General features: G+C 40.4%; 2 protein-coding genes across 3 annotated transcripts in view; one reads left to right on the forward strand and one right to left on the reverse strand.

Moving 5' to 3' along the window:
- Positions 1-1,187: 1,187 nt before the first annotated feature.
- ANKRD29 (ankyrin repeat domain 29) lies at positions 1,188-68,163 on the reverse strand. Of its 2 annotated transcripts, none has more exons than XM_036768656.1 (10): positions 67,894-68,163; positions 41,740-41,850; positions 33,186-33,284; positions 29,086-29,184; positions 24,895-24,993; positions 19,998-20,096; positions 13,006-13,104; positions 8,130-8,225; positions 6,262-6,360; positions 1,188-2,111 (listed from the first exon to the last, which is right to left on the reverse strand). In XM_036768656.1, the coding sequence occupies exons 1-10, from the start codon at positions 67,912-67,914 to the stop codon at positions 2,028-2,030; spliced, it is 906 nt and encodes a 301-aa protein (XP_036624551.1). In that variant the 5' UTR covers positions 67,915-68,163; the 3' UTR covers positions 1,188-2,027. The 2 variants fall into 2 exon arrangements, with proteins under 2 accessions (XP_036624551.1, XP_036624561.1); XM_036768666.1 differs by having other exon boundaries at positions 41,729-41,850.
- Positions 68,164-119,989: 51,826 nt separating this feature from the next.
- Positions 119,990-144,179, forward strand: part of LAMA3 (laminin subunit alpha 3) — a 318,911-nt gene continuing 294,721 nt past the window's right edge. The window contains exon 1 of the mRNA XM_036743735.1: positions 119,990-120,274. Within this exon, the coding sequence (XP_036599630.1) occupies positions 119,993-120,274 (282 nt within the window). The 5' untranslated portion in view covers positions 119,990-119,992. The remainder of the gene's footprint in view (positions 120,275-144,179) is intronic.

The following is a 144,179-nucleotide window of genomic DNA, read 5'->3' on the forward strand; positions in this document are numbered from 1 at the left end:
ACAGAGAAAGGACTAGAAACATGGATCCCATTACTTCCAGAGCAATAATCTGAGACCTCATGTTGCTTCTCACTCATAGGGGTCTGCTGCAAAATTGGTTCTGCTCTTGGAGCTAATGAGGACAATTTGCTAACCAATACAAATTTTAAGTATCAATTTCTAGCTTCAAAAATTGAAATGCATCAATTAGTTACTGGGCAGGTAGGTGGCACAGTGGATAGAGTATGAGAACCTAGAGTCAGGAAGACATCTTCCTGAGTTCAACTCTGGCTTCAGACACTTACTAGCTGTGTGACCCTGGGCAAGTCACTTAACCTTGCTTATTTTAGTTTCATGGTCTGTAAAATGAGCTGGAGAAGGAAATGGCAAGCCCTTCAATTATCTTTGCCAAGAAAATCCCATATGGGGTCACAAAGAGTCAGACACGACCAAAAAACATCTGGATGCTCACTTAATTACTTTGAGGTTGTGCAGCAAATAGATTAATCACCATTTCCTTCATACAGGTCCATGAGCTGGGAACCAAAGCATGACATTAACAAGAAAGCTAAAGACATCTTTAAACTACAGAAAGATCCTCAATATATTCTGTGTTCAAATGATGGAAAGCCTGGGTGTGTGTGTGTGTGTGTGTGTGTGTGTGTGTGTGTGTGAAATTAGGCACTGATTCTGAGGCAATTAGACACCATTGATAATTAAGTGCATTTAATATAATTAAGTGCATTTAATCTAAGTCATGACTCCCCCAAAGGAATAACTTTAAAATAAAACAACACGAAACCTAATTCCTTTCTTGGAATCAATTAACATGTCCCATGCATAGGTAGATATTTACTAAACAAATAACATTTAGGCATAACTTACATAACTGTAGTAGTAACAATACATCTTACTTTTTATTCTAGGCCCTCAAAGTCTGTTGCATAAAGCAAAGTGATATTAGAAATTCTAGATTCCTCAATAGGTACAGAAAGCCCCGTTCTGTCCTGGGAAAGATTTTCCAAATTAAAGCTCAAGGGGACAAACTCAAATTTTGGATATTTTTGCAATTTCCCTGAATCAGAGTTAAAGTGTTTTTTCACAGGATGAGAGATTTAGAACTGGAAAGGGTTTTAGAGAACCTTAGAGTTTAACTAGTCTCAACTCCCTCATTTTACAGACGAGGAAATGAGGCTCAGAGGGCTTGTTACCTGTCCAAGGTCACACAAGTAACAAGTGTCAGAGCTGAGATTTGAACCCAGTTTCTTGACTCCAAATCTGGTCTTCTTTCCACCATTCTACACTGTCTCTTTCTGGAATACTCATTTTGCTTTCTCCCAGATCTTAATCAAAGATGCTGTTTTAATGTGAGGAATCAGGAGCAGATCGACTCACAAAACACCCATTGTTCTTTAGAGTCAAACACCTCCTCCTTGAGAAGCATATGCATTCTTGACAAATGGTATGGGTACTCTACAAAAAGAGTGCATTTGGGTTTGCCGTTTACCTGGGTCCTAATCATTATGGCTGTGATCCTTAAGTGAAAGAAAATATATTGCAATGGAATAAAAGAAACTCCCTGCCTCGATGAATATATGCATGTATGTTTCTATTAACGCAGCTATGTGTGACACAAAAGGGAAAGTGCAATTAAGCAGCTAAATGTCTGTCCCCTCTAAAGGTGAGCAGAACTGCATATGGCCTAGATTAGGGCTCGAAGCCTTGTTCACCTTAGAATTTGTTAACTGAATGGCATGAGGGGATTTCTTTCCGCTCCACGAAGGTGCTAAAACACAGTGGAGCCTAGTTAACAGGCCAGTGTGTAAACCTTGTTGTAAGGGAAAGTGAAGGCTTCTGGGAGCTGCCCCACACCTCGAACCTAGGGCACAGCGTGGAGGCCCTAAGATTGTCCAGAGAGCAGCAGTGTAGGCATTGTGAGCCAATTAAACAAAATGCTTTCAAGAACCAAAGTCCAAAACTGTTTGCAGAACAAATTTACTTTCTTACTGATGTGGACAGGACTTAGCCACCGTGAAATACGAGCTGAATTAACTCTTTCTGTGTGTTTCCTTACTTCGGAGGAGACGTAAAATGCGTTCGTTTTTGGTTAGTTCTGCTGGTAGCTCATTTGCCTGAAAGAAGAAATACAACAGTAAGGAAACTCCAACTCGGTTGCCGTGTCACTCATCTTGATACACCTGCCCTCAATAATCTCCATTCCATTGATCTAAAATCCCCATGTTATTTACTTATGGCATTGTGTCTTCATAACTCCAGTCTTGTCCAAACTGTAAACCACAGTGACTCATACTGCATGTGATCTGTGGTCCACAATTCAATAACACAGATTGATTTGATAGTGTCATTGGGAGACAGTGTGGTTTGGTGGAAGGCTCCTATATAAACACTTGAAAGGCCTGGGTTTCCATTGTGGCTGTGCCAACTTACTAGTTATTTTACCTCAAGCAAATCACTAAACATCTCTAAATAATAGTTTTTTTCTTCTCTTTATTAACCTCAGGGTTATATGGGGATCAGCTGAGCTTATGAGCAAGCATAATCTAATATTGTCAAAAGATAACAACAGGAAAGAAAGCAAAATGTTAAGTGGAATAATGCTCCACAGATCAATGTTATAAATGGATAATTAGTAGAAGGAAGTTACAGTGGGATTATGGGACTCTGCAGCAGGGGCTGATTATAATGTACTGATAACATTCTTGCAAAGTGAGTTGGTTGGGACAACCTTACAGAGGTATGCTGTTCTTCAGAAATGCTTTGAAAAATGTAAAGCATTGTACATTTGCAAGGTATCACTTTACATGACATTTAAATTACAGTTTTCTATGAGCCAAGTCATTGAGTCAACAGGCATTTATCACCTACTATGTGCCGGACACTGTGCTAAGCACTAAGGAATCCAAGAAGGGTAACAGTCCCTGCTCCCAAGGAGCTCAGTCTAATGAAGGAAATAACATGCAAACAACTGTACAGACAGGACATTATATGCACGTATACACCCAAGCAATATGTGTGCATGCACACACATGCATACATGCATGTATATAGCATGTATAGACATGAATCCACACAAACATACATAATAAATTATATGTGTGCCATACATGTATATATGCATGTATGAATATGTATATGATATGTACACATTTTATTTCCTTTTATTATTTGGGACTCAGTCATTCATCCTGAAAATTTTGGTTAACTAAAAGTCTAGATTCTTTTAATATTACCCTCATCTGACCAACATCTGTCCCAAGAGATAAGAAAATTTACTTAGAGCCTTAAACATTCTTTAGATAAGAAGCCAGAGGAAGAATCTCAAACTGTCCCTAACTCCTGACATGTAAATACTCCTTAGTCAGCTTCTCTGTGAATTCTCTATATGTGGTTTAATCTCCCTATACATTAGTTTATCTATAGTTTGTTTGATGAGGTTTGTTTTTTCCTTAGGGATGAATAAGATTATGGCTGTTTATTTAACCTTGATGGCTGGGAAAGGAAGGGAAGGGAAGGGAAAGGAAAGGAAAAATCAAAGGAATTTTGGATCTTTCTTCTTTTTTACTTTTAGGGCCCAAGAGGAATGTACAAGACTGCCATGTGTAAAAGAATTATTTCTCTGTTATTCTGACATAATTTTGCCTATAAGACTCCTTGTCAGAAGCCTTACGGTTATTCAGGTTTTCTCTGAGACCTGAAACTATACCTTTGCCTAGTAATATTACCACTATAATTTCTACATTGGTAAATATACATTTAGTAGCAGTTACCTACCGCATGAACTCAGAGAAGACATATTTCTCCCATAAAAATCATATTCAAAATAGAGCTCCATAATATACCTTTAACTTGTTAGGTAACTAAATAGAGGATACTTAATGACAAGCAACATGGAGGGAAAAGATGAACCCCTTGTCCTGTAGCGGAAGAGTGTAGAGAAGCATGGGTTTCTCCAAATAGCTATTTTTAATTGTTTATGTAGGTTTCCCCAGGAAATACAGGGAGCCAGGATCCATCTCTCCACTTCATTCCACTATTCTCTCTTGGTTCTCCCCCTACCTCTCTGCACTTCAAAAACAAAACCAAACCCAAACCATAAAACTCCAAACAAATAATATTCTTTGAAAAAAATTTTCCCCTCAGTACTTCCTACCTATTTGGCTCCTTGTCATTTGCTCATCTCCTTTGTTGGACTTTCATATTTGCCATAGCTACTAACTGTGGATGTCCCCCAAGGATCTGTCCTGGATCTTCTTCTCTTTTCTTCTATGTGGCAGCCAATTGGAGCAGTGGATAAAGTGTTGGGTATGGAGTCAGGAAGACCCGAGTTCACATTTATCTCAAGACACTTACTAGCTGTGTAACTCTGGGCAAGTCATTTAACCTGTGTCTGCCTGAGTTTTCCCAAATGTAAAGTAGTGATTATAATAGCACCTATCTCACCTATCCTTCAGGATTTTTATGAGGATCAAATGAAATAATATTTGTAACGCATTTAGCACAGTGCCTGGTACACAGTAGTTGATTAATAAATGCTGATTTCTTTCCTTCCTTCTATACTTTCTCGTTGGGTGACTTAACCAACTCCCATGGGTTCAATGATCAACTATGCCAGGTGCTTCCCAAATCTATGTATCCAGCCCTAGTTTCTCTCCTGAGTTCCAGCCCAGGATCACCAACTGCCTGTTGAACATGGAGAAATGAACGTCTGTAGGAATTTTTAACTCAGCATGTTCAAAACCGAACTCATTATATCCTATCGCACCACTCCCCCAATCCATTCCTCTTCCAAACTTCCCTGCTATGGTCAAGGACACCACCACCCTTCCAATCACTGGGTTGGCTGTCATCCTTCTGGTCGCTTGGGTCTGTTCTCACTCTCAGTCTCCACCCGTATCCAATCAGTTGCCAGATCTTGCTTCTATCTTTATTTCTTTCATATATCCTCTCTCTACTCAGACAGCTTGTTCTTTAATTCGGACCCTCATCATCTCTTCCATGAACTACTACAACAGCTTCCTATTTTCTAGTTGTGTCTCACTAGGCAGCTAGATGGCTCAGTGGATAGAGCGCTGGGCTTGGAATTTAGGAAGACTCATCTCTATGAGTTCAAATCCAGTCTTAGATGAGTCTTCCTGATATCTACCTTGCAGACGTAGCATCAAGAACACACCCCTTTTGCTTCCTAGATCTCACGCATTGGCTGGAACCATGACCTGAGGCAACCTTCCTGGACTCTTTTTCAATTTGGAAGGGGTTTACCAAAAGAGAAGTAAATGAACCACCTTCCTTTTCCTTAAACTCCAAGGGGAGAGAAGGGAGATTCTCACTTAACTCTCTTCTCAGGTCAATCAGGGACAGAGACTATAGCATAGGCGTCCTTGAGCTGGGCACAGTCCAAGCTCACAAGTATTATGACAGTTTGTACTGGAGGAGTGGGAGGGGTGAGTAGATGCATAGCCATATCAGGTTCCCTCTTGGGCAGATGGGCTGAAGGAAGCCTTACAGGAGGGCATCCTTATATCCTGGTGTAGCAGCATTGAACATAAATGAAAAATTATTTCTTATCAATTTTATTATTTTTCTATTTCATTTAGTTGTTAATATGGCAAAAAAAATTTCCTATTTTTTAAAATAGAAATGTATAGAGTTGCAGTGATGGGCCTTCCTAAGGGAGTCCTTATTATGGAATAAATAGGCTTTAGAAGGGAACCTGTCCAGGGAACCTAATTTCCATTTATAACATGGTTTCCTAAAAATAAAATAAAATAAAATAAATAAAACAAAAAGCAGGCAGCTAGGTGGAGCAGGGAATAGAGCACCAGCCCTAGAGTCAGGAGGACCTGAGTTCAAATCCGGCCTCAGACACTTGACACTTACTAGCTATGTGACCTTGAGCAAGTCACTTAACCCAGATTGCCTCTGCCTCCCCCTCGAAAAAAAAAATCAACCCATGGTTTCCTGTAGGGGTGGAGAATGCATCCTCAGTTCAAAACAAATAACTTAAATAAACTTTTGGAGCACACCTGGTTCTTAAGTTGGGAACTCCCTGAATTGATGGAATTTGCGCCAAAAGAATGGTACTAGGCAGTAGAATTTTAAAAAAATTTCTACAGTATACCTTTGAGCATAGCTATGCCTCTTTACTCTAAGGTTTCAGAAGCCACTCCAAAATGAAAACCATCTATTGGTGGATGGTTTTAGTACAATATGGGTCTCTACTCGGCCACTTCAAGGAATTAAAGACACAGTGACATGGATTACCTTGTTCCTCAGGGCAGGGTCTGCACCTGCTTCCAGGAGCAAGGCTACTGCTCTGATGTTCCCGCTGAGCACCGCAGCATGGAGAGCTGTTGTTCCATTCTAGGAGAAAAATTTGTGGCGTTAGTAGCAACCACAGAAGGGATGAAATCATTCACATAGTTTAGGCATTGATTATAAACACAGAGATCGAAGAATGAGATTGTCAGGAAACGAACAGCAGTCTCATTTTCCCTATACTTCCCCTTCTTCCTCTCAGAGCCTTTCTAACGCTTAGGACCTACTTCCTTGCCTTATACATGAGAACTGTTCAGTAAATGCTGACATGCTGATGACAAAGGCAGAGATAGCAGAACTATGAAAAGCAGATACAAGAACTGAAAAACACAGGTGTCTGGAGACATTTAGTGTAGGGGGAAATAGCACTTCATCACTTTGTAGCCCTCGAGGAGAACAATACAGCATCCCAAGGAACCGGTATTTATAGTGATGACACCAAGCCATCAAGAAAAGGTCTCATCACATTTAGCGTGCATTAAGAAGGCAAGGGGAGTGTATGATATTTTTAGAAAAATTTCCACCACAATGTATTAATCTTTAACGAAGTCCTTAGCATCCAACAGGGCTCATTCAGGTGGATAAAATTTTAATAGCAACAATAATAAGAGCTTGTGGTTGAGTCATTTCAATTGTGTCTGACTCTTCATGGGTTTTTTTTTTTTTTGGCAAGAGTACTAGAATGGTTTGCCTTTTCCTTTTCCAGATGAGAAAACTGAGGCAAACAGGGTTAGGTGACTTGCCCAGGGTCACACAGCTAATAAGCTAGGAAGATGAGTTTTCCTGATTCTAAGCCCAGTACTGTATCTACTGTGCCACTAGGTGCCCTATAATAATAGCCTCTGGCATCTATATAGTGCTTTAAGGTTTGCAAAGCACTTTCCAAATATTATCTCATTTGATCTTCGTAAAAACCCTGTGAGATAGGTGCCCCATTTTACAGTTGAGGAAACTGAGGCTGAGAGAGGTTAAGTGACTTGCCCAGGGTCACACAGCTAGTCAATGTCTGAGGCAGGATTTGAACTCAGGTCTTGCTGATTCTAAGGCCACCTCTCTATCCACTGCCCCACCTAGACGCTTTTCTGTTCTGCACGCCACCTTTGGCTATGGAGGACAACCACTGGTAACACCTTTTTACTTCAGATGATGAAAAGGATGGAGGAGAGATGTATATGAGGATATATCAACCTTTCTGGAGAACATTCATAAACAACTGGGATTATCAGCAACATGATACTTTCTTAGTGAAACCATTTAATTTCTAATAGTTCAGGTTTTATCTTTTGGGAGATTTGGATGCTTGCTTTGTCTTTTTCTGGAAAATGTGGTATTAGAACTCCCTGGTCCATTTCTTCTCCCTGCCCCTTCTCCCTCCCCTTCTTTATGTTTATGCTGTCTTTATGACCTTAGCCTGAAAGGGCCAGGGTCTCCCATTGCATCCTGGGCCATCTCCAGTCATCCTGATGAATATCTGGTCACTAGATCCAGATGGCTCTGGAGGAGAAAATGAGGCCGGTCACCTTGCACAGCCCTCCCTCACTCAAATAAAAGTCAATCGCAAGTCATGTCATTGCAGTTTCCCTGATGCCATGGTCCTCTTCAAAAACGAAGGAGAAACATAACAACCTGTCTTTATGTCTGCCTAGGTTTAAAAAAGTGTTCATGTGTGCCAGGGAGGTAAAAAAATAACAACAAAAAACAAAAAAACAAAACCTCTACCAATACGTAGTTATACGAAAAGCTTCCATGCGTAGAGTTGTTTCATTTTAAGCTCCCTTCATTGCAGATGACCTAGCTTCCTTTTTAGATCTTACCTTTAAAAGGCCAAGAGTGGGAGAGAACTTCAGCAGTTCCTCAATGACATCATTGTACCCTTTATTGGCAGCTTTCAACAATGCTGTTGTGCCATCCTTAAGGGAGGGAGAGAGGTAGACAAAGGTCAGTTGTGAGAAGATTTGTGCATTAACTCATAGACAGATGATAGGAGAATACAGAATATGCTAGCACTATGCTAGCAATCACAGAACAATTTTTGGTTGGCAAGTTGTGTAGACTTAAAATGCTGATCCTAGACAATCTCCCAATAGATAGCTACCATTAAGCGCATTAAATGCTGTTGATCTTTGGCAAAACTATGGGAGAACCAAATCGATTCCCACATCATACTCTTTGAAGACAGGACCCTGCCTCTGGGAAATTTATGCTGCTCCAGTCTCAGGATAGAGAGATCAGGAGGGCAAGGAGGCCCCCAAGTGACATTCTCTCCAATTAGTCACCCGGCAATGTTGAATGAATGTTGTTGAATTTCATACTAACTCTGAAACAGATTTCTGAGCCTATGGTATTCTTTATGTACTTGGCAAAATTTTCAAGACATACAAATAGATCATTAAAATGTGGAATAAATTTCCAGATAAAACTTCAAATTTTGACTAGAAAAAATAGTACGATCTGTGTTTTAGCAAATAACATTTGTTCTGTGTCCCCTTCCAAATCCATCCATGCACTGATAAAATGTTGTCTTTGTAACATAATTATAGTCATTAGTATATCATTCTTATTCTATCAATCTTGACTGACACCACTTCATGGAAATCTCTCCATATTTCCTTATCTTCTTCATATTTACCATTTCATGACATTATTAAATTGTATGAATATGCTATAGGCATTCCTTAATTGTGGAAGCTGTATCCAGTTTCTTTGTTAACAGAATCACTGAATCTCAGAGGTGCAAGAGGCCTCAGTGCTTACTTAGTCCAATACCTGAAAAAAAATCTCTTTTATCACATCCTTAATTTATCTAAAGGTCTTCATTGCCTGTCTCCTACTATCAGACAGTTATCCCATTCTGCTTTGGAATAACAAAGCTTAAAATCTGCTCTTCGGCAACTTTCATCTTTTGCTTATAGTTCCTCCCTCTTGAATCAAAGTAAAAAAACTGCTTTTTCATGTGACAGTCCTCAAAATACCCGAAGACAGCTATTATTTCCCTCAATTTAACAAAATGTCAAAATAATAACAGCTTATATAATAATTTATAACTTATTTATTAATATATTACATTAATATAGTTATGTTATTTATTATATATATTTATATATAAATAACTTATATAATAATTTATATTGCACTTGAAGGTGAGCAAAGTACATTACATATGCCATCTCATTTAATAAGCACCACCTATGCATGAGGTAATGTTTGGGGTGTTGGTGATACAAAGACAAAATAGAAAAACAGTCCCTGCTCTCAAGGAGCATATATTTTATTGGAAGGACACAGCACACGTACACACACGTAATCTCCTCTCAGCTGAGTTTTTTTCCCCATCTTCCTGCATTATCCTACCATTTCTAGGAACCCGAGAAAAGAAGCTAACGTGGAGGTGAATTGCTTAGGATATTTATCATAAATACTTGTTCTGTTATAGTATAAGGTGAACATTTAAAAAGTACCCTAGTGTTTTACAGAAAGGACCAGAGGAGGAAACTTGAGAAACACGCTAGAGACCTGTTGGAAAAGATGGTCAAGATACTACAGGTTTTCTGGTGAACAGCCTGGGAGGTTTTGTTAAACTGACAACTGAAATACCCTGAAGAGTACACGAAGGCAGTGAGTGACAGTCGAAAAGGTAGCAAGGGAAGGTCTTTACAATCCCAGTATGATAGTGGGAAGTAGAAGTGATGACCTGAGACAGAGGATGCCCTGTAGCCTTTACTCTGGGGACCAGGATGTCTAGAGGGGGTGATCCAACACCACAACAGTCTGTGTGTGTGTCTGGGAAACACCAGGTGAAGAAAGATGGGTTGGAGGCAGTTGAGATTTCAGACATCAAATAGAGCAGCAGATTGCCAATCTGTGGGGATTTTTAAAGGTGGAACTATTAGGTTTCTTTTTTCTGTATTAGAATTTTGTACATGTTTGTCTGCATGGTGTCTCCTCCAGTAAACTCCTTGAGGGCAGGGACTGTCTTTTCACTTTTTTTTCAAGCACTTAGCACACAGTCTGGCACATGTTGACTGATTGATGTAAAGAAATAATCCTTTCAGGTCACTGAAGTTGAGAAAGAGATTAGAATCTCAATGTAATGATACTGGCCACAAGCCAAGGTATTATGGATTATGATATGGTTCAATTGAGTTGTGGTTGTTGTGTCTGTCCTTTGTCCTCGAAGAGGACCATGACATCAGGGAAATGATGACATGACTTGCAGTTCACTCTGATTTGAGGGAGGGAGTACTGTGCACTTTCTCTTCCAGAGGCATCTGAGTCCAGTGGCCTGATATTCACCAGGACGACTGGAGATGGCCCAGGATGCAAGGGGAGACCCTGGCCTTTTCAGGCTAAGGTCTTTTCAGATCCTCATTATATCCTTAGAGAAGAGCCCCAGAAAAGCAGAAAAATGGTTTTTTTAACTTGTGGCAAGGGTAAGCTTTGAGTGCCATCTAGTGACCTGCTCTGATAGCGCAGTTACTAAATGCTGATAGTGTGCTGAGCTAGTAGATCACCACCTAGTAGTCTATCCAGATGTGAGAAAGCCACGTCTGGTCTTCCTCCCAGATCACTACCTAGGTGAAAGCCAGTCACAGTCAATAAACATTTACTAAGGGGCAGCTAGGTGGCACAGTGAGTAGAACATTGGCCCTGGAGTCATGAGGACCTGAGTTCAAATCCGGCCTCAGACACTTGACACATGTACTAGCTGTGTGAGCTTGGGCAGGTCACTTAACCCCAATTGCCCTGCCAAAAAAAAACCCAAACAAATAAACATTTATTAAGCACCTACTATGTGCCAGGTACTGTGCTAAACACTGGGGATACATGGAAAGGTAAAAGCCAGGCCCTGCTCTTGGGTGAAGCACAGATAAAGAGAATTTGAGAAGGGACAGTTGGGGCCAGGAGCGGCATTTGAGGTAGGCCTTGCAGGAAGATAGAATCCTAAGAGGAGGGAGTCAATGCCAGGCATGAGGGACAGTAAGACAGGCAGCTCAGAGATGGAATGGCAAGTTCAGGGACGTCTGTGTCACCCAGATTGGCTGGAAGGTGGTATGCATCAAAAGGAATAAATGGAATAAGTTTGGAAAGGTGGGCTGGTGCCAGATTGTGGAAAGCTTTAAATATCCAACTGAGGACTTTGCATTCATTTTATCACAGAGGGGAGAGATAGCCGCTGGAGATTTTTGACCACATTTGGGCTTTAGAAAGACTATCGGAGCTGTGTGGAGGATGGATTAGAGAGGGGACACAGCCTAGAAGCAGGGAGACCAAAGAGGAGGCTATTGCTTTACTACAGACTGAATTGTCGTGGCAGCTGTATCAGTGGAGAAGAGGGATGGATGTAAGAGACATTATGGAGAAGTGACAAAATTTGCTAATTTGGATGAGGGAGAGGAAAGAGCCTTGGTTTCCTCCGATATTTTTCCCTTGGTGACGGTAAAGATGGTGGTCCCCTCAACAGAAACAGAACATTTAGAAGAGGGATGGGCATGGGGGAAAGATAATGAATTCTGCTTTGGACATGTTGAGTTTGAGATGCCAACAGATACTGAGATAGAGGTGCCCAGCAGACATTTGGTGATGTGGGACTGAAGTCAGGAGAGAGAGTAGGATCGAATGCATAGATTTTGTAGTCATCTCGCCACAGTAGACATGTACCATTCATTCTGGGCAGCTCCTAGAGATAAGATTTTATGATTTAAATTTCTCCTTAAAGTGTCTTTCATAATGTTACTCTGAGGGATAAGAGAACAATAAAACTCCTATTTATGTCATTACTGGTCCCTTTCCTTTCTGATCTCCTGAAGGGTACAGAAACCTTCAGCAAAAGAGAAGCATGGGTTCCTCTGAGTCTGAGACTTACGTCCTGCTGGTTGTTTCCTCTTTGGCTGTTCAGGGCCCAGAATAGCCCCATCAAAAACAGGCTTTGAGTGATTATACTCAAAAGGACCGCTGACGAGGGCTTCTTCCCCTGTCTCCAGGGGAGCTGCTGGATGCCTGAATTACCCTGCATAGCTATGCAGTAAATTTAGCCTACTGCTAGCACCCATGAGTATTTTGGGTTTTCCTAATGGAGAACCCTTAAACTCATTAATGCTGATACAGCTAGCCTGAACATTAAAGACAATATGATCTTAAGTGCAAGGCAGATACACTTGTTGGAGTGTCCCCAGTTAAGGTAGAATTTTGATCTATGGAGTCAAATGCTTTCTTGTCTTTTGGTAAACAATGCACTAGATAGAGGCATAAACCAAGGATTGCCCACTTCATTGTGTTCCTTAAGAATTCTATTAAGTACATAGGCAGCCTAAACCTGTGTAGTGCCCAGATGTCACAGAGGATACAGAAATAAACAAGTTTGCCTTGTACATTTACTAAGACAATACCTGCTTATGATATCAAGAAGAGAGGTGAGTTTTAGGAATCTGAGGTGAGGCTTATATAAGCTATCATTACACAGGAAATCAAGAGGAATATTTAAAAATATAGTTCCCCAATATTCTAAGGTTTATTTCACTATTCAAAAAAAAAACAAACCAAACCAACATTTTTTATGTTGTGCTGTGTACATGGAAATGTGTTTTTTTGTCTTTATGTATTTAAGTTCAAAATGAATTTTTAAAAAATGGTTTGTCCTGCATTTATAGACATTCCTTGTGTGTTGAGATGACAAGAGTTGGTGTTACTTACATTCCTTGCGGCATCCCGATCTGCCCCCCGAAGCAACATGACTCTGACTACCTCACTGTGTCCCATCTGAGATGCTATCCACAATGGAGCTGTTCCATCCTTCAGGGGAGAAAAGGCCAACAAAGGTGTAAGTGTGTAGCAGTATGTGCTCTGGCTCCTAGCTTCAAAGGACATCAAAGCCATTTAAACTTCTAAGGGTGTAAGACACCAGCAAGGTACTCTCTGGGGAATAATCCATAAACTATCCAGGAAGTTCACTCCTCAAATAATCTAAGAACAAAGAAGCATCTTGACCTGACAGACCCTGACCTCCCACTTCCTTTTATTCTTCTATTAGAATATAGGTTCCTTTAGGGCAAGTCTTTCTTAGTGTTTCTGTTTGTATTTCCTGAGTTTAGCACAGCACTCGACATGTAGTAACTGCTTAATAAATGCTCATTGATTCAGCCTGACTTGACTATAAATCTGCCCCTGGATGCCTTAGGTCATGGGATCATAGATCTACAGCAACGTCATCTATCAATCCTCTCACTGTTCAGATAAGGAAAAGGAAGCCGATTTCCCCCATGTCACAGGGGTAGCATGATGAGGGATTTGAACCCACATCTTCTAATCCCAGAGCCAGGGTTCTTTCCGTTTTTGATCATGTAATTTACTTAATCTGTATAATTTGCCTATGAAAGCTCTACCACAGGCTGCGTTTTCATAGAGCAGGGAAATGTGTTCTCATCCTCCCACTCTCCCAACCCTAGGGCGGGAGAAAAGTTTTCCTTTTTTTCACAGATAAATCAGGCTTGCCCATTGGTGTTAGGGAAGGTGCCTCTCTTGTTATGTCTCCCAGGTCTCTCACCAGCAGAAAGTACCAGGGACTAGTTTCTATGATAGACGTAGCCTGACCCAGCTTAGTCAAATTTTTTCCTTTAACACAGAGTTACTTGGATAATGTGTGGACATTTGCCCTGTGGCCATCCTAATGCTGTTCCAGAGGGACAAGGCAACCTTCGGCTGAGGCAAACGTTTCATAGTCCTAAGAAGTCATTAGTAGGGGGCAGCAACCTCTGAATGGAAACGCTGGCTGATTAATGGTGAACTATGCTAAGCTGTCATAATATATGACAACTTTAGTTGGGTTCATGCCTGGGCATAACACACACACACACACACACATACACACACACACACACACACACACACTCATGTGCGCGCATGCACGTGCTCTCACATTCGTTGCTATTATTCAGTCATTTCAGTTGCGTCCAACTCTTCGTGACCCCATTTGGGGTTTTCTTGGCAGAGATACTGGAGTGGTTTGCCATTTCCTTCTCCAGCTCATCTTACAGATGAGGAAACTGAGGCAAACAGAGTTAAGTGACTTGCCCAGGGTCACACAGCTAGTGAGTGTCTGAGGCCAGATTTGAACTCATGAAGATGAATCTTCTTAATTCAAGAAGCCTAGTGTTTTAACCACTGCGCCACCTCATTGTCTTTTCACTCGCATACTTTAGTTTTTAACCATCCGCTTCTGATCCCCAGTGGGAGATTTTGCTACAGCCAACACTCTATGATATGCCCATAGCAACTGTTGTCATTCCAGACCTGTGATTTCACCAGTTTGGAGAATTCCTGATAAGGAAAATCCCTCTACTAAATGCTAGTGCCCTGGGTTTACAATCGGTGAGACCTGAGTTCAGATCTGGCCAGTTGCTAGCTGTGTACCCAGGCAAGTCTCTTAATCACCATCTGTCTTAGTTTACTCAACTATAAAATAGCACCTACCTTCCCTGGGTGTGAGAATCAAGTGAGCTAATGTGTGTATGGCATTTAGCACAGTGCCTGGCAAACAATAGTTGCTTCATAAATGCTTGTTCGTTTCCTCCTCTGAATTCAGAGCAGTAGCTGTTCTGCAACTTCTCTTGTTCTTGGAGAGTTGTCTGGTACACTGAGAGGGTAAGAGACTTGCCCAGGGTCACACCACCAGAATGCGGCAAAGGTAAAATATGAATCTAGGCCATCCTTGCTCTGAAATCAGCTTTCTATCCACTTACACCAGAGATATCAGACATGGACCCACAGGCCCTGCCTGTAACACTCCCTGGTGCCCTGAATCAGATGGAAACATAATTGGGAAATATTTAACATAATAAGTAAAATATAATAAAAACCGATAATATTTAAAGCTAAGTCAATATGTAGCCTGAAGGGATCCTTATGCACAGATTAGGGGTCCCCGCTTCTAATATGAGTTTGCTGCCACTGCGTTACACCATAATGACTTCATCTATAGAGGAGTTAGCCTTCATAAAGTAGTGTTCCCTAGAAAAGCTCCTTGGAATGTCAGCATGGCTCCAGTTACCCAGCTAATGAATTTTTTTTTTAGGTAATTGGGGATAAGTGATTTAGCTAGTAAGTATCTGAAGCTGGATTTGAACTCAGGTCCTCCTGACTCCAGGGTTGGTGCTGTGCCACCTAACTGTCCCTTAACTAATGAATTTTTTTTAAGTTGCTACAAGAAACTTGAGCTAGCTCAAACCTTGGAAACAAGGCAGCCCCACCCTGCCAATATTAGCATAACTAAAAACAGCTTTTGTTTATACAGTACTATATAAACATTTTCACATATGTTATCTCATTTGCCCAAGCCGTGGCAAGTAGGCAGCACAGGTATCCCTATTTTGCAGATGAGGTCTAGTTTACTCAGAGATCTGTCCAAGGTCACACGACTTGTTATTGGCCGGGCAAAGGCTGGGACTCAGGTCCTCAGGTCTGCAGCTTCTATGACAACACGCTTCCTCTTAATTAAAGGAAGGGATTTGTACATTTTGCTTGCAGATACAGAAGTGGTGCCAACACACTGGAAACTTAGATGACAGGGCTTATGTGGGGCCAGAACGAGGATTTTGTTAGCGTGGCACATCCCACTGGCTCAATCCTGTAGGAAAGAAATCTTGCCCCTTTGGATGCTTTTATGGAAAGTCACAAAGAAAGATGAGTACTTACAGAACCCCAAACTGTCTCCAAACAATCATTACCCAGCAGCAGCAGCAGCACACACACACACACACACACACACACCCCTTTCCTTTATTCTGTCTTTTGTGGAGGTGATGGTTATGGTTAGGGCCACTGCAGTATCTTGGAATTCTTAACACTAGGTAACATTTACACAGTACTTGAAAGTTTGCAAAGGGTTTTATGTATATTATATATATATATTCATAATATATATAAATATATATTTATGTATATATTTGAGGGTCACAACAATCCTGTGAGGTAGGGGTGATTATTATCCCCAATTCATAGATTAGAACACTGAGGCCAAGAGAGGTTAAATAACTTCCCCAGGGTCACAATGCTTGGAAATGTCTAAGGCTGGATTTGAACTACAGCCTTCCTGACCCCAAGGCCAGTGTTCCATCTACTCTGCCATGCTGCCTCACATTCTTGTTGGGGAAGCACTGGTTAACTTGGGGACACAGACAACTTGTTATTGGTCTAAATCTTTGCCCAAGAGAGGTATTTGAAACCAGATAGTTCTAACTGGAAGGAGTGGGGTGTCATTTAATTATTCATCTCAGAAGCCCATCAAACTCTTTGCTTTATTTGTTCAATTAATTCTGGATGAATTTTACCTGGTGCAAGATGTTTTGATGTTTGGGAGAGATAGTATATCAATTTAACTAGCTAAAACATTGGTAGGGATTGGTTGATCTGGTGAACTCACTGCCACCCAGTGTCACATAGTTTTAGGATAGGAACCTCAAGGTCCAGGATATAGGACACGTCATTTTGACAGGGGGTAGTAGGTGAGTAATTTAGGGACTGAAAGATGCCTCAGTGGCAGATCTTGGGCACTAAGAATCGACAGAGGAAGTCAAAAGGGTCTTGAAAGGATGGGCAAAAATACATCAGAATCAAATGTCATCTATTTCATAATTTTGCCTAGAATTGGCTTTCCTTCTCTGACCTAAGTTACTGCATGAAATCATGTGTTTTTTTTTAAAGGCCACAGCTGCAATAAATATTACTGACTGCCATTTTTCATGATCCATTCTCAGTTACCTGGCCTGTTATTATCTGCAGAGGTGTGGAACCTGCAGCCTCAAGGCCACATATGGCTCTCTAGGTCCTCAAGTGCAGCCTTCTGACTGAATCCAAACTTCATAAAACAGCTCCCTTAAATAAAAGGATTTATTCAGTAAAACTTGGACTGAGTCAAAAGGCCTTGCCCAAGGACCCAGAAGGCCACTAGGGGCTTCGAGGCCACAAGATCCCCACCCTCAATAGGATTATTCAGTGCTGCACACAGATCCTAAGATTTGCTCTCTCCTTTTCTTTCTTTGCTTCCTATATATATGTATTGAAATCTTGTCCATTTTTCAAGACCCAGTTCAAATGCCACCTACTCCCTGAAGCCTTTCCTTATCCTCACAGTCATAAATGAGTTTCCCGTCCTTGGGCCTAGAACAACTTCACATTCATTGCTTTTAAATTCCCTACTGTTAGCTTAGGCCCATTAGTTCTTCATCTTGAGTTCTGATTCTGTTGTCCAACCTACCTTTTTGGACTCTGTGACAACAGCAAATACATACACTACTAATCTCTTGATCTAAGTCATTGATTAACAAATACTGAATAGAGTAGGGCCAGTGATGAAGACTTCTAGTTGGACACTAGACACGTTTTCCACAGTGACCTACTATTCAACATTCTTTGGGTAGGATTGTTCAGTTCTGAATCCAAATAATTATTCTATTATCCAATCTAACTTCATCTTATCCACAAGCATAGCACTAAAGACCGTCAAATAGCTTTTTGAAATCTAGATGCACTTATATGTGCAGCATATTCTTCATCTACCAGTCCAGGATCACTGTCAAAAAGCAAAGTTATGTTAACCTGCACGATTTAGTTGTAGTAAATCTCTGAGGGGAATCACCACTTCCCTTTCTAGACGGTCAAATACTATTATTTCATAGGAACATAGGACTTAGAGCCAGAAGAGAAGGAGCCAGAAGCCAAGGTTAGAACTCAGGTCCTCTGATTATAAATCCAGGTTTCTTTCCTTGGCAGCATGCCGCTTCTCTTTGATCATCTGTTGTAGATGTTTTTCAACAAATACTAATTGAATATTAACTATATGCCAGGCATTGGGTTTTATTTTGCCTGATATCAATGTCAGGCTTTCCAAGTTATAGTTTGTGGCACCTCCCTTCTTTCCCTTTTGGAACACTATGACACTATCTGCTCATCTCCAATTCTCCATTCTTCCTCAAATTTTACTGATAGTGGTACAACGGTCCCAGCTGCAAGTTATTCTGATATTCTGGGGCAGGGGTGGGGAACCTGCAGCCTTGAGGCCATATGTGGCCTTCTAGGTCCTTGGGTGCACCGTTTTGACTGAGTCCAAGTTTTACAGAACAAATCCTTTTACTAAGGGGATTTATTTTGCGAAGTTTGGATTCAGTTAAATGGCCATGTTTGGGAACCTAGAGGACCACATGTGGCCTTGAGGCTGCAGGTTCCCCACCACTGCCTGGGGTATAATTCATGTAGGTCAAGAAATTTAAACCCATTTGGAGCAGGGGTTCTTAACTTGGGGTCTGTGAATTTGTTTTTTCTTAAATCTTTTAATAACCGTATTTCATTATAATTGGCTTCCTATATAATCCTATGTAGTTTATTTTTAAACATTTTTATGTGTTTCAAAAACATTATTTGGAGAAGGCATCCATAGACTTCACCATATTGCCAAGGGGGTCCATGACACTAAAAAGGTTAAGAACTCTCGATTTAGAAGTTCTAGGTGCTTTCTTGTATCTATCTGCATTCAATTCCCTCTTTTTTTTTTGAAGAAAAGATTCATTGCAAACTTAATCAAATATCATTATGTTCAACTAAACTTGCTTAGTAACCATTTATATTTAAATAAAGGAATTTCAATGTATAAAAGATTATAACTTTTCAGTCATTCCCTTTAAGAATTTAAGAGAGTTGGGTCTCTTTACTTTTCCTTTTATGCCATTGTAATTAGTGTGGGTTATACGCTTATGGTTTTGCTTCTTTGGTTTTGCATTCCTTCATTAAGTTTCTTACTCATTTCCATTTCTCATAATTGTTCATCTTAATTGCATTAATGTCCTACAATTTATTTAACCATACTTCTATCCAAGAATGCTTAGGTTGTTTTCATTTTTGTTTTTTTTTTTTCGTCTTTTGCAATTTTACACACTGATATAAAATCTTTGAAGAATTCTCCCACCTTTTTGATAACACTTCAGATTTATCCCTAATGATGGAAATCATAGGAATCAAAGGGCATAATTATTTTTTATTACTTCTGTGTAATACTTCTATGTTCAATATTGTTTTCCCCCAAAATTCTATTTTTATAATTGTGCCAGCAAAAAATGGATGCGTCTCTTAGCCTACAACCCTCTAGCACTGAATTTCATTGCTTTTCATTATATTTGCCAATTCAATGACTGTGAGCTGCTGCTTCCTCTTAATTTCCTCTTAATCACGTTTGTTCTACCTTTTCATGTCTGGAGATACCTGGCGGAGAAAACAGGATGAGCTTTAGGACCTTAAAACAGGCTCTGGCATCAGTGAAAGGGCTACTTGAAGGGTTGGACCGGGTGAAGGCCACCTGAATGAGCCTGTGTTTATTCAGGTCCATGGGCTAACATGACCTCAGAGCATTCTCCATTTATTTGACCAGGAGGTGACAGAGTATGCACTCCACCTTCAGACACCAAACACCTGAGCTATTTTAAAATATTGGGTTGTGAAATTAGCCGGATTTCAGGGGGCACATGGTCAGCGCAAAGCAAACAGGGCATGCAAACGTAGAGTCAACCATTAACTTGAACTCTTAAAGAAAGAAGGCTGACTAGTTATCTTAGGCATGTGGTTTCCCAGCACTGCCCTGGGCTTCCTTACAATGCTGCTGTATGAACGTGGCCTATTCAAGAGCTAGGGAAGAACATTACCTGCCTTGGTTGGTTGACTTTTGCTCCTGAAGATAACAACAATCGAATCACATCCAAGTAACCCCCTTGGGCTGCAAGGAAGAGTGCAGTGGCTCCATCCTGGAAAATATCAAATGGAGGAAAAAATGAACTACCATTCAAATGTATTTTAAAAGAAACTAGATTTGGAAAAAATGCACAAAATTAGCAGAATTTTAAAGTTGTTTTTTTTTTTTTTGCTAGTTTAAAACAGGACCTGTGGAAAAACATAAGTAGGGAGCAACACATAGAAACTCCTTGGATCTCCACACCCTTCTCTTCTACTTATGTTCTTTTTTAAAAACATTCCATTTTATTTTATTTTCAGGTCTATATTGTCTCCTGTCTACCTCTTCCTTCTCTCCCCCTACTGAGAAAGCAAGGAAAAAAAAACCCAATACAAAAAGCATAGTGAAACAAAATAAATGAACACATCAGCCACATTGGGAAAAAAACCCAACCCAATCTGTGCCTCAAACCACACTTTGAGTCTGTGGCATCTCTGTCTGAAGGTGAGTGGCTTGCTTCATCATGAGTCTGCTGGAAGTATGCTGCCTCTTTTCTTAGGAAGTCATCTGGAGTACTGAGAGATTAAATCACTTATCTAGGGTCACATAGCCAGCATGTCAGAGGCATGGCTTAAACTCAAGTCCTTCTGACTCTGAGGTCAGCTATTCACTATACCATTCCTATTCACCATACCATATAGAATATGCTATATTCCATTCATGATGCTTCTTGGGATTAAACTGATGAATGTGAAGCAGCTCTGTCATTTCTATTTCTTAGACCCTTGTTTTTGTTCAGTTGTGACCCCATTTGGGTTTTTTTTTGGCAAAGATACTGGAGTGGTTTGTCAGAACAGAAATGTCTCCAGCTCATTTAACAGATGTGGAAACTGAGGCAAACAGGGTTAAGTGATTTGCCCAGGGTCACACTGCTAGGAAGTGTCTGAAGACATATTTGAACTCAGGTCTTCCTGACTCAGGCAACACTCCATCTACTCTGTCACCTTGCTGCCCCTACTACATAATAATAATGTCCAAGGACCAGGTGTGCGTGTGGGTCTTTTCAGCCTTTTGTAGTGTGGTACGGCTAAATATTGTTACAAATACATTTTGATGGGTTTTAATGAATGGAGCAAGATTTCCTTCTAATTAGATTTTTTTTCCCATTTGTCTTCCTACCCCTGATGCTAAAGGATGAAATCTGATGCCTTTGAAGTAATTGCTCTTCTAAGATATGTTGGAAGTCCCTCCTGCATGGAGCATATCATCCCGTAGATAGCCACCACCTATGAACTCAATTAAGCAATATTATCTACAGAAACAGAATACGTGTTTGTTTCTGTTTCCATTTCATTATCATTTGTAATTGGGTGTATAAAGCCTTGGGGCTTTTTTTTTTTAATCCTTGATCAAGGCTGGTGAAATGTTCTGTTATAAATCTAGTGGACGACATGATTCATTTGATTGCAGGTACTTTATTTCCTTCTTCTCCAGTCACGTTCGATGGGAGTGAGCTTTGTTATTTTTAGATCACAGTGGAAAACCCTAGCATACCCTGGTGGAAAAGATAGGCCAATCTGGCTAATGATCATGCCTCAGGTTAGGAAAGTAGCCACTGGTATACACCAATAAATACCAAGCACCCTTCTTTGCCAGTCTCAGCCAGGTGCCTCATGTGGAGGGTACTATTGTGCTTCCAAAGGTGTCAGCTGAGTTGGCAGTCTTTGGGTAATACTTGACATGGAATTTAAAAAATTAATTAAACTTTGTATAGATTTTTTTTAATAGATGCTTCCTGTGACAGCAAAAACTTCAGATGCTAGTTTGTGCTTTCTTCTAAGCTGGCTTGCACGCCACCAACAGCTGCTAATTCTCTAAGAATGCTTTCTAAACCCCACTGTTTTCATCCCTTCAGTTCACAGAAACTCTAGGTCTTGGTGACCTTTCTTTCTCTGCACTTTAACTATTTTGGAAGCCTTCCTAGATCATCTGGCCAAAGGTCATAGGAGGGGTAGAGCCATAAAGTAAATGGAAGACATGATGATGCTGATGTCACTGTTGGGCATGGAGTTTCTTGAGTGTTTTAAAGACTAATTAACTCATGGGCTATTGTGAAGACGGAGTGAGCTAACTGGCACGAAGCACTATAGGAATGTGAGGTCTGAGCTATCGTGGAAGTTTAACAAATGGGAATAGGCAAACATCTCTCTTTCTCTAATAATAAATGATATTGTGTGTGTGTATGTGTGTGTGTGTGTGTGTGCGTGTGTGTGTGTGTATGTGGAATCAGGAAGACTTCATCTTCCTAAGTTCAAATCCAGCCTCAGACACTAAGTAGTTGTGTGACCTTGGGCAAGTCACTTAACCCTGTTTGCCTTGGTTCCTCATCTGTAAAATGGGCTGGAGAAGGAAATGGCAAACCACTCCAGTATCTCTGCCAAGAAAACCCCAAAAGGAGTCATAAAGAGTCAGACACAACTGAAACAACTTAACAATAGCAACAAAAAATATGTGTATGTTTATATTTTGTACACAAATATAGAAACATGTATATGTACGTATGTTATTATGAGAACCAGATGAGAAAATTGATCTAAACTGCTTTTCAAAACATTAAGTGCTATATAAATGAGGGTTATTATTATTATTAATGTGGCACTAATGCCAAAATCGTCATTCGTAGGCCTTGCCTGAGAGAGGGCAGAAGCATTACAAATGGCCTCTGCCTTTGAAATGTCCCCCACTAACAGGAGCTGCAGTGTCATGGAGTCATGGATGTCCATGATACTGTGATAGGTATATATGGAGGTGGATGAAGGTGAGGATGATATTCATTTATTTTCTTTTATAATTTATTTATTTATTTTTAGTTTTCAACGTTCACTTTCATAAGATTTCAAGTTTTGAATTTTCTTCCCTACCCTCTCCTCCCCTCTCTCCAAGATGGCATGCAATCTGATATAGGCTCTGCACATACATTCATATTAAACATATTTTCCCATTAGTCATGTTGTAAAGAAGAATTAGAACTAATGGGAGGAACCACAAGAAAGAAAAACCAAAACAACAAAAGAAAAGGACAGCAAATAGTATGCTTCCATCTGCATTCAGACTCCAAAGTTCTTTCTCTGGATGTGGATAGCATTTTCCATAACGAGCCTTTTGGAGTTGTCTTAGATCCATGCATTGCTGAGAAGAGCTAAGTCTATCAAAGTCAGTCACCACACAATATGGTTGTTACTGTGTACAGTGTTCTCCTGGTTCTGCTCATTTCACTCAGCATCAGCTCATATAAGTCTTTCCAGGATTTTCTGAAGTCTGCCTGCTCATCATTTCTCATAGCACAATAGTATTCCATTACATTCATATGCCACAACTTGTCCAGCCATTCCCCAATTGATGGGCATCCCCTCAATTTCCAATTCTTTGCTACCACAAAAGGGGTGGGGATGATATTAAAGAACAGATATGTATCAACCCTTGAGTACCCTGTAATTTTTAAGGTACACCTTGGGGTGCAGGTAGAATGTGATCAAATGAAAAAAATTCTTATCTAATTAGCACATCTTCCCCCATATACACACACATATATATATATACACAAACATATACGCATACCATATATTCATACCCTATATATAACATACATATACCACATATATACCGCACACACAAACACACACGCATGCATGCATGCACACGCACACACACACATACACACACACACACACACACACACACACACAGGAGATCTGAACGTAAAGGCAAAAGGTCTAGTTGCAGGACAACATAACATCCAGGGCATAAATAAAAACGAGTGGTTGAAGGGTTAGTTTGGATTTCTCCACTCATTCCCCAAGAGACCCTGGGTAAGTCACTTGATTGAATTGTAGTTGTAGGAAATTTTAACCTTCAAAAAATTACTTCATTTCAAAAACATATTTTAACTTTTACTTTAAAATTTAATTTAAAAATACTTTCACTTTTAGTTTTAAAAATTTACATAGCCCACTTTTAATTCTTTGCTGTGGATGAAGGAATCTTTTTCTAACTACTGTAATTAAATTATTAATTTTCTCATGCTACCATCTACAAAATGGAATCATATTTATAACAGACCCTTTAGGTTGCTACTATGATTAATCAATGAGAGAGCCCTTGGGTAATGTGCTAATTGCCAATTGGCAGAAAGCTGTCCACCCTAGCAGCAGATGCATTTCAAAGACAACTTTGGGCTGTGCTTTTGCTGCAGTTGCACTCCTTCCCTGGATTCTATTTTTCTCCCAGATAGCAGCTTAGTTATTCTTCTTGTCTATTAAATTTTAAGTTCTTTGAAAGTAAGATTTAAACAAAAATTTTTAATTTTTCTTTACTTTCCATCTTTGGGTCCTCACTGCAGGGCCTTGGACAGAGTAGATGCTTTATGTTTGTTGAAAAGAACTGTTCCATGTCACAGGCATGTAAAGAAAACATTCAATTTCATTCTTCATCAGTTCCACATGCTGTGTTGGGTGGGCTGTCATGGAATGAACGTGTATTGCATAGGGGGTTGTAAGATCTGCCATTTTATGCATAAGAGAAATGACACATGTGTAAATAGGTTCAAAATCCCAGAACCAAGATCAGTATTGTTTTCCTGTGGCAGAAATTACATCTAATTCAATTAGATCCCATCTCCTAACTCTGTAAACATTACCCAGTCTAAAAACGTACAGCTAATTAAGATATGGAATAAAAGCAGATTTGGGTTTTGTGTGTACATGTTTGTTTTTCAAGAGGCAATTTCTGGCAGTTGAGATAATATTGCTGAGATCATGTATGGCAAGGGAACTGAAAACTGCACATTTAATGTCCATTGGGAACAAACTCACATAAAGTTGATCATGAATGTTGGCTCCATACTTCAGTAAGGTCTCTACCACTCGCATGTGGCCGTACTGACTAGCTGCCAACAGTGCAGTGCCGCCATCCTAGAGACAAGAAGAAAGGAAATGCATTAGAGGCCATGGGCACAAACTTTTGCAAGACATATTTTTCATATGTTCAAGGGATGTGGAAAAAAAATTCCCCAAAAGACAAATGCTTCCACTCCCTTCTCTCATCTATTCTTTTAACTTTTTTCTTGACAATAGTGACATAACCTATTTATTATTGTTTTGTATGTTTGGAGGCTCTTGTAGAAAGATTTACACTGCCTGTTTGAATAATGTAATATCATTTAAAACTTTCTTCTATTTGATGAGAATGGAAACTACATTGTCTCCTAAGCTAGAAAAACAAAACAAAACAAAAGGGATACACCAACGAATAAATACACTAGTCTGACATTTTAAGATTCATGCACAGTGGGATTTGAACCTTAGAATACCACCTCAGGATATAAAGAAGTCTCCATTTTTGTGGGAACTACTCCATGGGAGAGAGAGTATTTATCCATCAAAAGCCTTTCTGGCCTTCATGGCCCAGTTCAAGAAGAGAGATCAAGGGGCAGCTAGGTGGCACAGGGGATAGAACACAGGCCCTGGAGGCAAGAGGACCTGAGTTCAAATCTGACCTCAGACACTTACTAGTTGTGTGACCCTGGGCAGGTCACTTAACCCCAACTGGAGAGAGAGAGATAGATCAAAGTTAGAAGAAAACTTGGAGGCCAGTTAGTCCAAACTCTCATTTTTCAAATGAGGCAACTGAAGCCCAGGGAGAGTAAATGGCAGAGCCAAGATTTGAATCCGTGTCCTTTGTCTCTAAACTCAGCGTCCTATCCACATGGACATTCTATACAACAAGAAAAACATATAAGAATATGAAGTAGAGACTAATGGAGGATGATAACACAGGAAGGTCTATTTCCATGACGAGAAAGGTGTAAGGTTCTACTCTCCTGAACATGAAAGGAGATATGGGGCTCTTGAAACCAGGGTGGTAGTTTTCAGGCTTCATTGTGCTCATTTCCCTAGATCTTTGTCTATGAGGTCAAGAGGAGAGAAGGCATTGTAACAGAAGAACTATGGTTTTACCTTTACTAGGAAATTTCATTGGAGGGGGCACAGATTCAAGAAGTTTGAATGTGATTGTAGAAACAAAATACATTTCACTCAGACTAGTATATGGAATGATAAAGTCTCTTGACAACCTCCTCTTTCTGTGGTAAACTCTCACGGACATCTTGGATTGATTTGGTGGAAATACAAGTAACTGGCAACTTGGTATCATCGTGGCTTCCATGCCCCATGCCCACCAGCTAGTGCACGATTCCATTGCTTGAACTTGCTAGCCAACAAGGAGCTCTATGTACTGACGACACTATTTATGACAAATTTTCTTTAGTTAAGAGACAGAGGCCTGGGTTTTAGAGGAGGAATTCCCAGGATTTTTAGTGTCCTTTGGGCATTTACTGTTAATTATCCACTGTATTTGGGATATTGCCCTTCACACATACGCTTATACCTATACTTGTACACTTGAGAGTGAAGGGGAAAATCCTGGGTTTGCAACGGATTTTGGAAAAGAAATAAAAACCACAGAGAGTCCCTTTTTGAAATTAATCTCTACCTAGGGCTAGATTTTTTTGGGGAGGCAATTGGGGTTAAGTGACTTGCCCAGGGTCACACAGCTAGCAAGCGTCAGAGGCCAGATTTGAACTCAGGCCCTCCTGAACTCCAAGATAGGTGTTCTAGCCACTGTACTACCCCACTTGCCCCTAAGGTTAGGTATTTTGAGAGAGAAGAAAAGAAAAACTACCTTGCTATTAAGAAATGTAAAACTGTTTAGCAATGGGGAAAACTTAAACATTCTCAAGGTTTTTCCCTGGATAATCACTCCAATTGGAGACAATTTCTAAGAATTCCTATTTATAATCAGGTCAGAAATAAGCTGACACAACTGTGGAACTCCCATATCTGTCCAAGATTGTCTTCCTAATTCGACGACAAAAACTTCAGTCCATAAAATTATCTTTATCACTAAAATTTTATATTTTATTTTGATTCATTCTTGGTTTGATTTGTTCTTGGTTTCCTTGGCCATACGGGACAAAGGAAAAGTTAGTGATTAAGGCATAAGAATGGCCATGGCCCCCTTTTTAGGTATTACTGGTGACCATATGCTATGTATTAGTTAAGCCTTATCGATACACCAGTAGAATGTAAGATCTTTGAAGGCAGGACTATTTCAGTTTGTTTTTTGATCTCTATATCCCTAGCACCTAGTACGGTACGTGGCACACAGCAAACACTTAATAAATGACATTTATTGGTTGGCCCTTAAAGTAACCTGTCACCTGTCAAGCTTCATGCCTCAGAAATACCCAGATTCAAATTATTTCCCCAGGATTGCATTAAAGCTTCTGATCATTCTAGCCAGAGAATTGAGAGCAAACTAGAGGGAAAAATGTATATATACTAAGAAAGTCATAGACTTGCCATCCAAGTACCAACCCTTTAAAATAAAATATAACCAAAAAGGAAAATTATGATTTGTAGATATAATTCTCCAAGATGTGGACCCCATAATAATTGCTCTTTCATATATACCCATAAAAATACATTCAATAGGCCTCAGGTGGGGCTAATGAAGGGAAGTTTCTCAGGTGGAGCCAGTTAAGGGAAACTTGATTAGGAGAGGCATGATTGTAGGGCAGGCTTACACACTTACGGGAAGGCCCTACCGGGGGGAAGGTTACAGGATGACTTGGTTCCTTGCCATAACACTGTGTTATAATTTCCTTGTGGCTACATTGAGGTGGGCTCACTGGTTTTGGAATACCATTCCTGCTATATCTAATTGGGGTTATTGGTCTTGGGATTGGATCCTCCGGTGTCTAAATAAATGCTATACTTCCTTCTACCTAGAGAATTTTTCATACTTTGTGATTCCAAACCATACAGGCATGTTCACGGTCATCCTTGAGGTCATGAATCTTGCCTTATTGATATAGCTTCCAATAGAATGTAAGATCTTTGAGGGCAGGGACTGTTTCATTTTTTTTTTTTGGCCTTTGCATCCGTAGCACCTAGTATGGTACATGGCACCTAGCAAACACTTAATAAATGGGAACTTGAGTTAAAATTCAGCCTCAGGCACTTCTTAGCTTGTGACCTTGGGCAAGTCAGTTAACCTTTGCTTGCCTCAGTTTTCTTTTTTTTTTTTGGTTTTTTGGCAGGGCAATTGGGGTTAAGTGACTTGCCCAAGGTCACACAGCTAGTACATGCCACCTAGCTGCCCCTGCCTCAGTTTTCTTAATGATAAAATGGGGATTAAAATAGCAGCTATCTTATAGAGTTGTTGTGAGGACCAAATGAGATAATATTTATAAAGTACTTAGTACAGTGCCTGGCACATAATAGGTGCTATGTAAATGATAGCTATTTTTTATCATGATTATTATTATTTGAATCGATTTTCTGTGATTAGGACTGAATTACTAGGCTCCAGAGCTAGAAAGACCTTGGAGATTACCTGGCCCAATCGTTTCATTATTTTTTGGAAGGAGTTTAAGCCCAGAGAGGTTAAAGTGTCTTGTCCAGGGTTGTAGCTAGTAACTGGTTGAGACAGGAATGACTTGAACCCAGATTTTCTGAGTCTTTTAGCTATAATTTCCTGAGGTCTTTTCTCCCAAAGAAGCAGCCTTGAAATACCTACCTTAAAGTTTGAGAGGAAATACCATACTCATATTTTAGATCAAGGCGAAACACAAGGGGCAGGTAGGTAGCACAGTGAACAGAGAGCACTGGCCCTGGAGTCAGGAGGACCTGCGTTCAAATCTGGCCTCAGACACTTGATACTTACTAGCTCTGTGACCTTAACCCCAATTGCTTTTCCTCTCCCCGCCTCCAAAAAAAAAAAAAAAAGGAAACACAAGACACAGGTTTGGAAGTGTTGTTTTTTTGAGGCAATCAGGGTTAAAAGACTTGCCCAGGATCCCACAGCTAGTAAGTGTCTGAGGCCAGATTTGAATTCAGGTCCTCCTGACTCCACTAACAGTGCTCTATTAGCTTGGCCACTTAGCTGCCCCAGTTCAGAAATATTCTTATAGGATATGAAAGCAAAAAAAAAAGTTCTCTTACTTTAGTTCTAAATTCAGTGGAAGCTCCAAATTCAAAGAGAAATCTCACCACATCATTGTGGCCTTGTTGTGCAGCAAAGAAGAGAGCCGTTGTACCTGACTAGGAGGAAGAGAGAGAGGCTGGTTTAAAAGTAGGCATTTTTTTCCATTTTGTGTAGTTAAAAAAGACTTGGAATGATAAATTTCTAAGTCTAGGTAGAGATCATGTTTGAAAGTAGACATGTCCTTTGGATCACTAGGTAGGCTAAATAGGAAGGCCATTCTATCTTTCTTTCAGGGCTTGGGAATTTAAATTTTATTCCACTAATGACATGATTAAGTTAAGGAAGAATCCAGACAGTCAGTGCTAGAAATGAAGAAAAGGCTATATTGGTAAGAATGAGGATCCATCTTATTTTACACAGGTAAAATGCCAGAGAAACCTGTTTTTAATTCTACACTACCCACAGCATGCTCAAATATACTACTGTCTCATATGCTAGCACCCATCTTTACCAGACACTTTTTTATGGGTCTGCATGAAGACTGGCAGCAAAATCTTTGCAAAATAATAAAAAATACCACTCCACTCATAAACTCCCATCTGACAAATGTTTTTGATTATGCAAATATGCTTAAATTCTGCTACTTGAGCTTTGGGAAAGCAAACAACATACTCTTCAGAGGCCAAGAGGAAAAAATTCCTTTATGCCCTTCTGTATCCCTTAAGGGTGGAGGGAAATGATCCAGGTGGGCAGTGTCTCAGAAAAGCATGCTTTAGACACTAATTATGAATGCAGAAGGGAACTCTGGCTTGTATTGGGGGAGAATATAATGAAGAGATGGTGAGCACAGCAGCGGAACTGCCCTGGCCAAAGTGTTCACTATGTAAAATATATGCCACGTCACCAGATCATCCCATCTGGTCCCATGGGTGGCTGTGTGTATCACATCTAGAATCAGAAGGGATCTCAGATGCCATCCAGACCAATCCCCACACTCCTTCATTTTGTAGATGGAAAGGCTGACACGAGGGGAGGAGGTTAAGTTACTCATCTAAGGTTATAACGGGTAGTGGATTCTTTGATTCCAGGATCAGGGATCCTTCTGCCGTACCACACCACCCTTTCCTCCTTTCTACCTATTTAAAAGGAAGAAGACTGCCTCCTTTCCACCTGTAGAAAGCCCTTGGGTCCACCTCATCCTTGTTTCCTGTAACTTCCCCAACAATGGAGAGAATTGGAGCCCATAAACTTAAGATATGAACTGGTTGTTGGAATGGCAAGATTCCCACTGTCCTGATGGATGTGCAATGGAGGAAGATGGACATATTTTTATGCTGGACATGCTTGAGAGTCACTTGTGCCTAGCACAGTGTCTTCCTCATGGCTAGCGCTTAATTGACACTTGTTATTCAATTGGAAATGATTAAGTTCTATATGCATTTCCTTGATATATTGATAACCATAGTCACAATTACTTCATGTCAGTTAGAGCAAATGTCCCAAGGTTTAGATGACTGGTCATTATACTAAAGTCATGATGTATAGGAAAAAAGGCAGCCCCCACTTTAGAGAATATGGGACAAGACATAACTAATTGTACTCGCTTCTTTTACTGAAATAAAGGGCTTCATGCCATCACTTTTTTTTTAGCTCTTCTATCTGTACTCTGCCATCAGCCAAGATTTCTGCAAGTTCTCAATAAACAACAACTCCCTGAGGGCCATTATCTTTTAGTTTGGTATCCACACCAGGCTATGTGTCTAGACAGCCCACTAAATAAAGGGATGGCAGCAACTTAGGCAGTGAAACAAATATGTGTCCTAGTATTACAAAATATTAAGGTAGGTACGAGACAGAAATCTGACTCTAACAAGGTGCCAAATCACTTTAGTAACCATACCCACCAAACACTAAAATAGGTCAGGGAAAGGACCTTCCTTCGGCTCTGGCAGCTCAATAGGCTCAGTCTATACCATGCATTGACTTGGATTCCTGGAGAATTCAGTGTTTGCATCATACCACATTGAGCTGCAGGGTTTCCTCCCGAATAGGTACATTTTGGACAGCTCTACAAGGGTCAATGGGGGGCACGTGCTCAAAGCACAAAGAGTCTTTACCACGCTAAGGATTTTAATTGAATAGTAAGAACTAAACAAACATCCAAGCAGCAAACCACAGGGAAACATGCTGGCTGGAAATCAAAAGCAGGCTGCTCTTTCCTCGCCCACCCTCTTAAGCTCTTTGGAATTATTGTTAAACGATTCCAATGCTCATTGGAAGTGCCTCACAGGATACACTTTGTGAGTAAGTTGGTCTGGCTCATGCTCTTTTTTATTGTTCAAAGTCTGTTTCTTAAAAGCTCAAATGAACAAGGACTATGGACCCAGGAGAAAAAAATAGATTAGGGTAAAATTTTAGTCATTCTGAATGTGGGTACCATTTAAGGAAATAATTTCGGGAAGTGAAAACTGCCCTCCTCCCCACCTGGGACAATAAGCCAGCACTGTTGTCATATCTCCTTGATAAAGGCAGAATTGGTGGTGATAATAGAATGATTTGGACTTTCTATAATAATATAATAATTATACATAATTATGTGTATAATGTGTGACAATATAAACATAATAATTTACCATATTCTTTCTATAATGTCTCAAGTTGTGAACACTAAGATAATACCAGTCTGATTTCTCAGAGGACCATTCTTTTAGGTCTTTCATGAACTACACCAATAGAATGTGACAGCTATCTATATTTCTAATTCTTTGATGGTCATATTGATAAGGATCATGCTACTCAGAAAAGGTGGAGGGCTAGCCTGGGGAAGATCTGAAGACTTTTCAAACACTGGATTATCCTTTCAAGACCCTTGAAGCAATCTGTTCATTGTGTCAACACGAGTTATAACTTGATGTAGTGTGGAGGTAGGGGGCCCGAGTCTGGAACGAGGGATGAATATTAGGATAAAGAGTGCTTTCCTATCCTTTACTAGCATGAGAGATGTAAATCTGGGACATGGAGAACCAGTCTGAAGTTTGTCCCAGAGGTCTTATTTTTCAAAAGCCTTAAGGGAATCATTCTTTTCTGGGAGTACCAGGAGCCTTCCAAAGGGCCAACTTCAGGTGGCCTTGTTCGGTTTTTGAACCCTCTGAAGTCTTGGGAACTTGAAGTCCCAGGGTGACTGAAATGTTTGGCCTCTATGATCCTTCTGCACTCTTGAAAAACTGGATCATTTGCCCAGGATTCTTTCATATAAGATCTATTCCCTAGAGTTGCCATAGGACAAGGTAGAGAAGGCATGCAAGGTCGTTTTTCTATTCAGTATTCATTTGACTAGCTTTCATTAGGTTATTTATTGTTGTTGCTGTTTAGTCATTTTATTCGTGTCCAACTTTTTGTGACCCCATTTGGGATTTTCTTGGCAAAGGTGCTAGAGTGGTTTGCTATTTCTTTCTCCAGCTCATTTTACAGATGAGGAAACTGAGGCAAACAGGGTTAAGTGACTTGTCCAGGGTCACACAGCTAATAAGTGTCTGAGGCTGGATTTGAACTCAGGAAGATGAGACTTCCTGACTCCAGGCCTGACAGTCTATCCACTGTACTACCTAGCTGCCCTTAGGTTATTTATTATATAACTTGTATGAAACAACCTTAGAGGGTCATTTGGATTAATAGGTCAAGATGTTTGTGATGGCCTGACTATGAAGCCCCATCAGGAGACAACTGTTAACTTATTTCTTTAAAAACAAAAAAACCCCTAAAAAACTAAAAAAAATTCCCTTAACATCCTACATATCATGTCATATCACCCTTCAAGGAACGTATGACTATTTAAGGGATGTAGCTAGTACCTTAATTGCCTCAAATACTGAGATATAGGAAGGCCAAGACACCAGCTAATGAAATGGTCTGGGAGGTCTGGTGTTGATAAATGGATGTGTTATGACCAACACCCTAGACCTTATTTTCAGCACAACAAATCCCTCAACTCTGAGCTTTAATGTCACTTAGGGAAAGCTATTTCTATGGGATTTGTCCTATTTGCTTGGTGCCTCCAGTTCTAAACAACCTGCTCAGTTCCACCCTGGTTTTCTTCTCTTTTATTGGTTTTACCCACCTCTCTCTGAAGGTTGATATCTGCTCCTTGGAGAACCAGTTCCCTCACACAGTCTATGTGACCAGCGTAGGAAGCAACCATGAGCAGGGTGGTGCCATGCTGGAAGGAGTGGAAACAAATCAGCATATTAGACCATCTGTCACGTCAATGGCTGAAATCTCATGGGAAAAAAAAGGCTGCAAAAATATCAGTGCCCTTGTTAAGCAATGACAGACATCCGTTGAGTCAAGTTTTTAATGTACAATGGGAGGGGAAGGGGAAGGAATGCAAACATGAAGTGAAATGCTTACTCTCAAATCAAAATTGGAATTTTGAATTTAAAAACTCACTTACCTTTTCATGGCCACAAATCCAGTCTAAGCAGACATAATTATTATAGGAGGCAGCTGTGATGTGATGACCTCATTGGATGATTAATATGATGAATTTTGCTCCAAAACACTGTTATTAACCCAAAGAAGTTATCAAATAAGGCTTATTAGGTTTCCAGGGCTAGAAGTCTTTACTAAGAATTTTTATTTATTTTTATTAATACTTAATATAAATTATTAAATAATATAAGTATTTATTTTTATTAATACTTAATCAGTACTAATCTTTATTATTAATTCAGGTTCGATGAGAGGCAGAATGTAGAAAGGAATGAATATTGACTTGGGAGGGCTTAGACCAGATTTAAGTCCTGGCTCTGCTGTCAACTAGCTGGGTGACCCTGGGGAAGTCATTGACCATTATGAGCCCCAGTGTCCTCACTGCAAAATTAAAGGGCTGGACTAAATGCTCTCAAAGGGGTATTTTTACTTCATCAGTTCTATGACTTGAAAATATGAAATTGTAACTACAAAACTCTTCTAGAAAAAAAAAAAGAAGACAGCTTGAAAGAGATTAAAAAACTTGGGGGCTAGCCATTTTACTGGATTTGTTACTATAAACAAAGCCAGCCAAGCTTTTATAAACTTTGACTTAAAACATGCACAATTCAAATTAACACCAGCTGATATATAGAATTCCAATCAAAAAGGCTTTTTATAGTCTCATTATTCTTTTGATGTTTTCTTTGGCATTGGAATTGTGCTTCCTAACCCTCTATGCTCAGCTATTTGTGAAGTCTGTCAGATTTCTAGAGTGGAAGTACAGGGTTCTTTCCACTCTGGCTGTGCAGGGGGGTGTGCGTCAGGCCAGAACTGATTATTAAGAATCCTTGTATTATTTAAATCCAGGACCAGTTGGAACTGTGTGGGGAAGCTGGGTAGGTGTTTGTTGTTTATTTTCTCCAATCCTCATTCCTTTATTTCCCTGCTTTTGACTACATGGTGCCAATGACAACTTTGCTTGCTGCCCATGGCAGCCAGAATGTGATTGCCAAGGTGTAGCATACTCAGGAGGTCCTGCTAGCATAGGTTCTTTGATGTGCTTTTAAAGGAAAGCAACATTAAAGGGGTCAACAACCTTACTTTTAATTACATTCACTAGTTCAGGGGAAAGATCAGCACCCTAAATGTCAGAGAAAATACAAGCAGAGAAAAAACAAGTAAAGAAATTAGACCAACAGACAGGGCTCTGACTGCCTGAATCAAAGCAATATTGCTACACACTTTACACACACCACTGGATGGAGATAGCTTTTACATCTGAGCGTTCAAGGGGTCTGAACATATGGTTGGCTACTCAGAGTCTTGACCAGGAAATAAAAAGGTCCTTCTCATAAGGGAACTCCTAAAGCAAAATACCAACACAGAGTACATATACATTTCCAGGAGCCAGACCCTCAGTGCCTAATCAACTTAGTACCAAAAGGTGTGAAAGCCTTCCTACAAGCAAGCCTCCCCCTAAGCAAGCTTCCCTTAATGGGCTCCACATGAGGCCTATTAATGGGAGGGAAAGATCTTCATAACCTATTAACATTACATAAGGTTTTCCAGTCAGGGTTGCAGAAGTATTTCTTGCCCTAAGCCATACTATTTCCATATGTGTCTGTGGGGGACGTGGGGCTGGGGCTTAGCCTATCCATTATTCAGCTCAGTTCTCTTCTGGGTTGGTGGTGAGAAGAGTGGAAAAAGTCAGTCAAGGAGGGATATTCTTGGCACAGTTAGTTTCTTGTTAAAGTGAAAGGAAGCTAATAATTTGGCAGAATTTGGCCATTAAAGCTTTAAACTTTGTATCTATAACAGGGGTGACATTTTTTTTTTTTAAAATCAAAGGCCATTGGTTGTGGTGGGGGTGGGGAGAGAAATCTATCTCAGATTTCAGATAAGTAGAAAGCAAAATAATTTAAGATTTGTTCTTTTTTTAAGAGAAAAATAAAATGTTCAAATCATATTTTCCAAATTAGAACAGGGAATACAATTTACATTATTCAATAGAGAATGAAACATTTACATATATAAGATATGATATATCTATCTAATATATGTGTTTTTATTATGCCCATTAAAAGGTATTTGTTGGGAAGGGCAATATATTAACCCACTGGCATCAATTTACACATCAGCATAGACTAGGAGATTAAGCAATTGTTGCCTGACATAGCTTCCTAAGGAAAGGAGATACAAAAATAGACAAGTTGTGATGTATATGTATAACTATTAATAGGCGTACATACATACATATACGCATATGTGTATATATAGATATATGTTATATACACATATATTCTTTAATTCTATATTGTGGCCAGTTAAGGGTAAGAGACTGGGGAGAGGGTATAAAGAGCAAGAAATAAAAGAGGTAGAAGAAGAGGGTACCTAAGGAGTAACTGTCAGTTTATGAGTTGTGACTGAAGGTCCTGTTAATAGTCAAAATCTATCAAATTGCCATATTTTTGTTCTCTGATTGAGATGGCCTCATATAATAATACCTGGAAGTTACATTTTTGACCAGCATTTTTTCCATTGTTCTGCATTTCCATTCTCTCCCTTCCTTCCCCCATTAGTCCTAGTTTTTAAAAAATCTACCCAGATCCTAGTAGGTATAATATACAATTTAATGTGCACACACAAACTCAGTGGAAAAATATTCCTTTGGGAATAATCACAAAAGCTCAAGAGTTGAGCAAGACCCGAGGACACTTCTTTTTCTTTTTTTGCAAGACAATTGGGATAAAGTAACCTGACCAGGGTCACACAGCTGGGAAATGCCAAGTATCTGAAGTCACATTTGAACTCAAGTCCTCCTGCCTCTAGGGCTGGTGCTCCATCCACTATGCCACCTAGCTGCCCTGACCTGAGGACATTTCAAGATATTGTCCTGTATCTCTCCTTTCTTTCTCAACCAAACTGTCTACAGAAAAAGCTGTCTACACTCATCTCTACCATTGCTCCTCTCGTTCACTTCTCAAACTTTTGCAATCTGGCTTCTGACCTCAAGTGGGCCTGCTTTTTCCAAAGTCCCCAACAATCTTTTATTTGCCAAACTGAATGGCTTTTCTCAGTTCTGATCTTTTTAACCTCTCTGAAACATTTGACACTGTTGATCACCTTCTCTCTTCCTGGATACTCACTCTCTTCTGTCTCTCTGTCTCTCTCTGTCTCTCTGTTTCTCTCTGTCTCCTTCTCTCGTACCCTTTAACTATAGCTCTGTCTTGGGATCTTTTTTTTAAAAATTCTCTATATTCTTTCTCAATAATCTCTTTTAATCACATACATTTAATGATCATCTTTATGCATGGTTTCCAGATTTATATATCTAGCCCTACTCTTTTTTCCTGGGCTCTAGTTCCCAATAACCAGTTTCCTATTGGACATTTCTGAATGTCCTATAAGCACCACAAAGTTCAACATATCAATCAGTCAGCCAAGAAGCATTTATTAAGTTCCTACTATGTGCCAGGCGCTTTGCTAAGAGCTGGGGATACATAGAGAGGCAAAAGATGGTCCCGGCTCTTAAGAAGTTCACAATCTAATGTCCAAAACTGAATTTATTATCTTTTTCTCCCAACTCACCTTTTTCCCAAACTTTCCAATTTCAGTCAAGATCACCCCGTCCTTCTAGTCACCCAGGTTCACAACCTAGATGTCATCTTCTACTACTCACTCCAACATCACATATCCAATCAGTTGCCACATCTTGTCACTTCTATCTCCATAACATTTCTTTCATGTCTTCCCTTCTCTGCACTTATAAAGATACCACCCTAGGTCACCTTTTGCTTGGATTATTCCAATGGCTTCCTAATTAATCTAATTAATCTCTCTGCTTCAGGTCTCCCCCCATTCCCATACATCCTACTGACGGCTGATTTTCCTAAAGTGATGATCTGGCCATGTCATCCATTACTTAATAAGCGCCAGTGACTTCCTATTCATTCTAGGAGCAATCATAAACTTCACTTGGCATTTAAAGCTCTTCACAATCTGGTCCCAACCTATTACACATTACTTCCTTTCATGCACAGTAGAGTCCAGACAAACTGGCCTTCTTATTTTCTGTCATACAGGGTCCTCCATCTCCCTTGCTGTTGCTGTTGAGTTGTTTCAGTCTTTTCTGACTCTTCATGACCCCATTTTGAGGTTTTCTTGGCAAAGACACTGGAGTGGTTTGCCATTCCCTTCTCCAGCTCATTTTACAGATGAGGAAACTGAGGCAAACCGAGTTAAGAAATGTGCCCAGTCACACAGCTAGTAAGTGTCTAAGGTCGAATTTGAACTCAGGTCTTCCTGATTCTAGGCCTAGTGCTCTCTATCTACTGCCCCACCTACCTGCCCTGTATCCGTCATCTAGCCGCCCTTACCTGTGCCTTTGAATAGGCTGTCCCCACGTGTGGAAAGTACTCCCTCTTCCCCTTCTCCTCTTAGTATCCCTCATTTCCTTCATGGCTCAACTGAAGTGCCCCCTTCTATGGGAACCCTTTCTTGATCCTCCCAGCCAATAACGCCCTTCCCTCAAATTGTCTTCTATTTAATTTGTATATGCTTATATATGTATACATGGCCTCCTTTGGCTAGATTGTAAGCCCCTAGAAAGCAGGGGCTTTTTGATACTTCAGATACTTTGTATCCCTAGTGCTTGACATAGTGTCTGGCATACAGCAGGAGCTTAATAAATGTTTGTTACTTTATCTAGTCTATTCTGTACATGAATACAATCTGTACAGAATCCCACAAGAAGTCACCTAGCTTTTGCTTGAAGACCTCCAGGAGGGAGGATGCTATCCCGAGGCAGTAAATAGCACTTTTAGATAGCTCTAATTATTGGATTTTTTTCCTTACATCAGGCCAAAATTTCTTTCCACTGATCCTTGTTCTTCCCTCTGGGGACAAATACAACAACTCAAGTCTCTCTTCCACAAGACAATCTTTCAAATACTTGAATGTAGTTATTATACTCCTAATCCCCAAACCTCTAAGACTTCTCCAGGCTAAGCATCCTTAGTTTAGTTAACTCATCTTCAACATGGCATGAATTTGCGGCCCTTCTCAATCTTGGTTACCCTGCTCTGGACACACTCCAGCTTACTGATGTCCTTCCTAAAATATGGCACCTAGAACTGAACACGATACTCCAGGTGTTGTCCGACCAGGGGGCGCACAGTAGGACCTTTGTCCTAGACCCTCTGCCTTAATGCCATTTAGGCTTGTTTTAGCTTTCTTACTGGACTTATCACAATCAGATAAAACACAAATACATCCAGACCTTCTTCATCTAGTCCTATATCCGTTATCTTAAACTTGTAAAGTTGATTCTTTTGGCTAATGGATTAACCATTGCAAATCTTCGATTGCTCTTATTAAACCTTCAGAGACTAGACTCTGAACATATACATATACTAGCCTATTGGGGGAAGTATTATGTTTCCAGATAAATGTTACCTCATACATTATGATGAAATTAAGCAAGAGACCATATCCAATAGAGACTATTTCCCTACCCTTGAGCAAAACCCATTGGAGGAAACTAGATATATAGAATTTCATAAATCTAAGAAAACAAAAAAGTATATATTTGTGATGAGTGTGTTAAGATGTGCCTAACAATCTACATAAACCAATAATTAATGATTTTACATATATATATATACATATATCTATGTCTATATCTGTACCTATATTTTTCTATCTGTCTATCTATCTATCTACCTATCTATCTATCATTTATCTATCTGTCTGTCTGTCTGCCTGTCTATTCTATCTATATCTTAGCAACTCAAGTTTATAAGATTTTGTATATAGAGGAGCCTCATGTGTAAATTCTATGATACTGTCCATCAGAAAAGAATTGATGGGCCCATGAAGACTTTGCATTCCAACTGCTTCTAAATGTTCCTGGAAACTTGGAGTTGTTACTAGGGGTCAAATAAGTTCCACTCCAAGTGATTCGAAGAGGAGCATAACCTTATTATCTCCAAAAAAGCCATCTAGTAGGACTGTCTGTGCTTGGGTAAGGAGAGAGGCTAGGGTAAGAGAGATTAGGGTTAGACATGAGTCATAGCAATAGAATGTTACAGCAGGAGAGGATCTCAGAGAGCATCTACTGTAACTCTCTTATTTAATGGATGACAATATTGAAGTCTGCAGTGGTCAAATGACTTGTTTAAGATAATAGCGCTATTATCCAAGAAATCTCCCAAACTTCAGGTGTGAGACAGAGAGCGCAGCTCAGGCCCAAAGTAATGGCAAAGAACAGAAGTCTTGATCTGGCTGTCGATTCTGAGGGTGAAATTTAAATCCTGCAACAATGGCAGACAGAGAGAGAAAGAAGTAGGCCTTTAATAATGTTACAAGTTCATTAAATGTTTTAATGTTAGGTGATACCCACCCCCTAAGAAGCAGCGAGAGATTTTATTATGGAATGGGTCTGGGCACTACAGATTGTCAGTAACATACTGCACTTTCAGGGTCTCTTATTTCATTTGCTTTAATATTTTGTTGCATCATTTTCAGTAATGTTCTTGGTGACCCCATTTGGTATATTCTTGGCAGAGATACTGGAGTGGTTTGCCATTTCCTTCTCCAGCTCATTTTTACAGATGAAGAAACTGAGGCAAACGGTTAAGTGACTTCCCAGGGTCACACAACTAGTAAGTATCTGAGCCCAGATTTGAACTCTGGAAGAAGAGTCTTTCTGACTCCAGGAGCAGCACTCTATCTACTGTGTCACTTGGTTTCCATTTGCTTTAATATAGAAACTGAATATGTGTTGCCTCTCTGTTCTTCTACCTTCCCCCCATTGTTTTATAGATTCATGGGATTTTTAAGCTAGAGGGGACCCTTAGAGATCACCTAGTCCAACCCTCTTAGAGATGACTTAAAGGTCATCTTAACTTAAACGTTAATGTTAACTTAGAGGTTAATATTAACTTAAAGGTTAATACCATTAAAAGGTATTTGTTGGGAAGGATAATATATTAACCCACTGGCATCAATTTACATATTAGCATAGTTTATCAGATTAATCAACTGTCACCTAACATAGGGAGCATCCTAAGGAAAAGAGACACAAAAATAGAAGGCTGTGATGGTGTAGGTGGTTGAAAAGGTACTGATCATGGGATGATGGCTTGGAGGGCAAGTCTGGGTGGGTGGGTATGGAAGGCACACTAAGATTCCTGAGAAGCAAGAAGAAACAAGATACTACTTATCCAAGGGTGTTGAAGAAGGTGTTGGGAAGAAGGACGGGTAGAAATGAAAAGGATTGTAGGCAAAGTGTGAAGTAAAGGTCAGCTCACTAACTTTACAAGTTTATATAAGCCTAGATCTGTTGCCCAGTAACTATAAATAAAACAGAGACAGCAGAACAAGTGGGGGAAAAAAAGCATCCAGGATGACTAAAATGGAGGGGAAATTTAACCTGCTCTTAAGCTAGCAATGGATTCACCTGTCTGCCAAGTGCAATTGAATCAAGCAGTGATATTTTTCTTTTAGGAAAATAATAGTATTACTTAAAAAACTTTAGCTATGTCCTAAATTAATAACATCTTAGTACTGCTTTCTGTTCATCTAAGGTCTCTGTCACTGAAGATGCATGAAAATCCTGAGTACAGATAGATAGCAGCACTCAGCTGGGAGTGAGACTCAAGCTAAGTGGTATTTGTCCATTGGGGGTAATATCTATTTTTATTTCCTTTCTGAGATAGCCAATTAGCACATTTATGTTTGTGAAAGAAAAAACAAAGGCCAGGGGAATGGGTGGAGACTTTAATTGTTCTGCTTTCTAACACTCACACACAGCATGCAATGGATATATTTCTGTGTCAATCTCTTTCTGTCCTGAATTCCTGCATGGTTGCAGTTCAAAATTTTTTGCGTTCCATTTGCCTTATACTCTTAGAATTTGTTTTTGCTTCTTCTCTCCTCCCCCTCCTCCTTCCCTTTTGGGACCCTTCTTCTCTGTTTTGCTCTTACTACTCCTTTCCTGCTTTTTTCTTAGATTTAAAATGTCTTAAATTTTTTCTATACTTGATCCTTGAACTGTATGGAAGAAAAAAAAGGCAAAAAAAAACAACAACAACAACAAGAAAATGTAAGTAAGCACTGGGAACTGAAAGGGATCCATGAAATGCCTCCTGCTATCATGGGGAAAGTTAGGTGCTCTTGCCATGCATATACCGAGTTCATACACTGTCTCTGCAGTCCACATCCACCCGACCACTGTTTAACAAGAGTTTCAGAAGAGCCAGGTTTCCTTTTCTTGCTGCCCAGAATGCAGCATTTGCAAGTGGCGTTTCTTTCTGTTGGAACAAAATAACAGCATTTTATAACATGATTCATGAAATCTCATTAGTAATGCTACCACCTCCACATGAAGAATAAATAATATTTTCCATTGACCTCAGCTCAAAAGAAAGGATTTCTAAACATCACCAGGAGATTGCTATCCCAACAAGTGATAATTACAATACACAATACTTAGTCAATGAAATATGGACTGTGATAACGAGTTAATCTTAGATATCTGAGTTGATACGCCAAAGACCTGTGATCTGAGGTGGCAACTCCTTACTCTGGTTTCCTCTCATATGTCTTCATTTGAGTTCTTTTTGATCTTTATGATTTTGTTACATTTATTTTTGATTTTTTGGTGTATAGTTGTTCCTTCCATTTACATTATTGTAGTTACTGAGTATATTTTTTTCTTGCATCACTCTGCATCAGTTCACACATTATTTCTTTCAGCACAGTAATATTCCATTATATTCATGTACCATAATTTGTTTAGTCATTCCCCAATTGGCAGGCATCTACATTGTTCCCAATTCTCAGCTATCACAAAAATGTTTCTATAAATATTTTGGATTATGGGGACTTTCTTCTTATTGATTTTTTTGGGGTATAAGCCCAATAATGGAGTCTCTGGTTCAAAGAATGTGGATATGTTTAGTCACTTTATTTGCCTATTTCCAGATTTCTTTCCAAAATAGTTGTACCATTTCACAGCTCCACCAGGAATGTATTAATGTAACTATCATTCCACAATCCCGCCAACATTGACAGTTGCCATTTTTTTTGTCATTTTTTCCCCCAGTTGCAGAGTGTGAGGTTAAAAACTCTAAGTTGTTTTGATTTGCATTTATCTTATTCCTAATGACTTGGAGCATTTTCTCATGGGGGTATGAATACTTTGCAATTCCTTTGAGAACTGCTTGTTCATATCCTTTGACCACTTATCTATTGGGGAATGGTTATTAGTCTTACATATATTTATTAATTATTTCTATATCTTGTATACCAAACTTTTATCAGAGAAATCTGATACATTTTTTCCCATTCCACCACTTCCCTTGTCCTAGATGCATTAATTTTGTCTATGCAAAAGTTTTTCAGTTTCAAATAGTCAGAGTTACATATTTTAGCTCTTGTAATTACCTCTATCTCTTATTTGGTTAAGAATACATGTCCCACCCATAGCTGGGAGAGGTATATAATCTGTTTCTCTTTCTAATATTTTTATAGTATAATCTTTAATATTAAGGTCACATATCTATTTAGAATGCATTGTGAAATATGGTATAAGGTGTTGGTCTAAGCCTAATTTCTGCCAGACAGTTTTCCCCTTCTTCAAGCAGTTTTTTAAATCAAATAAGAAATTTTTTCCCAAATAATTTATGTTTTACATTTCATCAGACATTGTGTTATTGAGTTCTTTATGATTCTCTCTTGTCCAGTCTGTTCCATTGTTCTGTCTATTTTTTAACCAATACTAGACCAGATGGTTTTGATGACTGCTGCTTTATAATATAGTTTATGGTCTAGAAGTGTGTGCATCTGGAGCACAGAGATACACTAGGGACAGATGGATATGGAAAGACAGCAATCCAAGGAAGGAGAGTAGTAATCAGCCCAAGAATAGTAGTCAGCCACCTTCTGAGGGACCAGTTCACAAATTCAAGTGCAAATCGGAGGGAGTGACTGGAAAATTCCACGTCTGCTGATTTAAAAATGAGAACAATTTTATTGTAGTGAAACAAAATCATCTAAAATGAATGTCTGCTTCCTTCCATGTAAGCACACTTGGGGATAAAGCTTGTGGAGATACTCAGTGTTGATAACATTTCTTTCCAGAAGTCCAATAGCAGCCCTCAGAACCTATAAGAAGTCTAGTTCCTTGTTGCACAGGAATTTGTGCTTCCGTGTATGTTTGGACAATGTCTAGTAATAAGCAGATTACAAAAATGCTTTGAATAGTTTCATGGCTGATTTAAGAAGAAAAAAAAACCTCTCACATTTGAGATTAACAGTTTGCCTTCCTTGAAATTGTCAGCATCATTTTCAAGAGTCAAACTGATAATTAATTTATGAAATTATGAAATGAGGGGAGGCACGCCCAGTTCTTTGGGTACTTGCTAAGACTGAGATGGCAGTGAGAAACGGGGCTGTAATCATGCTTGAATAACCACAGAACGTGTGGGGGCAAACAGTACAGAAAGTACAGAGAAGCAGCAAAGGCAGGCAGATGGCATAGGGACAGGGGATGGATGGTGAAGGTAGGCAGGCAGCATGAGGAAGAGGATGGGAAGGGGGAGGAGCAGAGAGTATCACTCACATAACCTTGGATTACAATTGGGAATACTAGCAGCACGGACCCAGATGGAGATAGAATGAATGGTTCGGGGGGCAGGAGTTTGAGGTCTCATTTTTATAGGTTTTTTTGGGGGAAATAGACTAACTCTTATCTGCGCCACCTTGGGGTTAGTTCATTAACTTATTCAAATCATTTTGTCAGTAAAACTTTAAAGATAACATGTCCGTACCATCTCAAAATTATCAACACCATTTGGTGATCTGTTGGCCTTTACTGTGGAGGTCTGGAATTTGGGATTTATATATCATAGGACCAAAAAGCCTGATAGATGGTTTCCCTTGCTTCAGCATATGTTATCAGGATGTGGTTTTCGGTTAATATATGATACAATTTGTAAATTATGCTCCTTTGATCTTTAGGACAGTTTGTATGTGACTTCTGGGGTCCCCTTTGTAATCTTACTTCCTGCTATTGACCCTTTATACTGGCTAATTATAAACTTAGCATACTGACTAGGAGTGGCAGAGGGAGGTAGTCGGGGGGCCAGAACAAGATACAATTTTAACACAGGAGTCTTCAAACGAAACGGAACTTGTGGCATCCATACCGCCAATTTGTCATGCCCGACATAATTTGCTGCTTTTGTACCAGCTAGGTTTAATTTGCTTTAGTTATTAGTAATAGGGAGAGTTGGCAATGGCAAGGCAGATTTTAACTGTTGTAAATCTCTAAACAATGACTTTTTAATAAAGAGCTTCCAACTAGCCAAGGTACAGTCATCTGGGTGGGTAAAGGAGGACTGTGAGGTTCCCCTTCATCAGGGCTAATTGTCTTGAGGCTGCTGGCAAAGCACGGAAACACGATCGTTTTGGATCATGTGCTTAGAATGTTTTATCATCTCATTTAAACCCACAATACTTTTGAAAACTTCTTTGTAAGGAGCAAACCTGCTATTTTTGTAGCAAGCTCTTGAAATGGGAGACCATTTCATCTTCCATGACGCCCTAGGAGCATTTTCTCATGGCTTGGCTTGACTTCTTGGTCCATAAAGGATGCTACAAAAGTTGAGGAACTGATTTTTATGAAATGCTTGACATCTTTTTGCAATAGGTCACCTCCCCTTTCCCTTCTTTAGGGAGGAGGGAGCAAGGCATGCTCTCACAGCTTCCAGGAGGTCACTCGGCTTTCTGAAGGTGCTTGCTTCTACCCTCCTCTTGCCTTCAAGCTTATCATAGAACAACAATATGGAAGATGATTTTCTACATACAATGGGGTGTAAGCTGCTGTCCTCAAATGCCAAATGCATTCTTTCCCAAGTTGCCACACCCTCCTCCATCCCTTCCTACTGCCCCAAGATGGGAGGGTCTTGGACCAATGCTCCTCACCCAAGTCATTGAACTATGGAGAAACACCAATATCCATTTTAATGATAAGGGACATGGAAGTAAATTGAGTCACTCATCTCTCCGTGGCCAGCACAGGTAATAGTGCCAGATCTTTGCTGAATTTTTGTTTCATATAGTACAATGCACACACAATTTTAGAGGACTCCTGGGTGGGTCCCTGGCAAGTCAAAAGATTCTCTGCTGCTATTTCCGAATTTTCACAATGGCCTAACCCTCCTGCACAGAAAATTGAAACAAACTATGACAACTACAGGCATGCCTTGACTAACATCATTAACCGGTTTTGCAAAAGCACATTGTTAGGGAGAAGCTGCAGGTAGAGTGAGTTCCACAGCAGCAAGGTAATAAATGCACAATTAGGCAAATGATATTACAGCAGGATTTCATGACTAATATTAGGGTAGCATTTGGAGGGTCAGCTCAGTGGATATAGCATTTTGTAGATGAGGAAACTGAGGCAAACAGGGTTATGTGACTTGCCCAGGGTCACACAACTAGTAAGTGTCTGAGGCCACATTTGAACTCATGAAGATGAGTCTTCCTGATTCCAAGCTCAGTGTTCTATCCACTGCACCACCTTGCTGCCCTGATGTATTATTCATGTTTCTGCAAAATGCCATTGGTGTGGGCAACTTTTTGTGAGTTGGATATGCCTGTTCTTACAAACAAACAAACCACACAGGGCCGGTCATATCTACTTAGCCTTCGCCCTCCCGTTGCCATTATTTTTGGTCATCACACTCTACATTAACAACTCATTCATAGGCTGAGTAGAAGAAGGAAGGGGAGCAGAAATACAAATAAGCCACTTTTATAATTTTTACAGATTATCGAGGCTAGAGAAAAGAGGATCCAGAGCCTCACCTGTGCAACTGAAGGCTTACCCCCATTGAGGGGGGATCAGGCACCAAGATTTGGCATTGTGTGGGGACTTCAATTATAAATTTGCTTATATAAATGAAGCACCATTAGCTTCAATCTAATAGCAAGTTCCCTTGAATTGAGGCACTCTTTTAAATAAGTATGATATGAAGGCTTAAAAGTCATCTGCAGAAAAATTTCCAGGAGATGCCATTTGACTCTTCCAATTTATCATCTCACTTTATGTCTGGCACTTAATATCTTCAGAGCATTTCATAAACATTATATTGACTCACCATTATATGTGGTTAAGTCATCTTTCCTTCTTAACCAAAAGGAAACTGAGGTAGAAAAATTAAGTTATTTTCCTTAATGGAGTCATTCTCAGAGGTGGAATCATAATTTCTGGACTTTCAGACCTCAAGACCACAGCTTGAAGTATGTTAAGCACCGGTGGTTTTGAAAATAATGTCTCCCCATGGTTCATTACAATAAATCTAAATCTTACCCTGAATTGCATTTGGATGGAGACTCTTGCTGGTTTATAAAGATTTAGTTGATGCTAAAGGTGATACTGTATTGGCCCCAATCTACTTGGCCTTCAAAGGTTGACACTATTAAAATGAAATCTCTTTGAAAGGAAAAATAGAGAGCAACACTGAAAAAAATAAATGAGATAATTGTCTATACTCTGGTTTTAGACAAGCCAGATTTGGGAAGAAAATACTGCCTATATTCTGGCCAATATAAGATACACAATTAAACTAACAGATGCTGTACTTTCTCTTGTAAGATACGCTCAAGCCAATAATGCAATCCAATGAGTATTTATTAAATACCTTTACGGAAACAGAATGTGTTAGGTTCTGGGAGCTGTTGTTTAGTTATTTCAGTCATGTCCAGTTCTTTGTGATGCCATTTGAGGTTTTCTTGGCAAAGATAATGGAGTGATTTGCCATTTCTTTCTCTGGCTCATTGTACAGATGAGGAAACTGAGGCAAACAGGGTTAAGTGACTTGCCTAGGTCACACAGCTGGTAAGTGTCTGAGGCCAGGTTTGAACTCAGGAAGATGAGTCTTCCCGACTCCAGACTCAGCACTCTATGCACTATACCCCCTCGCTGCCCAGGTGTTGGGGGCACTACAGAAAAAAATGAAAAAAAGGTCCCTGACCTTAAAGATTTCACTTTCTCCTGTGAACCTTGACACGTATAACATAATTAGTTTGAGGAGGAAGAGGAATAAGGAAAGTCTTCCCACCGGAACAGACATATGAACTGATCCTTGAAGGAAGGTAGGAATTCTGAGGCAGAGGTTGAGGAGGGAAAGGAGCGCGTTCCGAGCATGAGGGACAGACAGCTCCCACGCATGGAGAGACTGAGGTCATGAAACAACAAGGAGGATTATGTGACAGGGAATGACGTGCACTAAGTCTGGGAAGTTAGCTTGTAGGCAGATTGTGAAGGGTCTTCATTAACAAGTGAAGTTTGCATTTTAAACTGGAGGCCATGGAGAGTCACTAGAGGTTTTGGTGCAGGGAAGTGACATGATCAGATTTTACTTTGGGAAGATCACTTTGCTAGCTGTTTATAGGATGATTAGGAGAAAGGAGAGGCTAGAGGTTGGAAGCCCAATTACGAGGCTATTCCTAGTAATTAATTATATCCTCCAAGTGTTAAGAGGGGACAGCTAGGTGGGGCAGGGGATAGAGCACCAGGCCTGGAGTAAGGAAGACTCCTCTTCCTGAGTTCAGATCTGATCTCAGACACTTACTAGCCATGTGACCCTGAGCCAATCATTTAACCATGTTTGCCTCAGTTTCCTCATCTGTAAAACGAGCTGGAGAAAGAAGTGATCAGGGCCTGAACTAAAGATAGAGGCTATGTGAGTGGAAAGAAGGAAATAAATTTGAGACATTTTGTGGAAATGGAATGAACAATAACCTGTTGACTGATTGGATATGAGAGGTAAGGGAGAGGGAAGAGTCTGAAGTTATGAATCTGGATAAAGTTATGCGCCTGGAAGAATAGTAGTGACCTTACTAGAAATAGGGAAGTTTAGAGGAGAATGTATTTAGTGGGAGAAATAACAAATTTGGTTTTAGAGAAGGCATGTTTGAGATGTCCAGGGGACACTGAGGTAGGAATATTCAACAGGCAGCTGATGATGTGTATTGGTAATTAAGGTGGGACTTTTTTTTATTGTTTTCTCCTTTAGCACTTATTTAATCAAGTGCCCTTGAAGAGTCTGGCCTTTTTTTTTTTATTAAATCAGGAGTCTTTGATGGCCTCCTTACCTCAAGGGAAAGCCTAGGCCATGTGGGTTTAAGTCAGCATGTTTGTGACGCTTTTAGGTCATGTGGGTGAGTTGCATGTTGTGACGCCCTTTGACCTTGAACAGAATATATAAACTCAAGAGGCTGGCATCTTCCCTTGGGGCTCTCAGTCACTGGATGTGTGGCGTGGCACTCTGGACAGCCATTTTAAGAGCCCCTGGCTTGTAAACCCAGATGTTGATGCTTTCCTGGTAACTATGAATTGTGATCTGGTCTGTTTATATTGCGACTGTTTGTAATTTGTTTGTATTTGCTCTGAAGTTCAGGTTGCTGGCTTTTCCTCCTGAACTAAGTGAATGATATTTGTATGTTGGATTAAAGTAAGATTGTTAACCCCTGAACATTACTTTCCTTAGTAAAGCAGATCAAAGAACCTGTGTTAGCAGCCCTTCTGTGTGCTGGTTGTTGGTTTTACACAGCCACAGTAGCTGCTAGCAACCTGTTGCTACGTGATGCCAGGCTGCAATGGAAGGATAGATGTCTAGATCTGGGAATCATCCGACTAGAGAAGATAATTGAAATTTATGAAGTGACCAAGGGAAACTGTAGAGGGAAAAGAGAAGGGAGAGCAAGATAGAGTCTTGGGGGTCACCTCCTGTTCGTGAGCAGGACAGAAATGATGGTCCAGTCTGGAAGGATGTCAGACCGAGGAGAATGAGAACCAGGAGAGAGGAACGTCACAAAAACCTAGGGAGGAGAGATTATCCAGGAAGAGAGGGTGATGTCCAATGTCAGAGAACCGATTTTCTATATCTAAGAATTCCTAAAATATAGTAATGCCCCATGAAGTTGAGGTTCAGATTTCTGTCCACCTCAGCCCTTCAGACCATACACCCAAATCCTGAAATAGCATTTTTTTCCTCTTTTTTATTTAATATATTTAGTTTTCAGCATTGATTTTCACAAGAGTTTGAATTACAAATTTTCTCCCCATTTCTACCCTCCCCCCCACTCCAAGATGGCGTATATTCTAGTTGCCCTGTTCCCCAGTCAGCCCTCCCTTCTGTCACCCCACTCCCCTCCCATCCCCTTTTCCCTTCCTTTCTTGTAGGGCAAGATAAATTTCTACGTCTGTGTATCTTATTTTCTAGTTGCATGCAAAAACTTTTTTTTTTGTTTTTGAACATCTGTTTTTAAAACTTTGAGTTCCAAATTCTCTCCCCTCTTCCCTTCCCACCCACCCTCCCTAAGAAGTCAAGCAATTCAACATAGGCCACATGCGTATCATTATGTATAACCCTTCCACAATACTCATGTTGTGAAAGACTAACTATATTTTGCTCCTTCCTAACCTCTCCCCCTTTATTGAATTTTCTCCCTTGACCCTGTCCCCTTTCCAAAGTGTTTGTTTTTGATTACCTCCCCCCCCCCATCTGCCCTCCCTTCTATCATCCCCCTTTTTTAATCTTCTTCCTCCTTTTTTCCTGTGGGGTAAGATACCCAATTGAATATGTATGGTATTCCCTCCTCATGTCAAATCTGATAAGAGCAAGATTCACTCATTCCCCCTCACCTGCCTTCTCTTCTCTTCCTACAGAACTGCTTTTTCTTGCCACTTTTATGTGAGATAATTTACCCCATTCTATCTCTCCATATCTCCCTCTCTCAATATATTCCTCTCTCATCCCTTAATTTGATTTTATTTCTTTTAGATATCTTCCCTTCATCTTCAACTCACCCTGTGCTCTCTCTCTCTCTATTTATATATATGCACATACATATATACATACATACACACTCACATATACATATATATACATAAACATATATATATATATACATATATATATGTATATATATGCATATTCCCTTCAGCTACCCTAATACTGAGGTCTCATGAATCATACACATCATCTTTTCATGTAGGAATGTAAACAAAACAGTTCAACTTTAGTAAGTCCCTTGCAATTTCTTTTTCTTGTTCTTTTTCTTGATTACCTTTTCATGCTTCTCTTGATTCTTGTGTTTGAAAGTCAAATTTTCTATTCAGCTCTGGTCTTTTCACTGAGGAAGCTCAAAAGTCCTCTATTTTATTGAAAATCCATATTTTGCCTTGGAGCATGATACTCAGTTTTGCTGGGTAGGTGATTCTTGGTTTTAATCCTAGCTCCATTGACCTCCGGAATATCGTATTCCAAGCCCTTAGATCCCTTAATGTAGAAGCTGCTAGATCTTGCGTTATTCTGATTGTGTTTCCACAATACTCAAATTGTTTCTTTCTGGCTGCTTGCAGTATTTTCTCCTTGATCTGGGAGCTCTGGAATTTGGCGACAATATTCCTAGGAGTTTTCTTTTTGGGATCTTTTTGAGGAGGTGATCGGTGGATTCTTTCAATTTCTATTTTGCCCTGTGGCTCTAGAATATCAGGGCAGTTCTCCTTGATAATTTCTTGAAAGATGATATCTAGGCTCCTTTTTTTGATCATGGCTTTCAGGTAGTCCAATAATTTTTAAATTATCTCTCCTGGATCTATTTTCTAGGTCAGTAGTTTTTCCAAGGAGATATTTCACATCGTCTTCCATTTTTTCATTCCTTTGGTTCTGTTTTATAATATCTTGATTTCTCATCAAGTCACTAGCTGCCACTTGCTCCAATCTCATTTTTAAGGTAGTATTTTCTTCAGTGGTCTTTTGGACCTCCTTTTCCATTTGGCTAATTCTGCCTTTCAAAGCATTCTTCTCCTCATTGGCTTTTTGGAGCTCTTTTGCTATTTGAGTTAGTCTATTTTTTAAGGTGTTGTTTTCTTAAGTGTATTCTTCAGCATTTTTTTGGGTCTCCTTTAGCAAGTCATTGACTTGTTTTTCATGGTTTTCTCGAATCCTTCTCATTTCTCTTCTCAATTTTTCCTCTACTTCTCTAACTTGCTTTTCCAACTCCTTTTTGAGCTCTTCCATGGCCTGGGACCAGTTCATGTTTTTCTTGGAGGCTTTTGTTGTAGGCTCTTTGACTTTGTTGACTTCTTCTGGCTGTGTGTTTTGGTCTTCTTTGTCACCAAAGAAAGAATGCAAAGTCTGAGACTGAATCTGGGCGCGTTTTCGCTGCCTGGCCATATTCCCAACCAACTAACTTGACCCTTGAGTTTTTCAGTGGGGTATGACTACTTGTAGAGTTCAGAGAACTATGTTCCACACCTGGGGGGATGTGCCAGCTCTGCCACACCAGCACTCCACCTTCCCCAAAAATCCCCAACCTGAACTGGAGTTAGATCTTCAGCAGACTGTGCACTCCTGCTCTAATCCACCACTTAATTCCTCCCACCAGGTGGGCCTGGGGCCTGAAGCAACTGCAGCTGTACTTCTGTAGTCGCCCCACCTCCGCTGCCCCGGGGGCGGTGGCCAAACTGTGAACTCTTTCTTACACTTTGTCCCCAGCAGCTTTTCCCACTAACCTTCTCTGTTGTCTTTGGCGTTTGTGGGTTGAGAAGTCTGGTAGCTGCTGCAGCTCACTGATTCAGGGTGCTAGGGCACAGTCCGCCCGGCTCCTGGTCTGGTTGGTCCGCGCCACCCAGGCTGGGCTCTGCTCTGCTCTGCTCCTCTCCGCTCCCAGCTCCGTGCAGGATAGACCTCACCCAGAGACCATCCAGGCTGTCCTGTGCTGGAGCCCTGCTTCCCTCTGCTATTTTGTGGGTTCTGCAGTTCTAGAATTGGTTCAGAGCCATTTTTTATAGGTTTTTGGAGGGACTTGGTGGGGAGCTCACGCTAGTCCCTGCTTTCCAGCCTCCATCTTGGCTCATGAGATGAAATAGCATTTTTTTTAAAGGCCTCCCAACAACCCAAATAGCCGGCACAAAGCCAAAAGATTAAAGTTAAAAAAACCCAAACTTTACTCCATGGGTAAAGTTACACCTTACACATCCTTACTATGTACAAAGTATATTTAAAAATAAACTTTCCCCCAGATTAATACCTTTACTTACATGTGCTGATAAGCATTTTTATATCTGTGAAGTGCTCATAGAAATTTTGATTAGCTGAGTCTTACAAAACCAGATGGAGATGTGGAAACAACAATGTCCCCTTTTCAAAGATAAAGGCATTTGCCGGGGGGAACCTGATCAAGCTTGATGAGTTTACAGGAAGGTGAGCCTTTGTTTGGGACTTTAATTTCTTCTCCCTCTGTAGGGTGTGGACATTCCCAGTGGCACCTCGTTAAGAGGACTGATCGCATCTCCTTAGTTTGGGTGCTTACCAGTATATTCAGACCTCACTGAGGATGAGTGATAAACTCAGCATTTGGGGAAGAATTGGTTATATTGGGGTGCTGTGGGTCAGAAGCCACCTCTTGGTGCTGGGCTTATTTTGAGGTTTTTCTCCGCCCCCCCAACCCCAGAGTTGAGACTCAATGACAGATTAAAAACCAGAGGCCTAAGATGCGGGTCTTGGGGTGAGGTGGGGGTGGGAGAAAGGTCTGTGCATTCACAAAGGGAACTACCAATGGCAGCCTTGGTCACAGGCTCATGGCAAATTCAAGTTTTCTCTTCCTCTTATCCTGAGATGTGGTAGGGAGAGACAGTGGCTGGAGAATCTCTACTACATCACCTCGAGAGAGTTTCTGGATCATGAGCACTTGGGCCTAGACACAGAGAAGTAGTAGCTTACCCTTACAGCTTAGATATGGTAAAAGGTAGTTCTACAATGCTAGAGATCTGGACAGATCCTGCAATAAAGCTGGAAGTCACCAGCTGGGGAGGTGACTTAATTCTGATTATGTGAAGGTCTTTATATGAGTCTTTTTTTGTGGGATGAAATAAAGGCTGTCCACTACCTGTTAAACATTGTTACCTTGAGGCCTTGTTCAAGAGTCAGGACTTTTTTACTTACCTCCCTGAAGACCTAGATATATGCTACATTCTGAGGCTCCCAGAGGAGATTCTAGGTCAGGGAAAAACAAGTCAGAGGGTGCCAACCCCGGGGCTGTCAGGATCCTAGCACTTGGCCTGTTTCCTGGGTAAAACCAGACAGGCTTAGTAGGAGCTGGAATGGCAGGCGCCTGGAGGGAGGGCCTCCACTCTTAACAGCCCCCCCCCCCCCATAGTCATCCTTCCCATGCAGGCAGAGTCCATCCACTAGGGACTCACAAGCCCAGAAGGAGGAACCCAGCTGGCCACTACCTAATGCTCTTGAACCAACAATGCTTTGATACTTTACTTACTGGAACATCTTTGATACTTTACAAGGGCATGCTGCCCCGTGCCTCACATAGCTCACACAGCTCTGATATCAGCTGGCTACATGCCTGAGCTTTCCCATGCCTCCATAGATACTGTAGGACAGCACCCCCCTTTGTTCCCATACTCCCATAGAAACTATCTTGCAACAGCCCTAATTTTCCCATACGCCTGTAGGACTCATAGTTTGCTACAATCCAGATTCTTCCCACCCGATATCGATCTTCCCATGCTGTCATCCCCTTACCCCTTGAACACCTGCTTCTGCTCATGTAGTGCAAAACCCTATAAAACTGGATAACGTCTCCCAATAAATCGGAGTTGTATCTTCCCTGACTTCCGCCTCATCATTGCGTACTGAGATTGGGGTCCTTGTTGGTCAGGGACCCCCAACAGGTGGCTTCCCTAAGACTGAAATTAATCATGTAAGCCTAGGCAGGGGTGGGGAACCTGCAGCCTCAAGGCTACATGGGACCTTCTAGGTCTTTGGGTGCGACCTTTTGACTGAGTGCAAGTTTTACAGAATAAATCCTTTTATTAAAGGGATTTGTTCTGTGAAGTTTGGATTTAGTCAAAGGTCTGCACTTGAGGACCTATAGGGCCACATGTGTCCTCAAGACTGTCAATTGCCCACTGTCGAAGAGTTTGGGGCATTGAATGACAGGTCACACAGTAGAGAGAGTGAGATTAACTTCCTCATATTTACAGTGAGCCAAAGGAGCTAAGGCAGAGAATCTGAGGAAGTTTCTGAAATTTGATCAGTGGGAGAGAACTGAAGAAACTCAAAAGTGGCTGGTAATTGGATTCTGCTTGAGACTCAGGGGAAACAGCTATGAGAAGCTTCTGTTTGCATGGTGGCTATGGTAGATCTCACACCATAGACGTCAGCCAAAGGCAACTGAACAAACTAGCATCTTCACCTAGGAAGAGGCAGGAAACTCACTGTCAATACATAAACTTTGCCCAGGAATCCCCAACAACTTAGTCTCTAGAAGAGGGAACAAGATGGGCAAACACAAAATTTGCCGGCAGTGTCCCACAAACAAAAGCTTCCAGTAAAAATGACAGAAAGCGGAGGGTCTCACTTCTGGAAAGTAGGTAGGAAAAGAAGAATTCTGCGGCTACCTACAGAGAATATGATATGTTTGTGTTTCTTCCAGTGACAAGTAACAGTTATATATGCACAAAGTGCAGGTTGGTCTCTCTGTTGGGGGAGAAGGTGAAAGGGAAGGAAGGATATCTCTACACTCTCTAGGTTGTAGGTGTGAATGGAATTTTCTTTGAAAGAATCAAGGGGCTTTTCAAAGATGTAACAAAAAACGGAAAGAATAGAAGAGGTAAGAGTGAATTCTAATCTGTGTGAAGGAATCCTAACTTGTGGAGGAATGGAATACCAGGAAGAAAGAGAAGAAGATGGATCACTGTCGTTCGGAGCTCAGAGAGTGGTCCTATGAGGAGGAAGCTATTCTTTGGTTCTAAGGAATGACATAGATCTACAGGTTCCAAAAGAAAAGGGTTTGTTCTCAAGAGAATAAAAGGAAGAAAAGATAGAGATAATTGGGAAGTTCTTTGTAAAAAAAATCTTAATTTTTTGTTATTCTGAACTTTTCAAACACCAACAAACATGAAATTTTTATACACAAAAAGCAGAAAAAAGGAAATTGAAGATGGAACTAAAAATCTCATTATATACAGTTTATTTTTAAAAAATGTGCTCAATTTAGCATGTTAGTTCCAAAGCTATATGGCTTGTCTGTGTTGCTCTTTGAATTGTCTTCTGATTTCTTCTGCATGATTTCTTTAAATGCCTCAATGATGTCCTTTTCTTCCTTTTTTTTTTTTAGCACTTATTATCATTAGTCACTGCCCTCCTCATTCCCACCGATAGTCCACTCCACCCCTCCCCTCCAAAAAAAAACCCCTTGTCTTGTCACAAGACAGCATAGTCAAACAAATCCATAAACTGATCATGTCCAAAAAGATATGTCTTGTTCTGCACTTCTGGTACAACAGCTTTCTGTTGAGTCCTCCTGTGTCATGGTTGGTCACGGCATTGACCAGAGTTCTTAAGCCTTTTAGTATTGTATAACCTCTGTGTCATACACAGTTCAAATTCGGCTTCAGACACTTACTAGCTGTGTGACCCTGTGCAAGTCATTTAACTCTGTTTGCCTCAGTTTCCTCATCTGTCAAATGAGCTGTAGAAGGAAATGGCAAACCACTTTAGTATCTTTGCCACAAAAACCCTTTTAAACGGGGTCATAAAGAGTCAGACAGGATTGAAACTGATAAAAAAAAATCCTCTGTGTTATAAGGTGCAATCCTGAGAATCTCAGTTTTGGAAGTCTTGGGGAAAATCTGGAGGCTATGTATGTGTTTATGAGGTGGTTTGTGGAGATTTATGGGAGTAAGGCAGATGACAAGAAAGGAAGTTTAAATACATGTAGAGTTTAAATGGTGGATGGACTTTCTTCTTGAGAGGAGACATGTGAGTTACCTCAGGACCTTCAATCTGTCTCCCCAGCACCTTCATCCAGAAGGACTATGAGAACTGATGACTGAAGAGACACTGATGATGGTGTGGAGATATGGTATCACAGATTAGACCAGTTAGGTGAGAACACCCCTCACAGATGTCCCTGCCACCCAGCGGCCAGACTGAGAAGAAGGTACCAATGATTTGCCTTTCTCCAATATTTTAGCAGGAAGTCCTTCTTGCTCCTTGAAGTCAGAAACGCCATTGACTGTGACATTCTCACTGTGTTGATCAATTCCCCTCTCCATCTAGTGTTCTGTTCACTCCCTATTTATGTTCTAATTCAACTTCCTTGACGCATAAAACTATTTTAGGGCAGCAGCCTTGGCTATATGTATCATTTGGGGGAGTGCTAGAACTGGTCTGGAATAAATCAATGTACTAACTCACTCATGGCTTGATTTTGAGAGATGGCTTTTGGGGCTAAACTGGTTGGTAGAAAAATGAGCTATTTTTGGAGCTAATATCAGCCAACTGCCAAGGCCTACTGTGTTTTTTTTGTTTGTTTTTTGGCAGGGCAATTGGGGTTGAGTGACTTGCCCAAGGTCACACAGCTAGTACATGTATCAAGTGTCTGAGGCCGGATTTGAACTCAGGTCCAGGGCTGGTGCTCTACTCACTGCGCCACCTAGCTGCCCCCTACTATGTTTTAAACTGGCTCGAGGAAATAAATGGAGGAGGTAACTTAAGTCCAGAGAGGGATGATATAATCAAGCTTGAATTATCTCCCAGAAAATCTATGAGCCCAAATTATAAGCCTAGTAGTCAGGTCAGAAAAAGGAATACAGGATGGGGATTGAACTACATGGTTTCTGTACTTTTGGTACTTGACTTTATTCCGTAAAAGTTAAGCTACTAAAATTTATTACATGTGAAACATTTAGGTTCATTACTGTTGTTTTCTAGTCAATATATAAATTATTCTTCTGGTTAAGGTCACTTCACTCTGCATCAGTTTTATACAAGTCTTCTCAGGCTTCTCTGAATCTGTCCATTTCTCCATCTCTTGGCTTCTGGAATTTTTTCTGACTGTCCCCTATGTCTGGCATGCTCTTCCTCCTTATTTCCATCTCCTGGCTTTCCTGACCTTTAAGTCCCAGGTAAAATACCACTTACTACAGGAAGCCTTTCACAAGCTCTTTTAACTCTCCCGCCTTCTCTCTTTAATTTACTTCCTATTTGTCTCATATATAGCTTGTTTGTACATACTCGTTTGCTTGTTGTCTCCCCCATTCAATTGTGAGCTCCTGGAGGGTACGGATTGTTTTTCACCTTTTTTCCTATACTTGGCTCTTAGCACAGTGCCTGGCACATGTTGTTGTTTAGTCATTCAGTGGTGTATTACTTTCTGTGACCCGGTAGGCCATGTTATCCATTGGGTTTTCTTGGCAAAGATACTAGAGTGGTTTTCCATTTTCTTCTCCAGCAGATTAAGGCAAACAGAAGTTAAGTGACTTGCCCAGGGTCAAACAGCCAGTAAGTGTCTGAGGCTGGATTTGAACTTAGGTCTTCCTGACTCCAGGGCCAGCTTTCTATCCACTGAGCCATCTAGCTATCCTACCTGACATATAGTAGGTGTTTAATAAATATTTATTGCCTGATCCTCCCTTCCCTTATTTATTTGATTTAAAAATATTCCATTCCAGGCATATATCATGATTTGTTCAGTTTAGTGACAGGTAACTTCTTCCTTAGGGGCATTGAGGCAGCCATTTTTTTGACCTGACGTAAATAATAGTTGGGAAACTGATTGAGAAAATGAGGTCTGAGGATGGAATTTGGATTTCTGAAACTACATTCCCCTGCTTTGTCTTCATATCCCCACCTTCCCTTCCCTCCTACAATACTCCCCTTTACAACCATCCCTCCCTCTTTAACGCACACTCTCTTCCTTGTCTCCTTGCACCCAAGGTGGTACATACCCACATTCACAACCATCTACACCTTTTTATAGTCTTTCTCTTCTCCAAGTCATGTTTCTACAATTTCTTTCCTCCTTCTTCCTCCTTGTGGCAGGAGAAGGGAACCATTCATTTCCTTTAGATATCCATAGAAGGATGAGAGCTTAAGGAAGAGTAGAACCAGTACCCTCTGGATGTTCTCCTAGAGGTCCAACAAGGTGGTGGAAGAAGGAGGAGAGCCTTCAGGCTATTTCTTCCTTCCTGGGGCAAGCAAAGAGTCCAAAATAGGGCACAGCTGCTAGCTTCTGCCTTCAGACTCCTGCTCCCATTCCAGGGCAAGAAAACAGGGATTCTGTGGTGGGAAGTAAGAGGGCAGACAAACCAATCAGGACAGAATTGGGCTCTGCAAAGCAGAAATGTCACTTGAGCAAGTGATGGAGTAGCAGGTGAGGATCTGGAAAAGGGTCACAGAAGGTCCCCAGACAGGAGGACAACCAAATCTCCAGATTCACTTCTTTTCCCCCAGAATGTCATGGAAGCAGTAGAGGGGAAGAGAGTGGGAAATAGAAGGAAGTAGGGGCAGCAGTGGAGTGGGAAAGCATCCCTGTCCCCACATGGTGGGGGAGGATATCCAGGATCCTAAGCCATCTTCCTATCCTCCCCAAACCCTGTATCAGCCCATTTTGGAGTACTGTGTTGTTATGAAAAACAAAGTGGGACTTTTTCTCTTTTTTCTTTTGGAGTGCTTCTCAGCACTAAGGCAATCAAATGCTTTTGATTGAGTCTTGCCTTTGTTTGAATCAAGAGTTTTTAATTGGATCAAGAGTTATTGATCAGAAACAGTATATATACTCTGAGGTTAGCATTTTACTTTGGGGCTCATTCATTGGAAGAGAGTTCACGTAATTTGGCCAGACAAGATTCTGGGTAGCCATTAAGGAGCCCTGCCGGCTTTGAAAACCAAGATGTCGGTGCTTCTCTCTCTGGTAACTATGTTTGTATTGCTATGGACAGACAAGCCCTGTCTGCTGATTTGTGTTATTTGCTCTGTTTATAGAATTTCTGTTTGTAATTTCTGTTTGTGTTTTCTCTGAAGTTCAGGGTGCTGACTTTTCCCCCTGAACTAAGAGAATGATACATGTATGTTAAACTAAAGTGAGATTGTAAACTCCTTAAAGTTGCTTTCCTCAGAAAACCAGATCAAAGAACCTGTGCTAGCAGCTCTCCTGTGTGCTGGTGTTATTGGTCTTACACCTCTACAGCAGCTGCAAGCAGCATTGTTGTTACGTGTGTTTAATTACAGAAGCAGTATTTTAGGAAAAATATTGACAAACTATAGTTCTTTCATAATGGGAGGGGGATTGGAGACTATGAGGATAAAAGTCAACTGAAGTTATTGGGAATTTTGAGATAAAAAGGGAAGAACACAATATTGATCTTCAACACTCTATCTTCCATTTCTATGCCCCTTTACATGGAGTGTACTCCCCAGTCACCTCTACTTCTGCTTCCTTCAAAGTTCAGCTCAAGTGCCAACTCTTACATGGACTATTTCCTCACTTACCCCCAGCTGGCTGGTTCCTCCTCTCCTCCAAAAAATACATTGTACTTATTTTGTGTTTTCTTATGTATGTACTTGTTATCTCCTTTGATAGACAGTAACTTCCCTGAATACAGGGATTATTTCACTTCTGTCTTTGTATCCCTAGTGTCTAGCAGAATTCCTTTGCATACAGCAGGCAATTAATAAATGCTTGTAGATTGACTGATTCATTCAAATATTTGAAGGGCTATCACACAGAGAAGGACTTGTCCTATTGGGCCCCAAAGTCCCAGAGAAATTTGGCTTCAGGAAAAACTTTGTAACAGGCTCCCCCCAAAATGAAATGATCTAAGACAGGAGGTGGTGGTTTCTCTCTCCCTGGAAATTCCCAAGCAGAAGCTAGATGCTCATTTGCCAGGAATGTTGTAGGAGAAATTCCTGGGTGGAATGAGCTGGTCTAGAAGTCTCTTAGGTCTCCCAACTTGAAGATTCTGTAATTCTTTGATGATCAAAATTAGCATAAAAGCTCTCCCTACCTCCCCTTGGTCTATTACTTAGCTAATGCTCTACTTAAGCTACCCCTCTAATGGATAATGTAATTCATCACTAACGTGTATAATAAATAGTATTATTTTTCTTTTTCTCAATGAGCTGTTACTTTTTCTCATCTTCTATTTCCTTTGGTTCAATAATATTCCTATTATACAGATTATTAGCAAATACATAATTGGGATACTTTTTAAAATAAAGGAGTAGCTGTTATTTATTTGTCTAGGGGATTTGGAAGGAAAAACTAAAGAATGAGAGGACAAATGTGGGTACTTCAAGGAGAAACTAACTAGCTGCTAAAGAAGAAACAAGAGAAACCTTGGGAGCACGTGAGTAGCCACTCTATCGCAGAGGACATGATAGAGAGAGCCAGGAAAGCCAGGTATAGTCAGATGTGCACTGCAGATTTTGGGAGAGCCAATTTCAAAGGTCCAGAGAAAGGACCCAATGGCCCCAACGTTTTGCAGAAACAATTGGCTCAACCAGAAAGGGAAGCTCTCACCAATAAAAATCTGAAGACACAAGCAGAAATGATTCTGATGAGGAGAAAAACAGGGGAACTGTCTAGAGATACCATTGGGGATGCGCAGGTGCAACGTCAAGAAATTCAAACAAATAAAGAACATCCATAGGACATAGCTGTAGGCACAGGCAGTGAAAGATGAATAGAAGAGAGGTTATGCTCCTATAAGAATAGTCAGGAGTAACTAGAGGTCAGAATAAGCTAAGATTGGACATATCAGTGATAACTACCATTTATGTAGCACTTCTGGATCTGCAAAGCACTTTACAAGTGTTATCCAATTCTATCCTCAAAGCAGCCCTGGGAAGAGGGTGCTGTTATGATCCCCATTTTACAGTTGAAGAAACTGAGCAGAGAGGAGTTAAATAACTTTCCCAGGGTCACACAGGTAGGAAGTGTCTTGGTCCAGATCTGAGCTCAGGTGTCTTTGTGATTCTGGTTCCAGCTGCCTCATGAATGCTAGGGATAACACAAAGGGTGTTTTGTTGCTGTTTTGTTTTTCCCAATTAACATTGAGAATAAGAAAGATCAAAGGTTGGGACTAGTACGGGGGACGAAGACTGGATTTTAAAAGTTATGTTAGAGACAAAAGAAGGATTAAAAAGGGCTCCAGGTAGATGGGCTGATGAGAACATATGATGATGATGAGTTTTTTTTTAAGTTCTATTTTCTTCCCCAAGGAGAATGATCTTTTGACTAGGAAGTTTAGGAAAAAAGGTTAGCAAGGGAGCAGACATCCAAGATGTGAGGAGATGGTCATATCGCTCTAGCTGTGCTTAGTGAGTTAAAGTTACCAGGCCCAGCCTAACTAAGGAGGAACTGGTGAATGAGATTGCAGTGCTGCTGGCTGTGATCTATGGAAGATCTTGGAGAGTGAGAGAAGTGTCTCAGGACTGAAGAAGGGCAAATATCTTAATTTTCTTTTTTTTTTGGAGGAGGGAAGGGAGGGCAATTGGGGTTAAGTGACTCGCCCCAGGTCACACAGCTGGTAAGTGCGTCAAGTGTCTGAGACCATATTTGAACTCAGGTCCCTCCGACTCCAGCGCTGGTGTTCTGCTCACTGCACCACCTAGCTGCCCCAAATACCTCAATTTTCAAAAAAGGGTAGCTAAAATCTATAAATTATAGAAAATTAGCTTGAGATTTTGATTCCTGGCAAAATTATTTATGAAAGGTTCGTGAGCATTTAGAAAATAAAACAGTAGCAACTCAAATCCAGCAAGGCTTCATCAAGCAAGCATCAAGCATATATTAAGTATCTACTCTATGCTAAGGGTGGCGCACTGGATAGAGCACTGAGTCTGGAATTGGGAAGACCTAAGTTCAAATCCAGCCTCAGACACTCACTAGCAGTGTGACCCTGGGCAAGTCACTTAACCCTGTTTGCCTTAGTTTCATCTATAAAATGAGCTGGAGAAGGAAATGGAAAACTACTTCAGTATCTTTGCCATGAAAACTCCAAATGGGGTCACAAAGAGTGGAACATGACTGAAAAAACAATTGAAATGTGGCAACCTCTGGGGATATGAAAACAAAAAGAAAGAAACCCTTTCCCTCAAAAGAAAATTCATATGCACAAATAAATGCGTACAACATTCGCACATGGTAAACGAAAAGTAATTTCAGACGGTGGCAGGGAAGCAATAGCTGCCGGGGAAACCAAGGAAGACCTTGTCAACCTAGGATGTGGCATTTGAGTGAGCTTTGAAAGAAGTTAAGAATTCTAATAGAAAGAAACAAGGAGGGAAGTCATGCTGGGTCTGGAGAATAGTCTGCACGAAGGCCCAGAAATGGCATGAGTGAGGAACAGCAAGACGGCCAGGTTTTCTGGGTCACAGAGAGGGTGAAAGGGAATAGAGCAGTGCATGATGAGCCTGGAAGGGTAGCCAGGTGGTGAAGGGCTTTAAGTGTTAAACAGACAAGTTTGTATTTGATCCTAGAAGCATTAGGGAGCCACTGAATTTTGTTTATTGAGATTGTTGAGCAGGGCAGTAACATAAGAAAAATATCATTTTGGTAATTATGAAGAGAATAAATTATAAACGGGAGAGACTTGAAGCAGGGAGTTCAATGAGGAGGATACTTCAGTGATCCAGGGGGAGAGATGATGAAGGCTTGATCTTGGGAGTTGACCATATGAGTGGAGGTGACCATAGGACTAGAGGTGACCATATGAGTGGAGGTGACCATAGGACTAGAGGTGACCATATGAGTGCAGGTGACGATATGAGTGGAGGTGACGATATGAGTGGAAGTGACTCTAGGACTAGAGGTGACCATAAGAGTGGAGGTGACCATATGAGGGAAGGTGACCACAGGACTAGAGGTGACCATAAGAGTGGAGGTGACCATATGAGTGGAAGTGACCATAGGACTAGAGGTGACCATATGAGTGGAGGTGACAATATGAGTGGAAGTGACTATAGGACTAGAGGTGACCATAAGAGTGGAGGTGACCATATGAGGGAAGGTGACCACAGGACTAGAGGTGACCATAAGAGTGGAGGTGACCATATGAGTGGAAGTGACCATAGGACTAGAGGTGACCATATGAGTGGAGGTGACAATATGAGTGGAAGTGACTATAGGACTAGAGGTGACCATAAGAGTGGAGGTGACCATATGAGGGGAGGTGACCATAGGACTAGAGGTGACCATATGAGTGGAGGTGACCATAAGACTAGAGGTGACCATAGGACTAGAGGTGACCATATGAGTGGAGGTGACCATAGGACTAGAGGTGAACATATGGAGAGAAGTGATCAGATGCAAGAGTTGACATGGAGACAGAATTAAGAAAATGAGTTAGATTTAAGGTGGTCTGAAAACAGTTTTGCAAAGCAACATCAGCTCTTGATAATTTATGTAACTGGAGGAAAAACACAGTAGTATAATCCAAAAGACATTTCTCATTTGCTTTAAGATGTATTGTGCAATGCTTCAGAAGATCCTTTTATTTTCTTGAAGTTAATATTAAAATGATTTTGCGTTCCTTGCAAAGTCATTCGCCATGACTCCAGTAGATGAGGTGCTCTAGCAGCCTTGTGGGTGAGAGCCAGCCTGGAATTAACAATTTACTACAGGTAGCTTTTGATTAGCCATATTCATTAAGAACAAGTCATGACAGATTAGACCCATTTTTTTAACAAGCTAATTGGAGAGATAGATCAAGGCAGTGCAATAGACAGAAAGTATTCAGATTTCAGCAAAACAGTTTCTCATGCTATGCTTGCGAATAAAATGTTAAGATATGGACAGGTAGGAAGACCTGGACTAATGGCTCACTAGACTCAAAGGGTAGTTGCTAAGGGGCCAATGCCAACTCAGAGGAAGGTCTGTAGTAGAATGCCCCAGGCATCTGTTCACTTGTCCTCTTCAAAACTTTTATCAATGATTTGGATGAAGACATAAATGACAGGGCAGCTAGGTGGCACAGTGGGTAGAGCACCAGATCTGGAGTGAGAAAGTTTTGTAGTCGTTTTTCAGTTGTGTCCAACTCTTTGTGACCACATTTTGGGGTTTTCTTGGCAAGGAAACTGGGGTGGTTTGCCAATTCGTTCTCCAGCTCATTTTCCAGATGAGGAAACTGAGGCAAACAGGGTTAAGTGACTTGCTCAGGGTCACAGTGTAAGTGTCTGAGGCCAGATTTGAACTCAAGAAGATGAGTCTTCCTGACTCCAGGTCCGCCGCTCCATCCACTGTACCACCTGGTTTCCTGAGGTGAAATCTGGCTTCATATACTTAGTAGCTGTGTGCCAGGCAAGTCACTTCACCCTGTTTGCACAGTTTCTTCATCTGGAAAATGAGCTGGAGAAGGAATTGGCAAACCACTCCAGTATCTTGGCCAAGAAAACCCCAAATGGGGTCACGGAGAGTTGGAAACAACTGAAATGACAGAATAGCAGCAACGACGACATCTAAATGATGAGTTTGTCAAATCTGCAGATTTTCTGAAGTTTATAGGGTTAAGAGATATATTGGATGGCAGAGTCTGAACCCAAAAGATCTTGCCAGGTAAGACTGATGGGTGCATCCAATAAGACTGAATAAAATATGCCAAGTATACGTCTAAAATTCCACATCGGGGTTATATAAACTAAACTCACAAATACAGGCTGAAGGAGAAAGAGCTAGACAAATGACTCCAACGAAAAAGAGCAGCAGGGAATGAGGGGAAGGAGGGGGTTTGAGGTTCTGCAAATTCAGTCTTAGTGTCCAGGTTTGAACGTTGCTAAGCTTTTGTCCTAAGTTAGACCACACCCATAGCATACTATGTTTCAGTCTGGGTCCCATAGATGTCTTTTTGAAATATATTAAGAAAAGGGCGCTCAGGATGGGTGGAGGGCCTCAGAAGCAAGGTGTAATAGGATCAGTTAAAGGAATTGGGGCTATGTAGCTTAGGAAAGCTACGGCTTAATGGGGACACGGTAGGTGCTTTCAAATATCTGACATACTAGCTCCTCCTTGAGGGGCCAATCTGGTTCTCTGCCAGCAGTGTATTGAGGTCAATTGTCGATTGTAGGCACCGAGGCTCAATTTAAGGAAAAACTTCTGAAAAATCAGTGCCATCCGAAAGTTTGATGGGATGGCGAACCCTGCCTCTCATTAAAGGTCTCCAAGCAGATGATAAATGACTACTTATGGATATTGTGGAAGTGATTTTTATCTTTTATTCACCTTTCCCTGATTATTATTTTTCACTTCTTCTCCATTACAATTTCCCCATGTTCACTTTTATGTAAATAGTATTTCATTTTTTCCCCAATTACATGTAAAGATAGTTTTCAACATTCATTTTTTGTAAGATTTTGAGCTCCAATTTTTTTCTCCCTCCTTTCTTCCCCTCCCCATTCCCTAAGACAGGAAGCAGTCTGATATAGGTCATACATATGCAATCATGTTAAACATATTGGAAGTGATTTTTAGAGGGATGGATGACACTAATTTGCCTCTGAGATTCCTTCCAACTCAGATTCTGTGATGTGACAAAATACATTATTTATGCAAAGACTGAATGAAAAATTAAGCCAAATAAACCAGAGTTAAAATGTAATGCTTATATAAATCAACTAAAACATTAAGTTCCTACTGTAAATTTAAATTTGGATAATTTAAAATGGTTAAATTAAAATTTATCACATATACTATATTGGGATATGAATGGATTAGGGATAGGAGCTTAATGAATATGTGATTTCATGCATAAAGGAAGTTCCTGGCTGTACCAGTGCATAGCGCCTCTTCTGTAATTTAGGGTTTTAGAGACTTATTTAGAGCATTATGAGGTTAAGTAACTTGCCTAGAGTCACAGATATCTAGCATTTGTCAGGGGCAGGACTTGAACCGGGTCTTTCTGGCTTCAAATATAACTCTTTCCCCTAGTTGCCTCTCTTCTGGCATACTATGAATGGTTTAAAAACCACACACAACCCAGATTAATAAAGCAGAACCATAAAAGTGTAGGGGAAAGACAATGGATCCAGAGTTAAGATACAGTTTCTGGTTCTGATTCTGCCACTTACTAGCTCTTTGACCTTGGGCAAGTGGTTTTATCTCTCCTTTTCCTCTTCTTTAAAATGGTTACTCACCTCATCGAATTGCAATCAAAGTGATGTTTTTGTCTATGAAGCACTATATGAATGTGTAGGAAGGCTGTCTCTCCACATGTAGCATAGGTGTGTTTGCGTGGCTTAAAGGGAAACAGAATAGACATCTCTAACGTGTTCTCTGCCCCCTCCCCCTTCTCCAAGGGAGACTTTTGGTATTTGGGTTACAAATGTTATTAATATTATACACAGTTAATTGGCATACAGAATGAGAATGAAGAAGGAAGAAACAGAAAGAAAATGAGGAGCTCGAAACACTTTCAATGTCTGAACATTGCCAAAGTCTGGAGGAAGGGGTGGATAGTCCCAATGTGAAAATTAACCAAAAATTTTAGAATCTAGTTTTAATAATCCAAGAAGCAAAAATGGATAGTTTGTTAAATAAAAAATTTGTTTAGATGACTGCAATTTACTGAGCAATAAAGAAAAAGCTCTGTAGAAGTTATAAAAGAAAAAAAGTAGATTTATCTCAGTAAGACCCCTGATTTCCAAGGAGAGTTAGGTTAGGTTCTACTCCAAACATTCTCTGCTGAGTTCTTAAACCAAATGGCTTCTTTCCTTAATCCTGGCATCCTGGTAGCCACCTACGGTTCACGCTATCGTGAGTCATTCGATCCGAGACTTTGCTAATTTCAAAGGCCCAGCTCTTCAATAACGTCTAATAACGAGGAAGGAGAATATGCAGATGTTTGTGCAGATGTCGCCAAGCACCACTCGGGTTTGTGGAAGAGAAACCAAAACCTGAGAAAACTGGTTTCGGAATCTGTAGTCCTTGCAGAGAGAGGCGTGACTGCCCTGGTCAGAAAGAGCTGACCTCCCACAATCTTCTTTCATTTCCCGCTTCCCCCTCCCTCCGTCTCTTCTACCTTCTTTCTCATATCCCAGTTTGAAGACCTGTTAATTCCTAGATTGTGTCTATTTATCCAATCACACTATCCCAGGCTCGCTTAGACGCAGAGAAAAGAAAGAGGATCTTTCAAAACCAAACCAAAGAAGACAACCGCACACCAGATGCAAACCTCCATCTGCATCTCTCCCTTGCCCTGCCAGTTGCGGGGTGGGGGAAGAGAGGTGTCTTTCACTCTGCTCAAATGCTCAGCCGGCACCCGCACCTGCACCCGCATCCACACCCGCACTGGCAACTGAAGGTCAAGGGGAGGAAGTTCTTGGGTGAGAGGCACGCCGGGTCCCCCACCCCGGGATGCCGCAGCCTGAGACCAGGACGCCTGAGCATCCTATCTATATGGGTCAGTCCAGATGCCTGGCCTGCCTGCAGGCGTGGTGCACCCTTCCCTTCCCCTCCCTCCTGCCCCTGCGGGGGCTTACCTTGAAAGACATCCTGCACATGTCAGCAGGGACTCATTCCAGGCTGCCTGCCTCAGGGCAAAGGATTCGGCTAGGTTTCCTTTCCAGAGGCGCCCTTCCTCACTCTGGTGGATAACGAGGGACAGAGAGAGTGAGACACCAGTCTGGGGTTGGGCTTTTGCAGACTGACTGGGTCTGCGGGAGCTTCACACAGCGCCGCGGCTGAGCCTCCTAGGAGAAGAAGCCGCAGCTGCTGCCGCAGCAGAAATAGCAGGACGCCCCATGCCTGGTCTGGCTATGGACGGGGCCACAGCTCTCTGCACCCGCCACAGGCGCAGAAATTTGCTGTACTTTCTCTTACACGTGTGCACAGCCCCACCCACCCCCTATCTCTCTCCATTCTCCCAGACACCTGTCCCCATATGCTCCTTGAAACATTTTGCCCCAAAGAGCGCATGCACACACTCACATTTATATAAACAGTTGGCTTTTCTCAAAAGAGCTTTCTAGAGTTTTCACAAGGTAGTTCTCTCATCCAATAAACAATGCCTTAAAAAAATAAACCAAACCTGATTCCTTTCAGTGGGGAGAAGGGTTATTCAACCAATAAACATTAAGCCCCTACTTGTGCCCCACACTGTGTGGCTAGATAGGGCAAAATTACAAAAGATAGTCCCTGCCCTCGAGAAGTTTACAAGTTAATGGGGAGACAAACAACTATGTACATACAAAACACACTATATATACACAAGATAAATAGGAAATTATTGATAGAGGGAATTCATTAAAATTAAGAAATGGGGAAGTCCTCCTATAGAAGGTGAACTTTAATTTGGGATTTCAAGGAATCCAGGAAGTCAGGAGGCAAAGATAAGGGGGAGAACCTTCCAGGCATGGTAGAGAACCAGCGAAAACACTCAAGAGTCAGATAGAGTCTCTTGTGTAAGGAACTGCAAGTAGGCCAGCGACTCTGGATTGAAGATCTAGTTGCCTTTTGATGAGGGTGAGGTGACATTTGAGTCCTCTTTTCTCTCTTCCCACTCTATATTCAATTTGCCACTAAGTCTCATGCATTCTTCTTCCAAAGTGTTTCTCTCATATCCAGGTCTTCCTTTTAGTTCCTGTCATACACCAGACTTTTACAACCCCATCTCTGGACTATCCTCCTTCTAACTGGTTCCTTTCTCTCGTGTCTCCCCACCCTAATCCACCACCATATTACAATTAGCCAACATATATTTACTAAGTGCTTACTATGTTCCAGGCACTGTGCTAGGTAAGCATTGGGATAAAGAGAAAGGCAAAAAAAACCACAGTCCCTGCCCTCAGGAAGTGTATAATTTAAAGGAGGAGACAAGTAAAAACACTGAAGTGAAGATGAGAAAGGGAGGGCACTGTTGCCTTGCAGGAGACCTGGAAAGGCTTTTTGCAGAAGGTAAGACTGTCTGCCCCCCCTGACCACTGAAATTGCTACCATGGACAGTGGCTTACTTATCATTACATCTGCATCGCCTTCAGCATTAAATTAGAGACTTTCTGTAATCTGCCCCACCCTGCCTATCCAATTTTCCCCTTCACCATTTCCCAAAGCGAACTCTTGTCAGGTTTAGCTCATTATTTACCATGTAAGGCATTTCTTTCCATTTTTCTAACTTTGTTCATTCTGCTCCCTCAGAATGAAATGTCTTCTTTTTCTTAATCTGCCCATCACCTTCCTAGTGGGAAGAGGAAGAAGAGAAGGAATATTTATTTGGTGCCTACTAATATAGGAGGCGATATGCTAAGTGCTTTACAAAAATGATCACATTTGATCCTCACAACAACCCCCAAGCTGGGGGTGATTATTATTCCCATTTTTACAGATAAGGAAACTGAGGCAGACAGCGGTGAGACCAGATTTGAACTCAGATCTTTCTGCCCCCAAGCCCAGCACTCTTGTACCCCCAACCTTCCTACTGGTCTTTCAAAACCCAAGAGAAGTCAATCTTTCACACATGCTGCCCCAATTGCCTGACTCCTAGGTCCTTGTAATCCTCTTAGCATTTGATTATTTATGACTTTGTATTGCTCTCTGGTTATTCCCTGTGTGTTAATCTCATCTTCCTAACCAACTCATAGAGAAGTATCCATGCAATGGATAAAGATTAGGAGTTAGAGAACCTGAGTTCAAATCATACATCAGAGCGTCAATGTCCTCCTTTGTAAAACAGAGCTGGAGATAATACTTGCCCAGTGTAAAGCAACAGAAGGTAGAACTCAGATTCTTACTTTGCTATTTGTGAGTTTGAGCAAGTCACTTTTCCTATCAGGGCCTCAAATTCCTCATCTGTAAAATGGACCGGTTAGTCTAGGTGATGTCTGAGGCCCCTTCCTGCTCTCCATCTTATGCTTCCTGTCTTCTGCTACTCACACAGAGCACAAAGGGAGGAGTAAGGTTCAGTGTGGTGCTGTGCCCTAGTTTCTAGGTCACACCTGTTTACTCCCCAGCAGACTCTGCCTAGACGAAAACTGGAAAGTAGGATATGTCTTCTGAGCCCATTTCCTTCTTTTTTTGGCATCCCCTCCAGTATACCGCAGGTTCTGGGTCACCTCTATGTTACCTTCCTCCAGAGCTATGTTCCCCTTCTTTGCCGAAGTCATGAATGAACGAAAGAATGCTTGAACTGGAAGAAATCTTAAAAATCATGTATTCCAAATGCCTCGTTTAGATCCGAGACAATGAAGGCCCATACAAGTTAGGTGACTTGCCCAAATTCACTCAGGTAGTTAGTGGCAGAGCTGCCAATAGGACTCAGGTCCCTTAGACCCAAACCTAGAGCCCTTTCTGTTACAATAGAAATTTATCTGTCCTGTAGCTTATTCCCTCAAGGTACAAGTTGTATAGCAAAACAAACAGTGTCAGAACAATATGCACGATGACCACAATAATGGAAAGGGAAACAACACCTATAGGTGCCCAGATTTAGCTCAATGCCATGGCCATTTGTGGTCTCAGAGAACTGCAGATGAAACCTTCCTCTCTCCTCTTGGTAGAAAGGTTTTTATCTTTGTAATGGCAAGGAATAGCCAAGGAGGGCCTAGTCTTTGGAGCATACACTCAAATTTGCCCTTCCTGGTGGGTCATACATAATATGGGCAATATACCCTAACTGGTTCCAATCTGATAGGTGGGGTCTTGGGGAGTCATGAGTGACTGAGGGGACAGGGAGCTAATATGAGAAGTTAATTCCAGCTGCTGAACTAATATGAGAGACTTACAAGGTTAGTTTCAGGCAATCCATGGAGATTTTAATGGTGGCCTTTTGGAGATAGTGTCCACATCTTCACTGTCAGGCTGAAGTTCATGGGAGACTTAATATGGCATCTTTGTATAACCTTCAAGGGGTAGTGGATAGAGTGCCAGGTCTGGAGTCAGTAAGATTCATCTTCCCAAGTTCAAATCTGACCTTTGACACTTACTAGCTGTGTGACCCTGGGCAAGTCACTTAACCCTGTTTGCCTCAGTTTCCTTATCTGTAAAATGGCCTGGAGAAGGAAATGGCAAATCACTCCAGTATCTTTGCCAAGAAAATTCCAAATAGTGTCACAAAGAGTCGGATGTGACTGAAAAATTACAGAACAACCATACCCTTCAAATCACAATGTACAGGTAACTGCTTACGCCATCTGGTCTTCAAGCATTCACATTGGCATCAGGAGTCCAAGCAAGTCTCTTTGGGGACTAGATGTAGTAGCGGTGGAAGGGTGTGCACAGCTAGTAACTTTTGGGGCATAGTTCCAAATTGCTAGACCAGAGGTGGGGAACCTGTGGCCCTCGAGGCCATGTGAATTTGTTCTATGAAGTTTGGATTCAGTCAAAGGGTAGCACTTGAGGATCCAGAGGGCCATATGTGGTCTCAGGGCCAAAAGTTCCCTACCCCTGGGCTAGACCAATTCATAGTTCCACCAATAGCACACTAATGTACTTGTTTTCCCAAAGGTTCTTCAACATTTGTCATTTTTCTTTTATGTCAACTTTGCCAATATAATGTATGGGGGGGGTATTTTAATTAAATTTAATTTTAATTAATTAAATTTAATTAATTTAAAGCAACCCAGAGTTGCTTCCCTCCCCTTCCCTTCCCCCCATTCCATGTGTCAAATTATCCAAATCTTGAGGTTTCTCTCTCTCTTCATAAGGTTTTATACAACTTTGGGTAAATGGTTCAGGTGCCTCTTAATTGCAAGTTTACATTGCCCTAGGATGATTTGTGAAACTCCTTCCTAAAAAGGGTTTGGGAAGCCAAGAAGTGGCATTATTGGAGATGGTTTGCTTTTTTAATAATGTAGGGTATGTGAAATTTTTTATCATCACAATCAGAGGTTGCCAAACTTATTTGGCCTACCACCCCATTTAAAAAAATTACTCAGCACTCCCCTGGAAATCTATTTTCTTTAACCCTTTAATGGTTTTTTTTGCTGAAATTTGTGTCATTTCAAAAAAAATATAAGATATTTTTAAAAATATGCATCTTAAATTTAACAATTTATTGTAAATTTCTGGTTTTTTTCCTGCACTAATTTTGTTGATGCAATACTGTGTCATATAACCGTATAGTACTATATTGTAAACAAGTCATTACATGCACATATTCCTGCTGGTGCATGCTGGCCATTATCTACCCATGACATTGTCCCCACTGAATGAATATAGAAGATTTTTCTGAATTGTACTTTTTAGAAGACTGAAGGTTTTTAAAAATTTTTTTTAAAATTTTTATTTTTTTGGTGAGTTCTTGCTTCAACAGCTAGGATTCTTGGGTTTACCAAACACAAGGCTACTCTGCTCATTTGTTTTTATACCTGTCTGTCCCACTGATTTACCTTTCTATTTATTAAGCAGTATTAAATTATTTTAATGCTTACTGCTTTATAATATAGTCTGAAATCAGGCTTTTCTATGCCCCCTTCTCATTTTTTTCACTATTTCCTTTGAGATTCTTGACTTTTTGTTCCCTCGGATGAATATTATTTTTTCTAGGTCTATAAAGTAATCATTTGGTAGTTTGATTGCTATGGCACTGAAAAAGTAAATTAGTTCAGTGAGCATTGTCATTTTTATTATGTTGCCTTGGCCTACCTATATTTCCTCAATCATTTATACTTGTCTTTATTTGTGTAAAGAATGTTTTGTAGTTATATTCAGATAGTTCCTGTGTTTATCTTGGCAGGTAGGCTCCCAAGTGTTTTTAACTTTTATTATATTCTGGAATTTATCTTTATCTCTCTTCCTTTTGGGTGTTGTTGATAATATACTGATATGCCACTGCTGACTTACGTGGACTTATTTTATGTTCTGCAACTTTGCTGGAGTTTTTAATTTTTTAATTAAATTTTTAAATTTAAAATATTCTCTAGGTAAACCATCATATCGTTGGCCCAAAGCGACAATTTTGTTTCCTTATTACCTATGCTTACTCCCTCAATATCTTTTTCTTGTCTTATTGCTCTAACATTTCTAACATTTTATTGGGTGGTAATGATGATAGTATATTTATCTTTGATCTTACTGGAAAAGCCTCTATTGTTTGTACTTTTTAATCATTACACTATTTTATATAAGGTACTCATCCAGTGTAGCTCATAAGGTCAGAGTTATTTTGACTCTTTTAGTGGCAGAAGATCCCCTAGAAATTTGAGGAGATCTTGTTACCAAGTAGTGAAATGTGGTAGGAGGGTGCCTGTTTTACCTAGGTAGGGGTGGATTTTCTTTAAGTAAGGAGGCAGTCCTTGGAACTTGGTTGGGATATAAAAAGCCCAGCCTATATAGAGTCAAGGCTCCAGAGGTTTTTGGCAGAATTCCTCCTTTAAGAACATCTCCCCATTTTTATCTGGTTATATGCTTACACTGAGTCCCAACTTCAGTCATAGCAAAGCTATAGTATTCCCTCCCACCTTCTCTAGCCCAGACATGTCAAACTCAAATAGATACAGTGGCTACTAAACTGTACATAAAGATTATTGTGAGCTGCATATTGATTTAAAAAAAGCCCGGATATTAATTGCCATGTTTTCTTATATTTTTATTTATTTCATTAAATATTTTCCAATCACATTTTAATCTGACTTAAGCAGCTCTTGGAAGTGCTGTGGGCCCATGTGGCCAGTGGCCTGAGTTTGACACCTCTCCTTTAACCTAATTCCCATGTACAACAATGGGTAAGACATACATCTCAGGCTGGGTAAGGTCTGGGTCACTGTTGCTTCCAAGGTCCTGAGCACCATCCACCAATTTGGCTACCTCTTCGCCAACCTACCTACCGCTCTAGGTAAAGAGTTTATACCAATGTCCTCTCCACCTGTCCAGTGAACAGCCTACTCCACAGATCACCTTTTCTTTTTTTGAAGGGCTTATTTAGCACAAATAAAGAAGTGTGAAGTTTTTTACTCATTTTCTTCACTCCTCAGTCTAGCATTTGGATTGGCGATCTTGATGGCTAGCTGAGATGCTCTCTCACTAATAACTTTCCAATTGAAACGTTGTGAACAATCTCAGAATGGTAAGATTTGCGGCACGTCAGAAGCACTCCTAGCTCTTTGACGTTGTGCATCAAACACTTCCTGAACCCACTTGGTAACATGCATTTTGTCTTTTTATTACTTCCACAACCAATATTGAGCATCAAGATCTTGCCCCTGAATCATCTTCATACTTTGTTGTCAGCGCCTCTTGGTTTATGCCAGTTTCTCTTGATCTTGACGTATTTGTCTGACTGGTGCCCGATGAACTTCTTGGTCCTCTTCTTGAAGATTTTAGGCTTCATGAGGGGGTCTGAGGGCAGGAATGGTGTCGATTAAGAGACAGCCCAGATCACCTGTTCTTAACCTTTAGAATGAACTTCTAAACTCCTGAATATTAGTGTGTCAGATTTGGTAGACTCAGGAGCCTCTGCCAACTTTACGGATTTTATCCATGCCCAGTAAGTGGGTAAGTATATCTACAAACTTTTATCTTCTCAGTGGTAGTTGAAGTAGTAGGCATCACCCTATTTTGTTCTGGACCAGTAATTTAGGAAACCAAATCCTTATGGGAATGCTACAAAATATTCAGCCAAAAAAACACCTCACTCCCTAATTTTTCCTAGCACATTAGGGATCAGCATGTTTAGTGTTCAACTCCCAGCATTACCAAAAGTATTGCCTGGGGAAGATATATACCTTATCTACCTATGACCCCCTTGAGCCAGAGTTTCATCCCCAGTATCAAAATGTCAGGAAGGTTTTTTGTTTGTTTGTTCTTAGCCCAGTTAAGGCAGAAAACTTACCCCCAACATATCTTGGATGATTGCACAAATTAACCTAGTCTGAGAACCATCAAATTCAGCTGGCTAGAACCACCTGCTGACCAGGCCAGAGATTGCAGCTCTGCAGAGGCTTCTGAAAAAGACTTAGCAGAATAGATTTATTTGTGGAGGAGTTTCAGCACTAATTATCAGGATCAAAAAGAATGAAGACTTATAGTTCTACCACAACTAAAGGGCTTTGGGTATCATTACCATTTGGGACCAGTATCTATATTCATTAGTACCTTCCCTCCTGTACCAGTGATCAGGAGGAGTGATTTTTCACTAAACTGGGTCTCCTTAGGACATACCATCTGATCCAAACAAGAAAGGTGATGAATAGGGGACAGTCTTCTGGGCCTGGTATGGCCTGTGTGCATAATGGGACTTCTGGTTTTCAAATCTACTTATCCAGCACTAACCTTTCTGCTGACTTCCAGTCTTACATCTCCAACTGTTTGTTGGACATCTTGAACTGGATACCCCGAAGATATCTTAAACTCAACATGTCCAAAACTGAACTCACTATCTTCCTCCTGAAACTGTTCCCTATTCCTAATTTCCTTATCTCTGTCAAGTGTACCACCATCTTCCCAGTCATCTAGGCTCACAATCTAGGCATCATCCTTGGTTTCTCACTCTCACCCCACCCTCTGCCTCCCTTATCTAATCTGTTGCTAAGGCCTATAGAGTTGACCTTCATTGTAAATTGTATCCTGCCCCTTCTCTCCTCTGGCATTTCCACCACTCTAGTACAGGCCCTTATCATCTCATGCCTGGACTACTGGAATAGCTGCTGGTTGGTCTCCCTGCCACAAGTCTCTCCCTATTCCAGTCTATCCTCCATTCAGCTTCCAAAGTCATCTTCCTAAAGCACAAGTCTGATCATATAACCTTCCCTACTCAATAAACTCCAATGGTTCCCTATCACCTCTAAGATCAAATATAAAACCCTCTGTTTGACATTCTCTGTTTGACCTTTGATCACTCCCTACCACCTTCTGCCCCCAGCCTTCCAGTCTTCTTACATGATTACATCCTCCCATGTACTCTGCAATCCAATAACACTAGCCTCCTTCCTGTTTCTTGCACGGCATCTCCCAATCCAGGCATTCCCAAGGCCTGTAATTCTCTTTCTTCTATATTCCCTGCCTTCCTTCAAATCCCAGTTAAAATCCCACCTTCTGCAGGAAGGCTTTCCAGATCTCCCTTAATTCTAGTGCCTTTCATCTGTTGATAATTTCCTGTTTATCCTGTTTATAACTTGTCTGTACACAGCTGGTTGCATGTTGTCTCCCCATTAGACAGTGAGCTCCTTGAAGTAGGAATGGTGTTTTGCCTTTCTTTGTATCCCCAGCACAGAGTACCTGGCACATAATAAATGTTTGTTCACTGACTGAATGAACTCCGTATTTTAAGACCTGTTCCTGGGAGGAAGGGTGTCTATCTCATGGATCCCACAAAATGGCCCAGGCTATTCTTCGGTGCCTACAATAGACAGGCAATAGGTAACAACACTTTCTGTTCATTAAATTGTGAAGCAATACAGGAAAAAAGAGGAACACTTAATGAGCCAATGGGAAATCTATATGGATCTACTTGAGATCCATAGCATATATATACTATGGTGGGACATATCTGTGTCTGTGAAAAATCTCCACGGTTCATAAATTTTGTGGGATACTGTGATTTCATCTGCAGGTTTTCCACTCTAACAGTGCCTCTCATTGACCCCAGTGAAATACCCTGAGGCTTTCCAGTGGCCTTTATCCATTTTTACCCTCTTCTTTCTAAAGATCATTCTCCTTGGTGTAGAGAAAAGAGAAGCAAAATTAGAAGCAAAATCCTTTCATTATCATTCCATCCACTCAGAGCAGTGGTCCTATTTCTCCCTTGATCCTGGTTATTATCTTTAACTTTCCTTGCCAAGCTAAGGTCCTTCTTAGATTTGGTGTTCTGCCATTCCTGTTGCCCAGGTTTGAAATCATCTTCAACCCTTCACTTTCTCTTACACCCACCACCTTCTATAATGCCCAATCAGTTGCCAAGGCTTATTGAATCTATCTCCTCATCATTTCTTGCATCTGGACTATTTTCTCTTTTCCTACAGCAATGACTCTAGTCCAGGTCCTCATCACCTTTTGTCTGGATTCCTCCTAATTGTCTTTTGCACATCCAGTCTCTCCCCCATTCTTCTCCTCAATCCATCTTGTACTCAGCTGCCAAACTGATATTTTCTAAAGCATATGCTTGACCACTTCCCTTCTCTAGAAGCTTCAGTGGCTCCTCATTGACTCTAGGATAAAATATGACCACCTCTGTGTATCAGGAGGGCCGAGTTTATAATCTCAAAGAGGATCATAAACATGTCTGAAAGGTTCGGAACCGCCGGATATAAGAAACTCTCAAAGTAGAAGGCAGAAGAATCAAAACATTTATTTAGGCTCCACAGTAACCAACCCATGAACCAGAAGCCCCATTTTGATATGTTGATCAAAATCTTCCAGGCCCAATAAGTACGCCTTGCAAGAGTAACCAGGAGGCTACAGAGAAGCATGATTGCGTAAAGCAAAATCATGCTTCCCCCTCGATGGTAATAAGATTACCCACTGGCCTGAAGTCTTTGTTCAGCTTCCTCCCATAGATCAGCTCTGCTACTGGCAGCTCCTGCCTCAGCTGTGTCTGTGTCTGTAACTGAAGCTGCAACTGAAACTGACGATGTAACGGTCGCTGTAACTGACGATGTAACTGTCGCTGGCTCCAACCGGAAAAGGAAAAGAGAGCTCTTCAAGCTGTCCTCTCCCCTCTTATAGGGTTTTTGACATCATCAAGCTCCGCCCAAATGACCAGGGCCGATTGGTTCCTGAGTTGGCCCCTCCCCCTAGCATAGCCGCCAACACCTCCCCTCAGCCAGCCCCATGACTCCTCACACAGGAAGCTGTCTGCTTCCCGGCATGCTCCCCGGGCCTCCTGCCCCGGAAGAGCAAGCCACAGTGTCCAGAGGCTCAATGAGGCAAGCTGAGCCATTCAAAGAAAACAAAAGCCATTATGGCTACACTCCACCCCTTGTTATAGGATACATAATCTAATCAGCCATGTATCCTAGAACATACATTGTGATCCAATTACAAAGGAAACTAAAACATATCATTCATTATAAAGCAAAACATATCATTCAGTGACATTCCCAAACATTGGTTAACGATTCAAATGCGATCCACCCCTAGATCCCAGCAAAATAATCTCTTCAATCAATCATCCCCAAAATAATTATTAATAATTCAAATGTCCACCCCTAAATCCTTGTATCCATTACATAGGATCAATAATATCATAACAATAAAACAACACAGCAAGGATAACACAAAATAAGTAAACAGAACACTATCATCATTTCCACCCCCCTTGAACGATTGGGGCTCAAAATCTTGGGGTGAGGGGTGAAGGTCTCATTTTCCATAGCTTCTTCATGCTGAAATTGGATGTAGAGATGGCCCTGCCCCCAAAAAGTCCCATTCCAGAGGTCATTTCTTTAACAAGCTGGCAGGAATTCCAAGAATGCTACATGCTTAGGCAGTCACCGGAAAGTGCAGGGTGCTTAAGCCTGAAGGAAACAAAACTAGCAACAAGGTTAGCCAAAACAAAGGACAAAAAGAATAGACAAGTATGGACTATAATTCTTCAAATAAAATCATCTCAAGTTTGGTTGAGATTTCAGTTATGCAAAGATCCAACATCAGAGCCAAACTCAGGTGGGAAATGTTTCTTTTCAAAAGGAACATAATGAGGAAGCCAAGAGGATCCCATCCTAGACAGAGACTAAGATTGTCCTCCCAGCCTTTCCCCAAATGTACAAGTTTTCATCCGTTAATCACACAAGGTCACCTTCAGTCTGAGTGGCTTGTGGGCTTGCAGGAGCAATTCTTATTTCCCTATTTCTCGTGTTATCAAGTCCTCTATACATTCTGTATAATTCATTGGTTGGAATTCCATCTATCATTTCAAAACCTACCCCTGCTCTCAATAAAGCAGTAAACATTTCTTTCCTTGTTACTCTCCTTTGGCGCCAAGTTTGCTGGTTATTCACCCTTCTCTCTTGAGGAGATCTATCCCTTCCCCAGTCACCTAAGTCATGTAACTGTAAAATCTTATTTATCACTGTTGTAAGATGGCTCCCTACTTCTCCAAGTAATAAATTCAAAATTAGTTGTTTATAAGCAGGGGGAGCTGTCCTAATTATTAAATTCCTATGAGGCAGTTCCATTGGATCATTGTAATATTTGTCTGCAGTTCCTATCATAATGGCAGTCTTCATTACCTCCTCCTTTAGTCTCATGATACAATCTCTAAGTGAATACCAGGGTCTGTGCTCAGTGGGCCACATAGAATCAGTATCATATCTCTTATTGCATCCCACAGCGGCTAATGCCAACAGAGTAGTCCTGCTATCACCATCTCCTTGCTGATGATGTTCCCTAAAAGCTTGTTGAACTAGAGGATCATGGCTGATACCTATGAATCTCATGCAGTCTGTCCCATCTACTGATATTCCACTGGCCCCTTGATCACTGAGTCTTACCATCCAAGATATCAATGGTTCTCCTATTCTTTGGCTGAATCTACTCAAAATATCTGTGACCTCTTGCGGTGAGAAATCTTCCTGAATTTCCCTTGTAACTGAATCTTCACCTCGGGTTTCTGTCTTCCTCCTTTGTATGGGTCGAGCCCTTGTCTGATCATTTAACCATCTCCTATTCTCTGTGTGAGGCACATCCTGAACCCCAGTAGTGTTTTGTGCCTCAGCCCCTAACATTGTCTCATTCTCTCCCCACTCACTTCCTCTGCCACCATGGCTAGGACGAAGCAGGCAGTCAGGCTCTTTCTGGGCTGGGTTGAAATGCACTCTGGGCTTTTTTGGTCTCCTGTTGCTCTTAGCCACATTAATAGAAAAGTTCTCATTTGAGTCAGTTTGGTCTCCTGCTATCTGAGATTCCCCTTCTTCCTGTGGGGTAGGAGTGCCCCCATGTCTTTCACTTAATCTCAATCTTTCGTATACTAGCCGGTAGGCTGATAACACTATCCAGCTTTGCCTAGATAGTGATGCCCCTGACTGAATCCCAACTTCTCGTAAACACTTTTCCAAATCCCTAGGATCTCCTCTCCGTAGCCTTGGTTCCCAGTTTTCACAGGGTCCAGCTTTTTTAGCCAATTCTTTTGCTAGGGAGGAATAAAATGGATCCTCCCATCCTGGGATATTCATCTCTTCCTCTGGAATTGTTCTGCTTCTAAATAGAGATCTTATACCTAGCGATCCTGTTCGTGACGCCAAATGTATCAGGAGGGCCGAGTTTATAATCTCAAAGAGGATCATAAACATGTCTGAAAGGTTCGGAACCGCCGGATATAAGAAACTCTCAAAGTAGAAGGCAGAAGAATCAAAACATTTATTTAGGCTCCACAGTAACCAACCCATGAACCAGAAGCCCCATTTTGATATGTTGATCAAAATCTTCCAGGCCCAATAAGTACGCCTTGCAAGAGTAACCAGGAGGCTACAGAGAAGCATGATTGCGTAAAGCAAAATCATGCTTCCCCCTCGATGGTAATAAGATTACCCACTGGCCTGAAGTCTTTGTTCAGCTTCCTCCCGTAGATCAGCTCTGCTACTGGCAGCTCCTGCCTCAGCTGTGTCTGTGTCTGTAACTGAAGCTGCAACTGAAACTGACGATGTAACGGTCGCTGTAACTGACGATGTAACTGTCGCTGGCTCCAACCGGAAAAGGAAAAGAGAGCTCTTCAAGCTGTCCTCTCCCCTCTTATAGGGTTTTTGACATCATCAAGCTCCGCCCAAATGACCAGGGCCGATTGGTTCCTGAGTTGGCCCCTCCCCCTAGCATAGCCGCCAACACCTCCCCTCAGCCAGCCCCATGACTCCTCACACAGGAAGCTGTCTGCTTCCCGGCATGCTCCCCGGGCCTCCTGCCCCGGAAGAGCAAGCCACAGTGTCCAGAGGCTCAATGAGGCAAGCTGAGCCATTCAAAGAAAACAAAAGCCATTATGGCTACACTCTGTCATTTGAAACCCTTTATAACTTGGCTCCAGATTATCTTTCTTTTTTATACATTCCCCCCCAATTACATGTAAAAACAACTTTTAACATTCATTTTTTAAAATTTTGATTTCTAAGTTCTCTTCCTCCCTCCTTTCCCTCCTTCCTCCCTGAGATGGTAAGCAATTCGATATAGGTTGTATGTGTGCAGTCATGCAAAACACATTTCCATATTAGTCATGTTATGAAATAAAATACAAACCAAAAAATGTCTCATAAAAAATAAAGTGAAAAGTAGTATGCTTAGATCTGGATTTAGACTCCATTAGATCTTTCTCGGAAGCAGATAGCATTTTTCATGATGAGTTCTTTAGAATTGTCTTGGATCATTGTATTGCTGAGAATAGCTAAATCATTCATAGTTGATCATTGCACGATGTTGCTGTTACTGTGTATTGTTCTGGTTCTGCTTGCTTCACTTTGCATCAGTTCATGTAAGTCTTTCCAGGTTTTTCTGAAATCAGCCTGCTCAGTAGTATTCTATTATAATTGTATATCACAACTTGTTCAGCCATTCTCCAGTTGATGGACATCCCCTCAATTTCCAATTCTTTGCCATCACAAAAAGAGTTACTATAAATATTTTGGTACAAATAGGTCCTTTCCCCTTTTAAAAAATCTTTTTGGATTACAGACCTAGGAGTGGAATTGCTAGATCAAAAGGTATGCACAGTTTTATAGCCCTTTAGGCATAGTTCCAAATCGTCCTCCAGAATGGTTGGATCAGTTCACAACTCCACCAACAATGCATTAGTGTCCCAATTTCCCCACATCTCCTCCAACATTTATCGTTTTCCTTTTCTGTCACATTAGCCAATCCTCCAGGCTAACTATCCAGGATGATTATACATTAGTCTCCATCCTGAACTCTACACAACTGACTTACTTGCTGGTTCTTGTACACAATATTCTTTCTTCCCATTTCGGTATCTTTGTGCAGGCTATTCCTCATACCTAAGATACTTGCTCTCCATCCTTCCTTTTCTTTCTTGGATTCCTTATCTTCCTTTAAGAGCCTTAAAGACTCAGCACAGGTAATACCTTTAAGAGGTCTTTCCTTTACCTCCAAATTGTTAATACCATTCCCACCACTCTGTATTTATTTACTTTTTAAAAATTTATATCCTATCATTCTTTATCAGAGCATTTGCTGTTTCCCCTAAATAAAATTTCAAGTTAAGAGTAAAGGTTGTCTTACTTTTGTATTTGCCTACCATAATGCTTGGCACATAGTAGGTGCTTAGCACAGTGACTGGAACATAGTATCAGATAAATGTTTTCATTAATATTAACTATTATAATCATAATAATATGTAGAATATAACATTTTAATTATTAATTGTAATGATTAAATTATTATTTATAATAATGATAATAACAATAATAATATTTATTATTGTCCAAAGTCACGAACATAGTAAATGTCACAGGTGAGATTTGAACCCAGGTTTTCTGATGTCACAATCAGTGTCTTTCCCATTTTACCATGTTGCCTCTTAAATGCTTTTTGATTAGTTGACTGACACTATTTATAGAAGGCTGTATCACCCTTTTGTATTAATCCTTTTGCCTGCCTTCATTTCCCTCTTCTGTACGTGACTCTGTAAAGCATTTTACTCCTAGCTGTCCTAGGAGGCAGGCAGTACCTACTGCTTTCTTCATCTTACAAATGAGGGGCCTAAGACTCAGATAATTAAATGACTGACTTATGACTTCATAGCCTCGGAGCTGCAGATTGAACCCCTATCTTGTGACTCCAAAGTCATTTCTCTTTCCACCCCAACTGGTCTGGCCTCCCCAAGTTGTGTGAGACCAAAGTGTCATCTCCCATCTTCTGCACCATGGTGCCCTTATGCTGACCTTGTATTGATTTCTCTGGCTTTTCAGCTGCTACAAACCCCATTTCACATCTCTCACCTAACTCCCTGGATGTGGCTTTCCAGTGAGTTCTGGCTTGAGTCAGCAGGACTTCCTGTTTATTGTCTTGGATCTTGACTCAGACCATGCTCTCTTTCCCCAGGAGGTCTCTTTCCCTCTGGCCCTGATAATTGCATCCTAATCAGTAGCAGGCATCTGGCCCATCCTCTCTCTAGGGAGCTGGGATTTGACAGCTCTGACCTTGGGTAAGTCATTTAATCTCTTGAGACTTCATCTGTAAAATGAGGGAGTTGGAATAAGTGATCTTTAAGGCCTTTCCAGTTCTAAAAAGGTCTATGTCATTCTAAATTCTATTTATTTAAGTCAAAGAAGAGAATTGAGCTTTTTATAGACTATAATGAATGTGTGATCTGATCAATGTGGGTGCTTCCTCCAATGGTTCAGATCACAATCTATCCAGGCCTTCTCATTCTGAGACATTCTTGTCCAATTTTCTCACAAATCCCTTATGTGGGATCTACCTAGTGCACTGGGGACATCTCTATAGATCTCCACATGCTATGTCATGACTATCATTGGTTATCCCTTGCTCTTTCTATGTGGTCACACACTCTTCTTCTTCTTCTTCTTCTTCTTCTTCTTCTTTCTCTCTCTCTCTCTCTCTCTCTCTCTCTCTCTCTCTCTCTCTCTCCCCCGGCTCCTTCTCCCCATCCCTTTGGCTATTATACTGCACCCTGCTCATAAGAACCGTGCTTCCCTCCGAGTCACTCACAATTTCAATTCTTCAGACAGCAGAGAACAAAAGAAAACTCACAAGGAAGCAAAGAAAAGATGGACAACTCTGAACATGATGTATAGTATTTATTATATAGGCTTTCTTAAAATGGAAATTTATTGCCGTACATTTTGAATCCTCTCACGTTCTGCTGTGCACATGGCAATGATTTTTTTCTTTTATTTTGCATTTAAGTTTTAGTATTTAAGTTTAAAATAATTTAATAAAAATTCTTCAGACATTGTGATATATTGTGATTTCTAGACATTACACATCCCTGGAAGAATATTGCTGTTAAAAGATGGACCCTTATAGTGTTTGGATACAAACTGAAGCATACTTTTTAAATTTTCTTTATTTTTCTTGAGTTTTTTGTCTATGTTTTCTTTCACAACATGACTAATATGGAAATATGTTTTGTACGACTACACTTGTATAACCTATATCAAATTGCTTGCCTTCTCAATGTGGGGTGGATGGGGAGGGAGGAAGGGAGAGAATTTGGAACTCAAAGTTTTAAAAATAAATGTTAAAAATTGTTTTTACATGTAATTGGAGAAAATGAAATACTAAATTAAAAAAATAAAATAAAGGAAGGAGGCATGTTAAAAAAACCAGATGTTTATTTCAGGGAGAAGATTGGGGTTATTAAAACCTCTGCCCACATTTCCAGAAGAAATCTCCCTCATTTTAATCCTCCCATTCAATTTTGATCCCAGCTTATTGTTGATATATGGTATCTGCCAGAAATATGGGCCGATGGACCAGCTCTTTCTTTTTTTTAATGAATGTGGACCATGAGACACTTTGAGGGGAGAAAGACATCACAAAATCAAGGAGGCAGAAATAAGGTATTGCAATTCCCCAAAGTCTGGAAAGCACTTATCTGATACATGGAATCACAGAGTCACAGAATTTTAGAGGTGGAAAGGACCTCAGCAGCCATCTAGTTCAATTCATACCTGAAAAAAAATCTCTTCCACAACACACCTGAAAAGTGGTTAGCCAGATCTACTTGCAGACCTCCAATGACAGGGAACTCACTAGCACATGAAGCAGCCTATTCCACTCTTGAACAGCTCTAATCGTTATGAAGTTTTCCCTAATGTAATGGCAGGACTGACCAACGAGGGCCCAGTCCTTAGAATGTGTTCAGATTTGCTTTCCTGGTTGACTATAAAGAGCATATGCAGATATTCCCTGCCTGGCTCCAATTTAACATGTGGAGGCTTGGTAAGCTCACTCCCAGATTGCCTCGGGGTGGGTACCGTGAGGTGATGAAGAGTTTTCTGATTGGCTTCAGAACCAGAAGGACTGATGACTCAGTGACTCAGGAGAGGTTGAGTCAGAACTGAGTGTGCATGCAAGTGATTGAGGGGAGGACCTCTTAACATCTTTCCTTGTGGCTTTTGAGTGAGGAGGATTGCTGCTAGGTTGGGGGAGCTGGCTGTGGTCCTTACCCCCGCCCTTCCCCCAAGATGATAGCATCTCTGTTTCTTTTATGTTTATTCTTCCGGTGAATGAGTAACCTGAGATGGGAGTACCCAGGTAACCAGTGAGTTTGGGAGATCCATCAAAACTATCAAGGGGGTCCCATCAGCGCCAGGAGTCAGTAGTAGATTCATGATGGTCAATGACAGAAGAAGCACTTTAAAGACAATCCCCTGAAGATGGCAGTAGCTTTAGGAAGTGATCCCCTCATTGCTGAGAGAGACTTGGGATCCAGCAGAAAGCTACACCTAAGGGGATTGCATGGGGTCTCCATAATAAAAGGAGAAAAGGACTTCCAGGACTAATAGTCAGGAGGTATCCTGTGGCCATGTTTTCTCCATACATTTGCTTCATTACTCTTGTACTTTTAAATTTGAGGCTGCTCTCCCCAGGGACATTGTGTGTGCAAGGAGAGGATGCACTCCTGGGCTGGGGAGAAGGCTTTGTGAGTGCTATTCTTGCTATACCTTTTCTGTAAATATCATTTAAAAACTAATAGAGTTCTGTTGATTGATTGATTTGGGTGGGTATACCTAATGGGGGCTTAGAAGCTACAGTTTTACCCACATGTACAAAAATATTGATAGCAACTCTTTTTGTGGTGGCCAAGAACTGGAAATTGAGGGGATGCCCGTTAATTGGGGAATGGCTGAACAAGGCGTGGTATACGAATGTAATGGAATACTATCATGCTATAAGAAATGATAAATAGGTGGACTTCAGAAAAACCTGGAAAGACATATATGAACTGATGCTGAGTGAGGTAAGCAGAACCAGGAGAACATCGTACACAGTAACAGCCACATTGTTGGAGCTCTTCTCAGCAATGCAAAAACCTAAAACAATTCCAAAAGACTCATGATGGAAAATTCTATCCACATCCAGAGAAAGAACTTTGAAGTCTGAATTCAGATCAAAGCAGACTATTCATTCTCTTTTTTGTTTTGTTTTTTTCTTTCTTGTGGTTTCTCCCATTCTTTTAAATTCTTCTATACAACATAACTAATGTGAAAATATATTTAATAAGAATGTATATGTAGAGCCTATGTTGGATTGCATGCCATCTTGGTGAGGGGAGGGAGGCAGAGAATATTTGAATACTTATGGAAGTAAATGTTGAAAGCTAAAAATAAGTTAATTAATTCATAAAAAGAAGAAGCTATAGTTTTAGAAGCTGCAGCTCTTCAGGGTTACCCTTTTGAAACCTGAAGGGAGAAGTAGTATTCTTCCCCTTAGAAATTTAACCTGCCATTGTGGTGGGCGTTGGGTGACTGACACGAGAGGGGGTGTTACAGAGACATCAAATCCAAAGTCTACCATGAGCTCACATCAAATCTAGTCTATCTTTTTTGCAGCTTTATTCATTCATTCAACAAGCTTTTATTAAAACACTTACAATGTGCCAGACACTATGACACGCACAAAATATCTAGACAGAAACTGCTCTCAGTGAGCTTATAGTCTATTTGGGAAAAACTTCTATCCAGCGTTCTAGTTCCTTCTACCTTGCTCAGTCACGTCCAACTCTTGGTGACCCCATTTGGGGGTTTTCTTGCAAAGATACTCGAGTGGTTTGCCATTTTCTTCTCCAGATCATTTTACAAATGAGGAAACTGGGGCAAACAGGGTGAAGTGACTTGCCCAGGATCACAAAGCTAGTAAGTGTCTGAGGCTGGATTTGAATTCAGGAAGATGAGTTTTCCTGGCTTTAGGTCTGGCACTTATCCACTGTGCCACCTAGCTTTCCTGCCTTCTATATCATAACTCTTCAAATCCTTAAAGGCAGTTATTATATTTCATCTAAATCTCTTCTCCAAGCTAACAACCCCTTCAGTTCATTCAGGTGACTCTCATATGGCACAGGATCTTCACAATTCTGGTCTCCTTGGGACACCCTCCAGATTTTCAATGCTCTTCCTAAACTGTGATGTGTAGAACTGAACACAGCATTCTAAGCCTGATCTGAGTTGTGCAGAGAACAGTAGAACTACCACCAGCTTGGTCCTGGAAGTCAAGTCTCTTTTAATAAAGCTTCTTGGGCTACCCTACCATGCTGTTGACTCGTACAGGTCCTACAAGTCATACAACTGACTCCTGTCAAAAAAGGAATTAAGGTTAGTCTGGTATGGTCTATTTTGGGTGAAGCCACGTTGGCTCTTTGTAGTCACTACTTCCTTTTCTAGAGGTTCAGTAACCATATCTTTAGTAACATATTCTAGAGTTTTCCCAGGAATCAGCAGCAGGCTCACTGGGCTATAGTTTTTAGATTCTGTTCTTTTCCCTTTTTTGAAAGTCTTTACATTTGCTCTTCTCCAGTTTTGTATCTCCTGTTTCCACATATTTCTCTTCCTTCCTTCCTTCCTTCCTTCCTTCCTTCCTTCCTTCCTTCCTTCCTTCCTTCCCTTCTCTCCCTTTCTTCCTCTCTCCTTTTCTCCATCTCTCCCTCTCCCCTTCTTTCTCTCTTTCTCTTACTTCTTCCTCTCTTTTCCTTCCTTCCTTCCTTTCCTCCCTCCCTCTTTCCTTCCTTCTCTCCCTCTTTCCTCACTTCCTTTCTTCTCTCCCTCCCTCTTTTCTCCCTTCTTTCCTCTGTTGCCTCCCTCCCTTCTTCCCTTCTCCCTTCTTTTCTTCCCCCGCTCCCAGAATCTGAATGTCATGGGTTCAAGCCTTGTCTCTGTAATGGTAACCACACTGGCATACCCAGGATGGCTGCTAGTGCAGGTTCTTTTATCTGCTTTACTAGGAAAGACAGCTGTTTTAGGGGTCAACAATCTTCTTTAATTAAACAGAAAAAATACAGAGAAGAGAAATAAAGACCAACAGACAGGGCTCTACTGCCTGAATCAAAGTTTTACATCCACCACTGAATCAAGAGAGCCTTTACCTCTGAGGAGTCAGAGTGCTCTGAACATATGTCCACTCAGATTCTTGACCAGGGAATCACATCTTTCTAGTAAGCGATCCCCCAAAGCAAAAACTCACCTCTCAGAATATATACTCTTTCAGCTAATAGGCTCAGTGCCTAATTAGAAATTAGCAAAAGGTGTGTAAGCCTTCCTACAAGCAAGCAAGCTTCCCTTAATGGACTCCACTTGAAGCCTATTGATGGGCAGGGAAGATCTTATTCACCATTAACCTTACAATCTCTGACACGTATGCTTGTGTGGCCTTGGGGAAGTCATTTGATTATTCAGTTTCCTGGGTAGCTCTGTGAGGCTCTAAATCAAAGTTTGCAGACCAGTCCCCAATCTGTATTTGGTAGACAAAGCTTCCTCATTGGGAGTTCACTATACTGATAAAAATAATTGGTCTAGAGATCAATAAAATTGCCTCTCTTTTAGCCATTTTTGCTATCTTTTCCTGTTTAAATGCCGTTTGGCAGGAACAAATTGAACCATAATAATAACAATAATAACTCCGATTTATACAGCATTTACTATTTGCCAACTGCTTTATAATTATCTCATTTGATCCTCACAACAACCCTGACAGGTAGGTGCTATTATCACCCCCATTTTACAGATGAGGAAACTGAGGCAAACAAGGGTTAAGTGACTTACACAGGGTCACACAGCTAGTGTCTGAGCACAGATTTACCTTATCTCCGTCATCAGTTATTCTCATCCTATCCATCCCAAGCAGTGATGCTGTTCCTTCATTCACCTTCCTCTTTTCCCCAAATATTTTTTATTTTTAAAGCATCTCTTCTTTGTGGGAGTTAGTTTTCCCCCACAGCCCCCGCTCAACGACAAGACTCAGGCATCCCTGTGAGTCATTGAGCTTCCTGTGTACTAATTACTGAATTAATTCTGAACTTGGCTTGGGTTACAAAGGATACCAAACGTGGCTCAAGGGTCCAAGTCACTGGCCGTTCTTGCTTAAGAATTCTAGGAAGGGATTGGCAGATGCGTCCCATGGTGCAAGGACAATATGTTGGCAAGACCTGAGCATTGTGTTATTGACACCATCATATTTGTCCCCGTCTTAAGAGGAAATAGGAGCAATGGGAAAAGAGAGCCAGACTTGAAATGAGAAGAACTGGGTTCAAGTCTTGTCTCCAATGCTTCCTAGCTGGGTGACCCCAGGCAAGTGAGAGGCTCTCTGAGCTTCAGTCCTTGATCTTTAAAATGCAGATAATAATACCTGAACTACCTCACAGAGTTAGTGTGAGGGGAAATCTTTTGTAAACCTTACAGTGCTGGGTAAATGTAAGTTTTTAATATGGCTCAGAGAGGGAAAAGAAAAGAAAGGAAAACTAGCAATTAGGGGAGGCTCTCACTGTTGACTTTGGTTAAATTACTGACATAGGCTTGTGTACAGGGTGGATCCAGGCACACCCTAATGTAGCAAAAAAAAAAATGTAGTTTGTGTTTCATTTTTAAAGTTTGTGTTTTTCAAGTGGAATTTAGTTATTAATTTTAAAAATTAAGTTAAAGTATTAGTTTCTTATTTGATAGACAAAAATAATATCCTTCAGGATTGTGAATTCAATAAATGTTCATCTTCAACAAAGAAAAAGTATTCCTTGTTACACACCCTAATGGAAAGTGCTGCAGATGCCTCAGGTTACTGATCATGTGTGTTTGTGATGCATTTTTTTTGTCATTTTAAACATAATCACACAAAGTTGTTATTAGGAACAACAGAGAAGGAATTGAAAAAGTATCAGTGAATATATCTTAAATGGTGAATAAGACTCAAATCATCTACTTTCACACACATTAACATTAAGGGAAGTATATCATTAGATGACAGAAATGAGCTTTACTCTGATAAAACTAACAAGAGGAGGACAGCATGCTGTTCAGGTAAAAACCAATGGACTTGGAGTCAGTCTGAGCTCTTTTATGAAACGATCTCCAGGTATTTTAGTTTGAATTGCACCTCTAACACTTTCTAGCTATGTGACCATGGGCGGGCAGGTCACATCATCATCCTCATCCTCATCCTCACCCTCATCTTTCTCTTCCTCATCATCATGACAATAATAATGATTAGCATTTATATAGTGCTTTAAGGTTTGTAAAATGCCTTACAAATATTTCATCTTATCATTTCAAGATACCATCATAGTCCCCATTTTATAGATAAGTAAACTGAGACAGACAGAGGTTAAATGACTTACCCAGGGTCATGCAGCTAGTAAATTTCTGAGACTGGATTTGAATACAGTTCTTCCTAACTAATGAGGATAATCATATTTCTGCTCTCTACCTCACAGGGTTTTTACAAGGATAGAGTTTGATAAACTATAAATTACCATATGAGTGGGAGTTATTATTATTAATTTGTCTTTAAACTGTGAATGTGCTATTAGAGGATGTTAATGTTTAACTAGACTACGTAACAGTTATCTGCATAATATATTTGTTTTTTTCATAGTCATTTAAGAATTAGTTTAAATATGAGTGCATTGCAAATATACCTCTTAATTTGGCCATCTTTTAATGTGATCAAACCAATGTCCCTTTCTTCTGCCAATGTTCCATTACCCTGACTTCTGAGTCCAGTGTTCTTATGGATTCCATTTGCTAGCTGTATAAATATTTATTCCTATATTTATTGATTTCTTTAATTTACAACTGGAACATGTGCCTGGCTTCAGCTGTGCTAAGCTTAAGTATTACACTTTGCTATCTTTTTTAGGTACAAAATGTTTCTGCCTGCCTAAGGGGGTGTTTTGGGCTACAGCTAATGGGGCTGCCTTTTTGTCCTGGGAGGGACCATATTCCCAGAGAGGCCAGAGTGGGGTTGGAGGAAGAAGGTATCAGATTGACAAATGGAGCATCACAAACTTGTCTCTCTAGGGCCCCTATTGGTGGTACCTAACTACCTACACTCCTTAACATTTTATAAAACTGAATTACAGTTGTAATGATAGAATTCTTCTTAGTGATTGCATTTAACAAAATAATTTGAGTGTCCCTTACGATCAGTTCAGGGAATAGAAATTATTGGTCACATTATGTATTTCACCAAAGAAATTTTTGTCCCAGAGGTCCAAGATCTCTTCCCAGGGTCTCTCTCCTACCAAATGGATTTATCTCTAAAAAATCAATTTGACCTCAAGACCCTCCCTAAACCCTCCTCTAGTTACCCCAACTACTTGACCACCCCTTGATCCCTCCCACAATCTTTCTGTATATAAACTCCATCTCGAAGGTGCTCAGATTCAATCTAGCATTAGCGTCACAAATGCTCAGGCTCCTGAAGAGTCTACCCAATGTGGCGAATCTTTAATAAACTTTGTTTCTCTTTGGCAAAAAAAAAATCAATTTGAATACTGCTTGCCCTGTATCTTATTTTAGTACTTGCCTGAGAGTCAGAGCTATGCTTTTTTTGCCATAGACACAAGTGGTCCTCATCCCTTACCTTCTGATCGGCAGGGGGGACCCTGCCTGTCCTGGACGTGTTCCACTCTAGACTCTCATTGCCATCGCTGCTCTTGGAGTCTCCTCCCTTCACCTTGCTCCCCTTCCCCCAATCCTCATAGGAGCAAGAGTCAGATTGTCTCTTCTGCAATGGCTGTTTCTACTGCCTTTGCCTTCATCTCCACTTTCACCCCAACTAAGGCTGCAAGAGGGGACTTCGGGGTCATGTAGTTAGTAAGTGGCAGAGTTAGGGTGTGAAACTGTCTTCTAGTATATGAAGTCACCTAGGTGTTGAAATGGATAGAATACCATACTTGGAGTCAGGAAGACCTGAGTGAGGCCTGTTTCCTGGCTGTGTGAACTTGGGGGAGTTACTCCCGCTCTTCCTCCTTCACTCAGCGTTTAACCCAAGTGACAATTTTCCAACTTGCAGGTTTGCATGTATAACATCTCTAAGCAGTATCTGCTCAGGTGCTTCCAGTGAGATGCAGTAACAGTATTTGGTTGTTTGCCTGATATTTAAATTTTTCATATGGATTTTTAGATCGTGTTGATATAACCACTGGGCAGCTGATTCAAGTGCATCACAGATCACCCAGCAGCTTCAAATAACGGCATACAGAATAACAGTAGCTATCTTTTACATAGCATTCTAAAGCTTGGAAAGCACTTTACACATATCTTATTTTGTCCTCACAATAGTCCTGGGAGGTAGGTGCCTTTGTTATCCTCATTTTTCCAATGAAAAAACTTAAGGCAGAGTCAAATAGCTAGTAAGTGTCCGAGACAGGGTTTGAATTTAGGTCTTCCTAACCCTGTCCACTGCAATGCCTAAGGGCTGCCTGCTTGGATACTCAGCAAATATGGGAACTCTGAAACTGACTGATGAATTTGAACTATCTGTCATTTTTCTGGCAGCTGGCAAGAAATATATCCTTTGGTGGAGGTGCCAGCATCCCATGGAATCCTTCATAGTGTTTGTGTGGGAAACCTGTTCCTTCAACAATATGTGGGTCCCGCATGCTAATTTTTGAAGTTAGAGTCGAGCTATGCTATCAAGCTGCTAAAATCACACGATTCGAAAATGTCACAAATAGACAGGGTCTGCTTTCTACATTGTTTGCAGAGTCAGCAATCTCATCAAAGCCATTTAAGACAAGCCAAAGGAGCTGAGTATAGTCCTTAGGGAAAATGAGCTAGAAGATTCTCATGCTATGGAAATTCTCCCACGAGCTGGCATGGGAACAAAAGTACACTCTTACTACAGTATTGTTAAGTGGAGAAAATGGATTTTTTTTTTGCTTTGTGTGACAATGTCAAATATTTTTGTTAATATTTATGTTTATTTTTTGGCATCTGTCAAACACTTGAAAAGTTGTTCAGCGATGCAAACCAGAAGATTGAGTTAGGAGATCTCTTTTTTTTTTTTTCAGGGAAGCCTATGTGAAGTCTCCCATAAGCCTGAAGACAAGAAGCTGCATTCAATTTGGAACTGTACCCCCAAAAGTCACTAAACTGTGTGTACACTTTGATCTGGAAATACCACTAACAGAATTATGCTTCAAGGACATCAAAGGACAAGGCAAAAGGATCTATTTGTACAAAATTATTTATAGCGGCTCTTTTTGTAGAAGCAAAGAACAGTAAGCAAAGGGGGTACCCATCAATTAGGGAATGGCTGAAAAATTACACTATATAAATGTAATGGGATACTATCGTGCTATAAGAAACAATGAAAGAAACAGTTTAATAGAAATTTTGGGAAGACTTGTATGTAGCGATACAAAGTGAAGCGAGTAGAACCAAGAAAACAACTTATACAATAACATAATAATTATACAAAGATAACAACTTATATAATAATGTATAATTGTTATAAAATATCAATTTATGTAAAATAACAACATATGATAAAGAAAGGCAACTTTCTTGAGAAACTTGAGAAAACTATTATCAGTGCAATGACCAGCCACAGTTCTAGATGAATGATGATGAAGCCGGGTACTTATCTCCTGACAGAGGTGATGGGCTCAGGATATAGTTCAGACTCAGCCAATGTAGGAATTTGTTTTGCTTAACTAAGCATGTTTATTGCAATGGTTTGGTTTTTCTTTTTCCTTCCTAAGGGTGGAAGTGAGAAGGAACATAGGGAGAGGGTAGCAAAAAAAGAGAAGGAAAAGAAAAAGAAAGAAAAATAGGGCCTTTGAAGCAGTTATAGGAAAGAAAACAAAAGGATGCCAGAAAAGAAACACAGGCAAGCAGAATGGCTTTGAAAGCTGTATCATGTATTTTTAAAGCTAAGCAAGCTGTACATAAAAGGGATTTGCAGTTCCTAGGTGATGCAGTAGATAGAGTTCTGGGCCTCTTGGCCCAGTCAGGAAGACTAACCTTCTTGAGTTCAGACACTTTTTAGCTGCGTGACCCTGGGCAAGTTGCTTAACCCTGTTTGCCTCAGTTTCCTCATATGTAAAATGATCTGGAGAAGGAAATGGCAAACCACTCCAGAAACTTTGCCAAGAAAACCCAAATGGGGTCACGAAGAGTTGGACATAAATGAAAAACAACTGAAAAGTATAGAAGGGAGCAGTGCAGTACCATGAATGGGGAACTGGCCTGGGAGTCAGAAAAACCTGAGTTCGTGTCTCTTCTCTGATACATAAAGTTACTTAACCTCTCAGGGCTCCCAGGCAACTCTCTAAGACTGGAAGTTGTGAATCCTGTTGCAGCTCAGCATGATAGTGTGGAGTTTCCTCACTAGGAGTACCCTATGTCAATGAGACCACGGGTTGGGGCAGCTCAGTACACAGGCTTTGCATGGGCCTAGCTCACATGTGCTTTATACTTATGACAACTGGTTTTCTCTTCCAGTTTCAAATATAAATCCTCCTCTTTGTTGTCTCCCCAAGTTCCATTTTTGGGAACCTTAGCTTCTCAAATAGCTATCACCCTGTGGGTCCCATTAATGATGACACCTTTTCCTGAGCTTAAGCTCCTACCTAGCTTCAACTAATTCTCTAAATTTTCAAACGGATGACCTACCCTCTGCCTGCCTCTGGGCAATTGGGCCTTTCCTAGAATCTCATTTTTACAACCTTCTGATATTACTGTGTTTTAAGTATTCAGTTAGCACACTGTTTCCACCCACAAAAAGAGAAAGATTTTTTGTGCTACTAATTCCTGGTTCTGCCCAGGCTTATAGGACATTCGCTTCAGCTGCATGGGCTGGAAGGCATGACTATCATTCCTCCCTTTTCTGCATGGGAGATGTTCACTGGAGCAAGTGGGAGTTTTCTACATGGGGAATGAGACAGACTGCTAGGCAATTGGAGGAACCAAGAATAGCTTTTGTAGACAAGAAGCCTATGCCATCTTGATTCCTATATATTGAGGGTCTTGTAATTTGGACACTGTGTTGCCCAGGATCCTCAAATATGGAGGATGATTTTGACAGTAGAGAGAGAATCTTCCAGACCTTACTTAGTCACCTTACATAGATAGTGTGAGGAGTAGGTTTTCACCTGATGTAATCCAGTGACACAGTTGCCCTTTATAATGAATCAGTCAGCAATATAAGGGCTTGCATTATGAAACAAGCTTCTCTACACCCACCTCTTGACTCTCATAGATGCTATTATGGAGCCAGGAGAGCTAATTTTAACCTTTGAAAATGTATCACTTCGTTTGAGTTGTCTAAACATGGGCACAATTACTCATACCAAACCAAGGGATCTCGGCAGGCTATGTCATGCCTCTGCAAGTTGCCAGTCAAACTTTTCATATCACTTCTGTGCACTATTGGGCAAACAGTGAGGTTGTAGCATCGTTTTTTTTTCTTGGTGAAGAAAAGAAATGTAACATTGAAGATTGGAATCAATCCATCAACTAATATTTATTAAACAGTGCCATGCCAACCTTGGGATTGGCAAAGACCTTTAGGCCAAATTGTAACATATGTAGACCAGGGCAGGTAGATAAGACCTTAGGTTATGATTCTCTTCCTCATGAGTCTTTATTTTTTTTTGCCAGTTTGGTGGGCATATCTCTTGCATAACAGGATTATTAAAGAGGTGCTATGAATTTATAAGCCAACTTTTCTCAATTTGGGGATAATTTTCTTTCAAAGGATGACCTATAAACTGAACATAAAAAATGAAATGAGAAGTTTAATAGGGGTTAACAGACAAAAAAGCTAAGAAGATAATTAAAAATGAGGACAATTTCAGAGTGAAGACTACAAAATGATGAAAAAATCTAACACCATAATTAAAATTGCATAAAATCTGACTACTGACTCCAAAGGAAGACTTGTCTATAGAATCCACATAAAGATAGTCATGAACACTAGAGAGAGTTTTCTCTCTAGAAACTCATTTCTGGCAATTCTTAAGGCAATGGCATGAGACATATTCTTGGGAACTTTTCTGACTGAGATAGAAGAAAACAGAATATTGGCAAGAGTAAGAAACAGGACATGAGAGACAAGGGATCACATTTTAGTTTTCCCTAGATGATTACTCAGAGGCTCAAATTTAAAAAAAATTCAAGGGAACTTTTTTTTAAAGAAGTTCTCCAATATAAATAAAATTTAAATAATAAGAAAATTTTAAAAATAAGAGAGAGGAAAGCTTCAGCAAAGGTCTTTTTGGGCTGAAAGATGGACTTTGATGTGCAAAGGGTAAAACATTCTGAGGCAAGATTTCCCAACTTCAAGAAAGAATGGAGAACTTGAAAAGCTGTTTAAGTAGATATAAAAAAGCTAGAAAGAAACAGCAATTTTGCCTCCAGGATATAACTGCATTCATGCTTTTGCCCCTAGACCCTCGACTATATGAAATTCCTTGAGGTGACTGGGACCAGAGATGGCCTGAATTGAAATCAGTCTCCCTAAGACCAAGTGGTAATAATTTATAGAAGGAAGGGGCTTCTGAACCAAGAAGCATTGTTAAGTGGAAAAGACATGACTTTTTTCATCTCTAGTCTGAAGCTGATCACCTCAGAGTTGAATCTCTGAGGGAGTTAAAAGGAAGAGCCTTCTGCCAGTCCTAAATTAAGGATTGTTGCTGGTAGCTGAAAGAATTCTGTAGCCCTCTAGTTAAAAAGAACAGGAAAATACTGTAAATGAAGAGAGTGCAGTACCATCCAACCAAACCAGTGGCTGATGCTGGAAAAAACTGCAGCTGCCTGACGAACAGCAAACCCAGGGAGGCCAGCAGGTTGACCTGTCTGGCAGAGATGCTCTACCCTGAGAAGAAGAGCCCCATGTAGGGACAACCTGCCTCACCCAGCCTGGAAGCCATTGTCCAGGGTCAGCAGGGCCTGTCCATTATGACAGTTGCAATCTAGTGGCAGTGCATCTTGCTGCAGCTGATCCTGATAAAGAACCAACATAACCACCGAGTGACCCGCTTAACACAGCCCAACAGTGGATTGACCCTTCTAGCATAGATACTCCCCTAATGAAAAGCAAGTCTGGATGGGGAGCCCATTCCACTGAGACACCTTACCCAGCCAAATGTATGAGGATGAACCTTCCTGAGAGTTAAAAAACATTGAGGCCCCATAATTCCAGAGTAGTTTTGGCCAGGTGTGCCTTGCTACCACAGTACCTTAAGTTAGTGTCCCCCCTCTTCCCTCTTCTAGACATTGTATCTGTGAGGCAGTGTGCTCTTGATGTTGGAGGGAAATACTTTTAAACTACCGTTCTTCCTATGACATTTAATAAATGCCTTTGCTAAAAACTAAGTCTACTGGCTGATTATTAAAGGGGAGACACAACAATGGGGGCTTGTTGAAGTACATTTTTTTTTCACTTTTTCTTGTTTTTTTTTTGACAACTTGCCTAATAAGAAAATACATTTTACGTGACTTCATATATATGATAAGTATCATATTGGTTTCCTTCTCAATGAGTAGAGGAGGGGTAGGAAGGAGAGAGGGAACTTGGAACTCAAAATAAAAAAAATGGATGATAAAAAATTTAAAATAAAAGGAAAAAAACCAATGGGGTCTTTTGAGCTAGGGTCAGGAGACTAGGCACCCAACAGTTTACTCCTAGAATTCTGAAAGTTGTAGCAGCCACTTCTCTGGGGGGCCAACCCTGCTAACCAAAAGTAATAGCAATCATCTCCTTAGGAAGCCTACTTGCCATCTCCAGTTTGAGGTAGGCAAGTGAGCCCTGAGGAGGCAGTACATCCAAATCCTCAGAAACTTCCAGGATCTAAAACTTCCTTAACTAAATAAAGAGAAATTTTTCTACATTTCATGTCTATTACTCCATAACCCAAGGCTTTTCAGAATGTGATAAGTAATGAGTAAGAGACCATAATAATGCTGAATTTTCCATATGAACTAGTTGATCAGAGTTCAGGTTCAGATTAAAGGGTTATGAATGTGACCCACACATGAATTTTGTGAGGCTAGAGATGATTAAGAGTAGGTGGAAATTTGCAACTCTGAAGTTTATTCTCCCTATATCTGAAGCAGCAGCCTCATTTAGCACAGCTATACTTGAGCTCCAACTTTCTATACTCTGAAATGTGCCATAGGCCCCATTGTTGTTTGTCCTTCATTCTTGAAGAGGACCATGACATCAGGAAAGTGATGCCATGACTTGCAAGTGAATTGGATTTAAGTGAGTTGCAAAGGCATCAGTCTCACTTTCTCCTCTGAAGCCATCTGGGTCCAGTGGCAAGATATAGATCAGGAGGACTGGAGATGGCCTTGGATGCAGTGGGAGACTTTGGCCTTTTAAGCTAAGGTCTTTCTGTGTTCTCACTTTGATTGAGGCAACCCCCATTCAGTGATTAAAGGGTAGGTAAGAAATGAGCCATGAAATGGCCCCTTTTTCCTAATAAAAAAAATCAGTCTGGGATGGGGAGACCCTCAGGGTTTCTGGACAAAACAGAAACAGTTAATTTTACATTTATTCTGATCCACAGAGTCCAAACAATGATGGGCTTGCTCTGAGACCTATTATTGACCAACCAATGAGAGCCAGAGTGAATTGGGTTTAAGGCATGGTCTTTAAGAAGGAAATGTAGGTAGTAAATCCTGAGATATCTTGCTAGGTTTCAGCTATCAAAATTTACATTCCTTTGGACAGAGCATCCACAAGTAAGGGTATGATACCCTATGTGGACAGAGGAAGAGGAAAGAAAGGAAAGGGAAGGGAAGAAGGAAGGAAGGAAGGAAGGAAGGAAAGAAGAAAGGAAGGAAGAAAGGATGGAAGGAAGGAAAGAAGGAGCTGCATCATCCAACTGGAACTGGCCAATTGGATCCCTAGTGGGGTGACTCAGACTACTCACAGGTTGTTGTTTGTCCTTCATTCTTGAAGAGGACCATGGCATCAGGAAGGCGATGCCATGACTTGCAAGTGAATTAGATTTAAGTGAGGGAGGGCTGGGCAAAGTCACCAGCCTCACTTTCTCCTCTGGAACCATCTGGGTCCAGTGGCAAGATATAAATCAGGATGACTGGAGATGCCCCTCTGCCCCCCATAGGCCCCATTAATTGAAGCCGAAGGGTAACAAGGAGGACATGGTGCTGTGTGAACTTGGTAGGACTAATGCTATGTAGAAATCATGCTAAGTGTGTGTTTACTCTCCCCAGAGATGGGGTATAGGAAAGCTTGTGCCCCACGGTGTTGGGGAAAATGTTTGTATATTTGTTCTTGCTATATCTTTGAAATTAATAATTCTTTGTAAAAGCTAATTGATATTAAGTGGTTAAATAGTGAAGGGAACACAACTGGTAGGGACTTGAGACAATAGAATGAGAGAAAGATACCCCAATGTGTTTGGTTACTCTTAAAACCCTTGAAGGAGTAGATGTAGCAGTTCCCATAATAGGACAGAACATTGCTTGCTACACACACACACACACACACACACACACACACACACACACACACACATTTATATTTACTTATCTATGTGCATATTGCTCTCTTCTACCCCCAAGCAGAATATAAACTCTAGAGAAAAGATTAATTTCTTTGCCTTTATGTCTCTAGCACTGTGGTGTTAATGTGATTAAAGATCTTCCTCAACCATTAATCCCATTAACAGGTCTCAGGTGGAGCTAGTTAAGGAAAGCTTGATTAGGAGAGGCTTGTTTGTAGGAAGGCCCTTTTGCTAATTAGGTCACAATGGTTCAGAAGCCCTAGGGCTCTAAAACAGGTATATATACTGTGAGGGTAGCCTTTAAGCTCTCTTTCAGAATTGTGGGAGGAGTAGATACTCGTAAGCAGACAGCTAGGATTTGTGAGTATTTACAGGAAGGCCCCAGCAGAGGGGCTTGGCTCCCTGCTGTGATATTGTGTTTTAAATTCCTTGCTATTATGATAAAGTGGGCTTACTGGTTTGGGGATATAATTGCTGCTATGTTGATTTGGAGTTATTGGTTTTGGGATTTGATCCTCTGGTGTCTGGATAAATGTTTTACTTCTTCTACCTTCTATATGGAGACTCTCTTATATTCTGTGTTACAGAACTATACAGGCATATTCATGGTCACCATCGATATTGTGACCCTTGCCTTACTGATACAAGCACATAACATAGTGCCTGGCACACAGTAGGCACTTTTAATAAATGCTTGTTGAATTGAATTAACTAGATGATCTCTAAGACCCTTTCTCTTGTAGGGAAATATTTCTAGTTCTTTCCAGTTATGAAAGCCTATGACTTAATGTCTCCCTCCTTGAATCACTCCTTCTTAATATTTTAAAAAAATCCTTCCCTCTGAACTTTTAGTCTATTTTGAATTATGGCTATTTATATACCTATCTTATCCACAACTAGATTATAAACTCCTTGAGGGCAGGGTTGCATCTGATTTATCTTATTGTCATATCTCTCTAATATGGAGCATAGCATATTGCACAGAATAGGCACTTAAACTGTATTTGAATAAATAAATGAATGAATGAACCATTCAATACTACCTCAAACTAGAAAAAATACATTGGGAAAAGATGTATTTATCTATGTTGGCTGCTTAAGATTTAAACTACTAGAGCAAGGATTTTCATTTGCTCTGAATGTAGCATTTCCTATAGCAGCCTCTCGCTAGGTATTGGATATCTCAGAGGTGGCAATACAGACTCAGACTAGACTCAGATGTCCTCAAAGGGCATCTATCAGTGTTGTGTTCAATTGCATTCCCTGAGATGACTTTTTAAAAAGCTCAAGAGCTGATGATGAAGCATATCATTCACCTCCTGATGGGCTCAAAGTGAAGGAGACCTTTTTGGACATGGCCATTGGGAAATGGACGTGGAAGTCTAGATGGTGGCTGACAAAATCTCAGACTTCTGGTCACATCCATAACACTTTGGAAACAGACTGAGAAGGAACTGAGCTGTGTAAGCAGACCATAGGGAGTTTCCAAGGCAGAGGTGGGGGAAAAGCAGCTAACATATCGGACAGCAGGTTTCACCTGGCTACCTGCCAGAAGGCAAAGCTGGTAACTGCTATCAATCTCATAAGGAGACAGATGGAGCTGGAGCCTGGTGTTTGCCATGTGACTGAGACAGAAATTGCTCGATAGCACTTCCTTTTTAAAAATTATATATTTTTTTCAGTCAGCAAAAATCTGCCTTCTCTTTCTCCTACCTCACCTCCTCCTCTCCCTAGCTGAGAACAAAAGAAAAACAAAACCCCTGTTATAAAAACATAAAATCAATCAAAACCACATGGGCCATGGTCAAAAAAAGTATGTCTTATTCTGCACTCTTAGTCCTTCGCTTCTATGTCAGAAGATAAGCTTCATGTTTCATCATGAGTCTTTTGGGATTATGGTTGGTTATTATGTTGAACAGAGTTTCTAATCTATTTTAAAGTTGTTCATCTTTACAATGTTATTGTTATGATATAAATTATTCTCCTGTCACTGCTCACTTCACTTTGCATCAATTCATCAAAGTCTCCTCAGGTTTCTCTGAAGTCATCCCCTTTATCATTTCTTACAGTGCAGAAGTAGTCCATCACATTTATTCATTCACACTACTTATTCATCCATTCATTTTATGGGAACTTCCTCAGATTCCCCATCTTTGCCACCTTAAAAAGAGCTATAAATATTTCTGCACATCCTTAGTCAGAGCTCGTTTTGCTTAGGACCAATCCTTCCCTCAATCTATCATCCTTCTAATTTCCCTTTCTCCCTTCTCCCCTTTCCCAAGTTGTATTTCTTTAGCTAACTCTATGTGTGTGTATGTGTGTGTGTGTGTGTGTGTGTGTGTGTGTTTATCTTTGTGTGTATTCTCTCCTCTTTTTATCACTTCAGATGAGAGTGGTAGGAAGTAATACAGACAAGCTTCCCTCTACAATTCCTGTAAACAGATTTAGAAAATACATCAGACTTAGTCCTCATGGAAATATCCAGAAAAATTCACATTGAGTCATTTGTCTAGACTGGCTTGTCCTAGGGAGCCAGATAGAAAGGTCTGTAGATACTACGGACTGGACAAGAGCATGCTGAGAGCGATCACCTCAGTGTCAAAGGAGTAGTTATTCACCAGGGCAAGAGAAAGCTTCCACTCTGTACTGGGACACCACCAGACCCATATGCAATGGGGACAGATAGCAACAGGAAGCTTTGTTGCCTTCTATCCAGTTCTCAGTCACAGATACAGTGGGGACTGAGAATGGAACCTACACATGGGGGTGGCATTCCCAGATAGGGTGGCTCTGGGAAATGTAGCAAGAAAGAAGTTCAGAAACAAACAACTGTGTGGCTCAGATCTCAGGTGCAAAGAAGAGTCTCATTTCTAGCATCTAGCCCAGGCTTCAGAGGAATAACCAGGGTCTCTCTCTTCTCTTTCCAGTCTTCTTTCAAGATCATCAAGACACATAGAACCCAGGCCTTAGGTAATTACAGTCCCTCTATGATCTCTGACGATAGGGTTCAACAGGGGCATATGTGTCATCTTCCATATTAGTCTCTTATGATTGCTCATTTCTGCTTGCCTTTTTATGTTTCTCTTAAACACCTGTGTTTGAACTCTAGCGTTTCTATACAGCTCTGGTATTTTTTTGGGCAATTGGGATTAAATGACTTGTCCAGGATCATACAGCTGGTAAGTGTCTGAGGCTGGATTTGAACTCAGGTCCTCCTGACTCCAGGGCCAATTCTCTATCTTCTGCACCACCTAGCTGCCCCCCAGCAGCTCTGATATTTTCATCAGGAAAATTATATACTCTCTACTTCATTAAAGATCTGTTGCTGGATAAGTTATTCTTGGCTATAAGCCTGTATTTGTTACCATCTAGAATACCATATTCCAAGCTCTCTGCTCTTTTATGGTTTTGGATGCCAAGTCATGTGTGATCTTGACTATGTCTCCACTGTACTTGAATTCTTTCTGAATGCTTTCAGTATGTTTTTCTTTGACTGAGAAACTCAAGATTTTGGCTATAATGTTATTGGAAATTTTCATTTTGAGCTTTCTTTCAGGAGGTAACAGGTGGATCTTTGTATTTCTACTTTGTCCTCTAGTTCTAAGAGATCTGGGCAGTTTTCTTTTACTATTTCTTGAAATAAGATGTCTAGGCTCTTTTTTTCTTCTTCTTTTTTTTGTTCATAGTGTTCAGGTAGTCCAGTGATTCTTAAATTTTTTTCTCCTTAATCTGTTTTCCAGGCCAAGTGTTTTTGCTATGAGACATCTTACAATTTCTTCTGTTTTTTTTTTTCAGTCTTCTGACTGTTTTAATGTTTCTTTTTTTTTTGCTTTGCTTTGCTTTTTGTTGGAGCGGGTAAGGCAGGGCAATTGGGGTTAAGTGACTTGCCTAAGGTCATACAGCTAGTAAGTGTGTCAAGTGTCGGAGGCTTGATTTGAACTGGGGTCCTCCTGACTGCAGGGTTGGTGCTGTACTCACTACACCACCTAGCTGCCCCCATGTCTTAATATTTCTTGTTTACTTGTGGTATCGTTGGCTTATATTTGGTTCATTCTAATTTTCAAGGAATTTGTTACTTGGGAAAAGTTTTGTGTGTCTTGTTTAAAGCTGCTAATTCCCTTTCCAATTCTTTTCTTCACTGTTTTTATTTCTTTTTCATTTTTTCCCTGTAGGCTTCAGATTGGGCTTGAGGCTAGAAGTGAGACCCCACTCTGCTCCCAAAGTTTGAGTCACACTACTGCTTCTGGTTCCTGGACTTGCTTCTCAACCAATGAACTATATAGGGCTTGCAACTGCTCCCTATCCTTGAATACCACCCCTGGGCACAGGTGTTCTCCACCCTAGATTTGTGACCCAGAACTGGATAGTGGGTGCCAAGGCTACCATTTGGCTCCTATTCCTGAGCAATGCCCATTATGAGTCTGATACTTCTTGTTTTGTTCATAGTTTTGCCCTTGTGTGTGAAAACGAAGAGTTTGTAATGTGTTTTATTTTTATTTTTGAAATCTCTGTTTCCCTGGACTTTAAACATGGAACCAGGAAGCACTAGATGGGAACAATTAGAGAGATGCTGGGACTAATTAAGCACTTTCTGTATACGTACAATAGGAAGTGAGCTGTTACAACAAGCTTCAAGCACTGTGCCTTGGCATGTGTACTCTGAGCATCTGTTTGTAGCTACACTCCTTAGTGCTGGTAGAATGCTGCCATTGGGGGGAACCTCAAAAACCCGCTCATTTGTAGAGTCTTTCATGTACACTCTGTAGCACCAGTGCGATACTCACAGCAGCTGTGGCTGCTATGAATGTGCCGGCATAGTTCTGAATCACAAAATATTACAGACTCTTCACATGGAAGACGAAACCAAAACATTTATGCAAACACCAGGAAGCCAAATCCATCATAGCAACAAAGAAATCTATATACATTATCAATGCAGCGGGCACCAACATCCTCAAGGCTTCCCTCCGTCAGGGCCTTCCCACAAATGAACTCCCTTAAGTAAAATCATTCCCTCTCTCACTCAAGCTAGCTCCTCTACCTGCTCTCTCTTTCCCAGCTCTGAATGCTCTGTCTCACTTCCTGCTCTTCCCCTTCCTGCTCCACCTGTTTGGCAAGCTCCTCCCACTAAAAGTTCATGTGACTCAGACTCGTGTGACTCAGATTCATGTGACTCAAGCAGGTCACATGAGCCTATTAATGGGTGGGAAAGATCTTCCCATTACATTAACAACACATTAACAATACACATGCCTACCAGCACAGCAAGGATGAGTAAAGATCATTAAATGATGAGACATTTCAGGGTTTATAATAATATTAAAGTTTAGTGATGGTAGATCCATATTCAAAGTTTCATTGATTCATTTCCTAATATTTGTGCGTAAAGCAATGTGCTAGGTACTATGGGAGAAAAGCAATATCTTTGTCTTTGAGGAGCTTATAACTTTGCTAATATTTAATATCCTCTTTATATTATTCAGTTGGGACTATCTGACAAATCCCTACCAAGATGAATCTCTTCAAGGCAATGCGTTTTGCATGAAAATTAATTGTAGTGTGAGACATCAATAGTTAGCCATATGTTTTTGCACTTAGTATCTATAAGACAAGGACTGGAGATATTTTGAATAAGTGGATGTATTTCTCAGATCACTCATTTTTAATGTAAGAAAATTATCTTGATGTTAAAAGAGGAAAGTTTGTTTAGACATAGACATGTCATTGAACTTTTAGAGACCGATGGGACAAAAATATGAGTGCTGCCACTACTGGTGCTTGAGGTAATATTTAATTGTAAATCACAATTTGTGAGTATAGGGGGATGGAAAGGGCAGGAAGACAGAGAATATCATATGGAAAATTAAAGACTTAGGGCTAGAAGGGATGTTAGGGGCCATAATTTTACAAATGAGGAAGCTGAGATCTGGCAAAGTTAAGTGACTTGTCCAAAGTCACATAGATAAGAAGTGGGAGAGTTAAGATTCAAACCCAGGTCCTCTGGCTTCAAATCTGGTTCTCTTTTTACTACACCATATTTTCTCCTCTCTGCTTGCAGAGTTTTTTCAATAAATTATAAAATGTCCTGAGTGTCGGGACATGATGATTCAATTTCCCAAATCATTACTGAGCAGCAAGAAGACCTCACAATACTTTAGGATACTTGAGGATAGTAGCTTTTGCCTAGTAGGGTACCTATGAAATGATAGAAAGAATACTCAGTAAAAGTGGAAATAGCCTACCAGTGATTCTCGTGGTAACACTCACTAACAGCCTATCAGGCCGGGGATGAGATTTCAAGGCTGAAGAAAAAAATAAACCAAAACTTTGTCCTAGCTAATAACAAATGCATAAAATTATCAGTTCAGCTGAACTGTACTTCAACACATGTAACACCTCCAACTCACAGGGTGGGTCCCAAGGAGGAGGTTATTTCAGGTTCAAAGAATTGTGTGAATTCACATACACTTTCTTTTAAAAAAGTGACAACTGTAATTTATTAGTGCAATAACAAGTATAGCAAAACTTTTCTGAAGAAAGCTTATAAATAAGCAGCCTCAAACATGAAAGAGTCGGACACTGTACCTAAGGCTTGGCACCTTTTTGTAATGGATTCACATAACTGGAAAAATTTGCATAAACTTGTAAAAATACAAAAAATGAGTTTTCAGCATCATAGAACTCTTTAAATCATAAATTAAATAAGTAAATGGTCCCCTCTGAAAATTCTGTACCAGGCCTAACTAAATGAAGAGAAAGGCATATTACTATTGTACACAGTTGTTCAGCAAATAAAAGCCTAGACATAGATATCTATGTGCTATTAATTTTGTGGGGGGAAAACAATCCCCACCTGCAAGACAAATTTGCTATTGTGAAAAGAGGACTATTTTTTAATCTCTTCAGACATTTCTCAAACCCGTGATTGATTTTCTTAAAAACAAATACTCTTTTAAATCCATGTACTAAGTACATCTAAAAGAAACCAAGCCAGTCCAATTCATGATACACTTTGTATGAGTACTCAGTCATCATTTCATAGAGAGTCAAGGTGAGGCCCAAAATGTCAGCTTTGTCTATTCACATGTGTGAGTTGGAAATCATTGGTCTTTTCAATGGGGGCAGCATATCAAAATATATTGCAACATATCCAATTGTCGATAGAGCAGAGGCATTGCAAATCCTGTTGTTTGGAGTTGAGACGCTATTCATGTGATAAAGCATTTTATTTGCACTTGTAGTGACCTTATATATATTCATTCAAATCCACATTAATTTTCCACTTTTAACCTTTGTGAAAAATGCTAAAAATAGGAGCAACCCCGCCCCCAAAACAACCCACCAAAAAGCCAAACCTCTTCAAGCCCCAAGTTCAAAGCACCTTGTGTGTTTTATTTTAAATTTAAAAAATTTGATGGTAGATTTTGCTCTTATGACTTTCTGTGGTTGACAAGAATGGCTTCTGACAAACCTCCAAAGCAAGTTCTTTTTGCTGGCCTGGTGCCTTCTTCAAATTTAGGAGAATTCATTGAAAAGTTCCTTTTTACCTTCTAAACCTTCTTAAGTTTCACCTTCTTAAATTTCTTAACATTTTTTTTGCTCAACCCCATTACAACCTCTTATTGATATAATGTAGACATGAACTGAGTGCCACCAGTACTGAAATTATCCTTAGGTTCTGTTGGAAAACCTTATGGAAAAGAAATTGCAAGTCTTCTGTTCAAAATGTAACTTACATGCAATTTTCTGTATTTGAACAGCAAGCTAATTAATAGTATCTTGAGTATCTTCCTGCTGACAAGCTGGTTGCTCGATGGGAGGGGTTCAAGACCCTTCCTCCCAGATATTCTTCTCAGGCCCATTGAGCACTTAGGGGCGGGGCCGCTGAACAACCACTGTGCTAGCAGATTGCTCCAGAGGACTGGCAGCAAACAGAGCTTAGGCAATTGGGATAGAGCAGTTGATGTGAGCATGGGTGCAGTGCCCTCATTCTATACCCTCACACTGTAGTTCATGAGCCCCCATTGATGTGTTAACCTTACTAGTCACCCAGAGAAGACTCAATTAGTTCAAAGTAAAAACATATAATGAAATATTATTATAGTATATATAGTGAGTATATATACAGCATATATAGTAAGTATATATAATATATACATATATATAGTAAGAATAGTAGCAACATAATATTTTTCTCATAAACTTGGTGCATATTTTCCCTTAAATAAATATATCATCAGCGGGAAAAGTGGGCACAAATGAGGAACCAGGGTAGCCAGGGAAACATATCTTCAATGCTTCAGGGCTGCAGTAATCACCTGGCTAAATCATTATGCTTCTCTCACCGGACCTCCTTCCTACTAGCCTCCTCTGGTCACATCATCTCACCTGGATGTGTAGTCTCTACCACTTGATGTACTGCTGGTCACATGATTTTTTCCAGCCAGAACTAGTTCCATTTGGCACATGGCTGTGAAGCTTCTGGATTCAGTTAAAGTTCTTGGCTATAGGGCTTTTTCTTCCTAATGAGAAGAGTGAATTTTGCCATACTCTTTTAGTTCAAGACCTATGAATTATTATTATTTTTTTATAGCTCTTTTAGCAGTAACCCTTGTCATAGCCACTGGACCAGCAACTCTTCTTTTGTGGGGAATTTTTCCCCCTGTTTTTTTTTCTCTTAAGGAAAGGCATATCTGTTCCTTTCCAGAATTCTGACTACCAATCCATCCATCTCCAGGAAGAGATTCTTTGCATCAGGGACCAAGCTCAATCTTTTACTTGGACTAAATTTTCTGGTCTGGGACTTGTGACCCTCTGTCATATACTTAGGTTTTTTTGAACACTCCCAGTTTTAATCACTAAAGGCTAGCCCCTTCCATTTGGGGACTACTTGCCCATCACTGATAAGCGCCCTAAGATCCCCGGGTTTCCAAGATTGTTAACTCCAAATCCTCTTCTGCTCACCTGAGTAGGTGAATGGGGAGAAGTGAAGGCATAATCAATCAATCAGTAATTAGTCAGTAAGCATTTTCTAATGACGTCTATGTGTCAGGCATTGTGCTAAGTGCTGGGGATATAAAGACAAAAATAGCCCTTGACCTAAAGGAGTTTATGTTCCAGCAAGAGAGACAACTTGTATGTATGTAAGTATATACAAAATAAGGGGCAGCTAGTTGGCACAGTGGATAGAGCATTGGACCTGCAGTTAGGAAGATGTGAGTTCAAATCTATCCTCAGACACTTACTAGCTGTTTGACCCTGGGCAAGTCACTTAGCCCCTATTTGCCTCAGTTTCTCATCTGTAAAATAAGGACACACAGAAGGAGGGAATGGCAATCCACTCCAGTCTCTCTGCCAAGAAAACTCCGCGGATGAAGTCCATGAGATCATGTAGAGTTGGACACCACTGAGCAGCAACAATATACAAAATATGTGCAAAGTTCACTAGTAATTGGGAGGATCAGGAAAGGCTTCATGGAAAAGATAATGCTTGAGATGAGTTTTGAGGGAAAAGAGAAACTCTTAGGGGAGGAAGTACATTTTATTCATCCATAGAGTAGGGAGATGGAATATTGTATGTGAGGCTAGTCTGGCTGGACCATAGAGGCATATATACCATAAACTAAGATCAGAATCAGGTTATGAAGGGTTTTAAAAACTAAACATAGGGGCCTATGGAGCCAGCTCATTGTCTCTCCTCTTACCTAGCCACATTCCTGGCCTTTCACATGTACACACATCCAGCAAAGCCTGAAAAAGACTTTGGACTTATCATGGTACACATGAAAGACCAACCAGACCATAAAGAATTCTTTGTAGAGGAAATCCAAGCAGTTAGACTGTGAACTCTTCATGGGGCTTCTGGCAACCCACAGACCAGGTAGCACCCAAATGTGAGCTAAAAGCATAATTACTTGAGTCAAAACCAGTACCAGTATGAAGAGGATAGGAACACCAGGAAGATATGGTCAGAAAAGAAAATATTATTTTGTTTTGATCAATGTAAGGTTGAGCTGAGCTGAATTATGAAAATTGATAGAAAGAATCCTTACTTGTATCTTTCAGTATGCTGAAGGAGAACAGCCTGGGAAAGCCCCAGTATTCAAAGGGGTCGAGTTAAAAAGGCAGTGTGGTGGAAGGAATATTAAACTGGACATTAGGAGACCTGGGTTCAAGTTCTGGATTTGCCAATAGTTGTATGAGCTTAAGAAGTTACTCAAGCTTTCTGGCCCTCAGTTTGTTTCCTCAGCTAGATGGTGCAGAGGATAGAGCCTTGCCCCTGGAGTCAGGAGGACCAGAGTTCAAGTTCAGACAGACACTTATTATCTGTGTGGTACTGGGCAAATCACTTAACCCCATTCACCTGGGTTTCCTCATCTGTAAGTGAGATGGAAAAGGAAATGGCAAAGCACTCTAGTATCTTTGCCAAGAAAACCCCACATGGAGTCATGAAGAATCAGATACAACTGAAAAACGACTCAACAAAAAAGTGAAGTGTGTTTGGATAGTGATGGAGGGGTGAGAGTTAATGAGGATATTCTTAGTCAATTTATCCCTCCCTCCCTGGCCAAACCTAGTTGATGAAATCACAGAAGGGGCAGATAATAGAGAAAACAAAATATTTTTTCCAATGTGGGGGCGTTGAATCTTGGCAATCATATTTCTGGGAGTGTTATATTTGTGTTTTCTCTCTGGTAGTAACTTGTATATTTTGTCAATCTGTATTTGGTCTTTTGGTTCTAGTGTTTCCAAGCCATTTCTCTTTGTAATTTCTTAAATTTTTTCCCAGCATTTTATTTAATTATATTTTTTTCTGGGAACCTAATGATCTTTATTTGATTTCTCCATTCTTATCTTTTAGGTCAGCAGTTTTTGTTAGTAGATATCTAACATTTGTTCCAATTTTGTTGTCTTTTGACCTTACTCTATTATTATTGTTATAGTTAATCTTTCAAATATATATTTCTATCATAGAATTTTTGAATTCTGTTTCCTCCATCTTTTTTCCAGGTATCTAACATGTTTCTAAGCTTCTAAGCTGTATGTCTCACTCTTTACTATTTATTTCATTCTTTTATTAGGCTTTTCAACTACTTTTTGATCCTTGCAGCTATTCAGTATTCTTTTCTAGGGTTCTGGGTATAACTATTACAGAATTATCTTCTTCTGGCGGAGAAGATAATTTGGGATTATTTTTACCCCCCAATATTTTTCCTTATATTAGGAGTTTTCCTTTGCTTCTCAGTCTCTCCACTGATTTTATCTATCTCTACCCCTATGAGGGCTTAATTTTTTTTTAACTTTCCCCTGTTGATGGATGGAGGACTCTGACTGAACAACTGTTGATGGGAGATTGCGCTGGGATGGCTGATGAGGCCCCCTGATAACCATCTACCTCAGACCTTTCTAGTTAGAGTCTCTACCTCAGCCTTCTCTTCCTGAGAGCTCCTTTAATCATCTTTATTTTGCCTTGGATGGGACACTAGTAGAGAAGTACAGGTCACAGCAAACAGCTCTTCTCATCTTCCAGATCAGAGCAGCTTCTTCACAGTTTCCATCCTTGGAGACAATGAGTGTCTGATCTAGAATCCAACCTGGTTCCATAAAGCATCAGTTTTAATCACAGACTAGTTCCTGGTCCTCTTATCCCTTTGGTTTTCATTCTTTGGACAGTTGAAGAGAGAGGAGCAAGCAGAGACATGAATCCCTGGATCTGGGCTTAAGTTTGCTGTTTGCTTCCATTGCCTCCTACCTGGTATTGAACTATCAGTTCATTTTTTCCTCAGAATCATGTCTTCTGCTATTCTCATCCTGCCTCTGAAAAATACTTCACTTATGCCTAAATGTATTTATTTTCCCTTATGCTGAAATTACACCGTTTAACTTGTACTGGAAACTTCTAAGTTTAGAGTCAAGCATGTAGAGTATTGTACCATATTCTGAAATAAAGTATGGTACTGTTCTTCTTGGGAAATTTTTTTTTTCAAAATTAAAAACATTTTTTTGGCTTGGCTGCTACTTTAACTATTGCTACACAATAGTATGGGGCTGGTGTTGGTGTTGGGGCTGGTGGAACATGAGCCAGTAACATTTGCCTCTTATTTTTATTTTTAAAAATTATGTGGAGAATTCACTTCTTTTTAATTATAGTTCTTTTATTTAGTTTTGGACATTTCTTGTGGGAGGTAGAGATGAAAAGAGCTGGGCTTGGCTGGTACTTCTCACTCAACCATCTCCCTAGAAATCTCTCCAGTATTATTTCTGTTACACAACACTGCCTACCAAGAGCTGTCCTGATTTTGTAGAAAGAAGAACAAAACAAAATGATGTGCTCATTTAAATATGCTTCATTCATAAACAGTGTTAGATTAATTGTGGCACCAGGGAAATTGTTTTCTTGTAAGATAAAACAGATTTACCAGACTTGTACTCTTAGGTCCTTTTCTCTAGGGGAAATCCTTCTCTAATATAGCATATTGGCATTTAGGGTCTGCCCAATGAGAGCCTAGGTCTTAGAGAATACATAATGTCCTTTAGGAGTTTGCTTCTGGGAGTGTGTAATGACACACTTTGGAATAGGGGTGTAGCTTTCTAGTTCAGAACATATGTGGATATTTTGTGATTATTTCCTGTTCTCTTACACAGGGTGAAGAAGAGCCTCTTAATTGGCTGTTGAGCTGAGTATGCATACAAAAGACATTAACTTACAAAACTGCATGGTTTCTTTCCTGGTGGTGATTGGGTCAATGACTGCTGCTTCCCCTTGGGTGGGGAGAGAAAGGCAGTGCCAGTGGCCTACTCTTACCACCTTGGGCCAGCACGAAGTCACAAGTCAATGGTGTGCTTTTTTCTGTCCCTGTTATGTTTTGTTCTTTTCTGATCTTAGGAGAATGAAATTTGGAGATGGACCATACTAGGCTATGACTTGGTGAGCTTCAAAATTTCAGAAGGCTCAGCAGAGGTCCCGGAATTGGAGTCCATACCAGAGATTGCCAGCAGCCAAGTGTGATGGAGAGTGTAATCTTGAGAAGTGAAGTACAGGATCCAGTCCAGCAGTGAATGGACCCAGCAGCAGAGATACCATGTCCTGCAAACAAAGAAATGGGTGTCTATTGATTATGACACATTTGGAAGTGAATTTGGTGGGATGAATGCTTTGTAGGAACTGCTTTAAGTCTGAGGCCATTCTCCTAGGGGACTGAGGTGTTGAGAAGAGAGTGTCCCCAACTGGAGTGGGAGGGGATGAATTTATACTTCTGTTTTTGCTATACCTTCTAAGTCAATATTTCTTTTTAAAAGCTTTTTGTTGTTTGTTGTTGTTGCTTAGTCATTTCAGTTGTATCCCGCTCTTTGTGACTCCATTTGGGATTTTATTGGCAAAAATACTAGAATAGTTTGCCATTTCCTTTTCTGGCTCATTTTACAGATGAGAACACTGAGGCAAACAGGGTTAATTGACTTGCTCAGGGTCACACAGCTAGGAAGTATCTGAGGCCAGATTTGAACTCAGGAAGATGAGCCTTCCTGACTCCAAACCTGGCAGTAGCTTATCATTGCTATTGGGGATATATCAATTGGTAGAATTGAAAGTAGAGTGTTAATTACTGGGCTAATTAATGATATCAGAAACACTAACTGCAGTTGATGAAATTGATAGAGGGAAAACACACTGGAATGAGGATGTGAGTTGATAGCATTAGAAACAAACCTCTTCACTGACTCTTAGCTTCCCTGGCTTCCTCCAAGCCTCAACTAAAGTCCCGCTTTTTGCAGGAAGCCTTTTCCAGTGCTCTTTAAGTTTGGGGCCTTCTCTCTGACACTACTTTCGATTTATCCTGAATATTTCTTATTTGTAAATATTTGTTTACATGCTGTTTCCCCACAGACTGTGAGCTCTCGAGAGTAAGGGCTGTTTTTTGTCTTTCTTTGTAACCCTAGCATTTAGCAGAGTGCCTGGCATATGATATGTGCTTAACAAATGACCAACTGAAAAGCACCTCTACATTTCAGGAGGACCCCTAGAATCCTGAATGGGAAACATAGCCGGCAGCTGTGCAGGGATCCAAATTGTCATTGTGAATGGGAGTTTAGGAGTGTGAGCTTCAAAGTCTGTATTTCCACAGTCTCAGGTACTTTAATCTGGGGGAAATCCTTCTTTGATACTACACACTGGTATGTAGCATAACCATCTTCAGATCTGAAGTACGCAGCTATGCATGAATCATTTCTGAGGTATTAGGAAAATGGCCAAACCCTAAATTCACTTGTGCTAGACTGAGTTTTTCTTTTAACACCCAACTATGCATTTCTATTGCACCTACCTGGTGCCAAGTAAAATAGTGCCATGATTTGTGTATAGAACATCTCAATAACACTCATACCACAGCAGGGTCTCTCTAGGGGCAATCTTCTTTATGTCTTCCCAGAGTGCATCTGGGAGGCATAGACTGAGGATCAGGGGATCTCAGGCTTATGCTTTTCTCTGTGAAGTTCTGGCAAGTTAGTATATCAATTCCTGCTCATAAGATATGATCGTTCCACCTGAAACCCTGCCATATTGGTGAAGAGTTTTGAGCTTTTCTATATGTTACATACCACTCTACACAGCATATTGTAGTTATGATTTTAAGACTTTTGTATTAGATGGTTATGAATCTTCCTCAGCAGAGATATGAATAAAGACATAATTGCCTGAAACTTTATTTGATCTCTGCTCTCAGAGAATATTGATAAAAGCTATCATCAATTAGTATAGATAGCTCTAGAGGTCTTTCATTTTACAACAAATTGAGGAGAGGGAAAGAGTCAGGGACACTGGTGGAGAAGACTTCTGAGGAAACCAAGATTTACCTGGATTCACATTGTCTATGAGAAAGCAGAGAATAATTCAAGATCCCAAACTATCCATCTGAGCATAGCAATATTGCCCTCAGATAGAGGTGAACGTACATGCTCATTTCTAAAACTTTATTGAGGCTGTATCAATGCCATTTTTAGAAGCCTTCTTCCCTAGATTAGCATATATTTCTTTTTGCCCAATATAGTAATCTTCACATAGGCACGTTTTGGGTGAATACTATCTGCAGAAACAACCGAGACAGCAAGGGACCACTAATTTGCATGTGGCCAACCTAACCCTACCTGTCCTGGGTTATCTGCTCACTTTTGGTGGCAATGGTGAGATCAGCTCCAGAGAACGGATAACTATAAAATTAAGTCAGACGATGAGTAGGAACCCAGTTGGGAGAAACTGAGGAATGGGAGAAGAGAATAAGCATTTGTTGTTGTTCAGTCATTTCATTTGTGTCCATTTTGCGACCTCATTTGGAGTTTTCTTGGTAAAGATTCTGGAGTGGTTTGTCATTTCCTTCTCCAATTCATTTTACAGATGAAGAAACTGAGACAAACAGGGTTAAGTGACCTGCCCAGGATCGCACAGCTAGTAAGTGTCTGAGGTCAGATTTGAACTTAGGGAGATGAATCTTCCTGACTTCAGGCCCAGCACTCTACCACCGCACCATATAATCCCTAATATGTGCCAGACATCATGCTAAATACTTTTTACAAATATCTCATTTCATGCCCACAATCACCCCATAGGTACTTTTATTATGCTTATCTTACAGTCGAAGAAACTGAGGTAAACAGAAGTTAAGTGACTTGCCCAGGGTCTCACAACTAGTAAGAGTCTGAGGCCAGATTGGAAGGAAGTTCTTCTTGATTCCAGGCGCAGAGTTCTACCCACTGGGCCACTAGCTGGGCCCTTTCCTCCCTTTGTTATTTATTACCTTACATAACTCACAATATTTGCTCTAGTTTTTCATTTGCTAGGAATACCATTTACACTAGATATCTCGTTTGTCAGACTCCATACTCCAAATATAGCCCTTACAGGGCTAACTCACCTATAAAATATTTACTTAAGATAGGCAGTTTTTGTTTGATCATCTTTGAAACTTTTCCCATTGGGCCAAAGGCATGAATTTTATTGTAGGAGTGTCACCACAAAATTTTTTGCCTCTTGATGAAAATGTGAAGTACATGGCATTACATGTCCCCTAGCTAGGAATGTAATAAAAAGCTAGGCAAATAGAAATTCTGACTTTGAATGATGCAATAAATCTGGTTGCCACAAAGGTTAACATTGCTTCTTACAGTAAAACATGCAAAATAAAGTATAATGAGGAATAAACCTTGGCTTTCTATTGATAGATTGCCAGTATTCCCTCCCCTCCTGACAGTGACATTGAGGCAGGTGGGTAGATGGTTGGCTTAGTTAAAAGAAGAAAGTTTCTAGCTTCTTGTGTGGCAGGAAATTTGCTATGTCTCCAGACTCTGTGAGGAGGTATGGTGGGGAGATGGGCTGAACTTTACTCTCTCTACCCTCTTTTCCACTCCCATGAGACATGGATTCAGTTAGGTGAGCTTGTGCCTTGGGGCCCATGACAGACTTTTCCATTTTTCATTTCCTTTCTTCAGTACGTAACTGAACTTAGTTTATGAGTCAGGAATCTATATAGACTTGGAGACAACCTTGTTCACTTGAGAGGCAGGGAAGTCCTGGGTACTATCCAATTGCTGATTACTGATAATCTGAGGAGGAGCTAATGGCAACTCCTTTAGAATTCCTAGAGACAATGACCACCACCAAGTGGATCGATATCAGCCTAGCCATTTCAGCAGCAGGCATATATCAGGATATATGGACCATGGTATCTGGACCATGTAGAGCCAAGGCAAAGTGTAAAATGCCTAATTAGCAGTTCTATTACAGGCCTTCTATTCTGATGTTGTTTAAATAATCAGCCTTCCAATGATTAGAATGATAGTTATAGTATTGAATTCTGTTTAAATCATTTTGTCTTATGTGCACTTGTGGGTATCCTGTGTTTAGTATTCCTTTTACATGTAAGGAAAAATTGCTCGTCATAGACCTGATTTATATTGTATATTGAGTATGTTTTTGCTCCCTGGGTTTTTTTTGAAGCCATAGATATGGACCATAATCTAGACCAGCGCTTCTTAAACTGTGGCTCGCTACCTCCAAAACTTGGCAATGGTAAAAGGTTTCTGAACTAGCAATGACCAAAAATTAATTAAAAATCAAACTTGTAATGAATCTGAGGTGTTTCTGGCAGTGCTTGCCCATGTTGCATCTCGCAACTTCAGTGCAGCCTTGGTTCTAAACACAAAGCATGCACACTGTGAATGCTGTCATGCCCACACAATACCAATGCTGCCAAAATTTGAAAAGTGGTTGGGGGTGGAAAAAGTTTGAGAAGCCCTGAAGAAGTAAAAATCATCCCTGGTTTGCCAAGGTGAAGACAAAATGAGTATGGTCAAAGGGAACTTGGAGTGAACCTGGTCTATACCATACGTCTGGGCACAGGACAGCGAGTGGGGGCTCCAGCCGCAATCATTCTTCAAAGTTAAATTCACACTGTCTTTGGGAGGTAGGTAGGATAGGAACCATTATTTCCATCTTACAAATGGGGAAATAGGTTTAGAGAAGTTGTGACTCACCCATGGTAAAGCATTAGTAAGTGTCAGAAGAGAGATTTGGCTAAACATGTACCTGACTCACAGTCCAGGACCCCATGTACAGAGCATTATGGTGTTCCATCATCTTCACAACTACCCTGTGAGGTATGTAGAGTCATTCTGTCAATAAATGTTAATTAAGTACCTACAATATGTCAGGCACTGTGCTGAGCACACACAATAATACTGTAAGTATTACTATTGCCACTTAAAAAATGATGGAATTTCTAACTGGCTTTTAGGGGCAGCTAGGTGGTACAGTGGAGAGAGTGCCAGGCCCAGAGTCAGAAAGACCTCTCTTCTTGAGTTCAAATCTGGTCTCAGACACTTACTAGTTGTGTGACCCTGGGCAAGTCACTTAACCCTGTTTGTATCAGTTTCCTTATCTGTAAAATGAGTTGGAGAAGGAAATGGCAAACCTCTCCAGTATCTTTGCCAAGAAAACCCCATATGGGGTCATGAAGAGTCAGACATGACTGAACAACGACAAAGCTTTTTGGCCTTGGGCCTAGGGTTACAGATGAAAAATAAGAGGATTGAACTAGATGTCTCCCTTCTTTTCCAGCTCTGACATTTTCTGTGATTCTGTATGTCATATTGCCCCAGGCAAATTGTAGTTTCTTTTCCATCTCTATTTTACCTTCTCTTATTCCTCCCACCAAGATCAAGACAAATACGTTGCACATAATATTAAATTCTCATTTAAGTTTGGCCTTATCTTAGCATATGGTGTGAAATATTGGTCTATGCCTAGTTTCTGCCATGCTATTTTCCAGTTTTCCCAGCAGTTTTTGTCGAATAGTGAGTTCTTAGTCCAAAAGCTGGTGTTTTGGGGTTTATCCAACAATAGATTACTATAGTCATTTACTACTGTGTCGTATGTACCTAACTCATTTCACTGATCCACCACTCTGTTTCTTAGCTGGTACCAAATAGTTTTGATGACTGCCATTTTATATTATAATTTCAGATCTGGTAGGACTTTTTTTTCATTAATTCCCTTGATATTCTTGACCTTTTCTTCTTCCAGGTGAATTTTATTATTTTTTCTAGCTCTATAAAATATTTTTTGGTAGTTTGATTGGTATGGCACTGAATAAGTAAATTAATTTAGGTAGAATTGTCATTTTTTTATTGTGTTAGCTCAGCCTATCCATGAGCAATTGATATTTTTTCCAGTTGTTTAGATCTGACTTTATTTGTGTGAAAATTTGTATACACAATTTTGTAATAGTGTTTGGTTATAGTTCCTGGGTTTCTCTTGGCAGGTAGACTCCCAAATATTTTATATTGTCTACAGTTATTTTAAATGGAATTTCTCTTTCTATCTCTTGCCGCTCAGCTTTGCTGATAATATATAGAAATGCTGATGATTTATGTGGGCTTATTTTGTATCCTGCAACTTTGCTAAAGGTGTTAATTATTTCAAGCAGATTTTTAGTTCAATCTCTAGGAATCTCTAAGTATAACATCAAATCATCTGCAAAAAAGTGATAGTCTTGTTTCCTCCTATTCTGATTCCTTCAATTTCTTTTTCTTCTCTTATTGTTAAAGCTAACATCTCTAATGCAATATTGAATAATAGTGGTGATAATGAGCATACTTGTTTCACTCGATCTTATTGGGAAAGCTTCTAGCTTATCCGCATTAAATATAACGCTTGCTGAAGACTAGGTAGATACTACTTATCATTTTAAAGAAAATTCCATTTATTTCTATGCTCTGTGGTGTTTTTAATAGGAATGGGTGCTGAATTTTGTCAAAAGCCTTTTCTGAGTCTATTGAGATAATCATATGATTTCTGTTAGTTTTGTTATTGATATGGTCAATTTTGCTGATAGTTTTCGTAATATTGAACCAGACCTATATTTCTGGTATAAATTCCACCTGGTCATAGTGTATTATCCTCGTGATAAATTGCTGTAATCTCTTTGCTAATATTTTTTTTTGCTAATATTTTATTTAGAATTTTTGTATCAATATTCATTAGGAAAAATTGGTCTGTAATTTTCTTTGTTTTAAGCCTTCTTCATTCTTATCCAAGGTCTGGAGGCTGAGCTGCTCATTTTTGTTCGGGTGTCCGAGAACATAAAATACTGAAAGCAAGAGATAACATTTCGCCTCTTTAGGCAAAAAGAGGGTCTTTAAAATTAGAGGGGGCAGGCATCACTGCACTCAACGCCTCCGGCAAGGAAAAATATTAACACCCTCTTGCCTCCCCCGAGCTTTTTCTCTACCCCAGGTAGAAAAAAAATTAACGCTGGAAATGAACACCGGGAGACTCCCTTTGTTCAGAAACTTCTGCTGGGTCGGTTTCCTCATCCATTCAATTAAAAATGGCAAGGCAACCACAGCCTCTCCTTTCTTCGACAATTAGAGTGACCTGACTCGCCTGCTACAGGTTTTCACCGTAATGAATCAAGTTCCACTGCCCTCCTTTTCTCTCTCTCTCTCTTCCTTTTCCCTGGATCGTCTCCGCGCGCTCCACTGGGGAGGCGCTACAAGCCTCCTCCTACGACAGGGGGGTGTGTTCACTTCTTTCTGGGACAATCTCCAAAAAACAAAAGCAGACCAAGGCAGAGCTTTCTGTCCGCTGCCGCCGCTGCTGCTTTCGAGGTTGCTGCTGCTGCTGAGACCACCGACCCTCTGTCAGAGACAGCTGGAAGGCTGAGCTGCCCAGGTCCGGTGGACAAGGCAGAGCGTGGCTGGAACTCCCTCCCGGTCTCCAGGACAGGATGGCCAGGGTACGGAAGGGGACCCCGGCGGCTGCTCCTGCGCCCCGGTGGCTCCCGCGGCTTTTCCTCCTGCTGCTGTCCTCTCTTTCCGCAGCTGCCACTTCTCCCGAGCCGGAGGCGGGCTTCAGCCTCCACCCGCCCTATTTCAACCTGGCCGAGGCGGCTAGGATCTCAGCCACTGCCACCTGCGGGGAAGAGCCCGGGGGCGCGAGGCCCCGGCCCGAGCTCTACTGCAAGCTGGTGGGGGGCCCCATCGCCTCCACCACGGGCCACACTATCCAGGTAAGGCGGCTGCGGCGCGCGCGGGAGGCACAGGTTGCGCGGAGAGGTGGCAGGTTTCCCGGAGCGGTCGCAGGTTGCCGGGGGAGGGGTAGGGCGGGGGTGGTGGGTAGGGCCGGTTGCCCAGGACTTAGTCTACTGGAGGCCTTTGGGAGAAGAAGGGATGGCACAGTGAGTGCCAGTGCCAGCCCTCGGGGAGCTCAGGGCGCCCAGCTGCCGCGGATGACCAGGAGGAAACAAATCCGCAGCCCGAGGCAGAGAACAAGGAAGGCTAGAGAGCTCTTCCAGCAGGCCTTAGGGAGAAAGGTACTGGATCTGAAGTCAGAGGATTTGGGTTCGAATTCCGATTTGGTTGTTTAGAAACCTATGACCTAAGGCAAGTCCTTTCACCTCCGTGGGCCTCAGTTTCCCTCTCTGTGCAAGTAGGGTACTGGGCCAGATAATCCTTAAACTCCCTTCCATCTCTGAAGCCCGAGGACAGGAGGCAACAAAGAAAAAGAAGTGTCTGTTGGGGGGAATTTTTAGGAGAAAGTCCCAAGTACAATTGGGTGCTGGGAGACGTCAGGGCAACCAAGATAAATTGCTTAGTTTGAAACTTGTCCCTCCTTCTCCTCAGGGATATTTTTTTCTCCTTGTTCATAGGTCGATGGTATTGGTTAGATGAATGTGACAAGATTTGGTGAAAAGAACCTTTTGGGCTTGAAGTTGGGAGTTTGAGTCTCCCTCTGTTAGTTCAGTGAGCTTGGGCAAATGCCTTAATTTCTTAAGGTTAGGTCATAGGACAGTAGAGTTGGAGCTGGAAAGGACTTTAGAGGTCGTCTAATAATAAGAATCCAAACCTCTTGTTGTTCAGTCGTTTTTCAATCTGTCCGACTTAGTGACCCCGTCTGGGGTTTTCTTGGCAGAGATACAGGAGCAGTTTGTCATTTCCTTCTCCAGCTCATTTGATAGATGAAGAAACTGAGGCAAACAGGGTTAAGTGACTTGCCCAGGGTCTGAGGCTGGATTTGAACTCAGGAAGATGAATCTAGGTGATGCAGTGGGTAGAGTGCCAGGGCTGCAGTCAGGAACACTCATCTGTTCTGATTTCAAATCTGGCCTCAGACACTTACTAGCTGTGTGACCCTGGACAAGTCACTTAATCCTGTTTGCCTCAGTTTCCTTATCTGTAAAATGAGCTGAAGAAGGAAATGGCAAACCGCTCCAGTACCTCTGCCAAGAAAACCCCAGATGGTGTCACGAAGAGTAGGACACAACTGAACAACCAACTCTCTTATACATCAGGAAATTGATTTCCAAGATTAAGTAATTTGCACAAGTTCACACAGGTAGTAAATGGCAGGGACAGAATTCAAAGTTTGGTCCTCTTATTACAAATCCAGTTCTCTTTCTAGTGTGTTATACTGTGGACAAATACACTTATGCTAAAGTCTTGTTTTTAGTGTGGAGGTAAAGCTGGTCAGATCTGTAATTAGGATGGGGTAACTAGGGCTTTTCTTAAGGGTGCCAGATTTGTAGGGTCCTGATGGTATTTGAAATCTTTCAGCAGCATAGTAACAATCTTAGAACCCAGTTAACAAAAATGATTAAAATAGAAAGCTACTAAATGATAAACTAGGGTGAATTTTTCCCTCTATCCCACCTCTCACTTCTCAATTAAGGGCACACTTTGTGCTTGCCCCAAGGCTTTGTTAGTGGTAATTAAGCTCTCAAAATCTCGCCAAACCCCAAACTCTTTATTGATGTTTGTAGACCAATTTAGATAAATTATCCCGAGGTAGGTGGCAGGGTGATAATTTTTCATCCATAGTAGCTCTGAAAGACTGTCTGTTTATTAAGTTGTAGAGGGGTCATGATCTAGGTTGGTGTGGGACATTGTTCTTGGATGTCTTGAAGTTTTGAAGAATATTTGCACAACTGACCCCAGAGGGCTGGTTTGAGGAAAATGCTCTGTGAAGCACTCTATAAATGTGAGTTATTATTATAGTTTGAAGAGACGTTAGAGGTCAATCTATCCAACTGCCTCTTTTTTTTAAACTGATGATGGATTACATTTAAAAAAAAGATTCCCAGCACCCAAATCCTACCTTTTACACTTACTAGTTGGGTAAATCACTTAATATTTCTGGGGGCCTCAGGTTCCTCTTTGTGAAACAGGGATAATTGCTTATAGGACATATCTCACAGGGTTGTTGTGAAGAAACAGAAGTATAAAGTGCTAGAAAATTGTGAGTTATTAATATTGCTGAAGAAAAGGCTAGAGCAGGGATAGTTTCTGCCCTCAAGCTGTTTATAATTCAAATTAATTATACTCTGATTCATAGTCCTAGGCAGAAGAGGAAGAGACTTTCTTAGATAACTCAGCATATGCCATCCTTCTAGGCAAGGGTGTAACTCTCCAGAACAGAATATTGTCAGGTGTTGAACCTTATTCCCTGAAAGTCAGGGACAAAGAAAAGCCAGGTTGAGCTGGGCTGTCTTGTCTTCTTTCAGGGATGAGGGCAAGAGAGGTGGTGGTGGTTGCTGATATGAGAGTGTTGTGCCAGAGAGGAGAATGGGGAGGCAAAGGGATTGAGGCTGGTTTATTAGAATGTGCTTCTGTGAGGTATTTTGTAGCAGCTGGTTCAAACTTGCCTCTTTGGAAATGGGAGGAGAGAAGAAAAGGGAAGAGGGATTAAAATTCACCAATCTCTTCTACTACAATCAGTGGTGATTGTTCTAGGTTGGGCTGGCTGTGTACAATTGCAGAAGTGACAGAATATTGAAGTAACTCAAGACAACTGCTTTATATCTCTGAAGTTTCATTAAACAAAATAAAAAAAAACCCTCAAAACCTCCTGGTACAAGCCTGGATTTAGAAGATATTTTGGAAAAAAAAGTTAAAACATGACTTAGGATTTTTTTTGAAGTCTTATTTTTGTATTAAGTGACAATTCCAGGATTAGAGTATTGAGAACTGGATCCTGTTCTGTGTGAATCAATAGTCATGGTCCTTTTTATTTTTTAAATTTTATTTTATAATTTTTGTTATTTTGTTTCAAGCATAGATCTGTTTTTTGATTTCATGATAGCCTTTCTCCTTCCTCCAATTAAGAGAGCAAGAACAACAAAATCATTGTATATTAAGCAAAACAAATTCCCATATTGGCCACAACCCAAGCAATCATTTATCAATTTGCACTCTGAATCTACTGCCTCTCTTTCAGGAGGTGAGTAACCTTTTGTGGCCAAACTCCTTGAACTGTTGAAGTGATTTTCCTAAAATGCAGATCTGATGGCATCACTCCGTTCCCTTTCCTCCCCTCCACCATAAACTCCAGTGGCTTCATATTGCCTCCAGGATTAAATACAAAATGATCTGGTGTTCAACACCTTTATAACCTAGCCCCTCTCTTCCTTTCCAGCCTTCTTTAACCTTAATCTCCACCATGTCCTCTTTGGTCCAGTGACACTGGCCTCCTTGATGTTCCTGGAGCAAGACACTCTGTCGCTAAACTCTGGCCATTATCTTTGGCTTTCTCCCAATGCCTGAAATACTCTCCCTCCTCATTTGTACCTCCCGGCTTCCCTGACATCCTCCAAGTCCCAGCTAAAATACAATCTTCTCTAGGAAGCCTTTTCCAATACCTCTTAATTCTAATGTTTTCTTCTTTTTTGGTTGTTGTTCAGTTGTTTTCAGTTGTGTCAACTTTTTGTGATCCCATTTGGGATTTTCTTGGCAAAGATACTGGAGTGGTTTGCCATTTCCTTCTCTAGATCATTTGATAGATTAGGAAACTGAGGCAAATAGAATTAAGTGACTTGCCCAAAGTCACTCAACTCTGAGGCCAGATTCGAACTAAGGAAGATGAGTCTTCCTAACTGCAGCCTTGGCACTCTATCCACGGTGCACGCTAGCTGTTCCTGTCCCCCTGTTACATTATTTCCTATGTTTCCTCCTATAAATAGCTTATTTTTACATATTCATTTGCTTGTCTCCTCTATTAGATTGTGAGTTCCTTGAGAACAAGGACTTTCTTTTCCTTCTTTTTGTATCCTCAGTGCTTAGTTTAGTGCCTGGCACATAGTAGACACTTAAGTGTTTTTTGACTGACTGACTTTCATGAGTCCTTCTGGAATGGTAATTGATCATTATGATTATCTGAGTTGCTTAATCTTTCAAAGTTGATTGTCTTTTCAATACTGTTGCTATTGTTATCAGTTGTTCTCCTGGTTCTGTTCACTTCACTCTGCATCAATTCATATAAGTCTTCTCAGGTTTCTCTGAAATGATCCCCTTTATCGTTTCTTGCAACACAATAGTGTTCCATCACATTCATGTACTATAATTTGTTCATCTGTTCCCCAGTTGATACCAAGGTCTTTTCAACCACTGAAGTCTAAAAATTTCTGTCAGGTGATAATTTTCCTCTATGGCTTCTCAGGTCTCAAGTTTCAGTGCCAATAAAAGGATAAATAAATAACGATTTCCTCAAAGACTACACATAGGCAAATAGAGGCTGAAAAGGAATGATTATCTGTAGGAAGAAAGAACAATTAGCAAATTAATATATTGTTATTCAGCTTAAGTTGAATTGTGAAGGCTACTAATTTATTAGCTTAAAAAGGGCACTGTGCTTTGCTTATGATTCCAAGTGGTAAGCCACAACAAGAATATACATACATACATACATACATATGTGTGCATATATAGAGGTGTGTATATATGTGTGTGTGTGTGTGTGTATATATACACACACATATGTGTATATATAATTTGTTGTAGTTTAGTCATGTCTGCCTCTTCATGACCCCATTTGGGGTTTTCTTGGTAAAGATACTGGAGTGGTTTGCTATTTCCTTCTCCAGCTCATTTTACAGATGAGGAAACTGAGGCAAACAGGGTTAAGTGACTTGCCCAGGGTCACATACTTAGAGTCTGAGGTCAGATTTGAACTCAGGTCATCCTGACTCCAGGCCTGGCACTCTATCCACTGTGTCACCTAGCTGCCCCATTTTACAGGGTGTTCCTAAAGTCTGGACACATAGGAAATGTGGAGTTATTGCATTGAGTTCACGCGAATCTTGCAAAGTGCATCAACTTTTGCATCACAAATGATGGAAATCATATTGAAGATGTTATTTGTCAAGATTCCAATTAAGTAAAATGTTGGAAATTTCATTCATTTCATTTCTTGAAAATATGCATTTTTGCCTATGTGTCCAGGCTTTAGGAACACCCTGTAGTTATATGTACTTTTAGAGCATGGAACACGAGTGGAAAGCCAACCAGAGAGTTGGAATAGATGAAGCGCCTTTCCTGGCTGAACAACTTTGCGTTTGAGTCTATTTACAGACACACCAAAGTGGAGAATTATAGGCAGTCACAGAGAACTGGAGTAGCAGGAGGATTCAGGGCCCACAGGATTAGGAGACAGTGGGGCATGGGGAGATGGAAAGACATACCTATATCAGACTTCACTTAGTATCCATAAAAGGAAGCAACTATTAGCAAATTCCTTACTTATTGCCACATTTATTTATTGTGATGGTCATGGGACCACATATTTAGAACTGGAAGGGATATTAAAGACCATCTCATTTTACAAATAAGGAATGGAGGCATTGGAGGCCAAGTGATTCACACAAGGTCGCACAGGCAGTAAGTAGCAGAGGTGGGATTCCAACCTGGCCTCCTGCCTCCAAACCCACTGCTTTGCCCACAGTACCACCCAGATGTATATAAGCACGTGTTAACTTCCAGTTCTAATATTCTCTAAGTAAGCCCCTGTGACTTTATTATACTGTTATGGGACAATAATGAGGACAGTTCAGGAGACAGCTAGCATTTATACTTTAAAATTTAACACTTTATAGTTTTTAACACTTTAACACTTTAAAATTTGCAAAGCACTTTACAGATATTATCTTCTTTGAGTCTTACAACAACTCTGTGAGGTAGGGGCTATGATCACCCCATTTTACAAGTGAGGAAACTGAGGCAGATTAACTAACTTGCCCAGGGCTAGTAAATGTCTGAGGCAGGATGCAGACTCTTCCTGACTCTAGGCCCAGCTCCTCTGTGCATTATCCACCAACTAGTTTGAACATATCTCTTCCTGATAGGTGTTAATGAAGAAAACAAATAACTCAGATCAAACAAATTCTTACAGCTAGTAACATAAATGAATGTATGACTCTCCTTAACAAACTTTATTTTTTTAAGCCAACATTAGCTCAGATTCAGGGATGACAAATTATAACTCAGTACCTGGAGAAGACAAATATAAAAGAGAATTCTCTCTCTCCCTCTCTCTCCTCTCTCTCTCTCTCTCTCTCTCTCTCTCTCTCTCTCTCTCTCTCTCTCTCTGTCTCTTTCCCTCTCTCTCTGTCTCTTTCCCTCCCTCTCTGTCTCTTTCCCTCCCTCTCTCTTTTACTGTTTAGGCTCTTTATAAGAGGCTTGTGTTTTTTAATCTGTTTATTATGTGGCTCACAAAGATATGAGAATTAATCAATGATTTTCTCCTGCTGGCACCACAGAAAGGCACAACAGAAACATGGAGGGGAGGAATCTCCTTCTCCCTGACCCACACACAATCTCTTTCTAGTTGCTATAGAGAATCATTTATCTGGAGCTCATGGCCTCTTTAGGCAAGTGTAGTTTCCTAAGGAACTCTGAGAGTCCCTTAGAGCTTGTCAGTCTAGGCATGTTAATGTTGTGGCAATATGCCTAGCCAGGTGTGCATTGCTGACCCTATCTTCTGCTACATTTCTTTGGTTTTTTTTGGAGGGGAGAAGGCAGGGCAATTGGGGTTAAGTGACTTGCCCAAGGTTACACAGCTAGCAAGTGTGTCAAGTGTCTGAGGCCGGATTTGAATTCAGGTCCTCCTGACTTTAGGGCCGGTGCTGTACTCACTGTGCCACCTAGCTGCCCCATTCTGCTGCATTTCTAAGGGGGCCCATGTAGAAATGTGTGCCCATATTTGATGTGGGCATACCTATCTTTGCCTTCTTCCCTGCTTGCATAAGGCCTTGGTGCGCTCTTCTTTTCCATGGGTTCACTATGGTCTATAGGTTCATGCCACGGGGTGTGCTGATAAAGGGGAAGGGTGGCAGGAAGGGAAATGATTGTTCAGACTCACACAAAGAATAAGCATCAAGAGCTCAATCAGCACTTTGTACACTATTTATGTCAATATGAAAACCAAACAATCCTTTCATAGCTGTAATGGAACTCCACTGAGAGACACATAGCACAAATATTTTTGTAGCTAACAAGTGGTTGCTGTAGCTTAAGAAGGGTTAATTTTCCTAAAAGACTGGGACACTCCAGTGATAGAAAATGTGATAGCAGCACATATTATCAAGCCTCTCTACTTTTCTGGGTCAAATGCATTTCATGGAGTGGAAAATGAAATTCTCTGTAGTTGACACTTTCAAAGTGGAAAACTACAGATTTTGTTTTCTAAAAATAGAAATCATTATAAATATGTATTTTTCAAATGTGAGTAAATTTATTTAACTAATAAAATCATCATGTAGAAAAAACAGTTAATATATTCCAAACATCTTTGATGGGGTGCATACAGAAGCCTTCTCTATTTAGGTAATGGTAAATCATTTATTAAAGACTGATAATTCTTTACATACCATATTGTACTGTGCATTAGTTTTGAATTAATTATGAACATGAATAATGCATTTATTGAATCAGATATCCTCCAAATGCAAAAGTGATTTTCTATTTCTAAGTTAGACACTATCCTTAAAAACTCTGTTAATTGTTGTCTAGCCCTTTGGTACAATTTAGTGCAATAAAGCTCTGATTTATTAAGTAGGGCCTGAATATTTCCAAAAACTAGGTAAACTAAATATAGAGGGGGAAAAAAACTCTCTGAACATGGCGTGCGCAAGAGACCTAGAGAGAGACAGGAGTTTTCAATTTTGGACAGATAAGCCAAGGACTCTTTTAATGATGGGAGACTCTAGAAATAGCCCTTGAGAAAAGGGTGATAGGGAAGAAATGAAAAGAAAAACAGTGCAAGGAAGTCTGGCGGAGAACTTAGATTATGGAAAATGTGCAGGCTGTATTGTGAAACATGCCAGCTTGGAATTCTGCTACCAAAGCTTCATCCTGACCAGGGTGCCAATTAACAAACAAATCGAGGATTGAAATAAGAAGCCTAAAGTGCTTTCGGGGAGACAGTGGGGCGCATGGGAGGCCAAGCTCTAGATCAGATTCAAAGGCTTAGAAAACTGTGCTGGAATCCAACCTTCTCTATGCCTGTGGGACTCAGAAATGCCATGGATGACACGCGAAACTTTCTGAAGAATATTATCAGCATCACATACGAGTGGCCCTTAGCAGAGTTAGAGAGAACACTAATAATGAAGTCCTGGAAGAAAGCCCGTCTCTGGGTAGTGATGTGGTCTGTCTTCAGTGGTTTTTCTGATCCACACATGTGGAATGGATGAATGTCTGAATCGGTTGTTGCATGATGAGTTGAAATGGGGGCAAATTCAAACAGGGCGGTCAGAAGAAATATTTTTTTAAGGAAGCCCTGATGTAGACTTCACATGAGGTGGTATTGTTGTAGACAACTGGGGAATAATAACTTTAAGCTCTATTCAGCATAGAAAGATGCGAATTAAAATAGTTCTGAGATTTTACCTCGAGCCAGGAATATTGTCGAAGATGAAAAAAGATGAGATCGTCAGTGTTGGAGGGCACAGTAATGCACTGTGGGTGGGAATGCAAAATGGTTCAACCATTTTTAATTTCTGTTTGGAATTATACAAGAAAAGTGACTGAACTGTCCATTCTCTTTGACCCAGAAATCTCACTAATGGGTGTATACCTTAATGAGGTCAAAGACAGAAATACAGATCTCTGTCTCTGTAAAAATTTTCATAGGAGTGCTCTTGGTGATAAAGAATTAGAAGCAAAATGGTACTGATCATGCCACCCCCTCCTCCCCTCAATAAACTCCAGTGACTCCCTAATTGCCTCTAGGAGCAAATACAAAATGCTCTGTTTGGCATTCAAAGCTCTCCATAAACCAGCCCCTTTCTACCTTTACAATCTTGCCTAAACCTTACTCCCTAATATGTACTCTTGATCCAGTGACACTGGCTCCCTAGCTGTTCATGAGTAAGATGCTCCATGTCTTGCTCTAGGCGTTCTCCCTGGCTATCTCCCCCATATTTGGAATACTTTCCTCTCTTCACTCTGACTACTGGCCTTTCTGTTTTCTTTTAAATTCCAGCTAAAATCTTCACTCTTACAGAAAGGCTTCCCTAACCGTTCTTAATTCTAGTGCCTGCCCTGTTAATATTTCATATTTTTTCTGTATGTAGCTTATTTTATAAGCATTTTTTTGCATGTTGTCTCTCCCTGTTAGATTGTAAACTCTTTGAGAGCAAGAACTGTCTTTTGCCTCTTTTTGTATCCTCAGCATCTAGCACAATGCCTGGCACATGATTGACTGGTTGGTTGGTTTTTATCCTTTATTCCTGAAGAGGACCAAAGTGACGTTACTATTATTAGGTTCAAGTTACAGTGTACCTGACTGTGGCTGATCAGACTAATACAAGTTCGGAATGCTCTACCACAGGTCAGGCACAAATAGTCCGTGCAAATATTTGGGGTGAATTCTCTCAATTTGCACATCTCACATTTCTTTTGAGCTACTTCAATTCTGCTTTGCTCATAGAACATAGCACCTTCTTTGATCACCCATGCTGGGTGATCCTGTGCCAGTGTCTCCCATATCACACAATCAATTCTAAATCAATTCCTACTAGTAGGCATTTAACAAACATTTATTGAATTTGATGAATAGGAATGTAATGGCATATTGTGTAGTAAAAATGACAAATATGAGGAATTGAGAGAAATGTGGGAAGATTGGTATGGACTGATGCAGAGTGATAAAAATGTAAGTGACAGCTAAAATAATATAAATGAAAAGACCATTAAAAGCAAGGTGAACTGAATAATTGGGAAAAACCAATGAAGGTACTAGAGAAGAGATAATGTCACATTATATCTCATGGTAAAAGGACTACTACTACTAACACAGAATAGTACATATATTATACATATTTTGTATTATATGCATCACCAGATAACTCTGTATTGCACGATTTTTCTTAATTGTCTTTCTTTGTTGCAAACGGAAGATCAGTCTGAAAGGGTGGGAAATGTGACGTAAAGACAAAACCCTATAAAGGTAAAATTAACTGGGCTTTTAGTGATTAAAACTGAGTAAATCTTTTATGAAAATGGCATTGGTTGGACCGTGTGTCTGAGGAGCAGAGTCACCAACAGGGCTGGATTTTGCAAATGTCAGTTATTTGTTCTGAAAATATCAGTCAACAATATTTATTGGACACCTAGTTTGAAGACTGTATTAGTCTCTGTAGGGGCTTTCCAAGGCAATCATGTTACTGCCTTCGGGTATTTTAATCTCTGCTGGTAGCCCACAAAAGTTTTTACAAAGTGGAAGGAATTATTGGCCACAAATTGATCTTTTCAGTCATACTTGGGGAAAAATCCAGAAATCATCAACATTAGAGTAATCTTTCTTTTTTAAATTTTTTAAATTTTTTTATTTTTAGTTTCCAGCATTTGGTTCTACATAATTTTGAGTTCCAGATTTTCTTCCTTCCCTCCCCCCCTCCCTCTCCCAGATGGCATGGAATCCCATATAGCGCATTGAATTAATTTACACACTAGTCAAGTTATGGAGAAGAACTGTGATCAATGAAATGAAGAAACAGGACCAAAAAAAAAACCAACCCAAAAACAAAAACAAAAGAGAGAAAAAGAGAAAAAAAAAGGGGAAAAAAAAGACTGGCATGAAGTATGCCTCAGTCTGCATTCATACTTCATAGTTCTTTCTCTGGATGTAGATAGCATTCTCCATCGTGAGTCCTTTGGAGTTGTCTTTTTGCCTTGCGTTGCTGAGAAGAGCGAAGTCTGTCAGGGTTGGTCCTCACAGAATCCATATATCTGTGGTTGGGTATAATGTTCTCCTGGCTCTGCTCTGCTCACTCAGCATTATGTCGTGTAGGTTTTTCCAGGTTGTTATGAAGTCCATATCATCCCCATTTCTTATAGCACAATAGTATTCCATTACCTTCATATACCACAGCTTGTTCAGCCATTCCCCAATTGATGGGCATCCCTTTGATTTCCAATTCTTAGCTACCACAAAAAGAGCCGCTATAAATATTTTTGTACATATGGGTCCTTTTCCTGCTTGTGTGATTTCTTTGGGATACAACCTTAGAAGTGGTATTGCTGGGTCAAAGGGTATGAACATTTTTATTGGCCTTTGGGCATAGTTCCAAATTGCTCTCCAAAATGGCTGAATCAGCTCACAACTCCACCAGCAATGTAACAATGTTCCAATTTTCCCACATCCTCTCCAGCATTTATCATTTTCCTGTTTTGTTATTTTAGCCAATCTGACAGGAGAGATGTGGTATCTAAGAGTTGTTTTGATTTGCATTTCTCTAATCAGTAGTGATTTAGAGCATTTTTTCATATGCCTATAGATATCTTTAATTTCTTCCTCTGAAAACTGCCTGTTCATATCCTTTGACCATTTCTCAATTGGGGAATGACTTGTTTGACTCAGTTCCCTGTATATTTTAGAAATGAGGCCTTTATCAGAGACACTAGTTGTAAAGATTTTCTCCCAATTTTCTGCTTCCCTCCTAATTTTTGTTGCATTGGCTTTTTTTGTACAAAAACATTTCAATTTAACACAATCAAAATTATCCATTTTGCATTTTGTAATGCTCTATATCTCTTGTTGAGTCATGAATTCTTTTCTTTTCCATAAGTCTGATAAGTAAATTATTCCTTGCTCTCCCATATTACTTATAGTATTGGCCTTTACTCCTAAATCATGAACCCATTTTGACTTTATTTTGGTATATGGTGTAAGATATTGGTCTATGCCCAGTTTCTGCCCTACCATTTTCCAATTTTCCCAACAGTTTTTGTGAAATAGTGAATTCTTAGCCCAGAAGCTGGCTTCTTTGGGTTTATCAAAGAGTAGAGTAATCTTTCAATGTGAACAACATATCCAAGGTATGACTATAAAACGGTAAGATCCATTTATTTGCATTGCTAATTGGAGGCATTCTCATTATTTTCATTGTCATACCATATACGAAGGGATATTGAGTTGATTTGGGTTACTTAGGAAGGGCCATCATTGGGTAAATTATACAATGCTCTTTCCTTCACTTCCTTCTCTCCAATGCTGTTATACAGGCTGTAATGAGGGGGCCAATTTTAATAGGGATAAATGTAAAGTCTTGTATTACACTTGTATCAAAAGGACCAGCTTCACGAGTAGAGAATGCCAGAGGGACAGCTGGACAACTTTTGTTGCTGTTCAGTCATCTCAGTCATGTTCGACAGGGTTTTCTGGGCAGAGATACTGGACTGGTTTGCCATTTCCTTCTCCAGCTCATTTTCCAGATGAGGAAACGGAGGCAAACAGGAGGAACTGATTTACTCAGGGTCACACAGCTAGTAAGTGTCAGAGGTTACATTTGAACTTGAGTCTTCCTGACTCCATGCCCTAGAGGGTCATAGAGGGAGACTAATTTGAAGTCCTGGGTGTGGTTTGGCTGTGTTTTAATGATCTTCAAAGAAGAATAGAAGGGGAGGGAAAGAATACATTGAGGTTCAGGAGAAGAGAGAGGAAGAATGGAGAAAATTATCTCAAAAGGTCTACCCTTCTGCTAACATCCCCACCTCAATCATATTCAGTAACAGACGCTTTAATATACTCTAACTTTTTACCTAAATGTTTCCTGTATCCTGATTTCACCTGAAACATGAAGAGATCAAGGTTAGCTGGAGATTTAAAAAAACCAAAAAAACTTTAATCTTAAAATTTTTTATTTATTTAAATTTTTTTTTTGGGTGAGGCGATTGGAGTTAAGTGACTTGCCCAGGGTCACACAGCTAGTAAGTGTCAAGTGTCTGAGTCCAGATTTGAACTCAGATCTATCCTAACTCCAAGCTGGGTGCTATATCTACTGCACCACCTCATGGCCCCTACAAAAAACTTTAAAATGGGATGGAGAGCCAAACCTTTGTCTGGATGTTAGGGATTTAACTGAGTACTCTGAGTTTTTTTGATTGTACAAATAACTTTTTGTCTTACATAAATACTATAAAACAGAAGGAAAAAAGGAGTCATGGACCTGAGGGTCATTAGATTGCTCCTAGGCTAAAAGTGAAGGAGTGGTAACAGGGTGAGACCAATGAAATCTCCAGCCTCCATTAATAAATGCTTTCTTGCTTGATTTAGCCAACAGTGGGACATGGTAGGCTCTGAATCTCAGAATTATAAAGGAGTTCTAGTCCAAGTGGCTTCTGAAGGGAAATCTTTTCTATAAATCTAGTCTTCATTGAAGCCCTCCAGTAATGGGAAACTCACTACTTCCTAAGGCAGTCCATTCAGAAACAGAATAGCAGAAAAATTTGATTTTGGAATAGTTTATATTCTATGCCGTTCCCATGGTCCTGATTCTGGAGCCAGGTAATAAAAGTCTATTCACTCTTCTGCAGGATAACTCTTAAGATATTTGAATAAAGCTGTCATAACTCTTCCTGTATCTTTTCTCCTCCACACTAAAAAAATCTTTTATTTTTCCTAGTTAATCACTGTATGTAATAATTCTTAATTCCTCCACCTGCCAGCCCCCACTATTCTGGTTACCTGGTCTTAAATATGCTTCAACTTATCAGTGTCTTTCCTGAAATACGGCATTCAGAACTGTACATGGTGCCGAAGATTTGGTCTGATCATGGCAAAGCTCAGCCAAATGAATGTGATCTTGGATTGTGTTAATAGAGTGTTCAGCATGCAGAAGGTGATATGAAATATTTATTCAGTTCTGTTGACCACATTTTAAGTGAAAAGTTGAAGACCATCTAAAGGATTGTCATCGTGATTGTGAGGGCAAGTTGAGTCCATTACATAAAAGGATCAGTTGAAGAAAGTAGAATATACTTAGCTTTAACAAGAGAAGACTAGAGAGAACATTATAGTTATCTTGAAATTGTCTTCAAATAAAGAGATACTATGGAGAAGAGAATTAGACTTGTTTCATTTGACTCCTGTGACCAAACTAGGCTCAATGTGTGGAAAAACTTCCCAGTATTTTAATTATATAGAAGTAAAATGGACTGTCTTGAAAGAGTGAATTTCCTTTCACTGGAGGTCTTTTAACTGGGAGTGAATCACGACTTGTCTGAGATTTTACAAGAGTTTTCCATTTAGATGTGGTTTTAATCTGATGATTTGTGGAGTCCCTTTTGCTTTTGAAATGCTGTCATTCCTAAATCAGGACTATCAGAGACTATCTTCAAAGTGGAAAAAGTCACTTTACTCTGTGTATATTTGTGACTTAGAAGGAAGGGCATCCTGATCTTTTGCCTTAATGATTAGGGTATTGGTCTGGGTGTGGTGGCTCGTACCTATATAGTAATTTCTGCTCCTAGGGAGGCTACCATTGCTTGAGCTCTGGAGTTTTGAGATGCCTTAGGGATAAAGCCCATTGGATGTGTGCACTAAGCCTGGGAGGTGGAGTGGGTGGAGGCAGGGAATTAGGCTGCCTAGGGAAGGGTGAACTGGTCCATAATGGGAACATAGCAGGTCAGAATTTCCTGACCAGTAATGAGACCAAACCCATGAGTGGCAGCTGTATTTCTAGCCTGGACAAACTAGTAATACCTAATATCATGGGCAGCTAGGTGGCACAGTGTATAGAGTACCATGCCTGGAATCAGGAAGATCTGAGTTCAAATCCAACCTCTTACTAGCTGTGTGACCCTGGGCAAGTCATTTAAACCTCTTTTCCTCAGTTTTCTCATCTGTAAAATGAGCTGGAGAAGGAAATGGCAAACCACTCCAGTATCTTGGCTGAGAAAACCCCTAAAAGGGGTAACAAATAGTTGGACATGACTGAACGATAACAACGAAATCTCAAAAAAAAAAAAAAGAAAATGATTGGGAGAGTGAATGGGAGTGGTCAGTGGTATTATGGACTCCAGCTAGTTGAACTACCTTTGTTTTTGCTGTCTTAGACTCTGCCAGGGTTAGGCAAGGGCCCTATGCAATTGCCTGCATTCACTCTATCCTAGGAAATCTCTGCATGGATTAAACAAACTTCAAGACCCCACAATCCGGATGGCTTTGTTGGGAAAGATTCCATGCAGAATATTTCAATGATTACACAAGAATGGATAAACTGCAGGCCTAATATTCCTTTTGTCTGTTGTACTATAATGGAATCACATGAAAATGTAGTTCTGTGTTGTCTCCAAGTTGATTTCCTACTTCCTTGTGTCAGATAATCCAATTGATGTAAACAATGCTTTTTAAAATGCTTTTATACCGAGTTGCATGTGTTTTCATTTACTAAAACATTTAGTAAAATACTGATAAGAGACTCCATTAAGATAATAACTTGATTGGTCATTTCTTCCTCCACTTTCTTCATTTTGCTTTTAGATGAATTTTATAGAATTTGTCCCAAGTAAAAACCTAGCTGTAGATATAAAATTTTATCATAAAACTTCAGGAAATGATAAAAGTCATGATTTATTTTCAAGCACTTCAGTTACTGACATACATTTTTGCTTTTCACATAAAGTAGGCACTGCATGCAGCCTAATTTATAGCTAGCTGACAGCTTCTGGCACTTGATGAAACATGAAATCTTAGCCTTGAAAGTGACCTCAGAGTCCTGGAACTACCTTTACAACACTCTGGACAAATAGTCATCCCAACTCTACTTGAAGATTGTGATTGTGTAAAGATTATGATTGTGAAATCATTAACTCCTGAGGCAGGACATTTCACCTTGGTGCAATTCTGATTGTGAGAAAGCTTTTCCTTATATTTGGATGAAATTTGCATTCCTCTAAGTTCCATTCCTTTTTTTTTGCTTGACCTTCTGGGTGTATGCAGTGCTCAGGGAGGACTAGCATGTCTAGTGTAAGGGCTCGTGAGCCCTTTTCAGGGCTGCCTATCCACCTTTAGTGCCCACCTGTCACCCAGTTCTCACCTGTGGCTCTAAGAAGCTGTAGCATGTGCAGTGGTTACACCCCAGTAAAACTGCCTCTGTAAATGAGATAAACCAGGTTGAGGGTAACAAACAGGCTTCAAACTGGTTAGTGAGTTAGGGGATGTCTATAACAACCATGTGGAGACATCCCCCCCCCCCCATAGAATCCATGGATGAGAACAATTTGTTCCAATGGCGATGAAGGTGGCTGATACAGGTGCTATGGAGCGCTTAGAGTTTGGTCAGATATTGATGATTCCAAGGTCATCCATTGCATCCCGGGCCATTGTCAGTTGTCTTAACTTTTGTCTTGCCACTGGATATCAAGGACGCTGGAAGAGTGAGGCTGACGACCTTGTGCAACTCTGCCTCACTTAAATCCAATTTGGGAGCAAGTTAAGCCATCACCCCATGATATCACTGGTCCAGGGAATGTTCCTGACTCCAGCCAAACCCACTTTCAGGGTTTGGTCAGCCTGCTTTTGGACACGCAGATAACATGTAATGGAGAAGCCCTATTACCATGTCAGAACATGTGCTGGGATTTTGTGACTGTTAGTTGTTTGCTCATTGTGTGATGATGGAAAGCCTTTTTAACTGGCCAGTCAGCTAGTACTGAGTATGCACATAAAAGCCAGGAATGAGCCTCTTCCCTGGTGGCAAGTGAGGCATGAATCCTCATTCTGTGAGCATCTGAAGAGGGGTCTTGACCAGGGAAGAGACTGAAATTTGGTATCTCCATATCCTTTGTATGCATACTCACCCCGTCACCAGTCAATTAAAAGACTTTCCATCAGAGGGCAGGAAATAGTCTCAGAATACCTGTGCATACTCTGAATCATCGGTCGGACCCCTCTATTACACCTCATCAAGCACCACACCCTTCACCTGGTGTGCAGCAAGCAGACTCCTGCTCTCAGGATTTCCTGACAGTCCCCTCCGCCCTCCTAAAGTGAGCATGAAAGAAGAAAATTTGAAATTTAGAACAGAAATAAAATTGAAAATACTGGTTTAACAAATGTTTTTTAAAAGGCTAACAAAATCAAAAAAACTATTAGTTTATTTGATCAAAATTTGACTTAAAAAAGAGAAGAAATTGCCAAGTGAGAGCTCAACAAGGCAAACTCATGAATTCATGAATAGAGAAGAAATAAAGAGAATTGTCAGAAACTCTATATACTGTTACACATCAGTGAAAACTGAGAATTTAAAGAAAATGGATGAGTATTTACCATACATAGGTATATATATGTGTACATACATGTTATTTGTATATATATATGCAAATATGTGTATTTGTGTGTTTGTATACACATATCTCTCATATCGCAGAGTTTTTAGTCATATATATGAATACTTTTTTTTTCCTTTTGGTCTAAACTTGCTATTTCATTGGTGTAGGGTACTCCTAATAAGGAAACTCCTCTATCAATACAGATCAGCAACTACTCTGTCACTTCTTGTCTTAGAGAGTTGCTTGGGGCACTGAGAGGTTAAGTGACTTGTATAGGGTAACACAGCCAGTTTGTGTTAGTCAGGACTGAGCCCAACTCCTCCTGACTCTAAGACCTGCTTTTTGTCTAGTATGTCATGTTCTCTTTCCAACTGGAATATTTTTAAAATATTCAAATTAACAAATCACGAAATAGAGAGGACAAAAAATCCAGTCTCATAAGAAGAAATTAAACAAGCCATAGATAAACTACCAAAAAGGAAAAAAAAACCCCAACATCCTAGATCAGATGGATTTACAAATAAATTCTGTGCAATAGTAAGATGGAAATTAATCTGAATATTATATTAACTATTCTGTTGATAGAGAAAGAAAACACTCTACCAAATTCCTTCTATGAAACAAATATGACCCATAAGGATCAAAACAAGGAGGGACAAAGCAGAGAAAGACAGCTATTGAGCAAGATTTATTTATGAATGTTTATGCAAAACATTCAAATAACATGTTTACCAAAGAAACAATAGCATTTGAAGAGGAAAGAAGACACAGACTTGTAATTTCATTTATGTTAGAAACTCCCGGTGAAGAAACTTTTACCAATATAGATGAGCAACTACTCACTAACTTATATTCCCTGAGAGTTGCCTGGGACACGGAGAGTTTAAGTGATTTTCCTGGAGTCACACAGTCAGTATATGTCAGAAGTAGGACTAGAATTAAGTTGTTTTGACTCTGTTCTGACAAGTCCATTCTGACTCTGCACTATGCCATGCTACTTTTATATCACTATGTCTAAAAAATTATTCCTTGTAAATAAATTTATTATTTTTTTTACCATGACTGCAAGTTAGTTCAACATTAGGAAAATGATCATTTTAAATCATATAAATAATAAAACAAAAAAATCTACATAGCTTTATCAATAGATCCAGAAAAATCCTCTGACAAAATACCGCACTTACTGATGTTAAAAAAGAGTTTAAAAAACATAAATATAAAAAAAGTCCTCTCTTACTATGATCCATAATATTTATCCAAAATTAAAAGCTAGCAAGCATTACTTGTAATGGAGAAATTCTTCTTTCCCATTAAGTTCATTGGTTAATTGAGAATACCTGAGTGTGCATACAAGGGACATATTACTATTCTTATCCCTATTTTACAGATGATGATGCTGAGCCTCGAAGGGGGTAAATTGTTTGCCTAAGAAGAGATAGTGAAGATAGTTGATGAAATTATACCGTATTCAACCAATGTGTCTACTCTGTCTTTGAGCAAAATACAATAATACCAAATGCAAAAAATGTGCCTCTTCAAAACACAAAGCCTTTCCAAAGAAAAGGTATAGTGTCAAGATTGCAATAACCCTGGAATCTTCATCGCCCTGTTAGAGCTCCAGATAATTAGGAGTGCTCATTTTAGCCCTGCATGTCCAAGACAAACTCCAGAAACTTTGCTAATCCTTATTTTGTTATGTGGAGTTAGGGAGGCCCATAGTGATATGTAATGGGATTATTTGAGGGACGACCTTTGTTAAACGTGAATGCGCTCAGGAGTTCACTGGGTGTCATAAGGACAATGGAACTTGGTCCAGACCGTGTACTTACTCTGTTGAGCCCAGCTCTCGTTCCACACATCTGGCCTTGAGCAGGTGTTTGGTATATCACATAATCACTATTCCATGCCTTCTCTGCTTCAAACCAGGGCCAAACTTAAGAAGGGGTTATTTGATGTGGCTATGCGCAGAACAGAATAGAAGCACATAGACTTAAACAATAAGGTGAAAGGAGAAGGTGTTTATTTCAGTGCTATACTGCAGTGCCCTGTATGTGTGGTAAGCCTTTAGTTTCTTAGAAAAAATGCACAGTGGGGCTTTAGCCAGAAAGTACTGCAAATGAGTGTTTTTTGGCTCAAGTGAATGCCATTAAAATGATCATGGGTTCCAGCACCCTATGAAAGGGTAGGTGACTCCATATGCCACAAGGCAAATTCTGGATTATTCTTTAGGGCAATTCAGTCCTTCATTTATACAAGTTCTATCATTTTTTCCCTTTTAGCCCCCCATTGCATTTGTACATAAACAGGCTAATAATTCAGAAAGTCCTAGGGGTACGGAAAATGCCCAGGGCACCTCTCCTTTTCCTATAGTTTATTGTTCTTTTGGATTATTTTTCAGTCGTGTTTTGAGGTTTTCTTGCCAGAGATACTAGAGTGGTTTGCTATTTCCTCCTCCAGTTCATTTGACAGATGAGGAAACTGAGGCAAAGAGGGTTAAGTGACTTGCCTAGAGTCACTCCTAGGTAAGAGTCTGTGGCTGAATTTGACCTCACAAAGATGAGTCTTCCTTGCTCCAAGCCCAATGCTCTATCCACCGTGCCATCTAGCTCCCACTCTGCATTGGTTGACACCTGTTATTTCCGCTATTACTCCACTCCTGCTGTCTTTCACTGCTGCTGGTGGGATGGGGCGAATTAATGCTGGCTACAACAGAATCCTTCCCTCCTTTTGCATACCCATGCCCTGCAGACACCAGAGGAAGCATGTAATTGAGGGAGGGGTGAGGACAAATTGCATCCTTCCAGGTAGTGGAGGCCATATTAGTTGGACTTTCATCCCACATGTGGATCATTTTGTATAAAGTCATCTGCCAGCCTGAACTATCCATGGGTTCTTTTTATTTCACCTGGATCCCTGAGTTTTCTTTTCTTTCTTTCTTTCTTTTTTTTTTTTTGAGGGAGGAAGGCAGGGCAGTTGGGGTTAAGTGACTTGCCCAAGGTCACACAGCTAGTAAGTGTGTCAAGTGTCTGAATCCAGATTTGAACTCAGGTCCTCCTGACTCCAGAGCTGATGCTGTACTCACTGCACCCCCCCATCCCCCCCACTCCCCCCACCCCACCGCCTGAATTTTCTTTTAAAAAATTTAGCGGCATTTGAAATTTATAAAACATTCCTTCGGGGCACATTCTCTACTCTTGGTAGCCCAATAGGCTGCACACTCATTAGGCTTCTCTAAAGGTCATCCTCAGCCACTCAGGGTTTTCACAGAAATACAAATTCCCATGAACATCTCAGGAGAAGGTCACGAGAAGTGAAGCCTGAATTTCTAATATTTCTGTTGGGGGGAGGAGGCGGTTTACTTCCATTTCTACTTTTTGATTTCTTTCAGGGCTGGCTTGCAGCCTTCTGGGCCAGAACTCGAGTGAATTTGGACTTTTGTTTTAAATATTTCCTCTGAGACATTGTGTCTAAGTGAGCAAATGTAAAAGGTAGGAGGAGGAAAATTTTTTTATTAAAAAAATATTCCTTTTGATCCTATCCACCCAAAATTTTTAAAAAAGAAAAAAAAAATAAAGTCTCTGTGAGTGCCCAGAGTTTCCATATAACAGTGTTTCTTGGAATTCATTTTTTTCTTTTTATTTTACGAGAAATTGTTTGGGGCTCTTCAGTTTAGAGTAGTTTTTGGCATTGATTATATAATCTTCCAAAGGATTCATTTTGCTTGGGCAAAAGAAAGCACCACTTTGCTGTTGCCAAAACACACTTAAATCAGTTCAAGGAAAATCAGAATTCCTGACGGCAGTTTTGATAAATTATTCCTATAGAACCTTTGCTTCAAGATTTTTCCTATCTTCCTGGCACAGAGTAAAATTCTCTCTGGGTTGACTAGTTTCTTATTATTAGGTCAAAGTTCAATACAGGAGAATGGTATGTATGAACCCAAGTTTGAAGAAAAATGGTTGTGATGCAGGGTGTGTGTGTGTGTGTGTGTGGGGCAGGGGGGTGGACGAGAAAGAGTATTGGCAGCTAGGATTGAGAGAGTGGTTGAAAGTCAGAGCAGTATCATAGGTTCATGGGATTATGGATTCAGTGCTGGAAGGGACCTTAGAGATCCTTTAGTTAGTCCAACGCTTCATTTTACAGCTGAGGAAACTGAGGAACAAGAAAGGTCAAGGGACTTACCAAAGGTCGCAGGTACCAAGTGGCTGAGCCAGGAACACTGAGAAAAGGTCCTAGATAGGGTAGATCAGAACTCAAAATTAAAATGTCATCTTATGTCACATACCCTTAAGGATTTTACAAAGGTCTCTTTGAAGGCTGATTTTCCACTTAGGGTCCCCTTGTCCCGTCTGCTGACTTTTTGTCTGGGTCCTTCCTATCTGCAGAGCCTCCATTTCATCCTCCTCTTTTTTATCAACTCACATCTCTCCCTCTTTCTTTCCCTCTCCCTCTCCCATTCCTTCTCTCTTCCTCTTCGTCCCTCCCCCTCCCATTCTCTCTCTCCCTCTTCTCTCTCTCACACTCACATTCCCTCTCCCTCTTCTTCTCTCCCTCTCTCTCTCTGTCTCTCCCCCACCTTCTCTCCCTCTCTCTCTCTCCCTCTCTCTCCCCCACCTTCTCTCCGTCTCTCTCTCTCTCTCTCTCTCTCTATCTCTCTCTCTCTCTCTCTCTCTCTCTCCCTCTTCTTCTCTCTCTCTCTCTCCCCCACCTTCTCTCCGTCTCTCTCTCTCTCTCTGTCTCTCTCTCTCCTCTTCTCCTCTCCTCTCTCTCTGTCTCTCTCTCTCTCTCTCTGTCTCTCTCTCTCTCTCCCTCCCCCTTTTTCTCCCTCCCCTTCCCCCCCCCCCCCCCCCCCCGCCCCAGCCAGCTCAAAGATCCCCTCAGGCTTGGGCAGTCTCTCTGCAATTCCTAATTTGAGCTAATGTTACTAAGGTTGAGCTACCTATGTTGACTATTGAAGCAGAATGTCTGAGTGGGCTCCAAGTTAGGAATATCTGAGCTCCCTATCCTGATGAAATCACCATTCGTGTTGCTACGCTTTGTTGCCTGGTTTGGTTTGTGTGTACGCTCACCTTGCATCTCCTTTATTTCTCCCCCTTTCTTGTCATAGCCACACACATATGATCTTTTCAAAGACCTATTCATCCAGAGTCTGCTTTCTTCATTGGCATAGCCCCCACCCCCTTATACTCATTTTTATCTGTTATTATGGGAACTGCCTCCTTTTTATTATTTTTGCTCTCTAGTTGTGCCAAGGCAAATTGGGACGTGTGTGCAGTATGAGTGTGTGTGTGTGTGTGACCATAAAAGGTTAGATAACATTGACTTAGAAAAAATGTCTTTTTCAGGAATTTTGAATTCATTTAACACATGTTAAAAGTTTTTACTGTAAATTTTTTTTTTTTGCAAACTGTTTCTTCTTTCACAATATGACTAACATGGAAATAGGTTTTACATGATTGCATACATGTATAACCTATATCCAATTGCTTACCATCTTAGGGAGGGGGGATGGAAAGGAGGGAGACAGAAAATTTGGAACTCAAAATTTTATATAAAAAGGAACGTTAAAAATTGCCTTTGCATGTAATTGGAAAAAAATAAAGTACTATTTAAAAAGTCTTGTTTTACTTTCGTTACATATTACACAATTGGAGTCCCCACACTGAGAGTTTCCCACACTAACAAAATCACCAGGCACTCATAACTACTGTTCCAAACTAGCATATATAATTTTACTCAGGAACATGTATTATGAAGCAACTGTCAAACAAGGGAAGAGGGGTTGGAAACTCTAAACTTCAGGCTCTAAAATGGTGCTTTTACTTTTAAACTTCTTTAAAATTATTCAAGGAGATCTGTTTACCTGGCTAGCCATAGAAGCCCAATATAAACCTGTATAGTTTTTCTTATGTGGAATAAATATGGCAAAAAGGACGGGCATATTTGCATAGTATAATATTCATTATTCGTATCAATAGTAAATGTTTGAGACAGATGGAGAAATACATTAATGTCCAAAAGGTTGCCAGCTTTGACATTTCTGGAATAGAAGTGTTTCCAGCTGGATGTAAATCCACATGCCTTTCAACTGTGAAGGACATCTCTACCTTCATTAAATAGAAATAGTACAGTGTTCAGCAGGAAAGAACTAATAGAGAAAACAGTCAATGTTCGGGTGCCATTGAGTTGAATCCTCACAAATCCGGCACTCTGTTATAACATCAGGAGGGTCTGAACTCAAACCTGGGCTCAGATACTTACTAGCTGTGTGACCCTAGGCAAGTCACTTAATTCCTATTTGCCTCAGTTCCTCATCTGTAAAATGGGGACACACTGGGGAAAGAAATGGCAAACCACTTCTGTATCTTTGCCAAGAAGACTCCATGGACAAGTCCATGGGCTCAGGAAGAGTCACACATGACTGAATGATAACAAAATAGTCACATCGGAGTTTTATACCAAGCCACTGATAGCTCTTTGAGAATTTGAGAAAGAGTTAACGGAGGTGTATCCCTAATCTTTGTGTCTGAGATAGATAAATGTCTGAAGACAGAATGAGAAGCAAGTACCACAAAAATATATTATGAAATG

This window comes from Trichosurus vulpecula, chromosome 1 (genome assembly GCF_011100635.1).
Source record: "Trichosurus vulpecula isolate mTriVul1 chromosome 1, mTriVul1.pri, whole genome shotgun sequence".
In the NCBI taxonomy this organism is placed as follows: domain Eukaryota; kingdom Metazoa; phylum Chordata; class Mammalia; order Diprotodontia; family Phalangeridae; genus Trichosurus; species Trichosurus vulpecula.

Coding starts and splice junctions, on each gene's coding strand:
- ANKRD29 (XM_036768656.1), bottom strand. CDS start 67,914: ATGTGCAGGATGTCTTTCAAG. Junction 13,105..19,997: donor AAGTCAACCAACCAAGGCAG/GTAATGTTCTTC, acceptor TCTCCCCTGAAG/GATGGAACAGCTCCATTGTG. Junction 8,226..13,005: donor ATCGGGATGCCGCAAGGAAT/GTAAGTAACACC, acceptor CCCTCCCTTAAG/GATGGCACAACAGCATTGTT.